The sequence below is a fragment of the Callorhinchus milii genome, unplaced genomic scaffold, assembly GCF_018977255.1.
Source record: "Callorhinchus milii isolate IMCB2004 unplaced genomic scaffold, IMCB_Cmil_1.0 Scaffold14, whole genome shotgun sequence".
NCBI lineage: Eukaryota > Metazoa > Chordata > Chondrichthyes > Chimaeriformes > Callorhinchidae > Callorhinchus > Callorhinchus milii.
In genome coordinates this window covers 8,214,078-8,335,973 of record NW_024704755.1, presented here as the reverse complement: position 1 = coordinate 8,335,973, position 121,896 = coordinate 8,214,078, and the positions used below count along the sequence as shown (strand labels likewise).

General features: G+C 39.0%; 5 protein-coding genes across 8 annotated transcripts; 4 read left to right on the top strand and 1 right to left on the bottom strand.

Moving 5' to 3' along the window:
- Window positions 1-2,843: 2,843 nt before the first annotated feature.
- cunh16orf87 (chromosome unknown C16orf87 homolog) lies at window positions 2,844-27,111 on the top strand. 2 transcript variants are annotated; one of them, XM_042340327.1, is made up of 4 exons: window positions 2,844-3,143; window positions 5,280-5,379; window positions 7,649-7,831; window positions 26,946-27,111. In XM_042340327.1, exons 1-4 carry the CDS (start codon window positions 3,015-3,017, stop codon window positions 27,101-27,103), a joined length of 570 nt encoding a protein of 189 aa, XP_042196261.1. In that variant the 5' UTR covers window positions 2,844-3,014; the 3' UTR covers window positions 27,104-27,111. The 2 variants fall into 2 exon arrangements, with proteins under 2 accessions (XP_042196261.1, XP_042196262.1); XM_042340328.1 differs by lacking the exon at window positions 26,946-27,111 and adding an exon at window positions 10,353-11,128.
- A 3,957-nt stretch (window positions 27,112-31,068) lies between these two features.
- mylk3 (myosin light chain kinase 3) lies at window positions 31,069-48,323 on the top strand. The gene is given in 14 exon segments (XM_007889410.2): window positions 31,069-32,121; window positions 35,978-36,070; window positions 36,188-36,271; window positions 36,274-36,668; window positions 37,416-37,942; window positions 38,052-38,157; window positions 39,071-39,164; window positions 39,824-39,933; window positions 40,682-40,823; window positions 41,161-41,231; window positions 41,577-41,705; window positions 43,283-43,435; window positions 47,043-47,175; window positions 47,391-48,323. Coding segments are annotated over 14 exon segments (2,685 nt in total). The 5' UTR covers window positions 31,069-31,548; the 3' UTR covers window positions 47,466-48,323.
- Window positions 48,324-51,312: 2,989 nt separating this feature from the next.
- On the bottom strand, window positions 51,313-56,411 carry orc6 (origin recognition complex, subunit 6). Of its 2 annotated transcripts, none has more exons than XM_007889409.2 (7): window positions 56,304-56,411; window positions 55,271-55,400; window positions 54,259-54,422; window positions 53,506-53,595; window positions 52,894-53,006; window positions 52,730-52,798; window positions 51,313-51,888 (listed from the first exon to the last, which is right to left on the bottom strand). In XM_007889409.2, the coding sequence occupies exons 1-7, from the start codon at window positions 56,366-56,368 to the stop codon at window positions 51,770-51,772; spliced, it is 750 nt and encodes a 249-aa protein (XP_007887600.1). In that variant the 5' UTR covers window positions 56,369-56,411; the 3' UTR covers window positions 51,313-51,769. The 2 variants fall into 2 exon arrangements, with proteins under 2 accessions (XP_007887600.1, XP_007887599.1); XM_007889408.2 differs by having other exon boundaries at window positions 51,316-51,888; window positions 52,730-52,801.
- Window positions 56,412-56,786: 375 nt separating this feature from the next.
- Window positions 56,787-73,905, top strand: vps35 (VPS35 retromer complex component). The gene is made up of 17 exons (XM_007889407.2): window positions 56,787-56,948; window positions 61,147-61,245; window positions 62,559-62,655; window positions 63,287-63,410; window positions 63,690-63,872; window positions 64,383-64,596; window positions 65,014-65,097; window positions 65,592-65,701; window positions 65,798-65,894; window positions 66,139-66,287; window positions 66,465-66,672; window positions 67,129-67,284; window positions 67,575-67,697; window positions 68,285-68,464; window positions 69,407-69,646; window positions 70,339-70,482; window positions 71,165-73,905. The coding sequence occupies exons 1-17, from the start codon at window positions 56,946-56,948 to the stop codon at window positions 71,342-71,344; spliced, it is 2,391 nt and encodes a 796-aa protein (XP_007887598.1). The 5' UTR covers window positions 56,787-56,945; the 3' UTR covers window positions 71,345-73,905.
- A 7,127-nt stretch (window positions 73,906-81,032) lies between these two features.
- On the top strand, window positions 81,033-96,505 carry shcbp1 (SHC SH2-domain binding protein 1). 2 transcript variants are annotated; one of them, XM_007889406.2, is made up of 14 exons: window positions 81,033-81,158; window positions 83,336-83,389; window positions 83,736-83,897; window positions 84,227-84,342; window positions 84,695-84,903; window positions 85,425-85,520; window positions 86,798-87,037; window positions 87,417-87,591; window positions 87,895-88,015; window positions 88,669-88,800; window positions 89,844-89,962; window positions 92,364-92,450; window positions 93,214-93,364; window positions 95,126-96,505. In XM_007889406.2, exons 1-14 carry the CDS (start codon window positions 81,044-81,046, stop codon window positions 95,473-95,475), a joined length of 2,127 nt encoding a protein of 708 aa, XP_007887597.1. In that variant the 5' UTR covers window positions 81,033-81,043; the 3' UTR covers window positions 95,476-96,505. The 2 variants fall into 2 exon arrangements, with proteins under 2 accessions (XP_007887597.1, XP_007887596.1); XM_007889405.2 differs by having other exon boundaries at window positions 83,733-83,897.
- Window positions 96,506-121,896: the final 25,391 nt, after the last annotated feature.

Sequence of the window (121,896 nt, the reverse complement as noted above, 5' to 3'; positions counted from 1 at the left end):
CTAAGTCGAATTTGTCTGTGATTTTCTGTCTCCCTTTAAATGTAAATCTATTTGCTTCTGGCTGTGGATGGGTTCATTGGCCACCTACGGGAAATATTAGCATTCAGAATTGAAAGTCTGTGACTACCAGTAAGAATCAGTGTCTTGAAGATACAGATCAGACTTTGTCAGTTACATTTACTGCTGTAGAGTTTTGTAACTATGTAAATCTTCATAACAGAAATTAGATTTTCCATTTACTAATTTTGCTAAGAAATCATAAATTCTGGCCAAACAGCACAAATAACCTGATGAATCAAATTATATAGGAGCTTGCCAATAGGTTGGGCAATGCAGCTATGTCACACTACCCACTACACTATTGTATAATTCACCATTAATAAGTACATCCTGGAAAGTTATATATGAGTCATACTTTCAGTCATCTTTCCCTCCCCCATCCTCTTCAGCCACCACCACCCCTTCCCCATCCCAGTCCAGCTCTGACAGTCAGACAGCGGTGTGTCACCATATTATGACACTTAGAAATCTTATAGTGCACATTCAATTGAATTTTGTCTTTTGCTTCTCCCTGCCTCTGTCCCTAATCATATAAAGCAATTTTTTTTGTCATGTGGTTAAAATCCATTGATTTGAGATTTTATTCAAAAAGTATTCTCCCCTCCCCCAAACATCCTCCTTCTTCTGGATTAAAATGATACGGAGATAAAAGTGTTAATGCTCACACAGGGTAGCTCTGTGAGGGAATTGAGTCTGAAATGCTGCATTTTATAGACTTTTATAGACATACAATGGGAATTAGTTAACATTCATTGTACTTACAGCATGGATAATACTGAACAATGCATTTCAGTCTCATTATTATAACACTCTGATCTGTTCCAGCCAAGGATCATCACCCAATATTGTCAGCTTTGATCTTTTATCTGACGTTTGTTTAGTTAAGCTTCTAAAGTGTAGCACTGTCCCATCCCCAACAACCCTTCTAGCCATGAGAGGCATTGCCAGCCAATAACTCTGATCACATTAATAGCATTAAGGAAGCACTGGAATCATAATTCTAACACTGTTTGCACGGAGACCATACCCTGTGCTTATTAATTAATTTAGTGAGTCATTTAATGAGGATTTAAATGGTGGTGCAAATTTGACTGTTTAACACCTTAAAAAACAGGATTGTGTTCCCAGATCTTCCCTCTCCACCTCAACGCTCCTGAGACACTCACTGCTGTCGGGGCATGGTTCCATGGGAAGCTTTCAGTAGCTTTCTTAAAGGCAGCTTTTTCCAGTGGGTGTCACACAATAGTAAACAGGAGTGAACCCTTTGCCGAATTAGTACAACAGCTGAGGGCAATTAATGGTAATATTATTTTGCTGCTTTCCTGTGTGAGCTGTTGGGACCCTGAAGTACACCTCTCAAATATCGTTCAAAGATTCCCACTGTTAAATGTTTACTGCGAGCATTCAATCTATGGTCCAACGTAAAAGGTAAAACTTGAATGTTAAAAAGCATGGATTAAACATGGACCTTAATAATCCTTGTATTTGATATAGTGCCTTTCACGACAGATGTTTCAAAGTGCTTCATAAGATTTACTATAAAGTATGGTGACTAGGTATTTTTTAGGTGAACATGGTTGTCAAATTGCACGCAGGAATGTCCCACAAACAACCATGAAATGAAATGACCAATTTTATCTGGGTGATTGTTGGCCATGACATAGGAAGAGACTCCTTTAATTTGCTTTTTCTCAGCCTGGCCTACTTAGACTCCTCCCACCCTTTAAGAGCCACGTACTGAATCTATACACCTCTGCTTCCTTTCCAATGTCAAATTTGGCAGCTTGTGCTTTCAGGGTATAATTTTATACGAAACCAATTCAATAATAATCCACATTAGGCTAATACACAGTATTATTTGTGTGGTGGTGGTGGGAGGGGGGAGAGAGAGAAACAGCGCTTACGGGTATACATGTACTGTTCCAGGGAGGTGTAGAGTACAGCATTTTGCCAGAAATTAAAATAACTTTGTTGCCCCCCCCAAGAGTCAGCCAAACGCTAGCCCCAAAAGTAGTCCAATATTATGCGTGGCCTCCTATGTGTGAGGTAAAGTGGCTGATTTAGGGTGAGTGCTATTTTGGAAACTTAAGAAAAAGAGGGGAGAGAGAGAGAGAAGAGAAAAACGAAACAATTTGCAGGTTTAATTGAAATTTTTTTTTGGTGCGAGGAAACCGAAGCCGTTGAATCAGTTGTTGTTATAGATGCATTTCTGTATAGGTGTGCAGTTTTGTAGCTTAGTGGTTAGGGCACTCGCCTCGCGCGCGGCGGGACTTGGGTTGGATTCCCGGACGGGGCGTAATGATGGGCAAGTTTCGTGACTCGACACACGCCTCTGTTTACCGAGCAGTTAATAGGAAATCGGTGGTTAGTCGATTGGCGGATCGCTTTACTGTGGGGTAATAATCCCTTAAAAATTGGGTCCCTTATAATCCACGACTGGGACACCGCTGCGGTGTACAATCGGGTTACCAGGCGTCGCCCACGAAACATCGCTAAATCACTTCACAGTGCATCCCGCGAAGCGCTTCCAGACGCCTCGAAGGCCGTGTGACGAGGCGCTGCGTTTCCCGGGCAACGAACCGTTATTACCGGTCAAGAGGAAGCAGCGACCAAAAGCAATCCGGCAACGTGGGTTGTGTGTGTGTGTGTGTGGGGGGGGAGGGTGTGCGTGGCGGTGCGGTGCGTGGCGTGGGCACGTGCGCGCTCACCCCTGCTCTACGTGCCGGCGTTGGTTGGGGGACCCCCCCCCGCGCGCGCGTGCGTGCGTGCGCGCGTCCGGTGGGCCGGCCCGCGGGTGTTGGTGCGCGGGGGCTCGGCTCGGCTCGCGGGCGATGGGCAGCCGATGGGTACGTTGTCGCTGAGGAGTTGTGTCGGAAGTTCCACTGCGAGTTTCGCGCAAGAGATCCGGACAGCGCGGCCCCGGAGCGTGTCTGTCCGTCCGTCCGGGCGCCTGCATGTGTGTCCGGCAGTCAGGCCAGTCAGTCGCGGGGGCCAGCAGCGGAAGGGCTTGGAAAATGGCTGCAAACAAGGCGAAGAAAGTTACAAAAATGGCTACGAAAGCATGTCCGGAATGTGACCAACAGGTGGGATATATCAGAGTGTGTGTATCATATCAATATGAAAATATATTTAGCGTATTTTCACACTTATCCCCTCCCCACTCCCCCCCCTCTCTCCCCCTCCCCTCACTCCCTCCCCTCACTCCCTCCCTCCCCGGCGGTCCCCGTTAAGAATGGAGACTTTCTTTGTGCGGTTTTATCGCAGTGCAATATTTTCTTTTTTTAAAAGAGGGTGAGTGGGGGAGTGGGGGGGGGGTGGGGGGGTGGGGGGGGCTGTCGTTTCGGAAGCCTTCATTCAGAATGAGTGGCCCCCGATATGTTACTTAATGCTGTGTGTGTGTGTGTGTGACCTTTTTGTTATTGACACGATTTTATATATATATATTTGTACATATATGTGTGTGTGTGAGAGAGAGAGAGAGAGAGAGAAAACGTTTTGAGTTTCACAGTGTTGTCCGTTAAGACGTTTGGCGGAGGGGCGACACTGACATCGTTGTGTTCGGCGCCTTTGGGGGTGAAACGGGTCTCGGATCCTATTCGGGGATGTGAGAGAGAGACAGCACCGGGTGGGGTGGGGGGGGGGGGTCTCCCGGGGGGGGGGGGTCTCCCGGGTGGGGTGGGGGTGGGGGGGGGGTCTCCCGGGTGGGGGTGGGGGGGGGGTCTCCCGGGCGGTATTCTCGGGTTGTGGGGGTGACCGCGGGACGCGCTGCCCCGAGAAGCAGAGACGCCTTTCACCTGAAAGTGACTGAGATGGTCGCGGCTGCAGAGCCCCAGTGCCACATTCGGACCATTTCGCATCACTTTGCACATTTGTCGTCGCGGCGGTCGGTCGGTCGGTCGGTCGATGGGAGGGATCGATGCGGCCGCTGAGCAACTTTTGGCGGAGAAATGAAGCCGTCACACCCCCGATGTCTCGGCTTCTTTTTGAACGTTAAAACGCGATCTGCGCTGTCCGTGTGGTGCTTGTTGCCCGGGGGGGGGGGAGTGGGTGATGGGTGAGCGGGTGGGGTGGGGGGTGTTAGTGGGTGATGGGTGGGTGGGTGGGGGGTGTTAGTGGGTGGGGGGGGGGTGGGGGTGTTAGTGGGTGGGGGGGGGGGGTGTTAGTGGGTGATGGGTGGGTGGGTGGGGGTGTTAGTGGGTGATGGGTGGGTGGGTGGGGGGTGTTAGTGGGTGATGGGTGGGTGAGTGGGGGGTGTTAGTGGGTGATGGGTGGGTGGGTGGGGGGTGTTAGTGGGTGATGGGTGGGTGGGTGGGGGGTGTTAGTGGGTGATGGGTGGGTGGGGGGTGTTAGTGGGTGATGGGTGGGTGAGTGGGGGTGTTAGTGGGTGATGGGTGGGTGGGTGGGGGGTGTTAGTGGGTGATGGGTGGGTGGGTGCGGGCGGTTTCGGAAACACGAACACTGGTACAGGAGAGAGCGATGCTGACGAGTTGCCAAAGGCTTAAATCACAAAGCAAGACATTCCCAAACCTTCCTTACGCCTGGGTTTTCGACATACATCCATACTGTGTGTGTGTGTGTGTCTCTGTCTCTCTCTCTCTCTCTATTTATATATATATGTTCTGTTTTTAAAAAAAGAAGAAACGTTGACTTCACATTTGCATAATCCCGAGATCCAGATTTCCTTTGGGCTTTGGGATGATGTGCGGGCAGGTCGCGGGGTATCAATCAGCAAGAGGTTAACCGTGCGAGTATCGGTTGACATGCAGTTGTTGTTTCTGTCAGCAATTTTGTTTCTCTCCCACCCCCCCCTCCCCTCCCCTCCCACCTCCTCCCCCTCCAAAAACAACATTCGCACACAAATATTTTGTCATCTAAAAGGACTGTATTCCTGGCAAACTGCCGTGTGCATTTTTAAGCCAACGCTTGAGCTTTAGTGGAAGATGGTTTATATATATATATGTATATATACCGTCCTGCTTTTTTTTTGTTTTTTTAAAGAAAAAAATGTCCGAGCAGTCGAAATCTTTTCAGGTTTTAAGATCGCTGGAAGTTGAACGCAGTAGTGGTTTTGCACCGCTGTTCCTATGTTCATACGTGGAAAAAAAAACGAGGGCATAATATGACACGAACACGATTCACGTCCCCCGGCGATCACGAATGTTTACTGAGTGGAGCAAAACGTCATCTAATCCCCAACTCTTTTCATTTTTTCCCCCCAGATTCCCGTGGCCTGCAAGTCGTGTCCTTGCGGATTCATTTTTATAAGTAGAAGACTACTGAATGCTAAACAGTCAGAGAAATCGCCACCGTCCACGTTAGGTACATGATCCGAATCACTGACTTGAGTGCAGAGAAGCATAACTATTGGGGAGGGGGTGGGGTTGGGCTGGGAGTGGTGGGGAGGGGTTGGGGTGGGGGGGAAATACATGAGTGATAAACCAGGATTTTAGGTTTGACATTGAATCAAATCACAAATCCGGGTTTTTATTTAATTGTACAGGGGGACCCAAAAAACATTGTGATATCTACCGCGTTGTGTAAAAGAAAAAAAGAAAAATATCATCATTTCTTTTAAGATGTATTTAGACATCGCAATGGTATCATGGACTTTTTGGTCACCCTGTATTTAATTCAAGTATGATGCCACTTCAGTTTTAAATTCCATTATCCATTGGACATGGTTACTTTTAATATACAATAGTTTAATAAATTTAATGTACATATATTAATAATTATTATTATTAATATATGTTATTAATATATGTACATTAAATTTAAGGTATATGTTGGTTAAAAATGTGGTAAATGTTTTTCTATGAAGTAACCAATCGAATAGCTGAATATATGTGTGTGAGTTATAATTGACTCTAAAGTATTGTAAATGTACGTACTTGAAATCTGCCAATGATGCCCTGAATAGCCTTTATGTTTACTGTACTGCATTCCCATTCGCCCACAAAATACACAGTTCAGTTCGCTTCACAATCTGAGACATCTATCTCATTGATGTGTCCACTGTTTCAAAAGCAAGGATTATTACTGTTATCTAAAACATTTTTNGGTGTTGTATGTCACAATAAATAAATCTGACAATTTTATTCACGATACATGATGTACTTGCTGTAAGAATGTGAAAAGGTACACTTAGTATTCTAGTTGCACAGTGTGTATTCAGTGCAGAAAATCAGCTGTTCCACTGGGATGGGTAAACTATACCCCAGGGTACTTGCAGAGATTAGGGAGGAGATTTGTGTGGAGTTGGCCAGAGGAATAAGAGTCACAGGAGATCACAGAAGTATGGTGAGGCAAGGCTGTGGAGGTAGGAGCAGGCATCTGGGACTTGTGCAGAATAGAGCTGGGGAGGTCAGCGCACAGAGCAATGGAGAAATCAAGTGCAGGTGACAAAGGTGTGGAAGAGGGTTTCAGTTGTGTTGAGGGTGAATTAGTGGCAGAGGTGGACAGTGTTACAGATATTGAAGAAAGTGGAGTTGGTCAGAGGCCAAGTGAACGATTTAAAGGGGAGTTGAGGATCATATAAAATGCCGAGTTTCTGTACAGGCTCAGAGTTGGAATGATGTGACCTCGATGAATGATCTCTTTCCATGGGTGGTGCAAACCAGTCAGTCTCAGGAAGTTTGCTGTTCCGTATGTAATGTATGTACCATAGCCTTGTAAGGGATTGTGCTAAAATCTGGAGGCAATGGATAGTTGCAAACAACAGACTATGATATTATATGTCCCTGTTCTGGCAAGCATTGCATGTGTAAGAGCCAAGAGTGTACAGTATGTAAGAAGATGATATAACTTTTCCAGTCGTGCTCCCTTAGAGTTCATGCATGCCTTGTTTACCAGCTCATTTGAATGTGAAAGATAGATGATCTTTCACCATTATTTATATAGCTTATATTTGGCTGAATTGTGAGGAAAGCAGTTATACATTCCTGTAAACATTAATGCAGGAATTTGGGATTGTGTAATGATTTTTATTTTTTAAAATAACTACTCTGGCATAGCAACCCAGACAGCTGTGTGAGGCATTTTGAGACATCCTCTCGATACGAAAGTTGTATTCATGTAAATCATATTGTATTGTATAATAGGGTTAACCACTTAATGTAAATTGTTACAGGAAGTTATGATATTATTTGCCTATTCATTGCTGTAGAAATGTTGTATAACTCATAGATTTGAATTCATAAAGGCCATGTTAAATTCAAGATTGTTCTTTGGTTCAGACATGTGATAGATTCAGAGATAGTAGATATTCACTCGATGCTTCCATACTTCCCTTAAGTCATTCTTAATTGATCAGGACCAAGCCAAATCAAATTCTGATCAGTTACTTTGAATCTGAATCTAAAATTTAGATTCAGTTGTGGATTAAACCAGGCACAGTGTAGTCTATTGTAATAACAGTAGCTGTACCTTTCATGATATGGGCAGATTGCTTCTAACTTGATACATTTGGATCTGAAAAAGGTCTTTGGAGATCATACCTATTGTGTGCAATTTTAAATGAAATGCAAACATTTGGCATGTATGGGGGCATTTGGATTTAACAATATAATACAGTTTTTTTGTGTGATAGAGAACAAGTCAGAAGCTAAGAGAAGGAGAACAGAAAGGGCACGTCGAGAGAAAGTAAACTCTCCTGTAACCAAAGACATGGAAAACAGAAAAAGGTCCAGATCTGAAAGTCATTCAGAGCAATATCGACGGCGACGAGGACGGCCCAAGACCACTCCTAGTAAAAAGCACGATGATGACAAAGGTGATACTTGCTTATGTGATCACAGAAAGAGTGATAATATATGTTGGAGCCTTGCATATTATTTATAGAGCAAGAGAAAGAGGTCATCCTTTAAAACTTCAGCTGCATTTCTGCTCCAAAAAGAAACGATTGTTGAGTTGTGTTTTTTTAAAAAAAACGCAGTAAGATAATCGCAATGTTGGCGCTTCAGCACTCAGTTACATGGAATTTAACCCTAATGTTTGATTTTTTTTCTACCTCCCATGTTACATGGGAACCTGCTGAGCTATTAATCTCGTATGAGCTGATGTGGCGAGGCACTGGGATATTGGATGTGAAGTAAGGATAGCATATGCAGGCGTTCTTCCTTTACAACAACAACACAATTAAAGTTGTATCGGGAGAGACTCGGGGGCAAACTGCCTGATCAGCTCTCTTGACTGGAGTCGGTTATACTGTGGCTTAGGAAGAACTGGGAGAAACGTACAGGCAAACAGTAATACCCCACTGATGATGGCCAAGGTCAGTCACAGAACAGGACCTGAACCTGGCACCTTCTTGACCACGTCAAGCAGCGCACTTTCCCACTGAGCCATCAGAGAACCCAAACTGAAAAAGTAGTGAACTTTACAACTGTAGAATGCGCCGACAACTAGTCAAAGCAGCTGTAAGTGCATTTAATAAGCTAAGTACAGGACTTGTCACTGCAGCACTCTATTTACATAAGTAGAAGAGTTTGAAGAGACCAAGTCCAGGCCCATGCATGCTTGGCTGTGCATCATCCTGTTATTGTTCTCTGAACTGATTTAAGAAGGCTCCAGGGCTCTGTTTTAGATTTTTAATTTTGTGTTAAATTGTACATTTTACTCCTCCTTTGTGAGTTCGATAATGGTGCATTGGTAATATCCAATATTAATATGTGCTACAAGACCAAGATGAAATGGATTTTAATCCCTGGTCTGTGTGCAGTGAACTGAACTGAGTTGAGCGAGGGTGTTGTTCACAACGGTGTGAGGGATCTTGGTGTCCTTCTGGGTTAAGAAGGACAAAAGTCAGTCAGGGTTGACAGCTGTGATTATGATCTGGTAGACACTCACTCTGAAATACATGTTTATGTTTGTACGTGTATCGACATTGGGATGAGAAAAACATTAGGAAATGGTTTTAGAGTAGCTCTAGTTGATTAGCTTGCACCACAACAGACATGGACTTGCTGCAATTTCCTTCAGCAAATAATAGCCTAACGGGCACTTATTATCTTGGCTCATGTAAATACTGTGTACTTGGTGAGGTCCTCTGGTGCCTGTGGAATCTTGCCCAGTATGGATCTGCTTTGACTTCAGGAGGAGATCATTTTTAGGGTGAAAAATACATCTTATAAATCCAGTACATTAGAACATTTTAGACTCTTACTCCACTTTGCAGTGCCTCAGGATGATATAATTTGTTCTTCCTACCATCTGAACGATATTTAGAATGAAACCATTTTGGCAAATTTGTTTCCAACCTTCTATTTCATAAGTATTCACATAGTTAACCATGGAATCTGGGTGCTGTGTTCGCGTGATGCTGCACCTTTGATGCTGTTAATTAATTTGCTACGACTTGAATCTGGCACTGTTCAACTGGGGATTGTGTTGTTGCAAAATACACGGAACATGAAGTTATTTTCAAGTGGTGCTTGTTTAATCACGCAGTTCTTTCTAACCAAGTGTATTTGTTTTAAAACTTTACAAAGCCATTATGATTTTACCATCGAGGCATGCTGCTTTGGAATTCAAAGTCCTTACATTTTCCTTTCATTAATTGATCCACCCAATTCCTTCAGTGATTTATTGGATAAATGCATCAACATAGTAAGCAGGTCTCAGATTCAATGTTTGTGCTGTGTTAGTTGATCTCATCTGTGTTATTATTAGGGATGGTACATTTTAACTCCCTGGGCAATGAAAGATTTTAAAAAAATCAGCTGGGGATCTGTGCAGGATCACACATGAAGAATAACTGATTGGATGGTGTAGCCGAGGCCTGTGTACATTCTGTAGTAACGTAATGTGTTTCTGCTCTAATCCTCCAGAATTTATAGTATTTTCCCCCAAACCATACCAAGAGCATATATGATCCTAGCCAGATGCTCTTCTTGCCCCTCCCCTCTCTCCCCCCACTACAGCACCCGCCATCAATTTTTTTTAGCGATTTCAGATGGTGGGGGGAAGGGAGCAGCTATTTAGGAAGTTTCATATGGATTGGATCTATGTGGTTTTCACATGGTCTTTCTTCCTCTTTCTCCTCCTCTCCATATGTAGTTAAGAGAAATGTATCTCAGCTATGAAAGTCCAGTTATGAATTTTGTGGTTATGAACCTGTAATTTTTTGGGGGAGGGGGGGCACAGATAACAAAGCTACAGTCTGGAAATTATTTTGAGTGGGGGAGCAAAGACAAGATAGCTGATGGGTAAGATCTTTGGGCATAATCAAACTACAGAAACTTTGTGTGGCTTCTCGACCAGTATTTAATTACATTTCCTTTTTTGTTTTGTAGAAAAACAAGAGAAGGAAGTTGATGTGTATGCCAGTCTTTCAGATGAAAAGGCCTTTGTATTTTCAGTGGCATTGGCAGAAATAAACAGAAAAATAATCAATCAAAAACTCATTCTTTGATCAATTGCACACTAAAATGAGAATCAACCACAACTCAGGACTCAACCTTTTGCAGGTTGTTTTACCGCTCTGGACCTCATACTGTGACCTTTTTCAGCAAATCGTGGAAGCTTGAATGCTGCGATCAGACTCTTTTTAACCTGCCTAACTGTCCTGGATGACTGTTATTTGTAACAGCAAGACTCTCTGAGCAAATGACTGGACAAACAATGGGCTGAATTTGTACACCAAAGTGGAAGAGGAGATGTGGGTTTCTGATTTAATTTCTTTAAATGTCAATCGTGGATAGTCTCCCTGTGCAGGACGTGATGTGAACAAAGAAGACTTGACTGAGGTTAGTCAATGGATTGAGAGCGTTTTAGTGTCTGAAGCACAAGTTTGCCCAGTCACATTCAGCAGATGAGCAGGGTAAGCCAGGAATGGGAACAAATCCAGTTTCACTGGTGTATTCAAGAGATGAGTGCAGAAGTGCCTCTCACGAAAGGACCTAGAAATGATTAATTCCTGATCCAGATGCACGTTTCTTTCTATATTTTACTTTATTTATGACACTGAGTGCATACAGGTATTATCGATTCTGGTCTGGTTATGTAATTAGTCTAAACACTGCAAATATTGATCATAAATTACTACAATAAAAATTTTGTTACACTTTCATAGAGCTGCTTTGGTTCTTTCTATTTTTTATGTAAATAATGCATTCTGTACATAAGCTTTTTTTAAAAAAAATATACTTAGAAATTTGTTTTGCATAAACTGATTAACTCCAGGATTTTTTACACTGTATATGTAATTGAAATGGATTAGTAAAGTCTGTAATTTTATGAATCAAACTACTATAGTCATCCAGTTCTATTGTGCCATAGTGAAGGATAGTTGTGGCTTAGAACTGCAAGTGGTCTGAAGATCTGGCAATAAAGTGTATCTTAAAAATATATGTACATATATATATATTGGAAGTGTCTGGGATAAATATATTGTTCAGTGGAATGAGATATGAATCTCCACAAGGGAAGCAGACATAATTCATTAGTCACTTGTGAATCATATGTTTACTTCCTTCATGGAGATGCTTATGCCCTTTGCTCGCTATGCTATATCCATTATTTGTACTAGAATCGTGAGAATATTACTGAGAGAAATGCATCCACGACGCAGTCCTGATGGATGCAAGTAAACGGTTTACGAGTAATGGGACCAAAGACTTACTAAGATGTCTGCGTCACAAGTTGATTATCTGACATACTGAATTTTTTTTAATTAGGGAGGGAACGCAGATATATTTCCATTTTATTTGAAGTGAAAAACAAGCATATGTTCACTTCAACGCTGATCTGTTTGATTTATGAATCTAATCTTTGGAGAGGAAAAGACTGCTGTGGTTGAGAAAATCTGGGACCAGGAAAACGAAGATTTTAAGTCTTCAATCCTTGGAACTATATTGTGGAAAACGTGTAAGAAAAGCTCATTTTAATATATCTGCAAATACATTTGTGAACACGAGCTAGTGTCTGAACTGATTATGCTGAGGATGGGATATTGGGCAGTCTATGACATCAGCTCTTAACTGGTTGGATGGCAGACACTTCACCAGCTTTGAAGCCTCAGTCATTTTTCTTCTATTTCTCAGCATTAAAACGTTTAGGTTCCTCTTTCGTGTTGTTACTGGACACTTGGCTTACTGAAGGGAATATCGGATACAGAATCACTAACATCAATAAGATTTTTAGGACATAAGCAAGGTTCGGCAAAGTGGAACATTTTATTTTGCACATGCGTTACAATTCTGCCAGACAACCAACACAACTCATCCGTGGCAGGTTGGCATGGATGTTAAAATCTTAGCAGGTTTTTCTTAATGCGCGAAATTTCCATTTGGTTAATGATTATATTGGTTTAATGTACCAACCGAAATTTGCGTCACTTTGGAAGGACTTCAGAAGCAATGAAAACTACTTACCATTTGTATGATTTTGTACCTCCAATGTTGCATTACATTTTTTTGGCCTCCATAAAGGTATTTTAAAATCCTGCAAACAGATTAGTGCTTCAAGAAGATATTATTCATTTCCTTAGAATTGCTGCACAGTACATTGCAATCCAAGCCAAAAAAACATTGCAATGCAGTATTTGGATTCTGTCCATGAGCTCCTCTGTTTTCACTCTTAATCTAGAAAAAAATCAGCACATATTTTCCATTGTACACTATGCAATGAATCAGAGAAAGAATGAGTTGATACAAAACTGACGACCATTAGATTTTAATATAATAACCTGGATACTTTTGGGACTGCAATGAGTTGGATCTCCGTAAGCTTTAGCTGCCCATTTTTAACAAAAAATGATTATCTATTGATGTGAAGTTGTGAAAACCTCTCCGGTTAATGATGTGCAAAGTAACTATTGGGGTAGAGTGTATGGTTTCTGGAAATTAAATACTTGCAGCTGGTTGATTTTTTGCTTTGTTTCTGAACGGCCTATAAAACTCTTTAAAACATTAACTCTTACGGACCAGGAAGTATTGGCTCTAATGAATATGTAATTGGTTCCCCAGGGGCAAGGTTTTTAAAGGACACTGGCTGGTTGAGTAGCTTTTTTGCATTTAAAGATTACCTGTTTATTCACAGCAAATCTACATGAAGTTTCAGTGTTGAATGAGGAAACTGCCACAATTTTATTAATCGCTTTTCTAATCACAGAGTACAAAGTCCTAGTGCTCTCAACTGAATTTAAGGAAAGTCAAGGACTACACAGCTTCCAGAGAGTTTGGCTGCAAAGTCTGCACATTCACAAAATGTAGAGTGTCATTTTCCCCGTTTGCAAACCTTTGCTGTTGAGTTTGTGCCAGGAATTGGGTGAGAATTGCCTCCAGGAACATGTAAAAGCAGGCAGAGTTGAGGTTAGTCACTGATTTACATATGCTTGAAGGACATGGGTGAATTTTATTCATGCTGAATATTAAATGAGATGTACGTACAGTAGTTTATAAATCTGCTCACAGTTTACACTGGTCAGAGCCATTGCTTCTATTCTCTCCAGCAACAAATAATCATCCCTGCACTTGGTAGAGCACCTTATCACATCAGAAGGATGTCTCAAAACGCTTCACAGGAATTACTGTAAAATGGAGTGACTGTGCTTATAGGCAAACGGGGCAACACAATTGCGCACAGCAATGTCCCACAAATAGCCTTGGAGTGAGTGAACAATTTTTTTTTATTTTGGGGGATTGTTGGCCAGGACACCAGGAGACACTGCCTTCTCTTTTCATATAGTGGAATCTTTAAAGTCCACCTAAACAGTCAGAAGAGACTTCGGTTTAATGTCTCATCTGAAGGACAAATTCACTGCTTTTCTCAACTTGCACAAAAAGAACCCTTGTGTGCAAGTGAAGACTGTAGATCATTATAAACGAGTTGGGTTTTGATTATATTAAGGTAATGATGAATGCGGAGATATTATTGTGGCTTTTTTGCAATGTCAGGGATCAATTTTTATGAGGTGAAGTGAGCTTGATACATTCTGGTGGGTTACTGAATCCAGATAAATGCATTTCATTCATACTCGCATTACATTGTGGATATTGTATTTTCAGGGAAATTTCTTCATCTATTTTTCATGGCACTGCGCAATTCTGATTGTCCAGCAGCAGCTGGATGTAGAGCAGTGAAAGCTACTGAGATCAAATCAAATCCTGATAATTTTCCTTTCCTATGGGTTTCACAAGCATTTCCAACCAATCAAAACCCTCTGTTCCTATCATTTTTGGTATAAACTGCATACTGCTATTTGTTTTTGTCTCTTAATATCACTAATATCAATGGTATGTCAGAGTCCTATTTTTACAGCACTGTGCTTCCAGGATTAATACTGTACACTGCAATGAAAAGGTTCCCCTTATTCAATTTCCTTAATTGGCTGAATTCTGTCTTTGAAATGCGCACAGTATTTTTTTAACAGTGTTTAGTCTTAAATATACAGCTCTAAGGAGAGGGATTGCAAGTGAGAGGCCTCGGGAAGGGGAAAATGGAAGAGAAATGAAAGCAGCAATGTCTTGATTTGACATTGCTGTGCCTTTGATATGTAAAATCAATGACTTAGAGGAGCATGTGGTAGAGATATATCAAATTAAACTCTTTGTAAATGCATTACACCTGCAAGTCTGTTTCACTCCTTCCTCTGCCCCCCCACCCATCTCAACTCCAGGATGCTTTCATTAAATCTGCTGGAGCAATGGGGTCTGAGGCACAGAGAAAGATAACACAGCTTTTTATTTCAGGCAAGACCAATTTAAGCAGAATGCCAGAATGATTGATCTTGTGTAACAATTATTCATATTGCTGTGCTATTTTAAAATGGTTATCGTGCCATCAGATAAAGATATTTGTTACTGCAGATGCTGTTTGCCGCTAAATAGAGGAATCCCTGTGCAAGCGCATACACACACATACACAGACAACATGGCTGAGACACTGAAACATTGCCCAGTCTTAATCATATACAGTTCTCACTGAGGAGGAACCAGGTGCTTTATTTTAAACCAATTTTTTCCCTCCTTTGATTTTTTTTTAAACCTTAATCATTTGTTATGGGTATGTAGCTCAGTGGTTAGAGCATTCGCCTCGCAAACAGGTGTTACACGGGTCAATTACCAGGCAGGGCGAAACGTTGGGCAAGTTTCCTTTCTCCACACGCCTCTGTTCACCGAGCAGTAAGTAAGAACCCGGTTGTTAGTTGTTTGGCGGATCACTTTTCAGGGGGTAATAATCCCTTCCAAAAAATAAATAAATAATAATAATTTGGTCACTCAATCCATGACTGTTTGTGGGACACTGCTGTGTGCTGCGTTTCATCCACAAAATATACAGTCTATTCACTTTACAGCATAATCTGTGAAGCGTTTTGAGACGTCTCGAAGACGTGATAAAGCGCTATATCAAATGCAAGGATTATTTTTATTATTTTTATTATTTGAGCCCATTCTTCACATGTGAGTTAAGGCAGTACGTATCAGGAAGCTATTGGACTGTTTGGATATTTCAACCAAACCTCCAGCAGATGGAGCTCGATAGTGATCAGGAGTGTGGAAAGCTAATTTCCTCCTCTCTCCCCTTCTCTGTGGAGTCCTTCGAATGAAACATTGAACCGAGGTCCTGAATGCTTGTTCCCTATCCCACGGCAATATTTTAAAATAAAAGGGAGCTTCTCCTGCTGTCCTGGTCAACAATCCTCCTCCAGATAAAATTGTCATTCACTTCACGGCTGTTTGTGGGACCTTGCTTGTCTGCAAATTGGCTGCCCCTTTCACCTGCAAATAGTTACTAAAGTTTAGAGTAAAATTGAGTAAAATCACAATAAAACTGTGAGGGGCTTTGAGATGTTTCAATGAAATAAAGCACTATATTAAATGGAAGGATTATTATAATTTAGTTACTGGTATATAAACATATATCGTTGGTAACTCAACACAGACCACTGATCGACCGGAGTCTGTATGCCTCAGCTCTTTGTTGGATGGTTTGATTGAGATATCCGAGGAGCTGTAGGAGAAATGTTTTGACATCTGGTAGGAATGTTTTGGCATTCCTTCCTTAGCACCAGTACGTTAGGAACACGTCCCACATATCTTTAAATACCGTGTGAGAGGGACATGCTTATCCCCATCGGAATCATGATGATCTAATCACTGTGATGGCACAACTAAAAGCTACCAGATGCCAATGTGGTGGACAAACACAGCTGTGGACCTCAGTTCTACTCATTCTCAGAATCAGTCCCTGTAGTCATCCAGAAGATTTATTGCTATACGGTATCCCCTGCACCATATTACCCATGTACCATTGAGGTAATGTATTATATTTAATGTAATATATGCTTTGAGACCGGATCCTTACATGAAAGGTGCTATGTCAAATGCAAGGATTATTATTATCTTGTAATTTCAATGATAAAAGCATTAACAAGAAAAACAGGATAAATAGATTGGTAATCAAGACCCTAATACAATGAATTTCTCAACAGTTCCTGAAATAAATATTGTCTTGAAGCTCCTTACCCCACACGAAAGGGAAAAAAAAATGGTGTTTGTTGAATCCCTCCTAAAAACCAGACCTTTGATCACTCAGGTGCTGCCATGTTCAATTAGATCCTGAACATAAAAGCCCTTTTGTATTTCACAAACAATGAGGGTTCGAGTGGGATTGAGTCACCAGACAGCACAGTGTGATACTGAACCTTACAGAACAGAAGATTATAATAAAAATGGACAATAGCACTCTCAGAAAGAGAATGCAAGAAGGTGGCAAAGAAGCTAAGAGACCAGTAATCCACAAAGCTCCAAAAGCAAATCTGCTTTTCTTGGGCATACTATATTTGGAGCATTGTATGCCCAAGGAAAGGGCAAACAATATGCATCCCCCCCCCCCGTACACACGCACAAATAAAAATGGTTATTCCCTTTATGGCTGTTTGTGGGACATTGCTGTGGGTAAATTGGCTGCTGCAGTCGCTACAAAATACGCAAGTCACTTTTCTGTCTGTAAATCCTTTGAAAGGCTTTCTCCCTGCTATATCAAACGTTAGGATTATTATTCGGACAGAAAATGGCATTTTCTGTCTGGTGACAATGCCCCAGAGGAACATGATCATGGGAAATCTTCCTGTTTCAGTGCAGGATCTGAACATATCGTTTTTTATTTAAGCGCTTTTAAGAAAATCCAGCTTCACAGACCAGTCTGATTTTTGTTTTTTTTAAAAAGAAAGGTTCAAAACTCTTTTGTTGGCAATATTTGAGTTGTCTCGTCCTTAGCCACAAGAGGGCGTCAAGAACTCTGCAAAAGTGCATGTTGTTCTCACGTTTCCAGGGGTTGGAGCTATCACCAACATCTTCAATTAATTCTTCAATAAAATCACCTCCAGTGATCCAGATTAAAATAGATATGGGTTAAAATGTGATGTGTAATCTGTTGAATAAGGGTGCTGAATAATATTAGGCACAATTCCTTGAACAGTTACCTAATCTGCGTGATCCCATACGCCTACATCGGAAATCTCTTCAAGAGAAAGTTATCAATCGAGTGTTCAGGGAAAGACGGGCTTCTCCACTAACAGACCTACAAAGTATGTCCTCGCCAAGTTAATAAACTTTCAAATTCAATTCATGGCAAAGCCTATGAACAAACAATAGTCCACTTCTCACTCAACTAAATCATCCAAGACATTATAATAGTTTCATGTGATACAATATGTAGTTGTGGGATATCAGAGACATTGTGACATACAATAACTGTTCTAAATGGAAGTATGTAAACCAATTAGAAATAATGCAGCTGTCAAGTGGGCAAAAAGCTTATGTATAGATATTTAGGAAATTGCCCCTTATGAGATATGATATCGGTGGTCATGGCTGCTTATGAAGGCTGAGATTAAAATAAGTTGTTCAGACAGAAGGGGAAGCTTTGATCTGCATCTGGAACATAGTGTACATCTTGGAGTACTTGATGCTGAAACTCAATATGAAATTGGAAAAGTTTCTCAGCACTTAACATCACTCTTTCAGAACATGAAACAATTAGATAATTTTTTGGGGGGTGGGTGGGGTGGGGGGTTGTTTGCAAGTACTAACAATTTTAAAAAAACATTTTTTTACACAGGATCTTTAATATAAAGTATATGAGCTGAATCTGCAGTTTATATTAGATGCAAAATATCTTCTTTGAATTTGAAATGTCTGCTCTGCAAACGTGGATCAATAATTTCTTAGTATTATCCTTGTTAGAACATTATGTTCTTTTAAGATTGGATCAATCTTAATTTATCTGCAGTATAATGTGCTCTTTAATTGACTTGGTCCCCTGGCCTATGTTTGTACTTGATGACAGAATGTGTTCTAATCATTTTAGTTTGATATGATGCGTGTTTGCGTTTAGCCCATAGAAAAATGCCAAAAGTGTTTGCAATTTGTTCAGTGGTTACTGAATATCTTGTGGAAGCAATTTTACAAAGAATACAGTAATTGAAGAGCGATAATTAATTATGATCACATTTCAAAGCTTGAAGGGCATATGACATATTAAGGCAGAGCTTTATTAAGTTTGCGTCTGGTTGTCACACTGGGATCAAAATTCATCAGCATGTTTTCTCCGATAGTTCAGTGGGTGCACAGGAATGTATTGAGTCAAACAGAACGGGATAGTTCACGCTGTGCTGAGTTAGCTTTCCTAAGCCAGCCCCGCCACAATGTCGCTGACATTGGTTCCACAACCCTGTGGTAGATTAAAATAAGGTCATCAGTGTAAAGGTTACACATCTTTATCTTAAAGGACTTGCAAATAATATCGAACCAACAGACTGAGTCCATTGCCTCCAGAAAGAAATCTCAAGAGGGGGAATAGATTTGATAATAATTTGATAATAATAATAAAACAATAATCCTTGCATTTGATATTGCGCCTTATCATGTCTTCGAGACGTCTCAAAGAGCTTCACAGAATATACTGTAAAGTGAATTGACTGTATATTTTGTGGGTGAAACTGATATATTTTGATCAGTTGGCACTGCATTAACAAACAGCTATAAAAGAAAAGGATGAGATATAGATTGAGATGAACCAATACTCCATGGGACACAATAAGTCCCACACTGCTGAAGATGAATAGAGGAGTGGAGAGAATATGTTGTCTGAGAGATGAACGTGACCAGGTTTGCATGGTAGAAGTGTACAGGTTCTACAGATAATAGTTTTTTTTGCTTCATTATTCTCTTCAGGGCAAAATGATTCAAAATTTACCTTGGCAAATCCTTGAGTAAATCCTTGACAGAGTATGTTTTGTGTGCCCTTGCGAAGGTTTGATGGGATACTTGCCTTTTCTACATCATTCTTATGTTCAGTCGGACATACAAACAAACAACTTTGTTAGCTAATAATCATGCTTTATCCTCAGACTATGGAGTAAGCCTTTAGCTCATGATCAGCAGGACATGTTTTGAACCAGACACCTAGAGTACTCGATCACTTCATTGAGTTAGATTTCGACACTCAACTGTATTAATTGAAATGGTTATAATTCATCAGAAAAGCAGCAATGGTGATGTTACTTGATGTTACCAGAGTAGATCATTGGAAAGTAATTAAGATGCAATTATGTAGATCTTACACAACCTTAGACCACAAATAACAACAACAAGATTACATTTGTATAGCGTCGGGAGGACGTCCCAACGCGCTGGAAACAGCATTTCAGACCCGAGCTGGGGTCAGGGGGGAGAAGGGAGGGGAGGGGAAGGGGAGTGGCCGATGGCATGGTCGAAGAGGAGGGTTTTGAGGCGAGACTTGGAGGAGGCTAAGGAGGGGGCGAGGCTGAGTGACTGGGGGATGGAATTCTAGAGGTTGGGGGCAGAGTGTCTGAAGGCTCTCCCGCCAATGGTGGGGCAGGTGGGTCGGGGGACATGGAACAGGCCGGAGCCGGCTGAGCGGAGTATAATGATGATGAGCATAAATAATGAGTAAAAAGAGACCTAGAGGAACACAGTCGCTTTCGCAATAATTACAAACGAGTTTGCAGATCAGAAGGTTCAATATTCAACTTATTTAAAAAACAAAAGATGGGAATGTGCAAATTCCTAACTTGAGATTTTAGTTGAGCATTTTTNCAGCCTCGTCCTTTGATGTTGTTTCCAGTTTCTTAAATTCAAAGTGGGAATTTGGTGGTTGTGATTTCAGCGAAGCTGTGTTACTCTGTGGCCTTTTTATATTTGCCAGAATATATCGTTACAAGAAAATCAATCATTCCTCGCTAAAAGAATAAAAAATCTGGCAAGAATATGCTCCCGCTATTGAATTTTTTTTGTTTAAATCTGAAGTATGTAAATGGAATGAGATGAAAGGATTGCTTCCCTAGGAAAAAGCCACAGTCAAAAACATTGGAACATTCCTAATGCAAAACCATAAACTGCCTCTTCTGCCTAGATTGAAGACAATTATTACACTGACTCTCAATAACAGTTTCAACACAAAAAGACCGCAAATAAGCTGCACATTGTCAATTTATTATTAGGCCCACAAAACACACAGTCAATTTACTTTACAGTATTTTCTTTGAAGCACTTTGAAACGTCTCGAAGACTTGATAAGGCGCTGTATCAAATGCAAGGATTATTATTATTGTTCTCTCACCAAATACTTTTATGAAACATAAAATAATGAGCTTATTTCATATTCCATTTGATGCTCAATACAGGAAACTTAGGCTTTCAGTGCTGCTGATGATTCAACCTTAGCATTTGTTGAGGGTGAGTTTATCTTTGTCCTGATGCAAGACAGTGTGCTTTGCAATGTTGTTCAGATAAAATGCTGGACAAGTACCAAGTTCCTTTAACTGACACTGCATAGCTATTATGTACTGTATATAAGGTCATGTTTTAAGGACATTTTCCATTCCGTCTATTTTAAGAATCTGTGATGGAAAACAATGAACGAAAGAAGCCAATCATAACATAAGCTGTTCAGAGAATAATGAGCAAGATTTTTACAAATTAAACTGTAAAGTCTGGTGAAACAACAGTGATAAATACTGCATATGTTAAACAGAAGCAAAAGGCGGTGTTGTTTCTTCATAAGAGTGCAAAGTTTTCAGCTTATAGCAGACACAAACAACATTGAAAGGGTGCATTGATATCACACAACATGACAATAACAATGAACTTAGCTATTAATATAAACTCTTGTCAGTCCATGTTTGCATTATATAATATCCTTGTTAATATAGAAACATATTTATAGAGCTGTTAAATCTCATCAGAGAGACATTTATAATCCGCCGTATCCATTTGTACTTTTTCTTATTTTATCTCCACACTAAAAAAAACGGAACTCATTTGGAATTGAGTCACGCTCGTTTTAATCAAGCCTAGGTTTTATTGAAAAATGTTTCCTCTTTGATACACACAGGATACTGAGCTCTATAATTTGTAATGTAATACGTACAAAGATAATTTAATGAAAATGCATCATAGAGGCCGAGTATCGTAAATAATATTTGAATAACTGTTCAGAAACATTCAACATTTTCTAATTCATAATGCTGTCAGGACTAAGAAAACATTTTCAATTATATCTAAAGTAAACAAATATGAAAATAGAAGGCTTGTTAAATTGAATGTACTAGTTGAATGCAAAACACATATTGTAGTCGGATGCACACAAACTAAATGTCTCACAATAGACAGCTGAATTTTCAGCAGAAAATATAACATTAAACATGCAGGAGACCAGATCCGTCAGCTTACAATACTGATAGATATGATGGATGGATCATGATAACATAAGGATCCTCTTTTGAAATATGTACAGAACAATTCTATCTCGCAGCTTTCTATGTAGTGTCTGTGAAACATAGTGAGCTAGATGTTGCTACATTGCTGTGGTATGAGATTGTGTTCTGCACTGGGGTCCAAGACAAAAAACAAACACCTAGTTCCTTCCTTTAGTGGCTATGTTGCTGTGTGGGGCATTCTGTTAATGTGGCAATATTCTTAGTTTGACATATAAAGTGACGCTGATATATTTTTTGGAGTGGGAATTGTAAAACTGCTTGCATTTGATATAATGCCTATAACATTGAAACATTTCAAAGTGTTTCACAACGCTCCGAAGGAGCAATCTGTAAATCCAATTGTCATGCATTAAGGAACGTCAGACTCAACTCACGTGAGCTCAAGTCTCAACAACGTACTCTCTGCGGCGGTCTCTGGTCCCGGTTCCTGAGCCAGGCGGGTCCGCAGTATTCCAGGGCACAGCCCAGCCTGGCTCATAGGCAGGACCTGGAAGGGCCGACCAGTCACTGGGGTCAGGGAGTCATCCCACTCGTCTCCTGTTAACCCTACACACAGAGCCTAATAATCCCTCCAAAACCAAAAACAATAATAAATTGGTCATTTTCAATCTACGACTGTTTGTGGGACATTGCTGTGCGCAATTGGCTGCCGCGTTCGCCTACAAATATACAGTCAATTCACTTTACAGTGTGTTCTGTGAAGCGCTTTGGGACGTCCTCCCGACGTGAAAAGCGCTATATCAAATGCAAGGATTATTATTATTATTATTATTAACCCTCTATCTTTGTCTCAGTGAACTAACCCAAGGTTGACACCTAAATGTGTTGGTTCCCTGTTACAACCAGGAAGTGAAACTGCAACACTCAACAATTAATGAAAATCTTTCTTTAAATGTAAAATAGTGAGCACAAGTCGCAGTGCGCCAAGGTTCTCCTAAGCTTTGTCCTTGATTTCTGCTTTTATTGTTGAACAATGGTTTATTTAACTCACTGGTTTAATGTTTTTAGATGTGTCCGAAGATGTAATATTAAAATTCTGATTCTGTCACAACAACAACAACAAGATTCCATTTATAGAGCGCCTTTCACGTCGGGAGGACGTCCCAAGGCGCTGTACAGTTGGGGTCTGGACCCGAGCAGGGGGGAAATGGTCAGGGTGAGAGGAAGGGAGGGAGCGAGGAGGGGGTAGAGAGTCGAGAGGGGAGCTGAAGGCACGGTCAAAGAGAAAGGTCTTGAGACCGGCCTTGAAGGAGGAAAGGGAGGAGGCGGCGAAGGGAATGGGGAATATAGTTCCAGAGCCTGGGGGCTGAGAGGCTGAAGGCCCGGCCACCGATGGTAGGGCGGTTAGGGCGGGGGGATGTGGAGCAGACTGGAGCCAGAGGAGCGGAGGGTACGGGCAAGTAGGTAGGGGGATAGTAGGTCGGAGAGGTAGGAGGGAGCGAGGCCGTGAATGGCCTTGTAGGTGAGGATGAGGATCTTGAAATCGATCCTCTAGGGGATGGGGAGCCAGTGGAGGCGAGCGAGGATGGGAGTGATGTGGTCCCGCATTTAAACAACCTGCATTTAAATAGCATCCTTCACAGGGTGTAGCGTCTTGGAGCACTAAACAGTCACATATCAGTCCTAATGATTCTTGCAATTTAATCAGTGGTGATAGTAAACAGAATGCTCTTAAGTTTGATAGTGTGCTGTCCCTATAATTAGAAATGAGGAGAGGAGTCTGGAACCCATCAGACAACTTTCTTTCCTCTCATTGCTTTCCAACCTATTCCATGGGTCAAAGAGCCACCACCTGTTTCATTTCTCTCTGAGTAATTGTGTAGAGAGCAGCATTTGTTTCATCAGCAAAAGCACAATATCAATCGTGTATCCCGGTGTCATCTTTCATACAATAATAATAATAATCCTTGCATTTGATATAGCGCTTTTCACGTCTTCTCGACGTCTCAAAGCGCTTCGCAGAATAGACTGTAAAGTGAATTGACCGTATATTTGTGGGTGTATATTTGTATTTGAGCAGGACAATCACAGTATCAATGTTACTAATGTACCTTGTGTTTTCCTCTACTAACCAGTGCAGACTCGTGCTGAGGTATGGACCCAGAGATAGCACCTACTTAAGCTCTTTGAAACTCTGCCCTGCTTGAGGGGCGCAAGTTGTTGTACTTTCTGATATCGCACTCAAGTTTGCACATAGACTATCAGCAGACATTGCAACTGATGTAATGTAGCTAAGCCCAAATATGTCCCTATTTGATGTCTACCATCTTCTAACTGAAATAGTTCTATAGATATCTAAAAAGGAATAAATTGCAGTGGTATGCGAGAAAAGGCCGAAACGGGACTGAATGGATTGCTCTCTCTTTCTCTCAAGAGTGTCAACACATCTAAGTGAAAAAATGGTCATCCACTTTGGAACCTAACAAAAGTACTGCAGTGTCGCAGTTATATTACGTTCTTATATTTCACCAGGGTGCGGGCTGTTTGAAGCTTTCCACTGTTGGCAGGGAGAGGATAATATTTTCTATGTTTCTGCCAAGCTGACTTTTATTTTGGTCCGTCTTAACCTTTCGTATTTGAAATGGGGATTATCAGGTTGAATTGATCATACGCAGCTGGCATGTTGAATGACACGCAAATCATTCTGATTCTGCCTGAAACACATTGGCAGGCTGGCACTTTTGGAGCTCTGTCCAGGCATGTTAGAGTCGAAGATTTTAGAAAATGTGTGTGATATGAAAACATGTCAATGTATGCATCGAAAATGAACAGTTACTCTTGTTAACTATGCTGTTGCACTCCAGCTGGTGCCCCTGCTGCTACATCTTTGTTGACACATTGGTTGTACTATATATAAAAAGGTATTCGATTACACGGAGGTTATGGTGTAACTTCACTGCGGTTTTGAGATGTGCTCTGCCTGCTTTGCAGTGCATCAGTTTGGTTTGCCCAGTATTTCATGACCATATATTACCATCATTATGGATCATTGAGGTATCAATGAACGTCATGTCTTGGGATTGCTGGCAGCTAGGCTAAAAATTATTGACTGAAATGTAACCGTGCAGCTGATGTAATGGCTTTGGGGGTTTGGGTTATGGCGTCTTAATGCACATGAGAGTAGATGCATTTATTTGCAGTTATGTGTACAGTTCAAACACATGTTGTTCACCAACAATAGTGAACTTTTCCATTATATGCTTGGAATAAAACATTTGCTAGAGAATAGTGTTGCTATTCAGGTAATTAGGAAGTCTCATAAAATTGCCTGATGAACAAGTTATGACAATGTTCACAATTGATCAAATAGATCTGTTTCCCAGTCTTTAACTCTGACCATAGTTAAGGTTACTGGATGAGTTAGGCATTGGCTTGGATAATACACATACAGTAGTTTGATTTTCACTCCTCGGAACTTCTGAAAGCTTTTCTCAGTTATCTTTTGAATGTATTAGGACTTTATGAAAATTATTTAGCGAAACTGAGCATAAAAAATAAACCAACTCTTATGAACAAAAATATTCAAAACAATTGAATTAAAATGAAAGAAAGCCTTGAAGGTAACTAAATGAGTCAGAAAGGGGAAGATGGCCATTGTTACAGTTTGGATAATGCTGGCAACATTGCTTTATAGTATTTATAACATTGACATTTGGCTATAAATACGGTACCATAAGTACACTTAACATTAATTAAAGCTGTGAGGAGTTTTGAGATGTTTCAACCTACAATATCAAATTCAAAGAGTAGAGTTTATTATATTAATGATAATAATAAGAATAAATCCTTTCTATCCGTATAACTGTACGTTCAAAACTCTGGCCAGTTTGGACTGATTGGCAGCCCCAGCAAGTAACTCAAATATTAAAACTATTTATCCAAGTTTGGTAGTGGTCCAGCTTAAACCCTTTCACATGGGACTCTGAATCTCACTCGTCTCTTTTTCCCGTTCGAGGGAAAATACTGCAGTATTGTCAAATTTCCTCCGAGTGTATGAGTAAAAAATGCAGTTGACAAATGCCTGCACTCTCCTGAAATGGAATAGTTTGCTTGAATCTAAACTACATTCAGCTATCTATTCATCTGTTTTCCTACTCTATTTCCAAGCAAAAGCTTGACTGAACAGTATCCTTTTTTTAAAAAAAATATCCTGACAGTCGGCGCCTTATCAAATTTCAGGTTCAAAAGTTGAAAAGCATTTGAAATGTTAGTGGAAAAATTAAGTTCCTTCCTTCTTTTCTTATGAACTATATCGGAGGATGATGTCATCGGCTGAGTCGACGAGAATGATCGTTAGTGGAAGAGTCCAATTAGAAGAAGGAGCCGACATACGTGTGATGCAATAATAAAAGCATATATTTAGGACATTAAACGTTCGAACGTTTTGATTGTTGAAAAATAAATAGGAGACTTTCTTTGATCGTAATTTAGTTTCAGAAGTTGACACAATTATAGCAATAGTTATAGTCCGGGTGTCATTTTGCTGCTTCATTTCCCAACGCTCTTACCTGGTGGTAATCGTATCCACTTGAGTGCACAGAATAGATTAATTCAAGAGAGTCATGTGATGCTGAGTCATTTTTGGCTCGTCTCTACTCTTTCAGTAGAGCTGTCAGCAGTATACAAATAGACACCATAAGCCTCTAACCATCACCAGTAAACTTGATGAAGTTCTTAGTCAACTCGGTGTGATCTACTGAAAATGAATTACCTTACTCTTATATATTGGATCTGGAAGGTTGAGAGAAAGGAAACTGCTGTAGATTTATGGGGGTTGAAGCTGAGAGGAACTCGAAGACTGAATTATTGCTCGAGTCAAAACTAAAATGATGCAGAGAACAGGAAGTATCATAGCCTGAGGAAGAGAAAGAATAATGTTAATTTCCTTCAATCCTGACTACTTGACTCATGTGATTGAGTTAGACCTGGTGAATCTGCAATAGCGCAGGTTTCCCAATCAATAGCTTTATGCAACTCTTTTTATATGGCTTACGTACCTGTGATAAGAAGGAAAGGACATCTCGGGAAACACTCAATAAAAACGAGATAGCATATGCTAAACAAAGACATAAATGTAACCTATAGTTTGTTCACAAAGTCCTGTTCTTTTCTTACAATAAATTTTTATTTTTTGTTGCAGATATGTCACAGTGTCTGATATCAGTAGCTTCCTCGTCACTGACTCCATCCATGTTACGGAAGATGGGGCACCGAACATGGAGACGGATCATTATCTGCCGTGAAAATGATAGCGCTCGCTCACACTGCCGTCTAAATACAGTTAAACACTTGTACTGAACACGATTAAGTACATCTAAATACAATTATCATCATTCTTCCACATGTTTCAGTTGTTGATTAGTAGTGCACTGCACACAAAAAAATGGGGGTAACCGGACATTGTGAACAACCTGTAGAAGGTCCATTAAATGGCAATTGAGTTACGAATGCACGAGATTATAAACATCACCAGAATAATAAAATACCAGTTACTGTTTGCAGTCTCCACTGCTGTGTGGATCAATGGTGAGTTTATATCAACTTTGCAGGAAGTGAGTGAGCCACAGATATGAAGTGATGCACTCAGGCTTAATGATATTGAAGTGGAATTTTTGAGATGCCAAATGAAGTGTCTGATAAAATGAAATTCTTGGTGTGTCGCACAACTCAAATCAAGTCAAATCCACCAGGGACTTGAACTGAGAGTATTCACTGCAGCTAGTGTCTGCCCCACAGAGTATTGCGAATGTAGGATTAATAATGGAAACCATGTGGAAGGAATCACAGTTTTACAGATCTGTTCGCCTCAGTACTGGAGGTTTCAAGGTCTCTGACTATATCAACAAATTTGCGGTATGATTATCAAACATTACGCTTATTTAAAAACAAAAGTGGCAAATTTAAGCAAGTCTGTTGAGTCTGATCTACTATATGTGTATGTATATGTGAAAATAATTTGAAATGTGGATCAAATATTGTGATGTCTGACAATAACAAATTAGCTGTTGTATTTGAGTACTTCTGGTTGCAAGTGGGTAACGGTTTCTGTCTAGAAATGTAGGAAGTTTCTTCAGGATGTAATACTGTGTAGCAGATCTAGCCTCTGCTTTTCATACCAACAGAATATCTTCAATAACAAATAAAAGCAGAAAACTAAGCACAGACAGAACATTAGTAAAGCATCTAATTACAGAATGGAAACTGTAACATCCAGGCAAATGTTAGGTGAATCATGTATTTATTTTGGATTTGACTCAAATCTTAAAACAGCTTTTCAATTCATCTGATCATTTGTCAAAATGAGAGCCTTTATTGACTTAAGTTGTTGAATTCCGTCTCAACTTTGAAGCTGATTTTAAGACAGAAATAATGTCTCCTGGAGAGGATTTTATCAATCAGTGTCTGACGGAAAGTATATTTTAAAATAACATTGGGGGAAGCAATTCCATCTGGTGAATCTAGACTTACTCTATTAAATATAGTATTTCAGAGAGTGCAGGATGTGGCAAATTATTGAATTCAGTCTTAACCTTGAAGTCGTTTTCTTGCAATTATCTTAAAAGGACTCGCAGAAAATTGACTTCATGTATACATGTTACGATTAAAGATTAAAGTATTCTATTATGAAATGTACAGTATTTTCAATGATATATGTATATATAGAATGCAATCTGACAGCTTTGAACACTAATAATAATAATCCTTGCATTTGATATCGTGCCTTATCCGATATACAAATACACGTAAATACAAAGCACATTTTAGTACAGGAAATGCATGGGGTGGGGTGGTGGTGGGGGGGGGGAGTGAAAGAGTGCTTTTCTTTTTCACTACTCTGTGCTGCCAGTCAGCAAAATGTCCATAGCTGGGTACTAGTCCCACAGCTCCGGAATAAATCTGCACCTGTAATAAATCTTCACTGAAATAAATGTTCACAGTCAGCAGAAACTTTGTGTATAATTTAAGAATAAAATGCAATTGTGCAAAAGTAGCTATATAAGAAATTTTGAGGAATTTGCTGAGGGGACTTTATCAGACATTGTATGAAACGCAAGGATTATTGTTAATAATACTCCTTGGGTTTGATATAGCACCTCATCACTTTGTTGAGACATCTCAAAGGGCTTCACAGAATATATTGTAAAGTGAATTGACTGTATATTTTGTGGGTGAAACGCGGCAGCCAATTGCGCACAGAAGTGTCCCATAAACAGCCGAGGATTGATTGACCAAATTATTATTAACAACCGGGTTCCTACTTACTGCTAGGTAAACAGAGGCATGTGGAGTAAGAAAACCTGCCTACTGTTTTGCCCAGCAATCAAATCTTGGTCCAATCTTTTGCGAGGCGATTGCTCTAACCAGTACCCTACAGGATTCGACTTATAGAATGATATAAGATTTTAAAAGTGATTGAGGAAGTAAACCCAGATCTTAAATAATAAGGTAGCCATTTTCTGAAAGTTCTTCAAGCACTGTGTTAAACTAGCTTCAAGGTTAAGACTGACAACTTTTCAAATTCTGCATGTTTTCACTCAATAACAACAATACTCTTAGCACTGCTCTCCCTTTGCTCGTCATTATCAACTCAACTCTCAACCCTAGAGAGACCCCACTCATCCTCATTTTGTAAAATGGTATCATCTAATTAGGAAGTAGAATTGTATTAATTTTCTTTCAGTTGGGATATTAGCCTCTAGTGGACAAATTTCATTTCAGATTCAGAATGAAAATGATGTCTAGTGCAGTATAAATCAGGCTGAACACAGGTGGAGATGCCGAGTAAGATTGGGAAAATATCATGGTCCCTCACTATCGCTTGGGACCTTTAAAGGGATTTACTTGTGGTTTGAACAGTTGGGTTATTCATGCCAGAATGCAGTAGTCATGTCAATACTGGAGGTTTGGACACCACATTCTCAAAGCATTCCTCCGGTAAGATAAGAATGCTGACCTTAGAGTGTGACTAATTGAAAAGCTGTACACAATGTGCATATATTGAATAGTCTTGTTTGAAACTTGTTCTTTTGAACTGCTGCAGTTAGGTGTGAAATTCTTTCACACCAGACAGGTTGTCTTTGGAAGCTGCATTTTCTGCAAACTGGAAATTGAACATCCTGGTAAAAAAAAACCTATCCTGTAACAAAACAGGTTAGCCTACAATATTAACCGAGTGTTTTACCTATTAGAGTTGCATTTTGCTTTCCTAGAAGATGGATATTCTAGGCACTCGTAGCAATAAGACTCAGCCTTGGCCATTCTAACATCTATTAACTGCATTGAGAGCAAAATATATACATGGCAAGCTCGAAAACTAGGAAAAGTTGACATAGCTCTCAAAACGACTTTCAATCTGGCTTTCTAATACTTGAATCTGACTCATCAGCAAGACTTGAAAGGGACTGTAGGCAGGGACTCTCCCTCTGAGCTCCCGTTAACCCTGCAAGCCAAAGCCCTGATGTGTAGCGTAGTCCTAGCTGGGCAAATAGTGGGAAAGCTTGCTGGTCTCGATGGCAAGCTAGGCAGTTTTAGTTGATTAGACTCCAGCAGTTATCCAAACGCACACTCTGGGGTCCCCAAGGATTGGCTCTTGCCAACCTATGCCTAATACTTTCCGAAATTAAGTAAGCAGGATGCATCCCTCCAGGGAGAGAGTGCGCATTCCATTCTAATAAGCATTTCTGGAATTTCCAAGTATAGGTGGGATACATGGAACTCTCAGTTTGGTTTGTTTGCTCTTAAGCACGGAGATGGGTTTCTGCAAGTGTCAGATTCCTGTCTGACCCCCCAAAAAAATTAACAAAGACATATGTTTATTATTCATAAAACATGTTTCGAAAGCCGACTATGGTTCCATCCAGAAATACGTTTTAAAAACAGGGATATTATGCTCCAGTGACTCCACTCAACAGTTTTCAAAGAGTCTAATGGTAATACCTGGGATACTGTTTAATGCAACTTCATCCCACAATGGGGCCTGAGACGGTGAAGGCATGTGCCAGAGAAAATATTGCACCAATCGTCATCCGCAGTCTATTTTGGTTTCATCTGACGGACAATATCAGGGCTGCTGGATGCATTACCATTTGAGAACATGCATTCTGAGGGCATTGTAAACAGCTGCAATGATGATTCAATACAATTCTTTGTTCCTCTCGTCCTGAGACTCGGAGCTAGGATTAAATGAAAAGGACCTTTTTCTTTATTTCCAGAGACTTTTTTTTAGCACCATTCAATTTTTTTTAATGCAATGTACAAACGTAGCTTTAAATAACGCTCTCTTGTTTTAAGCATCAACAACAGTGTGGTGCCCTGTCAATCACTGCCTGGGATGGATGGAATGCTTATCGACAGCTTCTGTCAAGAAAAAAATTCTAATCGCCCAGACGTGTTTACGTGACGTCAAGAGGCAAAGAAGAATGCAGGTTACACCAAGCTGGTGGGTTATTTAAAAGTCAGTGAGAGACAGGATTGACAGGCCAGTGAATGAGTGTCAAATAGGCTGAAATAGGATGACAAATTTAAGGAGCTCAGACAGTCCTTCACAGGCGTTGTAGGCAAGCAAGTGAGAGATAGTGTTGCAAACAGAGAGAGCAAAAAAGAAGTCTGCATTACCTGAAGAGCATTCTTGCAGAATTGCAAGGTGGACATGTGAGAATTGAGCTGAACTTTTTGAACTGTTCCCCCACCTTTCTCTCCCTCTCTCTTTCTCTCTTATCTCTTTTGCTCAAATTTGACCAAAAATGAGTAAGCAAGACTCTCTGGCCACTTGCTTGGCGAGGATGTATGAAGGAAATAGCCGTGACTCTCAGGGTAAAAACAGGGCAGTTGTTCAAGTGAAGAAGTCGGCTGGTGCAGGTCAAGGTGGTGGCTCCAATAACCTGAGTGTGATGGACAACAAGCTGAGTCTCCTTCATGAAAAAGTAGATCAAATCGTAAACTTTCAGGGGCAAGTTCTGAAGAAACTGGAAGACATGTCTCATGGAATGGGTGAACTGGAAAAGAACATAGAAAATCTGAAAACCTTCAAAGGTACTGATGGAGTCGAAGAAGGGAAGGACAATGACACCAAGTGCTCTCAAGATGCCGGGCGCCTTGATCAGGCTGAGATGTTTGTGGAGCTGTTGAGACTTGTTACATCTGTTCACCAGGACACGGCAAAACAGAGTGCGAAGTTGGACGGGATGGAGAAAATGCTATCAGCTGTGGATAAAGTCATTCATTTTGTAGGCGAGACCTTCAAGAATTCCAAAATAGTGGAGTTTATTCTTAAAGGGATTGTCCCTTGGAAAAAGGAGAGCTTGATAGAATCAGAGGTCAGTGTTCGCTCAGAAAACAATCTGAGTTATTATGGAATGAAAACGTTGTTAATAGGAGCAGTAGGCATTGCTTAGAATAGAAAATGTGCATTAATAAACATCATTATTTGGTTTGAAGAAAATTGATATTGTATACAATGGTTTTACTGTATACAAATGGTATCGCCTGTAGCAACTTTCTTTTCTCCAATGTTCCTAGAGGGTTGTTTTTTCTGTGGTAAAATGCTGTTTCTAGTGCCATGTAATTAAACTTTTTTTTTGCTGCAAATTTAATTTCAAGATTTAATATGCTCACGCTATCTCACTCTCTATTTTATTGCACTGAATTTACACTGATCAACCAGCAAACTTAAAGGTGAAGACCAAAGTTCAGTGATACAGTTTCACTGTACTTAAACTAAAGTACACTGGAAGAACTTCAATAACTTTCTAATGGAGGAACAATTTTAACAGATGAATTTATTTAGCTTCTAGTTGTACTATGGAATATTTAATTGTAGGAGAAGCAGGGGATACTTTGACTTTGTGTTATGGAATGGAACAAGCAATTAATGATCGGAATGAAACTATTGTGTGTGTAATTTATTATATGATATTGCTGTTTAATTGAAATATTAAATGATGTGGAGTTCTGTAGCGTAGTCGTTAGAGCACTTGCCATGCAAGCGGAAGACCTGGGTTCAATTCCCAGCGGGGTGAAACGTTGGGCAAGTTCCTTACTCAACATGCCTCTGTTCACCGAGCAATAAGTACAAACCCGGTTGTCAGTTGATCAGCTGATCGCTTTTCCAGGGGTAATAATTCCTTCAGAAAAAACTAATAATTTGGTCATTCAAACCACATGTTTTTGGGACAATGATGTGCGCAAATGGCTGCCACGTTTCGCCCGCCAAATATATTGTCAATTCACTTTACAGTATGTTCTGTGAAGCGCTTTGAGGCATCTTGAAGACATGATAAGGCGCTATATCAAATGGAAGGATTATTATTTTTTGTATCAATGCAAGGATTATTATTATTATTGTTGAGTTTAGCTACAGGTATATAAGAAACTACAACCTTTATTTCTTTATAGTTTTGTATTAAATCAGATGCAAGTAGCATCATAAGTCTTCAATTTATTGCGCAATCCAAAACTAAAATATACCCTTGTGACTGGGGCTTCTGCCTCAACATAGTAATGATTTCCAGTTGGTGATTTATGCTGCTAATAAATCATGCCTGTATGTTGATGGGGTGGGGGTGGAGAGAGAGAAGGAATACCTAGTTTACATTCGTAACTGCATCTGAAGCAATGAAAATCCTTATTAATGAATTCACTTGAATACCATTTTATGCCTGCAACTGAAAAAGGATACACAGTATAAACAGATGACATGGTATCATAGCATTGATTTATGGAAAATAATTTCCTGTGTGATGAGGGCAACAGCCTATTACTCATTTGTTTATCAGCCAAATTCACTGCTCCCAGTTGTGTATTTGCCATACATCTATCTGTAGTGTGACTTTGTCATGAAAAGGTGTTTCAGTAAATGGAAGGTGTTGCTATTCTTCCATTCCCATAACTTTGGAAATGTCATATGTGCCAGAGATAAATACTTACTCTCTTCGGTGTCCAAGTGACAATTGAAGTTTCAAAATTCCTTCAGAATGAAGAGCATTTATTTCAGTTGAACTTATAACAACAAGAACAAAATTACATTTGTAAAGCGCCTTTCACATCGGGAGGACATCCCAAAGCACTGGAGACTTAGTCCCAAAATAGCATGAAACCAAAAGCGGGAAGGGATGCTTTTAATCCGAGGATTTTAGATTGAGAATGATAGAAAAAAGGACATGCTGTACTTTGTTTCCAACTGAGCATGAGATTTCACAGCACAGTGAGAACATTTTACAAAACACCACTTTTCTGTGGGTTCTATTAGCCAATATGAACTACAGAACAGTGCATGCATAGTATGCTGTTGCAAATTTGCCTTTGAAGCTAGTTTACTGTGAAATGCGTCAGACCAGCTGCTCTCTTTTGTTTCTTAAGGTTGAAATGTGAATGCATCTCTAGCTGGCATGAATAAAACAGATTGCATACAACCGATGAATCATATATCTGTCATATGGTTTCAGATAGCCAAGAGATAAGTCAAGCTACCGAGATGGACACTGAGACTGTCTGACACAAATTGCACTTTCCAACACACAGAAGTGCCACTGTGGCAGGAGTATGAAATCTATGTTCCAGATCAACATAAGAGGGCCAGTAATAAAGTACCCAAATTTTAGTGAATCTGACTTGTATTTGGCACTATAACAAAAGTTAATGGTGTTTCTTATCTCTTAACGGAATGGATAGGTCAGCATATTTGAAGACTATTTTCATATTGTCTACAAAAGGGAAATCCTCACTTTGGTTTATGAATTCTCACCACTTTAAACTTTACAGTAAAAGTATGCACTATTGGCTGTAAGAGAAATTCAGAGTGTTCCATTATAATGCACACCCACCACCGTGATCTTTGACGGTAATATAAATGCCTTAGTGCTGAGTCCAAGAATCTGATGAATGAATACGTAGATATTGAGTTCCCATGAGGGTGTTCTGCCAGTCCCTGGCAAGATTCCCCATTCGCAACTAAGATGTCGCTATTAGTGAATCACTCTGTGAACCTCTATTTTTTCAACCTTATTTTTATGAACCAATGATTCTTGCTGTAAGTGGAATAGCTATTCTATATTTGGTGGTGCTATACTACACATGTGGTACCAAATGTATTTTCCTGCGTCATGAATTTGATACTGGATTCATGGTGTAATATAGTAACAACATTAAAGACCTTAACTAAATATGACCTTCAATGCAGCAAATACCCTCAGTGCAGTGCAACTCATGTGACACCATGTGATATTCAGTTACCTGAGTGACATGTGTAGTTTATGTTTTGGCAGAATAACTGGAGAATAACTTTAAATAGGCTGTTCCCACTAGTGCAATCTTATTGATTTCCAGCTGACTTTGCTCTGCAATGAGGTCAGGGTGACTAACCCTATCATCACTTGTTTGAAGCTTGAGTAAAAGGGAGCTCAAGATTCATAACAAGCAAATGTGCTAACAAGACTGAACCAGGAAGACTGCAGCAAGCTGGGGTTTGGTTAACCTTTAGCATGAACAGGTGACACCAAGAGTAAAATAATGTGTTTGTTACTGGTAAGCAACTCCCACTAGGCAAGGCGTATTTGAGCTCGGGCATGTGAACTATACAACGACAACATTTAATTAGCGCCCTTCACACGAGGTAGTGTTTCGGAGCGTTTTATACATTAGCACATCCAATGTACATATCTATTAAGGGGAGCATAGAACACATTGCAGCACTTAAAGCATCTGGAACCACCTTCTAAATTAAGAGCCAATTTAAGAATTTTCCAAACTCTATTGCTTATCTTTACTGCCTTTATATTTTATTGTACATCTTTGCAAAGGGCCATCATGGAGGACAGGAACAAAGTTAAGACCATTGTCTTAAAATTTAAGATGATCAGAATTTTGGAAAATTATAAAATTAGATTTTTGAACTGTGGAAACCACCTTCTAAATTAAGAGCCAATTTAAGAAATTTCTAAAATATTGCGCAACCTTACATTTTAGATTTTAGAGAGATTTCAGGCAGCAGAAACGTACAACTGGATGCAGCAAGGGGTTTGAGCTAATGCTCGTGAAGTACAACAAATATCAGTTGGGCATGTTTTAGCAGATTATTCCAGATTTGAGAACTTTGTGCATTTATGTTATTATTTCCATGTGTATGTGCTCTTGTTGCTTGTAATCATTTTTATAATTCTGGATTATTTTTAACAGGCTAAAGATAAAGTTGAAGAAACGGGTGCAAGACCAAAGCATGGATTAACAGCAGAGGTAGTCAATCACAAAAAAGCAGAACAATTCCCAAAGGTACTGCTAAATGCTGAAAAACTTTCTGAGTAATGATAGTGGTAGATGTTATCTTACAGTAAGAGAGCGTATTTATTGTTCAACTAATTTTGCCTAACGTTTGACCTCTCTACTCAGATGGGAGTGGCTGTGAAGACACTCCATCTTATGGAAATGTCCAGAAGCTCAAAGATGAGAGTGCGATTGCAAATGATATCATTCTAATCAAAACTCAGGCAACGTATCATCATGAGAGAGAAACCTCTCATCATCAGCTCCTGGAGACTGTTGCCAAAGAGAAAGAATTGAGGCAGTCAAATGAATCTGATGGCACCAGCAGAAATGATGTCCCCACTGAAACAACAAGAGCTGAAGAGGTGCCTGGTCAAAATCAAGAATCTACGCAAAGTCAGACCGTTAAGAAAGACATCCCGCCAAAGATTGTAGAAGTCAGCCAAAGCAATGAGACAAAACAAGACCACAGCATTGCAGGAAGCCTTTGCTCTCAGAGAAAAGAGACTGAGAATATAATCCTTACAGTAATGAGTGGGGCTCCTGAGGCTATACTGGCTGCTACTCAGTCAAAGTCTGATGGAAGTTGCACGTTGCTCCTGCAGAGGTAACAGTTAAACATTAATAACTAAAAGTATTTTTTTGCATACCTTTCAGAGTTAACGTCTAGCTACTTATCCTCCAACGTTTTGTCATCAATGAATCCTGGTAAGGACAGAAAATATGTATAAACATCACGTGTAATATAATGGCTGTATTACAAAAGCCAAAAAACAAACTTAAAGAAAATAAATAACAGGCCTCGTTGTTACTGCATTATTACTTTTCAAGGTATAAAATTTACACATTCATTTACAGGTTGCTTTATGAATTGTAATGAATTTTGAAGACACTTTGCTCTTCTCCTGAAGGAGCTTGTTGGCTTGTGGTTCCATAGGAGCAGAGCTGGGCACTTTCCAGCACCTATTTTTTACACTCAAGCTTAAACAGTGAATGTCAGCAGACTATTCAAACTGATTCTTATCTTACCTGACAACTATATACACACTTCCTGATCAAGGTCACTGGATACTGATAAAGAGGAGGAACTAAGGCCGATTTCCCTTTCCCACTCCCATCTCTCGTCCAAGAATGATAAGACTCAAATGTTCTGAGATCAGATAACTCAGCACAGATGTCGAATTAAAAGTATAAGTGGATATTTCTGACTTTAGCCAGAATACGTATGAATTATTAGTAGCTGTTTTAGGCTCATGAATAAAATACTGCAGAATTCACATGCATATGGGCAATGTGTTCACTCAATAAGACAGAAGTTCTTTGTGCTTTATTTATGCTTCAATTGTTTTTGCAGGACTTCTGCCATTTCAAGTGGTGCACAAGGGATATCACTCAGTGGCACCGACAGGACCTATCCAATGGTAATCACTTCCAAGGAGTTTCACGAAGCAACACTGAAGACACTGACCACAGTGGGTGAAGGGGTGAAGGAGCTCCATAAGAAGTGCAAGGAGCAGCAACAATGCACTAGTGATGCCAAATCCAGTGCAGTGGGGAAGACAGCGAGGGAAAAGGCACCTATCGCAGCAACAGGAAAACAAGCCAAAGCTTCTCAATGCCAGCAGAAAAGGCCAACAGTTGTCAAAACACATAAAGATCAGAAAAGTGAGAAAAATACTCTGGACGTTAAACATATCACAGAGAAAGCCTGCAAATCGGGGAATGCAGCGAAAGATTCAGAAGAGCCTCAGGAAGCGATCAAAGAGCCTGAGAATATTATAGAAGTAAAGGGCTCCCCGGAAGGGGAAAGCAATTCCACAGAGATCACAAACAAAGCGAAAAGTTTAGAAGTAATTAAGGTAACAGAAGATATAATTATTGGTAAGTTGACGGGTAGTGTTCAGGAATCGTTTCCCATTTCATTCATTTAAATTTCAAGTGTAATTCAATATAATCTTATGATGTTTGGAATGTTTGAAATGTTTTTCAGATGACAGTCCATCACCTCCAGCTCCCTTCAACCATCGGATAGTGACGGCCAAGCAAGTTAATGTGGGCTCATCCTACACTGTCCACCACAATGAGCTGTTAGGAGGGTAAGTGTCTTTTGAGACCTGTCAGTCTTATAGGCAGAACTTTCTGAAGGTCAATGATTATTGAACAAGCATTTATGATCACAAGATCAGTTCGTATACAGAAAGCCCTTGATCCCAGTTGATCTCCTCTGGCTAAAATAACAATCCTACCATCTTCCCACTGTAGCATCCAGTTAGTTTCTTATATGAATCTATTGCCCTGGCCCCAACCACACTTTCTGCTACCCCTTCCACCTGTGAAAAGAAATACTTTTTGCTGTTGTTTGGTCTAAAATGTTTCTCAATACCCTTAATTTAGCATCAAGGAGTTTAATATCAACACATTTGAAAATTGGAAAAGTGTATAGTAGTTTATGAACGACGCATTGGTCAGAATCTGACAGACATGAATGTATAACCATGTGATAAACATCAGGAAGATGCCAGTTCGGAATTCTAGTCTGTGCAGTGTCAGCTTCAGGAAAGCAGAAGATAAAAAGGTTGCAACTGTCATCCAGGGCACAAAATAATGTCTGCCTTCACTTTCTGTGTGTTGAAGGCATGCACAAATCCCTTTGTGCCCTCATACCTCCCCACCTCTGTAATCTTCTCCAACCTCGATGGTCATACAGGGTTGACACCATTCTGACATTCCTTTGCCAAACCAACCATCTTCACTCTTCCGCTCTCCCCTTCTGCACAACAAAGCCAGGCCTGCTGCACCTCCCCAGCCTTGCCATTGGCAGTCGAACCTTCAGCTACCATGCTCTCATCCTCTGGAACAACCTCCCTGTGGCCCGCCGCCTCGCCCCCTCTCTATATTTAAAAAAAAGCCTAAATGAACCTTTATGAATAAAGGTGCTTATGAAACAAGTTGTTGCCCCGCTGCCAATTAATTAACTTAATTTTACCTTTGTCTGTTATTCAATAACAGGGGTCGTTTTGGCGAAGTTCATAAATGTGCGGAGACAGCAACAGGCCTAACACTTGCTGCCAAAATAGTAAAAGTGAAAAGTCTAAAGGAAAGGGTAAATGTCTTGCTTAAAATAACTTTAATGATACCACGTTGTTGTGGCTTGCCTTGTTTTGATTGACTGCCATCATCTGGGGACTGTCGTGTTGAAGACTAGGGTGACGCAGTTTCTGTAGTGATTTACAGCTTTGCTTTCTTTGCTATCTATTGGCATGTGCTTGACTTTCTTTAACCAATTCCATAGAGCAGAACTGACTGCCAGGATCCTGTTCTAAAATGAATCATGTGTGATTGTAGGCAAGCGGCTCTGAAGTGCAGTTTAACTTAGTTATCGTCCAAAGTGTCTTCTCGTGCAAAGAACGTGCATGTTAATTTGCTCCAATAACCCCTTTTGTTTTCCTAAATTTCAGTTATTATTATTTCCTTTTCCATTCTGCATCTCTCTGTGCCCTGAGAGGATGGACTGTTCTCACATCTCAGTTTTCCTGGGCTGTGTGGCTCAGAATCTGGGCTGTGTGAATATTTGACTGTTTTAGCATAAACACTGTGTGGATCTTTAATACTTCAGGTCAGTCATTATAAAAGAAACCCAGCAAGGTGAAAATTGTGTGATTTGTAACCAAAATAATCTTCATTTAGTTAAATGATTTTTTTTTAGGCAGATCTCATTCAATACTGGGCTGTTCTTACTCTCTGATTCCTTTTCTCTTTCAGGAGGAAGTAAAGAACGAGATAAATGTCATGAATCAATTAAATCATATCAACCTGATCCAACTTTATGATGCCTTTGAAGCCAAGAACAATGTCACTTTGATTATGGAGTAGTAAGTGTCATAGAAAAGTGAATGGAAATATTTAAATTTGAGATTCCCTTAGCACACCATACTGCTATCTCTTCGAATTGATTTTGTATAAATTGTTGTGGTTATTTTGAGAATAATGGAAACCCCACTCATGTCATCAAGGGTCACCCAATGGTGATTTCAGTCCTGTTGGTGAATCTTTAGCAGTTATTGAGGTACTTCCGATTGAACCCTGGTCTTAAATTACTAGCAAACTATTCACTCCTGCCTTATAATGTGTGATAGCTCAATTTAAGCAGAAGTTTTATTCAAGGTTCAGGTCAGAATGGTTCATTCAGGGCTTGCAAGTGTGCCACTTGCCCAACATCTGTGATTCTGTTAGTGCAGAATTGTAATAACCTGCAGTTGACAAGTGGAAAAATCTCGCATCCAGATACATATCACATCCGCTGTGGCTCAGAGTAGCAGTACATGGCTTGTATCCCACTCACTGAGTTCCTCACAAGTGTTGCCAGGGAAAGTGTTGAGTGGATGGCAGGTATTTTCTATAGGAGTGAATGAGTAGCTGAACTGTACAAGCCTAGTCTCAGGCACCTCCTAGTGGCTGGTTGCAGACCTCTGACCAAGTCCCTTGACTGATATTTCTTGGCCAGTGCATAACAACTGCGGAGAGGCTGTAAGGAGTATCTATTTAAAATAGAAGCAAAAATAAATAAACAATACTGGCATTTAAATGCAAAATAACATCTCCTTGCTTGTGTTTATGCAGCGTTGGTGGTGGAGAATTATTTGACCGAATCATCGATGAACACTACAACCTGACAGAATTGGATACAATAATTTTTGTGAAACAGATCTGCGAGGGAGTCTTCTATTTACATCAACAGTACGTGCTCCACTTGGATCTTAAGGTAGGTTTTGTACAGAAGGTTCCAATTCCTCGATTTATAAGTTGGCATTGGGTGGTCTTTTGTTGAATCAGCTTTGTTCTGAAGCAAAGGGCAGGATGTATTAGGCATTTCTGGGAAGAGATAATCCCTGGAATTGGGAAGGGGAAGGCAAGTTACAATAATACGAGAAAATAACCACAATATTTTTAAATATACATTAGCTAAAAAGAACCCGAGCTAAATCAATGTAATATTTGGATGGTGGTAGTCGTATTCGAAGATATTTTATGATGCAGGAACAGGCCTGTAAAATCGAGATCTGTATTTCCATGAAAATGCCTTGTTTTATATTCAACAGCCTGAAAACATTCTATGTGTAAACAATTCAGGAAATCAGATCAAAATCATCGACTTTGGTCTGGCCAGAAGGTAAGAGCAAAATCATTTTGATGTTCGCCACTATGAAGTGTATTAAAATATATCAGTATCAACCAATAGTCAAATTAAATTAAAACATTCTAAGGTCAAATGTGAAAAATACTTGTTCAAAAATAATTTGTAAAGATCTAGATTTTATAAACCAACATATGCATACTTTCCAAATTACTGATTAAATTTTTTTTGTATAACGTCTGGTGAAACCTTTAATGATTTCCAGGTGTCTGCTTCTTTGCTCCAATGTTTGAACTTCTGAAACATCCAATTCTAAAACAGTTTAGACGGAGCTATTCTCCTTTTCAACCGTTGCTGAAGCAATTGTTGTTCCTCCTTTAGGTACAAGCCGAAAGAGAAGTTGAAGGTTAATTTCGGGACTCCAGAGTTTCTTGCTCCAGAAGTGGTGAATTATGATTATGTTTCATTCCCCACTGACATGTGGAGTGTGGGAGTCATCACCTACATGTTGTACGTATCAGCCAGCCTGCTGTGTGCATTAAATTTCATTGTGGTTACAGAGAGTTGGTTGGGAGGGGGATGGAGTTTAAAAGTGGCATAACAATAACTTTTGTTTAACCATGGAGGGTGGAGAGGAGCGTTTCATTCATGAGAATTGACATACTTTTGCTTTTATCTCTTTCAGCTGCTTATATTAATCATGTTTTTTTTAACGAAGTGGTTAACAGCACCAGAAATCCTGGCTGCACATAGTGTTCTGAAACCTGAGACGTGTTACAATCCTAATGTATAGCATCACAAAGCTAGGGAATCCTGCCCATTAATATCATGCTTTCCAGCAACCAGCTGTTAGGAATTTTAAAAAGGGAGTATCTTACACTAAATTGCCCAGAGTCCTAAACATAATGAAGATAATTACATTAATTGTTACCGGTGCATTTCAGATTCTTCTTGTTGCACTGTTTTATAAAGTACTTTACTGGAGAGAGAGAGAGAGAGAGCTTGGGAGCAGTTCAATCTGTACAGAGTTCTTCTGTGCCTGTCATTATGAATAGGGAAAATAGCCAGTGGGTAACACTCTCTCGTTCCTCACACTCCACCATTCAAGAGTGTGTCAAAGGCCAGCTTCACACGGGGTGGGGGTTCTTGTGCAATAAATTTACCCTCAGGCTGTCTCTAATCAGCTGCTCAACAAGGAGTGACCAGTAAACCCGCAATTATCTGCCTTTGCAATGTTGGGAGATTACATGACAGTTGATTACAACACACTTTTAAGATTACATTGTGGAGTTCTGTTTCAATTCTGTGCAGTTTTCACACCCCACACTGTTGGTGTCTGATCTGTTTCTGGTTGAGGTGTATGTAATGATTGGCACTTTCTAACATTGATCTTTTACTGTGAACATTTTATTTTATTTTTGGATGGTGCTAAGAAGCTAATAATAATAATAATAATCCTTGCATTTGATATAGCGCTTTTCACGTCTTCTAGACGTCTCAAAGCGCTTCACAGAATATACTGTAAAGTGAATTGACTGTATATTTGTGGGCGAACGCGGCAGCCAATTGTGCACAGCAATGTCCCACAAACAGTCGTAGATTGAAAATGACCAATTTATTATTGTTTTTTGTCTTGGAGGGATTATTATTAGGCGTGTGGAGTAAGGAAACTTGCCCAAGGTTTCGCCCTCTGCCTGGAATTGAACTCAGGTCTCTCGCTTGCAAAGCGAGTGCTCTAACCACTGAGCTACAGGACTCCCTAAGTGGGGTTTGCAACCCCTGATTAAATATCAGGAGGGTGGTGTGGGGGCGGGGGGGGGAGAGAGAATACCTATTTGTGACACTTGGGGGTTTTAAGACAAGTGAAACACCAGTTCTTTGACAAATTTGCTAGGCAAATGCAGGAAACACTCAGATAGAGCTTAAAGATCTCAAGGCACTATTTGAAAGGGAAAGGAGTTTCTCCTGGTGTCCTGGATATTTTTCATGCACTGTAACCCTTTACTGTAATGACTGTAAACAGTAAACTAAATGGATAGACAACTCCAAAGGTATGCACATACAAATGATGGCTGTCTATTTTCCAGGCTTAGTGGTCTGTCCCCCTTTCTGGGCGAACATGACACTGAGACACTGAACAATATTATCAGTGGGAGCTGGGATTTCGACGCAGAAGCATTCGAAAATGTTTCCGAAGAAGCAAAAGAGTTTGTTTCAAAACTACTTATAAAAGAAAAGAGGTATGATTAACAAAGCGGAAATACTTACATTATAAATCCCTTCCCCTCCCCCTTTCTGGTCATCATATAGACACTAAGTTCACTAGGAATGAAAGGAAACTTGGGGAAAGTAAGTGAAAATCTATCAGGTCGGTATATATTCAAGAGAAAATAAACGACTTGCCCTTTCAGAATGTCTTATTTCATGAAAACAAATTACAGATGCGCTTTCTAGCTGGGGGTGATCAAGAGGTGGAACATTGGGTTATTTTTCCCTCACTTGCCATGAATACTTAAGCCTTTTGGATTATCTTTATTGTTGTCCCAGTTAAGAAGATTAGGTTAAAAACACAGATCAAACCTGGAACCATCTGAGTCTGAAAGGTTCTGTTTCCACTGTGGACAGTGAATTTAACTAACTGAGCAAATTGGGGAGGGGAAGCTGAAATTACAATATTGTTTTTATTAAAACACAGATACACGTTGATCAGATTTAATTGGTTCACACCAGGGCTGGCTATTTGTATTTGTGATGGAAAAAAACACCCTGTAGCTCATCGTCAATCTTTAAGCCATCCAGTGCTGACATCTCTTGAAAAAAACACCTTCTGAGATAGAGTCACAATTCTGCACAGGAAAATAGAGAAGAACCTGGAGACCAAGAACATTTATTTATTCAGAACATTCAGATAAATTGAGCAACTCTTTAAATGTTTGCTAAAACAAAATATGACACACAGCTTCCAAGGAACTAATTGCAAAGCTTGTGAAAACCAGCCTGCTGCTGGGATACGAGGAGAAATCATCAGGCTTAAATTACCGATTTAGGCTTAAAATGTATAATTTCCATCAATTAGATCTGCTTTCCTTTTCTTCTCTTTATGCAGAAATTGAATCCTCCTGCACAGAGCCCACAATCACATACAATCTCACATCTGTCAGTTATTTGAAGCATGTTAAAGAAAACTCTTGCCGCAGTAGATTTACAAAACAGCCTAGTCGCCAATAATTTTGGACATTTAATTTTCTGCTCCCAGACAGAAATAAATGGGTTGCTACCAGCAACATCTAATAGCTTTATTTCAGTTTATTATTGAATCCCTTTCGGGGCAAGTTCACACACAAAAAAAAACATGTTGCAGAATAGAAGGGTTTGGGCAGTGTCTGCAGATGTGATTTACTCTGTTCCTTATGCATACTGTAATCATTGGCAAGCCAGGAAATCATTTTGCCTCTTTCCATATGAAAGGCAAGATGCATGTCTTTTTTATAAGCTGCAAAGGTCTCTCAAACCCTGGTATATTTCAAAGCAGAGTGTCTTGCTTGTGAGAAGAACCTCAGGCTTTATAACTGCAGCATAAATTCTTCAGACAATCTTTAGTAAGCACTTATGTGGGCAAAGAGGATCCATAATAGCAGAAGTGGTCTGACTCAACACAAGTTGCATTTAGGGAAGATTAAGGCAATGTTTGTGAAACAATAACATAAGTATTATTTACTCATAATTGAGTTCAATGCAAATCACTTTAAACACTGTAAAACTGGAGCCTCTCCCCATAGTTTTAAATGGTGCACTTTTTCATCATTGGCTACAGTGTACACTTAAGAGACTAAAAATATAAGCATTCTTTGAAGTGCTCGAATCTTTTGGAAATTATTTTGAATCAGGAAGTTTTCCCCGACTGAAATGAAAAAGTATTTTCCTGATAACTTGTTATTTGAGCTGGGTTCAAAGTACTTTGACTCAAAGAAAAACTTTGAAAGGATTAAAACTTTTTATTTCCAGAGGTAATGTTGCACTAGTTTCTTTTTTTGCTGACATCTGATTGAACCCATTTTTGTACATTGAGACCATAGGAATCAACACAAAATACTGTATGACATTTCCTATAGGTCAGCACACCTATATACTCTGTTTAGTATAGGTTTAGTATAAGTTGATTATCAATATGCTATCATTGACACTAGTTGTTGCTGTAACATGAGACATTAAATTCAATTCATGTTTACAATGAACGCTGTAATATTTGGAAAGTAGAACTGGTTGATCTAATTCTGCTGTGTTGTGTGCAAGGGCTGCAAAAAATAAGGCACATTTAAAGGAAAATGTGCTCTAAGATGCTACCCTTTGTGAATGGCGCTATATAAATGCAAGTTGTTGTTGAACATGACTCTCATTGCTGCACATGCAACTGAACCAACTGCCATAGGCATGCATGGGAGAATTTATACCATGTCTTCACTAGTAATTGAAGGTCTCAGTGTGTTGGTTCAGCTGCTTAATGTGCTGTACTATCATACTCCTTGCCCCACTACTCGCCGACATCATTAACCTCTCCCTGTCATCTGGCACTGTTCCTTCCCCCTCAAAACAGCCACTATCACCCCCATCTTGAAGAAACCTTTCCTTGACCCATCAGCTATCCAGCTACCAGCCCATCTCAAATCTCCCCTTCCAATCCAAGGTCCTTGAGAGAGCCGTTTCCTTCCAGCTTTGCTCTTTCCTCTCCTCTCACTCCCTCCATGAGCCCCTCCAATTGGGTTTCCATGCTGCCCGCAGCATTCGTCACATCAAGGCTCGAATACGGGAACTCCCTCCTCATCAGCCTTCCCAACTCTTCCCTTCACAAGCTGCAGATCATCCAAAACTCTGCAGCTCGTGTACTCTCGTGCACCAGGCTCCGTGACCCCATCACTCCCACCCTCGCCCGACTCCACTGGCTCCCCATCCCCCAGAGGATTGAGTTCCAGATCCTCGACCTCACCTTTAAGGCCATCCATGGCCTCGCCCCCTCCTACCTCTCTGACCTGCTGACTCCCTACCAATCTACCCGCTCCCTCCGTTCAGCGGGCTTAGGCCTGCTCCACGTCTCCCGCCCACCTGCTCTACCATCGGTGGCCGGGCTTTTAGCCTCTCTGCCTCCACACTCTGGAGCTCCATCCCACGGTCCCTTCGCCTCGCTTCCTCCCTTGCCTCCTTCAAGGCCGGTCTGAAGACCCTTCTCTTCGACCGTGCCTTCCATTATTTCCCCTTGCACGGGATTAATGCCTCAGTCACCGGATTTCTAACTTTACTGCTTAACTGCACCAATGCTCCTGGTGATAGCCAAATTTCAAAATTCTGTATCGATCTTCCATTAAACCTTTACAGTTTTGTGATTGAAAAGACTAAATTATTTGATGACAGCAGAGAAGGTGGCAATTCAACTCATCGAGGCTGTGCTAGTGCTATCTCCTCCACTGAAGATAAATCATCTAATCCCAATATCCTGCTGTTTCCCAGTACCCTTTTATATTGTTTCTAAGAAAGGCAGAGGTCAGGTAGGTTTGTGATTAGATCCCTAGGTGTAGTATCTACAACAATCAGTGTATTCATTATTACGCTTGTCAAGGAAAGAGCAAAAACTGACTTACTTCACCAGTAGCTCTCTTGACTGCCCCTGGAGACACTTTTTGTGGAGAGAAGGTCATACACATCTCGATCAAAGGTGTTGTGAATAAAAATGGAAAATGTTATTGAAAAATGTTGACTTATATTTCATTCTTTATGATGTCTTACATTGCAAAACATCCAGTGCGTGTTTGGGTGGAAAAATGATAAGAGTATTTTTTTTAAATTCACTGACAGTGCGAGGAGCAGCGCCGCTCAGTGTCTGAAACACTCCTGGCTCAACAACCTACAAGAAAAGGCAAAGAACTGCAGGGTTCGTCTCAAATCTCAGGTGTTGCTGCAGAAGTACATTGCACAGCGCATGTGGAGGGTAAGACGCTGTTTTATTTCTCACAACGGATCATTTTGATCTAATTCATTCCCATGAGACATGCAAGTATGTGAAATGCGAATGCAACCTCAGTCTCCAGCACTTGCATTGGAACGCCATCCTAGATTATGTGTTCAAAGTCCTGACTCGGGGCTCGAACCCATAACATTTGTTAGCAAACTAAACTTTACAATCGACTGTCCTTTTGTTTGCAGAAAAACTTTTACGCCATTGCGGCAGCAAACAGGTTCAGAAAGTTCCACGAGAAAACACCAACCAGCCCTATTTAGGTTGTAACTGGGAGAGATGCACAGAAGAAATGGAGCAAAGAAACAATTGGAAAAACTCAGCTTATCATCACCATGAAGAGATGAACCTCAATGACTTTACTCCATTCTGCTGTTACTTGCGTCCAAATCCTGCACTTTAATAATTTTGATACTACTGTATCGTTCTTAATTCTCCTGTCAAAATGATTTGGCATTGACAATCCCACCCCTTAGCTGCAGAAAGGCTTCAAAGTGTTTACTGTTAACAGATAAGCTAATCAATTTAAACTAAAGGGCAAGGCTAATAGTACTGCCTTTGCCATTCTTGTTAATAGCATTGTAGTCAGTCTCTTTGAGGATATTCCTTCAATCTTTACGCAGATTGAAATTTGAGCATTATGTAAAATGAACCTTTTAGAGGTACAGGATTTGGAAGATTGTGTTCCAGAAATCATTGTTTTATCCGCCTGAAAGCTTTTTATGCTAAAACAAACAGCAAGAGATTTAGCAAATGGTGTGGAATGAGCATGAAATCCCTTGAGGAATTGAGTGTTAGGATTAAGTCTAAGAAACCTAATCCTGCATTGACTTTACCAGGTGTGTTCCTACATTTTAAACATTAATCTATAAATGTTACTGTTGTTAAAAACTATAGTGAGTCTTACGCTGACAACCAAGATATGTTTACTGTGAATGTCACAGCTACTGTCAAACACTTTGCTTAGAAATCCTTTTGTACTGCAACCTCAGGGTAGTAAACTTTTATAGGCTATTTTTCTCTTGCATTTAGACGTTTAGCTGCTAATTCCACAACCTAAAAACATTTCAGCAAAATTGCAATTGATATAGCGGCTTATCAAGTCTTCGAGACGTCTCAAAGCCCTTCACAGAATATACTGTAAAGTGAATTGTCTGTATATTTCGTGGCAGCCAATTGCGCATAGCAGCGTCCCATGAAATCGACAGGAAAGCAAGCACTTGAGTTTAGTTTGGTGATGTGATCAGAATATTGTAAGATCAGGCATATGTTTGTCAAAAAAAATACATAGGGTGGAATCAATTGCCTGATGTTTTGAGTCTCTCTGATTCCTGGCTGCTACTGGGTTTCACTGTAGACAGATTCCGAATAAGTGAAATGGAAACTCCATCCAGCTCCTGTTTTACTGCTTACACCAACCGTGGGCATTTCAGATGTTAAAATATTTCAAATCAGGCGTAAAAGAAACAACAACAAATTGCATTTAAATAGCGCCTTTCAAATCAGGAGGAAGTCCCACTCCCTCAATTGGTAAATTTTACCCTAATCTTATTCTAAAAAAAATCTGTATTATAGGTAGCATATTAATATAGAAAGTATTGTAAATGTCATGACATTGTGATATTGAGGCTTTCAGCATTATTTAACTCGAGGTGAAAGAGCACTGGAGCTGTAGGAAAATATAGCGCTAATCTTATTTAATTCCTCATTAAGGTATTTTCCCCAGTGTTAGGAGCCTATTCGATAATAACAAGAGTTTGGTGTTAATTCAATGTTTATTTTATCGGCAGATATGCATAGGTCTGTGACACCTTTGGTTTTAGAAGCACAATTTTGGTTTGGAAATGATCCCCATTAAATGCCAACCATTGACAACTCCATATAAGCGATATTACTGATGGATAAAAGGAAATGAAGTTGCATGTTAATTATTTGCATTTGTTATAGCGCTTTTCAGGAGGATGTCTCAAAACGCTTCAGGATTCACTGTAAAGTGTCGTGACTGTGCATGTTTTTTTTAGGTAAATGCATCAGCAAGTTCACACACAGCAATGTCCCATAGTCATAAAATTATTAGAGGATCTGAAATAAAAACACCTTCCATAATTAAACTGATAGAAAAATTGCAAGTACCGGATAACGGATGAGACTTTGACAAAGTTTTTTCTTAATAGTCTCTACAGATCTGCCTTCTTTTGCACGTGGAAGAACACTTTTACCCCCAAAGACTTAAAATAATAAATTTTAAATTAACATTGTGATTTTTATTTTGAGATGGTGTAATCTTGACTGAGAAATGGGACCCAGTCTTGATACCCAGTGTCAAGTGTTAACTATCCCTGGTTCAATATAACTGAGCCGGTTTCAGAACAAGACTTCCTCCTACTTCAATATGAAGGCCTTTTTTTAAAAATGACACTGCACAAAACTATGGGACCGTTTTGCTACTGTTTGCTGGAAGATCCATCCATTGGTACGTTCACTGATGGCATAGGCTTTGAACTTTCACACCAGATTGTATCAGACTTGGAATTTATAATAGGATAAACTCTGTCTCGATCTGTGACTTGCACTTCCCCAGGGTTTCAAGATTGTGATATCTATTGCCTCCCTCAGTTTCCCTGCCTCCAATTATTTACATTCTTGAACGTAAACTCAGCCTCAACTCACTGCATCCTGAACCAGAATCATACAGCAGCACTTAGCCCACTGAAATCTGAGCATTTTTATCTCCATTCAACCTCTCCATGCCCTTTCACATTGTTTTTCAAGTCTCTAACAGATTTCCTCATAAAATAATTTAAAATTTACTTTCATTTCCTTTCCTCTTGTCACCAAAAATTTCGATTTCGAAAAAAGTACCAATCCGAACATTTCCAGACAGAATTCAGCAGCTGCTTTTTTTAAAACAAAATCCGCATTTTTATAAAGATAAAGTTTGTATACACAGAAATAAAAGTGCTTAGCTACATCAATGTTTAATGAACTCAGCTTTTTTTTTAAAGAAACATTGTAAAAGATTCATATATTATATGATTTGACTTTGGCAATTAAAAATGTGAATTGCATGAAACTGATGAATTGTTACTGAACATGGATCGTTGGAATGTTCTGTCTTTGTTTCCAGTTATCACTAACTATACAGGTTCTTGATGATGGCAGAACAAATATCAGCACGCAAGACCTTCTGTGAAGGCAGATTTGAGTCCTGAGAACATTTGAGATTTGCTTTATTGGTAAACGTGTGCTGGCATGTCATTTTGATGTTATAATGATTACCTCACTTTAAACTCTCGCCAAGATATATTAACAAATAAAGCATATTGCGCACACTGAGCAGAGTTGTGTTAATTTAATAGACTAAAAAGTGGCTATTTTTTCAGTCACATTTTACTTAAAAACTAGTCAATGCTTCAAAAGTAAATTCTATTGTGATTCATAGTGGTGTGACAGGCGTTATGTTGTTTTAATTGTACAAGAGCTAATGGGGTAAAGTTTGTGGTGTTAAATGTGTTAATTTAAATGTGTACAAAGGCAAATGACTGACGATCAAGCCTGCATTTATCTCGAGATTGCAATGATGTATGAAGTAGGGAGCTAGTGTACGCTGTACTCTGTAACAAACAGGATCCCTGGGAAAAGTCACCTCCTCACATCAAACAAACTGTTAACCAATTTTTGAGTGTGCGTCTGAGTACCAAGACTTGTGAGTGGAAGCAGAGGGAAGGCTACAAATGGACAAGATTCTGTTTCCCAACTAAGACCTGCCTGAAGTTGGTGTTGTGGTCAGTGCTGGACAACCAAAGACTATGAAACTACATTAACATACAGTGAATAAATCTTAGACACCAGTTCCTTTCATGGTCAACACTGCATATGTTCAGCAGCAGGCCCACCTCAGCGCTGGCACATCACTCTCTGCCTTCACTTCCTAACTGAGCCTTCATAGTTTTTAAAAAGACAATTAAACTGGAAACAGAATTAAACATGTTTATTGTTTAAAAACATACTCCAGATTTTAAAAAAATTACCTTAAAATATCAGTTTAACCACTCCTCAAAATTAATTAATAAATAATAAAAATAACAGGTTACTTGAAAGGTGAGTTTTTTTTAAAACTGAAGAACGTAAAATGTTGCCAAACACTCTAGCATGATTTTGAAATCAAAACACAGAAAGCTCTTGAGAATTTTCACGCCTGGCGTGTTGTTCCTTGCATGCAAGTGTCTTCTCACCCCTTCACTGGGATATGGGAGAGGATCAAGCCCCTGGAGTAATTGCAATTGATTTGAAGTTCTTTTTAAATTAGGTTCGAATCTCAGCTGTCTACATGTCTTAATTCAGGCTGTGACACTGGTATTGATTGCAATGCTCAGAGTTGGAGTGTCGATGTCAGGAGTATTGAGTACACAGTCAGCCAAAATTGAAAATCTAATCTCACCATAAATCTACGTTCCAATTGGCACATCGTTTGAATTTTCAATACTCTCCACCCAAAAAAATAAGTTATGGATCACATAACTGTGGATCGAGCTCTGTCACACAAAGGATCAACTCAGATTGCCTGCTAAGAATCCATCTTCTTCGCCGCATTTTCTAAAATCCGCCTCTTCCACTCCTTGTAATCCTCTTTCTTTGCTGCATTAGATTCAGCATTTTCCTGTTTAGGCTCCATTGCATTAATTTCTGTTAATTAAATATTACAACATTTACTTCTCAAGAGCGACATTATCACACTCAATAGCACTCAGTGATGCCCGCGTTTTCCAGCAGATGTATCATTCTACAATTGTAATGTGAAATCCAGTTATAAGCAATGGAGTTTGCTAAGATTAACAGTATGCGTTAGACTTGAGGGTCTTTGAGCCACTGATTGAATCTCAGGATTCAGAGAATAAATATTCGTCTCTTGGGTGAATGTGAATCAAATGCTTCCACGAAAACTCTTCAGTCCCTCCCGTTGGTGACCTTTCATTTCTTTGTACTTTGTATTTCTTTGTACTCTGTCTGGCGCCTTGGGACATCCTCCCGACGTGAAAGGCGCTATACAAATGTAATCTTGTTGTTGTTGTTTCCTCATGGGTAAACCTAGCTAAAACCAATCATTTCCTCACTTGATAATCGCTCACACACACAACTTGCAGCATCACCGGACAGTGATTATTTCTAATTAGTAATATAAGTAATCCTTGCATTTGATTATAGTGCCTTTTCACGTCTTCAAGACTTCTCAAAGTGCTTCACAGAATATACTGTAAAGTGAATTGACTATGTTTTGTGGGAAAAACGTGGCATCCAATTGCACACAGCAGTGTCCCACAAACAGTTGTGGATTGAGTGACCAAATTATTATTATTATTATTTGTTGAAGGAATTATTACCCCTAATTCTCCCAGGATTGTTAATAGACTGAAAATTGAACTTGGGACTTTCCTGGTTGAGATGGAAATACCACACCATATATTAAATGCTGCTAAAAAGTAAATTTGCATAAGCGTCCCAAAAAAACAGCCACATAAGATCATACCTTCCTTCTTTTCTAACTCCTCCAGTAGGCTCCTCTGCCTCTTATTTGGATTTGATTGTCCAGCAGATTCTTCTTTATAAACAGATTAAACAAAAATACCAGTTATTTGACATCTTTAAGCCACTGCTCACGTTTAAACTAAGAACAGACGAAGGAGGACTTACTGCAGCTCAGTTGTCCAAACTTTTCCATCTGGGAGCAGAGTCTGTCAAAAATAATCTTCTTCACACCAGATGTCACCATCAGCTTGTTCTTATCAACTTTTATTTTCATGCACCTGAAAGGCATCAAGTCATACTTCAGTATCGATGATGATATAGCCACATACGTTAACACTCATGTCCTAAGAAAAAGCTTTACATCATCAGAGACTGTGTCACAAGTTTCAGTCAGCAACCTCATTCATCAATTATAACAATATAGGACTTTTGAGGGTGTAAGTTACCGTCAACTAGGAGCTCTTTGGATTGTGGCTCAGTTTTTAATGCTGAAGGTAGACCAGTCTTCCTCAGCCTCTGAATGAAATTTTAATTCTTTACATATAATCAAATAGACTAAAGAAGAGCTTATTCCTTTGTGACCACATATTTTCAGTAGCCAAATGATCTCCTACATTGGGAGATAGTCAAGTACTATGACTCTCCATTCAGACAACAAACAGAACCATTACCGTCAAAACACACAATAAAACCATTAATCTCTGCAACAGACAACAGTCACTGGAAAAGTCGAGAAATGCAAATAGCAGACAATGTTTATCCGATCCAGTTACTCACTTGCAAGCTGTGAATAGTGCTGCAGTTGTGAACAGTGGCTTGGAGAAATCGAGGTCGCCCTGCTGTGCTTCTGACAGACTGGCTTCATATCTGAGGGAACAACATGTAATATAAAGGATTCTTCAGATGATCAAACTTTATAAGGAACTGTTTAACAAGCAAATACATGCACAATTGTGTCCATTCAAGATCCAGTACTACAAGAGACTATAAAATATTCACAACTGCCATTAAATGTAAGGAATAATTCATTTATTAGATTGTTGTATGATCATTGATGGCATCTGTAATACTCAGAAACACATTTGTTCATTGCAAGCTCTACCCAGGATTTGCCATTGGACTAGTAATGTCACTGAACTGACAATAAGCTTAAGCACTCCAAGACACTACCCTGCATGAAAAGCACTATATAAATCCAAGTTGTTGTTCTTTTAATATCACTCAGAAAGACAAGGATAGCTGGTCTGGCATGTGGATGATTTTTGTCATTGCTGTGTGTGTGTATATAAGGTGTGCAGATGCTCCTCTGCTATTCCAGCTTATATACTTCTCTGTAATGGTTAAGGTTCCCTGGGAATAACTTGTGAGGTTTGGAATAATAGTCAATAGAAACAGATGATTGATACATCTTCCCCCTTCCAATACTGCCTCGATGAGGAAGCATCAGTGTCCAGTTTATTCAGGTGGTCACACTTAACACCAGTTCGTGTTAGGAAATTTCTGAAATGTTTGGAAAAGCTGGAGACCTACCTCTGAAGAATATTAACTGTTGCTTCCACTGCCTCCATACAGCCGTGCAGAACTGCAAGGTCTCGAATTCCTAGCTGAGAGTCCAGGCCAAGCATGGATTCCAAGGCTTTCAGATGGCTCTGATAAACCTTCTTGTTTAATCCAGACAATTTCACAACAAATTCCTAGGAAGAATTTGAAAAGGTTAACTTAATCAAAAAACATTTCTCACGACAGACATTGCGTGTAGTTTAATCATTACCCTATACAATTTTTTTAAAAAGAAAATTGGAAGCAACTTTTATTTACAGGCTGGTTGTAAATTCAATCTTAAAACACATTTTTCTCCTACCCCAGACAACAAAACGATATGGCATTGGACATGCCCGCATTAATCTCCTGTGCAGGTCTACTGAAGTAACACTCCGACAAACAAACCTTTTATTTAATTTACACTGCATTCTGCCAGTTAAAAACAGTCAGCAACTAATTTATAATTGAGCCATTTCATTCAGCTAAAAAATGTTCTTTGATTACACCTTGTGTGCTGATGATGTGGACCAGAAAGGGCTCTGTGAAGACTAACTGTTAGTGTACGAGACTTGTGGGCAAGAAAAGAGGGCAGGAGACCTTGAAACGCTTCTCAACAACAATGATTTACATTTATATGACTCTTTTCACATCGGGAGGGCATCTCAAAGCACTGCATCTGACTAGTTACAAAGTAGTCACTTTAATTGTTTGATGTAAAGTGATGTTCCTTCCACCAGCAGAGCAAGAAATATGATTTATACTTCCCATGCCTTAGTTACACGTGTACACACAAGCCCTTCCCTGGCTCCAGCATGATTTGCTTTAGATTATCCATCACATTTACCTACATAACACTCACGATACCTGGTACTTTGAGATGTTCTGACACGAGAAGGTACTTTATTGAATTTAAAGTATTATTACAAAACTCCCTGGAGAGTTATGGTAGAACTTCGGTAGAACTTGTGATGTTAAATAGCTTTGCAGCACTTATACTTACTTTGTCAATTGGGTGTTTCAGTGAAGATGCTGCAAGATCAAGACACATCACTGCATAGCTGGTTGCTGTTATGTGTGTAGAAAAGCCTGTACATTTTACTTCTGATAAGCGTAGATATTCCTCTGCTTTTCTGAAATGTAAGGCAACAACATCAAACCTAAGAACTTCTTACAGCAAGATCAGGTCTGCAACCTATTTGAAACTTTAAAGTGTTTCTGCATCAAATGATTAACTGTAGGGTTAATGATAGAATTATCAGAGAGCAAGAAAAAAATTGCACGGATCAGCGATAAAAATAAGACTAATCCTTGTATTTGATATAATGCATTTCCCATCAGGAGGACAATTCAGAGCACATGGCATGATTTACTGTAAAGTGTCGTGTCTGTTGTGCTGGTATCAGTCCAAATTAAAAGCAAATTAAACGTCCCCTTTTCTTCTATTCCATACGTATATAGAAGCCTTTTTGGGGGTTGCAAAGCGTACGTAAGTCAACACTGAGCAATGCACCTCAAATTTATTTTGCAACCACCCTTGCGAGGATTATTCTTTTCATATGGGAAGGAGGAGGGATGAAAACCAGCGGCTTTCAATCCACTAAACTGATCGTCACGCTCTGGGGTCCCCAAGCCTTGGCTCTCGCCAACCTGCGCCTAACACTTCCCGGAATTAGGTCAGCGGGGTGCGTCCCGCCCCCGCCCCGCCCCGCCCCGGGGAGCATTCCGTACCTCCAAACGCCTCCGGAGGCGGGAGGCGTGGAACCCTGGGCCCGGTTTGGATGTGTTTGGTTTCGAGCGCTCCGGGACGCTTCCCCGGGTTAAAGGGCGCAGCGCGTGTGAGTGCAAGTTGCTGCTGCTGTTGTTGTTGTTGTTGGATGCACTCCCTTCAGCAATGGCGACGGGTTTAACCCGCGTGGGTCAGACACCCCTCTGCCCCCTCGGGCACGTTTGATCCTTGGTTTCTGTCCCTTGAGGGCCCACAGCAGGAATCCAACCCGACAACAGGCAAACAGGTGCCACAGGGCCGCACTCACCTGGTGACAGTCCTGGAAGCGATGCCCAGTTTAGGAGCCAATCTGCCCACCACCTGCACCTCCATCTGCAGCTGTCGCTCTCGACCCCCTTGACTTCCGCTCCGAACTTCCCGCGCTGGCTCGGCGGTCCCGCCCTCCATCGCCGCAGCATCCAATAGGCACCCGGCGCTCGGTCCTCGCCGCCCGTGGTTTGGCTCCGGCCAACGTCGATCAGCGTGACGTCAGGGCGGAGGGCGGGGCGGGTGGGACGGCTGGAGAACTGTCCCGATTCGGAATGACTGACGAGGATCATCCCGCCTCCTCCACCTCCTCCTGTGATTGGTGACCCGTGCGACGCGACGAAGAGCCAGGCGGCTTGTAAGTGGTCGGTTCCTGCTGTCGATCATCGGAAGGCGGGTGTGTGAGTGGTCAGCTTGGCCTGTCCATCGGCGCGGAGGCGGGACCACCGCCACGGGAGCAGCCAATCGCCCGGCCTCTTGCTGCCGAAGTCGGGTAGTGAGAGAGAGAGAGAGACTGAGACGCGAGCGCTGCTGCGGGCGGGCGGTGGTTTGGTGTCAGGTGATCAGGAGCCGTGTCTGTCTGGAGAAGTCACACACACACACACACAGAGAGAGAGCGAGAGAGGGAGAGAGTCGCGGAATCATGGTAAGTGATTAGCGTCGATAACCCGGGCTTCCCCCTACACCTCCTCGACTCGGCCTGGCCGCGGGGGCAACAACCACCTCACCCCCCGCCCCCACCAACACACACAGCCCCGCCGCTGTGCGCTTGAGGGTGGGTGGGTGGGGGGGGGGTTGTAGGGACATGGGCGTTGCTAGGCCCGGCCTCGGCCTCGGCCTCCTTCGTTGCTGCAGCCTGCGAGGCAGGGCTCGCTTTGGGATTGACAGTGGCGGGATAAGGGCCTACTCACCCACCCGCCCGCCCCGCGCGAGGAGGAGTGGAGGTGAAGGGACGCGGCCCCGCGCGCTTCTTGAGCGGGAGAGGAGGCCCCGGGGTGGGTGGGACTGCCTGAGCCTGAGCCTGAGGTGGCTCTTTTTTTTAAAAAAAAATCCATCAAAAATCTATACACACACACACACACACACATATGTATATATATATTATATAAAAAAAATCATTGGAGTTCAGTTTGAAGTGGTCGGTGGGTGGGGGGAGAGGGGGGGAAAAAAAACCCCGATCGGGTCGGTCTCGGAACAGGAACTGAAGCCGCCGCAGGTCCTCCGTCAACGGCGATCCCTCTCTCCTTAAAATGTTACGACATCCGAGTTAAATCGGTTGCTGTGAGCCCCAAAGCCCCTCTTCTTCTCCTCCCCCACCCCACCCCCCCCCGCAAAAAAAAATAGCCCCCCTCCCCCCACCACTCCCCCCCCCCCCACCACTCCCCCCCCCCACCACCACTCCCCCCACCCCCACCACCACCACTCCCCCTCCCCACCACCACCACTCCCCCCCCTCCCCACCACCACCACTCCCTCCCCCCCCCACCACCACTCCCCCCACCACCACCACTCCCCCCAACAAACTCATACAAACTCAACCGAGCTCATCCAGCATTTTGTGTGGCTTATGGTTGTGACACTGGTGTGTCAGCCTGGGGGGCCCCTCTGTGCGGCGGTGGCGGCAGGTTTTTGGGGGGGGTTCATGCCCCGTCCACGTCAGGGGGGCTCGCGGTGGCACGGTCTTCAGCTGGCGGTCCCCATGCAGTGCTGGGGAACGTGCTGCACTTGACCCAGGTGCAGCCCTCGACCGGCGGGCGAGACCTCAAGACGAGACGTTAAGGATCCCGTGGCAGCGTTCGAAAAGAGAAGGGAGTTTCTCCAGTGTCCTGCTCAACAATCCCCCACCCCCCCACTAAAATTTGGTCATTAATAATAATAATAATCCTTGCATTTGATATAGCGCTTTTCGCGTCTTCTTCAGACACGGTTGGAGTGGGACTGTGTTGTTATCAATTGGTTGCCATGTTTTGCTCAAAATACAGTTAATCCACTTTACAGGATATACTGTGAAGCCCTTTGAGATGTCTTGACGAATGTGATAAGGCACTATATCAAATACAAGGACTAGGATTATTAGGGTTGACCTCAAACTGTAACTCCTAAGGTTGGTTGCTGTTATTAGTTTCCCATTTGACCCAAACAGTTATCAATAATTTAACTTGATGTCAAGTTAAACACACGCAAACATCAATTTGAGTGTTAACAAGGCCTTTCACAAATCAGATTGTCATTTTTTAAATGATTATTTAAGTTTTTGTTTTAATATTGCTTTAGGTTAGAACAATGTTATGCAGCTTGTTTCAAATGAAATAGCATGGTAGAGAATGATTGCAGGGACATTTCTCAGATTCAGATGACCAGCAGTTGAAAACTTGGCTTTAAATAAATTATCTTCCACATTGCTCAGTTGAATTTCAGTACTAATTACAAAACTATTGTCGACCTGTATTTAGCAGCCATCATCTTCTTTTGTTGTAGAATTATTAAGTGCACTAACTCACAACATTTTTGTTAAAATAAACTGCATTCTTCAATCCAGGTATAAAGTTTGCCAATTTCAGCTGAGGCGTTACAAACCGCATCTTGCGTTAGGCAACAGATTATAAAACAGGTCCCTACTTCCGCAATAAAGCTGGCTTTATTAAATTGAACCTTGTAAGTGACAAACTAATGTAGAGTTAATTGAATAAATCTTTGCATTTGAAGTTAGGTTAGAATATGTTTGGTGGGTTCATCTGCATACCACACCAAGATCTGTATAAAACTTAGTAACCTTGTTTTTGCAAGTTATAGATTGTTTTTGTTTTAATAATCAGATTTAACTTGTAAAATATTTCAATATTTTCATTTGATATAGCGCCTATGACATTGGACACCTCAAAGTGCTTCACAAAACATGTAAATTGTAGTGACTGAAGCTCTTTGTATTTAGTTTTGCTACAGTATCTAAGCAAAACCAGAATTTCAAAATTTTAAAATTTTATTTAAAAAAACCCACTTCATTAAACAAGAGTTCTTGAACCAGCTGCACTCCCACAGTGATTGATCTGTTGCTGAATTTACAAATCTGTCTGAGAAACCATATTTAAATGAAATAAGTCACAATCATCCACTATAATCCTTTCCTGACAGATGTGTACTTTCCAGCAATTTTGAAGGAGGGTTTTTAGGACATAATCACTGTAGTGCTCTGAAGTAGGGTTCTGCTTTATAATCTGCTCCCTAACACAAGATGGTGAATGTAAACCTCAGCTGAAATTGACAAACTCTGGAATGACCTTATTTATAACAACAACAAGATTGCGGGAGGACGTCCCAAGGCGCTGGACAGTTGGGTCGGGGCGATCGTGGAGATGCATAATTGTTTTAATCTTATGAATATATCAGTTAATTTGTGGCAGCAAAGGTAACTTCAGTAGCTTCCTAAAGATGACTCCTATTGTATTACGTGTTTCTACCAACGATTGGAATACCCTTGTAATTCTTTGAGGGAGAGGATTCCTTTCTCTAAAAAAAAATCTTAGGATGTAGGAATTATTAGCTGTGCACCCTGAACTTTTATGAATGCAAACATTTGGCTGTTCTGAAGGTGTTTGAATGGAGGTTGACATAAGCCAAGGCTGAAGGGCACTCTGCTTCCCAATTATCCAGAGCCCAGCAACAACTTACATTTATATAGCGCCCATCACACTCAAGCCCATCCATTTTAGTGAAACTATTTTCTTCTGGACAATTTTCTTATGAACTAAGGATTTAAAGGTGATAGGTAATTGCCTTGAGCAAATGATTCCCTTCTCAGAATCCTTCCCATTTCAATTAACCAAAACTGAACTTTGTTTGTATTAAAAGGGAAGTAGAATCTACTGAGTTGACTCATAATTTAAAATATTATAAGGGGATATTGACCTCTGCTACCAGTGTGCCGTGATTATTGATTGTTTAGTCTAATGCTGTTCTAAAGCTGTTGTCAGCATTAGGATTGTTTTGAAATAATGTGAGAGATTTGTGGATACTTAACTGTCCAATTTGTGGATACTTATTCCGTCTCCCTTACTTGCAAAAGATTGAGGAATGTTGGTCAGAAACCACTATTCCCTTTTAATAATAATAATAATAATCCTTGCATTTGATATAGCGCTTTTCACGTCGGGAGGACGTCCCAAAGCGCTTCACAGAACACACTGTAAAATGAATTGACTGTATATTTGTGGGCGAACGCGGCAGCCAATTGCGCACAGCAATGTCCCACAAACATTCGTAGATTGAAAATGACCAATTTATTATTGTTTTTGGTTTTGGAGGGATTATTATTAGGCTCTGTGTGGAGTAAGGAAACTTGCCCAAGGTTTCGCCCTCTGCCTGGAATTGAACTCGGGTCTCTCGCTTGCAAAGCGAGTGCTCTAACCACTGAGCTACAGAACTCCACTCTTTTGTATCCAGATAGAGAAAGCAGGATAGTAAGAAGCCACTAAAACACTTTGGGAAATCAGGTGTCTTCTTTTGTAGCATACAATTTTATATAACAGCTAAGTGGAACACAATTCTATTTTAACATCTAACTGAAGCAGTGAGCTCTGATCAGAAATGGGTAAGCCTTTTCCTGAACAATGTGGTGATGGTGGTGTATGGCACCATTTCTGACATGTGAATTTGTGCCCATTTGGGCATCGAGACCAATATGAAAGGTCAAGTAATTCTGTATAAGTAATTTGTTGTGTAAATCTTAAGAGTCCATTGTGTCTTTATAGAAAACCTAAGTGACTTTCCTGGCCAATCTATACAGAAATGTGTTGCTTTGCAGTTCATGAATTCACAGTAAAATACAATTTGCTTTTTATTTACAGCCTACAACTCAACAGTCCCCTCAGGATGAGCAGGAAAAGCTTCTTGATGAAGCAGTTCAGACTGTAAAGGTTCAGTCTTTCCAAATGAAGCGATGCTTGGTAAGAGGCTTAAAGTTTAAACTAAGTCAAATATTGTATAAAGAAATTTGTTACCCATGTTGCTAAAGTTCATAGGTTAATGTGAAAACTTCTTGTGTAGATCACAAGAATGAAATATCTGGTTATTGTGTTGCTTCAGTGCATACCTACTGTTTCACGTGAATGCAATATGGTTTTCTAGGAGATTTTGACATAATTTGGAGCCCTGGTGAATTACTCAACAAGGGGATAGACATGTTTTTATACCCATAATGATCCATGAGGTGAATTCCTATAGGAGTTGTTTCAGGTACTCAAAACACCTTCAACAAGTGACTTCAGATTAGCATAGATGTATGTTGGCTTTAAGGCTTTTGTATTGTGTACGGGTGGAAGGCAGAAATTGTCTTTTTTAAAAAAAAATCTTCTGCCTCTTCTCAAACAGCATGAAATCTTAGTACATGGTCCTCCATTTAGTTGTTTCTTTGCATATTGAATTGGTTGGTTCTTAAAGGTACCATAATTTGTCATTATCATACTAAAGGGCAGATTTTGTAAATGTGTCAGTCAGCCGTCCATCTTGGTCTCTTTCTCAAAAGTATGCACAAGAAGTTTATTTTTCTTTCCCTCCCCTAATCTGTAAGATGTACACAAAATAAGTAACAACATAAACAAAAATAATCAGTGTTTATGTTGTTGGATACTTAATAGGTGTTTTTTCGTGAGTCTTTGAGCAATACTTACTATTAAGAATTGGTGCCTATTTGTTCTACCATGCACCTCTTGGGAATCTAGTCAAGATTTCCTAAGGTCTTACTTGTGAGCTTTAGGTATCCTAAGATGTAATTACATTGGGTTCAGTTCAAGTTCCAGCCCTAGAAGAGAAAACATAAGCTGTTTTCTTATGTCCATTCTTGGAACAGTTGATCCATTTATCAGCAAAGTGCTGAACAGTTTACCTACCAGCTACCCAAAGACAAAATTAACGATGCTAAACTTAACACTTTATAAGTAGTCTTGCCTTCACTAAGATCATGGTATCAAGTTATCATTCCCATACTTTACCATAGTAGAATCCAGTTATAACATACTTTGTTATAGGGTGTAACCCTACTATTTACTTACCGAAAAGTACAAAGTACAGTCGAAAAGCTAACCATCTGTATCATCCTTGGTGACGTTGGAATCACAGATTGGCAAGGACTCTTCTCTTCTCCATTATCAGATGGGCTGGAATTTTATGGACCCTTTGTATCAAAATCTTTCTTCCACCTAGGTCTACTGTATTTGGTAACTTTTTCTGATGACTTGTTATTCTGTGTTTGGTGATGCAGGACAAGAATAAACTGATGGATGCACTGAAGCACGCCTCCAATATGCTTGGTGAGCTGAGGACTTCTATGCTTTCACCGAAGAGCTACTATGAACTCTGTATCCTTCCAGCACTACAGAGAAACCTAGTAAAGAAGCCATGGAACAAAACTTGATTTTATCTTTGACCAAATAATTCACAATTTTTTTTTGTGTGATGATAGACAGATCCTGTAGCCCCCTTTTTATATTTTATATATATATATAATATATGTATATATATATTATTGTCAGCTTGAATCCCAACAGGTTAGATGAATCAATTTGGAATAATTTAGGGAGAATGGACATTACATCCCTCTTGGGTGCTAATGATCTGTGTTTGGTTGAATATGTGCAAGTTGAATACTGTACAACTCGATAAGATAATGTGAAAATTCATGATAGTCAGCAGCCTTACGTATTTTTTCAGAATCTGAAAGTACAGTATTTTCAAGTTCCACTAGAATTCATGCTCAAGAATAGATAGAAGTTATCTTAATATTGGTGTGTTCCAGGTGTTTTTATTCATGACTGGCCCAGTTGTGTTTATGATGTTTGAATGTTTCTTCAATGTTTGAATGTACTTACTTGTCAGTGTTCTGATAAATTCAATAAAATGTGGGCAGTTAGATTGGACTTGATGAAGTTTGTTGGATGACGACTCAACATATATTTTGGATATATCGCAGCCCTTAACTCTGGTGAATAGATATGGCCATTTCGGATGAACTGCATTACTTGGAGGTTTATCTGACTGATGAGTTTGCCAAAGGCAGAAAGGTGGCTGACCTCTACGAACTTGTTCAGTATGCTGGCAATATAATCCCGAGACTGTAAGTATCTTTAAAATCTGCTGAGGCAGCAGTAAGCACGAATGTAGAATTCTTTGCCCGCATTTATTTACAGTTTTCAACAGCATTATAGATTGAATTTGTAGATGATAAAACTGTTTTACTTTTCTCATAAAAGCATTGACTTATGTTGAAATTCCAGTCCTGTATTTGTGCTGGCAGAAAGTTTTAGATTCATAAATTTGGGCAATTTCATGTTTTATGTGCTGTGTCAAATGAATTAGCACAGTAATTGAAGTGTAAATTTATTTATATGTTCAGCTACCTGCTCATCACTGTTGGAGTAGTCTACATTAAGTCATTTTCCCAGTCACGGAAGGACATTCTGAAGGACCTGGTTGAAATGTGTCGTGGAGTACAGCATCCGTTGCGAGGTCTCTTCCTCCGCAACTATTTGCTCCAATGCACCAGAAATATTTTGCCAGATGAAGGGGAAGAAACCGAGTGAGTCTTTTTTTGATTTAATTAAACCCAGTATCACTTCATTAGTGTGCTTAATTTTACAGATTATTCTTTACATTGACCCTTTTTGAATTAGTGCTCTGTTGAGTGCATGTCTGAGCGTAGGTTGTGCTTAAAAGCCAAATAAAGGAATCAGTTGAATAATGTGGCAAAATTTGGAAATTTACTGCAGTGACTTGCATATTTTAGTTACGTTCTATACCTTTTCCACTGATCTGAATTTGTCAGTCTTAGCTTACAAATAAAATAATCAAATATGTTGTTCAGAAGATTTATTTTTAGTTAAATAATAATAGGATGTGGAATGAGGTTTAGAAATTAAAAGGATTAAGGGTTACTGGATAGAAGGAATATTTTGGAATGTTTGAAGAAGAGAGCTTTATGTTTTGAAAAAAGTAGGACCCCAAAAAATTGATCCAAAAGTTGTTTGGTTGCTGAATAATAAATGTATCACAGCTTCCATTACTTGTTTTTTTTCCCTTCCCGTTCCAGAGAATCTGTAACTGGAGACATCAATGATTCCATGGACTTTGTGCTGCTGAACTTTGCAGAGATGAACAAACTCTGGGTGCGAATGCAGCACCAGGGTCACAGCAGAGACCGCGAAAAGCGTGAACGCGAACGTCAGGAGTTGCGAATTCTTGTTGGGACAAACCTGGTTCGTCTGAGTCAGTTGGAAGGGGTTAATGTCGAGAGGTACAAACAGGTAGAGTTCTGGATTTTGGTATTCTTATAATCGCTGGAAAAAGTTGATAGCTGTATTTATCTGCTTAAAAGAAACCTGAGAAACGGGATGAAGCTTTTCATGAGTAATATTTTAAATTTGGAAAGGGCAACAAGATTTTATAAGTGTAAAGGGGGTTTAGTTGCTCTAAGGTATTCATGGAGGCAGCATTATATCAAAGGGCATTATAACAGCATCCCCTATATCAATCAACATGGAATTTTAGTTTTTTTCATGTAGATGTGACTTTTTCAAAGGAGTCTAAATTCTGTTGATTTACAGTTGACATTAGAGTTGGTGAATGAGGAAATACTCTAGTGGTAAGCAATTCGTTCCCGAAGCAGCAATTGCTGCTGACTGTTTCTGATTTGTTCCTTTTTTTGCATGTATTTTTTCTAGATCGTACTGCCTGGAATACTGGAACAAGTTGTAAACTGTAGAGATGGTTTGGCTCAAGAGTATCTCATGGAATGTATTATTCAGGTAAAATAGGATCTTTGCTTATTCAGAGCTACTCCAATGATATAGTTAATCCCTGGTTTGGTTGGACACCTTTGGTCAGCCTCTAGGCAGACACTAATGTTCATTTAATAATACAGAGCCAGTACAGTTAGGTTTGTCTTGGATGTGAGTGGTGTTACAATTACTAAGCCTTCATTGGAAGGAAAATCTCAGACTAAGATGTATTCCTCCATTTTCTTTTACATTTGCATCCTTTCTACACTTACTAAAGTATAGGACTTCTATTGTCTGTTGTTCAAAGACTGGCTTTTTTTGTGGACATTAGTTGTTTTAAAGAGCTGAAGGGTCCTCTGAAATAATGAAACGTTTCCCTTATTTTTGTACTGAGGCTCTTCATCCTCCTTAAAGTCAGGGCACTGCATATCTTCCTGTAAAAGGAAATTTTATATCCTGGGAAATGCAACTTGTTTTTGTAAAAGTTTTTTTTAAGTAGTTAAGAGTTTTCTGAATTTCAGGTATTCCCTGATGAATTTCATCTGCAAACATTGAATCCCTTCCTCCGAGCTTGTGCAGAGCTCCACCAGAATGTTAATGTTAAAAACATTATCATTGCATTGATTGACAGGTATGGATTAATATTACGTGTGTCCTCAGTGGATTTAAACCAGTTTTATTTAGCAATTTTTTTAATGGATTGAAAATTCTGTTTGTGTAATGGCAGGCTGGCTTTGTTTGCACACCGTGAAGATGGGCCAGGAATCCCTGCTGATATAAAACTTTTTGACATCTTCTCACAACAAGTAGCTACAGTCATACAGGTAAAACTGAAACCTGATTATATCATTGTGCACACCTCAGCAATTGGAAAATATTAATTTGTGTATGTCAGTTGTTTTGTAAGTCCTTATTAAATGTTTAACTTTGAAATTAGTATAAGGAATACTGTGTAATTACTAGGCTCCATGCAATTTGCTACTTAGATTGTCTAAAATAAAATTGGCCCTTATGCAGTGTCTATAATTACAGTGCAGTATTGGTAATGGTTACTTTATCTATTTGCAGTCAAGGCAGGATATGCCATCTGAAGATGTGGTGTCTTTGCAAGTGTCTCTCATCAACTTGGCCATGAAGTGTTATCCTGACCGGGTAGACTATGTGGACAAAGTTCTTGAAACCACTGTGGATATCTTCAACAAACTCAATCTTGAACAGTGTGTACTTTTATTTTGTTCCAGTTACTGTTTATAGTTGATGTTTTTCTTAATTGTATTGATGCAAGAAGATCTATCTTGAACCTGGGTTGTCAAGGTCTGTCATCTTCAGTTGCACAGTTTACACTGAAAACCCGGTTCATAGACTAATATTTTTAATTTCTCCTTTGTATTTAGTATTGCTACTAGCAGTGCGGTATCTAAAGAGTTAACACGTCTCCTGAAGATCCCTATCGACACGTACAACAGCATCTTGACTGTGTTGAAGCTGAAGCATTTTCATCCGCTGTTTGAATACTTTGACTATGAATCTCGCAAAAATATGAGCTGTTATATACTAAGCAACGCATTGGAGTACAATACAGAGATAATTGCACAGGAACAGGTAATCATGTAATACATGTTCCTTATCACGTTGAAGAGGAACAATTGTAACTTCTGTCAACAGATTGGAATGAATTGAAATGTTTTGTGAAAAAAGGTAAATCATTGTTTTAAAGTGATTCTTGCAAATTATTTTGGAAAATCAATTGCAAAGAAACCTAAAATTAGCTTTGAGTATTTTCCATCTGTGTAAACAAAACCTGCAGCTCTGGGAAAGTCAACTGAAAATGAAGAGGATCATTCATTGATCGTTACCAACTAAATAGTAAATTTAATTGGTGCATTATTAGCCACTAAGTTTTGAAAAATCAGGTTGCCAGATGGAGATGAGAGAAGGATGCTGCTTGAGAGTAATAATCCAGCGCCTGAATGTTTCTGTGATGCGTATTAAAATCAGAGTGAACTGTAAAATGGTACAGCACATGCTGCTATCATCAATACTCTTTACTTTAATTAGGTGGATGCTATACTGAGCTTGGTGTCAACGTTGATTCAGGATCAGCCGGATCAGCCAGCAGAAGATCCTGACCCAGAAGATTTTGCTGAAGAGCAAAGTCTTGTAGGCAGGTTTATTCACTTATTTCGATCTGAAGATCCTGACCAGCAGTATCTGGTATGTTACTTTATTTACACATCTGTCATAATGTTGTTTTCCTGAAAGAATTGACATTTTCTCTGCATATTTGATAGGCAGCTTTTGTTTATACTACCTTTTCATTTTATCCCCTTTGAAATATTTGCACATTGACCTTAATATAGGATTATTGCTGCGCTTCAGTGTGCTATTTAGATTATAAATCTATTTGACTTCTTCAAGAAGATTGTTGCTTTGTACTAAACAGTTTGTTTCAAACCACAATATTTTTCAACGTTTAAGTATTATTGATCTGTTTCCTTTTGCAGATTTTAAACACTGCAAGAAAACACTTTGGTGCTGGTGGAAATCAGAGGATTCGTTTCACTTTACCTCCGTTGGTCTTTGCAGCCTATCAATTGGCTTTCTGCTACAAAGAAAACTCCAAAGTGGTAAGTTCTTAATGCTGATTGCGTTCTTATAATACACGGCTGTGGAGATGATAAATCTTCCACCCCAAATATTTCAAAGTTTAACCAAATGCTTATTACATATTAGTCACCATTCATTGTTATTGTGAGGAAAAAGTTTGAAGAAAGAAAGGCACAATAAATGAAGTGTATAAAGAAAAGTCCAATTTTAAGGTTTGTACAATATTAAAGCTACTCAGCTCAAGGTTCATGGTGCGAACTGAAAACAGATCAGCCAAGAGACCTGTAGGTTTCCTGAGTCTTCTTGGTCAAAATGCTTCATTTATAAAATTGTAAGTTCTTTCATTAGATGGTAAGTTATTTTAGAAGCAGATTAAATAGAACGCGAAGCTGCTTGTGATCGGTTTCTACTTGGTTTACTTTCTGGGGCAGATTCCAAAACACCATGGCAACATGGAAATATTCACAGCTCAGCCAGTGTTTCGAAATGGTCACTTTTTCTGTTTGCAATTAACTAGGTTAACTGGTTTTCTAAATTTGGGGTGCAACACTCGAGCCTTTAGTAAGCTCCTTTTTTAAAAAAACAACTATTTTATCTTGTTTTCCAGGATGAAAAATGGGAAAAGAAATGCCAGAAGATATTTTCTTTTGCTCACCAGACCATCAGTGCCCTGATCAAAGCAGAGCTTGCTGAGCTGCCTCTCCGCCTGTTTCTACAGGGAGCGCTGGCTGCTGGGGATATTGGGTTTGAGAATCATGAAACAGTGGCGTATGAATTCATGTCGCAGGTAAAGTTTAAGATTGTAACCAGTCGTTTTTAAATTTTGAGTAAAGGTTGAGTAAAGCAGCGCAACTGTTTCTGAAGGATGTAAATCAGACCTGAAATAATAAGTTTGTTTTCTCAGTTCTCCGCACACAGATTATTATAATGTGGAGAAAGATGAGATAACGCAGAAAGAGGCAAAGAGATTTTCTTTGCCCTTCGAGTGGTTATCAACTGTTAAATTCCTCTTTTTTTCTCTTCAGGAATTCTATAGGAGTTCTGCTGAAGGCTTAATATTAGATACATCATAGACAGATCAGGAGAGCCCTATGTACAATAATTGGTCTGTTCTGAATTGGAATTCAGCAGAAAAGGCAGCAGAAATACACTGAAGTTGACTTCAATATCCCTAGACTGGAGTGTATGTCTTCAGTATTGTTCCATTTAAATATTTGAAGTGGCTTCAAGGCATTATACAAAGTCGCTAATTATAATCTGTTGAGGATTAGTGAATTCATATCATTTGTTGAGTACACCCGCAGAGGTTGGCTCAGGAAAAAGTCGTCTGGCACGCTGTCCTGTCAGTCTTTTGGGAAGGGTAGGGTGATTTTTGTTTTCCTTCTCTCTCTCTCTCTTGCACAATGATGAGCTGACCATTGGGCCAAATTGTAAGAGATTGTTGATAAGCAGGAGTGAGAGTTTTCAAACCTGTTTCAGCATTTCCAGATGTTTAATTTTCAGAGAAAACTACACCCAAATGAGTTTACAGCAAAATGAGCTACAATAATGAGTGACATTCCATGCTACAGGAATTTAGACAAGGTTCCCAGTGGGGTACATTTCAAATAGTATTATTTTGATTTCTGTAGCCGTTGATCTATAATTAATATATGGCAACTTTTACTAGATGACTTGTAGTTCCTGTAGTTTCTGCGATAGTCGATTGATCTTTCTGTTTGGACTGCAGGCGTTTTCTTTGTATGAAGATGAAATCAGTGATTCCAAAGCACAGCTGGCAGCAATCACGCTCATTATTGGAACGTTTGAGAGAATGAAGTGTTTCAGTGAAGAGAATCACGAGCCCTTGAGGACGCAGTGCGCATTGGCGGCTTCAAAGTTGCTTAAGAAGCCAGATCAGTGCCGTGCTGTCAGCATCTGTGCTCACTTATTTTGGTCTGGTCGAAACACAGATAAAAATGGAGAGGAGGTAAATATGTCCGGCCCAAATTATATTTGTGCATCATTGCAATTGAACCTTTCATCTACTTAAATGGTTTAATATCTTTGTGTGTTTAATTGCTTCAAAGCTTAATGCAGAGCTGTAAATGTTAGAGAGGTTTGCTTCCATTTCATTTCACTCTGTCTTAATTGGATTGGGAAATTATATGTAACTTCACTATAAGTCTGACATTTGAACAGAAGACGTACAAAATAGTTTTTGGAGAATAACTGTTTTATCTGACCCAAGTGGCTTGAGTTTTAATAAAACCTACTGTTAGAATGTGGAATTAGAGCTCTGTGACACGCCGTTTGGGAGACTTGACATTTTTAGTTGAAAGCCCCAGTTATTTTGCTGGCGCTGTACAATAATGGTGAATTTTCCCTATTAGGAGAAATTCGTCTGTCACATAAGTTTTTAACTTCTGCATTACTGTTTTGCCTTTCATTTACCAATTCTCAGTTTGGTTTTATACTCTTAAGCATGGTAATGGATTTCCACGTGTGGCTGACCAAAATGTGATTTACCAATTATGCCATGTGCATTTTTGTGTGCTTGGGTTGTCCGATACCAGTTAAATGTGTATACACATTTACATAACCCATTGGTTTGTGTTGCATTGGACACGTATGTAATTGAAATTAATGGATTATTCACTTGTATTTTTTTCTCCCTTAAAGATCCACGATGGCAAGAGAGTGATGGAGTGTCTGAAGAAGGCTTTGAAGATAGCTAACCAGTGTATGGATCCATCACTACAAGTTCAGCTCTTCACTGAAATCCTTAACAGATACATATACTTTTACGAGAAGGAAAATGAGGCGGTAAGCTTAAATTGATCATTGAATTGCTGTAATTCACTTTTATGTTTCACCTGTTTTTCTGTAGAATAATTTGGAGCCTGCCATAATCAAATCTAGTGTGCAGTCGAAGAGATAAGAGAAGAATCGTACACGAGTTTAAATTTCTGATCACACTCCAGCATGTCTGCTTCCCCCATCCCAACTGGGTTGAATACTTTCTGGACTTTGTATGTGAAGAAGAACCACTTGGACGTGGTTTTTGGTGGCACGTGAAGCCATATTCCAGCTTTGGTCCATGCCTTCGTTAGAGAAGTTATTGGAGAAAGATTTACTGGGACAAAAAAAAGTATTGTTTAGTACAGTTGACGTGTATCATTTCTAAGGTTTTCAAGCCCAAGGTTATAAAAATAGCTTGTCTCCAAGCAAAGCACCCATCTTTGTCGTTCTCTGAAATCTAGTATATTACAAAGTAATCTGCAAAGTTGGTGATATTGAATATTGGTATGCTTAAGGCCACAATTTCTTGTTGGCCAAGTTTTGTAAATGTGTAAATGTCGGTCTGATTTGGTTGCTTGAACTGGTGGTGAATGGTGTGATATATTTCCATTTCAGGTTTGTAATTGTCTTCAGCCCCAATGACATGTTGTGGTGAATCTAGATTTTAATGTAAATACATTCTAATGTTTCTAAACTTGTATTGCAGGTGACGATTCAAGTCTTAAATCAGCTTATTCAAAAAATACGAGAAGATCTTCCAAACTTAGAATCCAGTGAAGAAACTGAGCAAATTAATAAACACTTTCACAACACACTGGAGCACCTGCGTCTGAGGAGAGAATCGCCTGAATCCGATGGCCCAATTTATGAAGGTCTTGTCTTGTAATTTACCACCTCTCAAATTATATAATTCCAGCAAAGAAATTAAATCTATTCACACCTCCTTCTCTGCAGTAGATGGGTTGGGAATGTGCCTTTTACAGATTGCAAGACAATAGGATTGCCACTGAATTGTTTCATATCATATCTATTGACCAATGCTTCTTTCAAGGAAAACATTCCCTGAATTAATCACTGAAATAAAGTCAACATGTGATTGATGGAAGTTTAATCTGAACTTCCTCTACAGCATGACTTGTATTTGCAGTCCCCATTTTCATTTAACTTGAGAAAAGAATGAGTCACGATTGAATTGATTTTTTTTTAAAAAATCCATGTTTTACAGTTGCTTTCAAATCTTCAGCTATCTAGCTGAGTGCCCTAAAATTGCTGAATAGATGCTGACGATTTCAGTAAAAGTTAACAATAAAGAGAGCGCTGTTTTAAAAGCCGGTGACTATTTCAATGTGGGGTTTGCGCACATGCATGCATTTCAACAGAGCAGTAATGTTAGTCCAGTTGAGTGGCAGGATATCATCAGAGGAAAGATTCATTTGGTTGCAGGAAGTATTGTAAAAAAAATCAGATTTTAAGATGGGGGGTGGGGTGTTATGGAGGCGGACCGACGGTGTTGTCTCCGTCTAAGGTTAGCAAATTTAGTAACTGAGGGCGGGAATTCACCCAGTGTTACAACTGCCCTAATTATAAAGCAAGCGATTGCAGTAGCAAAGTAAACATTTACATATTTTACGTAGTATCAATTTTTTTGTATTTCATTGGTAATTACTTTAGTTTGATTTAATTGTATTTGTCAATTCTCTAACTTATATTAATGTAACCGTTTTATAATGTAGCTATGTTCAACAGTACTGGACCAAAGTGATGGAAGGACAAATCCTGCCTTTTATTTAGTCATTTGTTCAGCCATTTGTTCTAATTATTTACCCCCATCTTCTGTTTTTTTAACTCCTCTACCTGGATATCTCATATTCTTGAATGAAAATAGTTTCTGGGAATTGTATGATAGTGGATTAGTACACTGACCTTTTATCTGTGGGATGAAACTAAACCTGAGTTGTGAATGGTAGGATGAATATTTTTCCCTTTTGATCTGGCTATAGTGTCCTGTGACTATGAGAAGTCTCAACCATAATGGCTGTGGGCTCCATAGCACAAATTAGCATTCTCAGTCAATGGGAACACAGGATTGCTGTTTTTTGAGAAGTGAAAAATGTCACTGTGGTGCTGACCTTCTGAGGTTGGGGCAGGCAAAGGGAACTTTACATCTCACTATGATCTGTTTTGCCTGAATAAAACTTGATGCAGACACTGGGTTTTTACACTACCAGCATCAGTACTCCTCTGCATATTAACACAAGATTCACCAAAAAAATGTGAAGTGTATTTCTGCAACACTTTACCAAAATATAATATAATGTTTGTTTCTGCAAGCAGGAAAGAAGGTATTTTTGTCCCAATGTTGCAATTAATCCCTACGTACCAAAAGCAGGATTTATATTTACATTGGTTCCTGATTTAGCCAAATATTTCTACCCACCTGCAGAAATTAGACTCCTGTCACCTCTCAACTCAAGGTTCAACTTTAAGAGATCCTTGGGAGTGTGTATGTGTGTATATATAGTAAGATTTAGACTCTAGATGTTATCCATAAGGACATGGAAGATTGCATGCTTGGTTGAAAAGATTGTGCAATTTCTGAAAATGTCAAGTGTAAAAAATAATTCATATCCTTGATTTATGATGCAAAATGAGTTTCTAGAAAGAGGGAATAAATTGAACCAGCAATCGTATAAACATTTAACAGCATTTTAAAGATATTCTTACAAACTTCCACAAATCTAATAAGATTAGAAGCCAAAGCAAACTACAGAAATGCATGGATTTTTAAAAAAAAAAAAAAATTCTCACCTAAATACCAAGTTTTGCTTTAAGCTTTCCAATTGTCAGTCTAGAAATGGCACACTTTCAGCAACTGCCTTGTACTGCAGTTAAGCAGGTCACCCGGGTAGTGACTTTAACATGTTGAGGGTAGTGGAGTCCTGGTTAGCAGGATAATGCAAATTACCCAAAATGATAATATTCTACACTGCTTTTAGCAAGTCAAAGCTCTAATTTGTGATTTTTTCCTAAATTTAAAAAGTGTCAAGTTTCCATGATCTTTGAGAACTGTTGCATTGCCTATTTTAGATATTGGTATTGCTTCCCTGGAATGCTTAATCCTGCTCATTCTGCCTGTAGGTGCTGTAGTAATGTTGCATTCTATTGTAGCTTTAAAGACCTTGTTCTTAAAAAGTCACATCACGTACTTCATGTAAAATCTTGAGCTGCTAAATTGATTTAAAAAAAGGTGGTGTTACCTGTATTCAAAGGTTTATGATGTATTTGTATACATGTATCCTTGGAACTGAGCATGTATTCATTTTCCCCACTTGAGAAATGTACTTTTTGAAATCACTGTAACATACTTTATAATTCCTTTGTAAATTAACTGGAGTATTATGGTCAATGTATTCAACAAAAAGCCTATTAAAATGCTTGACCAAGTGATGGGGTGGTTTACAGGATTTGATATTCACAAGGAATTTCATATTAAGTCTGTAGGAATACGGTTGTTAATTGATTGGCGGATTACTTTCTGGCAGTAATAATCTCTCCCCCCAAAATTTAAAAAATTGGTTACTCAATCCACAACTGTTTGTGGACACTGCTGTGAGCAATTGCGTTTCATCAACAAAATACAGTCAATCCACTTTACAATATATTCTGTGAAGCATTTTGAGACGTCTCTACGATGTGATAAGACACTATATCAAATGCAAGGATTATTATTTAGTTTTTCAAGTGGTTATAGAGCATATTGTGCACATTTACTTAGTACATAATATTGTGCGACGCTCAGGCCTATCCTGCATGAAGGGGGGGGGTGTATAACTGCAATTTGTTTCACAATGTTGTATTTCATTGCATGACCTCATAGTTTGTATTAAGACATGGTTTTGTCTCCTTGCAGTTGTCTTTCCATGTGCTTTCTATATGGCGTTATGATCTGAAGCTAAGAGTGTCACATCTTACTGGCTTGATTGAAATACTTCAACTCCTAAACTCACCCTGAAGTATGGACAGCTCGGTTTCATTTTAATGAACAATCTTTTTCTGTTTCAGTTGAACTCTAATACCTGTTTTAGTCAACATGTCAGCCTACTTCCTCCCAGCATACACTGACAGGTGTGATGCTGCTTCACATTTTCTTGGATGACAGACAAAAATATAATTGGAGATGAATAATAGGCATAAAGGATGAGAAATTAAACTTTGTCTTTCTTTGTGAATGCATCTAATTATAATTATTCATACAATTCCAGACATTAAACTTGCCATACCATCAAACATACATAGTTAGATGTTCCATTTAGGCCACACATCAATGAGGTACAGGTGGGAGCCAGCAACACAGGCTCTGAAGTAGCTCCTCACGATTAAACTGAATGCAGTGATGCATATGCATATGCTCTATCAAAAGACTGATCTGATGGATCATTTACAATTCTGAATGTACTAATCTAAGCATCTGTGCACAATTTACTTTCTTGTGACTCTAATTGAAGGAGTCATTTGAAAAGGCTGGACCTGTTACCATGGTGCAAGTAGTTCTCTCAGGAACCAACAGATATTGCATCACATTTTATGTGGTTTTTAATGCCATTCTGATAAAGTCTGTGGTGTAGCTCCACGTCTAGATAATACCAGTTCATTGCCTTTGAGATCAAACACTTCACTTCCAAATGCAATTTATCCATTCCACAGGAGACCACTGATGGGGTCTGCTCAGCCCTGGGATCCAAAACCTAACCTGCTGCCTGAGTCTCACATGTTCACCAGATGTTGATTGATGGTTAGGTTCTGGGAAATGCCAAACTCATTCTGTTTTTGAACCTCCCCAAAATCATGTTGGATAATTATTTTAGTTGGAGTAATTCATCAAACATGTTTCTGAGGCTTTGTTTTTTGCCAACTTCTAAGTGTTGACTAATTCTTTACAAATATAAATCTGTGAGGCAATGGAGTTTTCACTATTTGCATCACAAAGAACGAAAGCAGTGATATAAATCACTGGAATCTTTAAAAACTGCAGTTGTTCATATCCCACACACGTTACAATAAATAATTACTCTATAAGTAAGGAGCTTGTGAAGCTGGCAGTTGCTATTCCTGCAGCAAATTGTTTCTTCTCAATTGTGCAATTTAACTGCCTATGAATATGCATTTCTGGATGGAGGAAATCATCCACTTGTCTTTAATGTGGTTGTATGAATATTCCTAAGAACTGGTGAAAATTATTTGCTTGATATACAGAGAACAGCATAACCATAAGATGTAGGAGCAGGAGTAGGCCATTCGGCCCCTCAAGCCTGCCCCCCCATTTAATAAGATCATGGCTGATCTAATTCCATTTACCTACCCTATCCCCATATCCCTTAATCTCTCTAGCCTTTAGAAATCTATCAATCTCAGTCTTGAATATGTTCAAGAACTGAGCATCCACAGCCTTCTGGGGTAGAGAATTCCACAAATTCACTACCCTCTGAGTGAAGAAATGTTTCCTCAACTCAGTTCAAAAAGGCTTGAGACTATGACCCCCAGTTTTAAATTCTCCAACCAGGGGAAACAGTCTCACGGCATCTACCTTGTCAAGACTCTTAAGAATCTGATATGTTTCTGTAAGATCACCTCTAATTCTTCTTTCTTCTAGAGAATATAAGCCTAGTTTACTCAACCTATCCTCATAGGTCAACTCCCTCATCCCAGGAACCAACCTAGCGAATCTACGTTGCACTCCCTCTAAGGCGAGTATGTCCTTTCTTAAATAAGGAGGCCAAAACTGCACACAATATTCTAGGTGCGGTCTCACCAAGGCCTTATACAACTGCAGCAAGACTTCACTACTCTTGTACTCTAACCCTTTTGCAACGAACGCCAACATGGCATTAGCCTTCCTAGTTGCTCGCTGTACCTGCATACTAACTTTTTTGTGACTCGTGCACAAGGACACCCAAATGCCTCTGAACACTAACATTACCTAGTCTCTCCCCCTCTAGAAAGTAATCTGCTTTTCTATTTTTACTAACTAGATGAATAACTTCACACTTCCCCACGTTATACTTCATCTGCCAGCTTCTTGCCCACTCACCTAGCCTATTTCCCTTTGCATTCTTCTTGTGTCATCTTTACAGCTTACTGTCCCACCTAGCTTCGTATCGTCCGTGAATTTAGATGTTAAGTTCTATTTCCTCATCTAAATCATTGATATAGACTGTAAATAATTGAGGCCCAAAAACTGATCCTTGTGGCACTCCACTAATCACATTCTGCCAATCTAAGAAGGACCCGTTTATCTCGACTCTCTTTTCTTCCTGTAAACCAATCTCCAATCCATGCTAATATATTACTTTTAATTCCATGGGCTCTAATCTTATGCCTTTTATGTGGCACCTTGTCAAATGCCTTCTGGAAATCCAAATACACCACATCCAAATAACCGTGTGTGCATATGTAAAAGAAAAAGGCAATCCTGTTCCAATTCATAAGCTCTGAGCCGAACTCCTTTGTAGATACCATTCATCATATAATGTAACTTTAATAATTAAATTTTACTTCCATACTTGGCAGTCTATTACTATCTTTACAAATCTACTTGTTCGTATTATTTGCTACAAGCTGGTTGTAAAAGAGCCCAGATTTAATTTGACTGCAATTATTACATTGCTGTATCTCTTTCTCAGTTTGGAAGAGCAAAATGTCAATATCATTCATTGGCTGAGGTTGTGTCCATCACCAAATACGACCACCAACTAACAACAACAAATTGCATTTTTTTAAGAGACTTTCACATCAGGAGGATGTCTCAAGGCCTTGGACGGTCAAGGATCTGCACCTGAACCAAGAGCGGGAACTTAAGAGGGTTGGGGATCAAGGAGGGTGGTTGTGAGAAGATGACCGGTTAAATAGAATTTATATTTTTTCACAAAAGGAAAATAGGGCAAAACTTTTGGTCTAAACTAAATCATCATTAAAAGTACCAAAACATAACTCCTGCCAGCAACATGAAAATGGTTTTAAATATTCCTAATTTAAATGTAAATTGTAAAACGCTATAGCATCTGTAGTTGTGCTAGTTCTGATGGTCTTTGTTGAGAAATGTAACTGTTATTTTCCTGCCTTGTTTTTAAAAGATGTATTGAATTAGTGTTTACTTCGCTGGTGGATTTGAAGCACATGGAAAGTATGCCAAGAATCAGCTCATTCATAAGAAACCGTTTGCCAGAAAGACATTTCCTGTTTACACAAACCTCCCTGTACATGCTTCTTTGTGCAAAACCTACTTTACTCAAATGGAATTAATTAAATAATAAGGTTCCTCTAAGCTTTATTCATGTGCACATATCATGTGCTTAACACTCATTGTCAATAAAATATTCTGTTGAAATTAAGAAAGTATGATAAGTCTTTATAAAATGACAGATACATGTTGAATTTCAGCTTGTACCTAATGGAAAAACTGAACTGTTACGCAGTCCTGAGCATTTCCACATTTAAGTTCCCACCAGTAAGTTGTATGATTCTATGAACTTTTATTTTTATGGAGAGACTTCAAGCATTATTGTTTTACAAATGGATATTTTGGAGTTCACAACTGTTCAGCTAATCATTTTATCTCGGACCAGCAAGAAAACATGCCCGGTAATTAATTCCAGACTGAAACACTTTGTTCGGGATTTCATAAGACAAAGCTTGGAATAGCAAATTAAAAGAAAGTCTTGGAAATTGTTTTGAATCATACTTATGAATATTTGAAAGCATATCAAGATTCATTGTTGAAACCTCATCTTAAAATGCATGAGTTAGCTGATATGATTTAACTGAGATAATTATTATAATTAAATTTGAGGTCTTTCACTGTTTTCCCAGAGGGCGTCTCCTATTACCTATGGGGAAGAGGGACTGTGTGCAAATCAAATGCAACTATGGTTTTTTTAGTGCCTATCCCTTATTCCACTGAAAAGTAATTTTTTTGTACTGATAACATTGTACAGATAAACTGTTCAGAATATTGTATAAGATATGAATCTAGCAATTTGAGGGTGACATACATTTCAAACGAGCAATGGAGAAAATAAAAGACTCAGCAAGTATGGAAAGTCCCTACCATCTTTTTAGACGACATTAAATTATACTCGTACATGTGATTATAAAGATAAATACAAAATGGAGCTGACATTGTAAATGCTCTCTGTACAATAAATCCAGGATGTCAACAAATTTGAACTGATTGATAAATAAATTGCCTATTTACATACACCGGATATGTAGTCAGTGAGATAGAAACTGTGACATTCCTTCCTTCAGAGATACACTGCAGGTTTTCATACTTGACAATTTTTAAATCAGACCATGAGATACCAACTAGCAGATCACATGTAGCACACAGACCGGAATAGTGTATCCCATGATTTTGTTTCCCTGCAGATTTTTTTGCTGAGAACAACACTGGATTTGGAAACTTCTGGGATATGTTGCTGTGCAATTGAACACTTTTGTTAATTGAGACATACCAATAGTTTGCCCGCCGTGACCTCTGCTTGGAAAGACCATCATACAAATCGTGCTGTGTTGCCTTTTATTGTGGTGTATTTTGACTCACTTTCAGAACTCTGGTGCATTTGATTTCAATGTCGCTCCGCGTTCTCCTTTTCCTTCCTATTTTCCTCCTGTCTTTTTTTCTCTCTCCTTTTTCATGAATTAAATTATTCGACGGCCCAGAAATAATTTCCCGCATTTGTTGTTGTACAAAATATAAAATGTCATGGCTGCTTAAAATGCCGGTGGTTTCCTCCTGAGGAAGGCAGCGAAAGTATTGTCCTTGCGAAATTACTGTACTTTGCATCTTGCATACCGATCAGTGCCCAGACTTGCCCTGCAGGAGTCTAAGGGATTTGGAAGGTAGACATTAACCAACATGGGCACAGCGAATGCAAATGCTGTCACTCTGAATCCTCTGTATAACTCCTCATGTAAAGTCATACGCCATTTGTTGATTTAAGTCAAAACCCTCAGAAAACCATGCACATCAGAACAACCTGATCCTAATGGGGCATTTGCAATTACCGTAATCTGAGCTTTCTGGAACCAACCACAAATTACTCGTATTGTCAAATGGGAACGTGAAATTAGCAAAACTACTTGAAGACGACGTGTTTGTGCTTGTTTGATGTTATTACTTTAAGACTCTTCAGCGAATGGAATAAGCAAAGGTATGTAAAGCAGACTCAGGAACTAAGCTTTTGTGGACAAATGGATTGCTTGCAGCCGTAATAAAGATGAGCTGCTTACGGTGGACACAATGCATGACATCCAGAAATGGAGCGATCTTTCAGCTGTAATAAAACATAACTTATCTACTGAAAACTTCTTTCGGTGACAGCGTTTGCTGAATTATCTGATCGTGTGATTTGAATGATTCCGAGGTTTCTCTGCATTGGAGCATTGGCAAGAATTAGCTCATTTATTTTGTATTGTGAAATCCAACTAATGATCACCACCGCACACAGTGAAAGTCAGGTTTCTTGGACCAGACGGTGGGTGGGTGGGTGGGTGGGAGTGGGTGGTAATCAATTGGGATGTGACTCAGATATAATATACAGGAATGATCCTTGCGTTGATTTCAAGATCCTCATCCTCACCTTTGATTTCAAGATCCTCATCCTCACCTACAAGGCCATTCACGGCCTCGCTCCCTCTTACCTCTCCAACCTACTATCCCCCTACCTACCTGCCCGTACCCTCCGTCCCTCTGGCTCCGGTCTGCTCCATGTCCCCCGCCCCAACCGCCCGACCATTGGTGGTCGGGCCTTCAGCCTCAGCCCCGAGGCTCTGGAACTCCATCCCCCAGTGCCTTCGCCGCTTCCTCCCTCTCCTCCTTCAAGACCTTTCTCTTTGACCGAGCCTTCAGCTCCCCTCTCGACTCTCTACCCCCTCCTCGCTCCCTTCCTTCCCTCCCCTCACCCTGACCATTTCCCCCCAATGCTCGGGTCCTGACCCAACTGTGCAGCGCCTTGGGACGTCCTCCCGACGTGAAAGGCGCTCTATAAATGGAATCTTGTTGTTGTTGTTGTTGTTTCACACAGCAATTCATCACATCATCAAAGCATCTCCAAAGGGCTCCGCAGGATTTACCGGGGAATGTACTGACTCCAGAGTTGCAGACACAAATGCAGCGGCCGATTTGCCCAGAGCAGCGTCCCCACAAATGCAAGGATTATTATTATTATATTATTATTATTATTACTATTGCCTTTGATGGTCTTTGGACAGGAGGGTGTAGCCTGTGCTTCTCCGGACTGGCCGCTGGGGGAGCGCTGCAGCCCCAACTCCTCCCCCTCCCCCTCCCCCACCGCGCCCCGCCCCTTCCGCCCCCTGATTGACAGGTGGTTGGTCACAGCCAATGGCAGCGCGCGCGGGGCTCCGGGTGGCGGTTAGAAATTTGAATCGGCGAACGTCGGCTCGAGCGGCTCCTGAGCCTCGACACAGAGCGAGAGCGACCCCGACACCCCCCATCCCCCCGACACTCTCCCCCCCCCCCCCCCCAGGCATTTGGCTCCACTCTCAAGACGAGCCACTACCCCCCACCATGGCCGAGGAGGAGGAGGCGGTGTGTCCGGGATCTGAGATGCCGACGGCGGACGAGGACCGGCAGGAGAGTGGGGAGCAGCTCACAGCGGGTCGCGACGGGCCCGTGAGCGGAGGTAACTTCTCCCGTCAACAGCACACGACGCCGTATTACATTTTATCCCCAGTGACCGCTGCAGCTGTGACAGCGGCTCCGGGCGGGGGGTGTGAGTGCGGGGGCACACCTGCCCCCTCCCTAATGTCCAGCTTCACCCACTGTCTGTCCCTGTCCTGTTCGTCCACACCTCGCACCCCCCCCTACACCCTCCCCACACACATACTCCCCCCTACACACACCCACATACCTCCCCTACACACACCCACACACCCACATACCTCCCCTACACACACCCACACACCCACATACCTCCCCTACACACACCCACACACACACCCCCCCTACACACACCCACACACACACATACCCCCCCTACACACACCCACACATACCCCCTACACACACCCACATACCCCCCCTACACACACCCACACACCCACATACCCCCCCTACACACACCCACACACCCACATACCCCCCCTACACACACCCCCCACACACATACCCCCCTACACACACCCACATACCCCCCCTACACACCTCCACACACACATACTCCCCCCTACACACACCCACATACCTCCCCTACACACACCCACACACCCACATACGCCCCCTACACACCTCCACACACACATACTCCCCCCTACACACACCCACATACCTCCCCTACACACACCCACACACACACACCCCCCCTACACACACCCACACACACACATACCCCCCCTACACACACCCACACATACCCCCTACACACACCCACACACACACATACCCCAACTACACACCCCCACACATACCCCCCCTACACATACCCACATACCCCCCTACACACACCCCCACACACACATACTCCCCCTACACACACCCACACATACCCCCTACACACACCCACACACACATACCCCAACTACACACACCCACACATACCCCCCCTACACACACACATACCCCCCCTACACACACCCACACATACCCCCCCTACACACACACACATACCCCCCTACACACACCCACACACACATACCCACCTTCACACACACACACATACCCCCCCTATACACACCCACACACGCACATACCCCCCCTACACACACACACACACACATACCCCCCCTACACACACCCACACACACACATACCCCCCCTACACACAACAACACACACACATACCCCCCCTACACATCCGCACACACATACCCCCCTACACCCACACACACACATACCCCCCCTACACACACCCACATACACATACCCCTCCCTACACACACCCGCGCACACACATACTCCCCCTACACCCACACACACATACTCCCCCTACACCCACACACACATACCCCCCCTACACCCACACACACATACCCCCCCTACACACACCCACACACACATACCCTACACACACCCACACAAACCACATACACCCTCCCCTTACACACACATCCACCAACCGCCACACACGCCCCCCCCCACCCACCAACCCCCACACACATCCACACCCCCTACCCCAACCACCCACACACCCATATCTTTCCAACTTGATGCTGATGTTACCATGTGGTCCTGTGCCCCATGGGGACCACATTTGCAAAGTTGATATTTTCCAGACTTGCAATACAATTCCATTGGTACAGCACCTTTCACGTCGGGAGGGCATCCCAAGGAGCTGGATGGTCAGGGGGTTTGGACCCGAGCAAGGGTGTGGGGTGGGTTGGGATAAGGGAGGGTGGAGAGTAGGAGGGTGGCCAAAGGCATGGCTGACGAGGAGGGTCTTGAGACTTGCAAGACAAACACGGAGAATTTCATCTTCCTGTTGTCGTTATGACATTGATTCGCAAGCAATGTAATCAGATTCACTGCTAAGTGTTATGAAATTTTTGGTGTGAGTTGATACAGCTTAAAATGCATTCCTCAGCATCTCTCTAGGCGCATTAATATATATTTTTAATGTAATGTAAATCTTCGTAGAATATTTCATTATATTTGTTGGCATTGCTCAAATTTTAGATTTTAACCGTCGATTTGTGCAAGTCCTTATTAATTGGTTTATATTTTATGTAGTGTTTATATTGCTGGAAGGGATGCAGTATTGCTGGGTAAATATTCTGAAAATGTTACTTCACGAGTTTCGGTATGTTAAATGTTAGTTACTCTTTCCAAATGTATGTTCTTCCATTTGTAATCTTGTTCTTACAGTGGAAAATAGTGAACATGGCAGTAAGAATGAACCTATCAGCCACCAACTCACTGGTATGTATTTGCATAGCAAGGTTATAGGCTATAATAATTGGTTGCAATGCATATTGATGATGCAATTTCAAAATATCTTGAACACCTGAAGACTTTGTGATAATCTTGTTCCTTTGCAGGGTCAAAGGATTTGCAGTGTCTTGTGGGCACAAGAATTGTGGGGCGATGTCAGGTTGCTACTAATGTCTTTAGTGCTTCAGTGAACTTTAGTGCTTATGGACAGAATGCACCACTACCATAACTTGGGTGCAAGACTAATATTAATAAGATGACTATTTTGTGTGTTTTACTATCTTTTGTTGAAGTAAATATGGTTGAAAAATATTTTCCCCTTTTTTACAAGCAGACTGTTTTAAAGATGAAGAGGAAATTGGGAAAGATCATGATTACCCTATAAAGGAGATGACTTCAAAAAAACATGTTAGAACTGTTGAGTTTCCAGAAGTCATTGAGACAACTCAGCTCTCCTATTATGAACGTTATAAGGCTTACCAAGACTACATTTTAGGTAAATATTTCTATCAATTAATATTCTTGAATTAAAATAATACAAGTAATGATTTGCTATTCTAATACCAGTACATTTCCTGTTGATGCCAAGTTTTGCAGAAATGTGGAATGTTTGATTTTGTAAGATTGATAGTTAGCTGTCTTTGAATTCTAGAGCAGCCAAACTAAAATTGTAGATTGATTTTTTTATGTGGATAAATGTAAAGCTATGCTCCTTCCCCATCCTCTCAACTCCCACCTTGCACCAACCAGTACTGTTAAGTGTTTTGGGACCCAATTCTGATGTGAAAGGCACTGTATAAATGTAACTTTGTATTGTGTTTACAGGTGACACTAAACCATCTGAGGTGAAAGATTTCATTGCGGAATATTTAGATAAGGTCCTGGAACCGTATGGATGGCAAGCGATCTGGTCTAATGATGTGTTTGAGGTGCTTGTTGAGGTAAATACCCACTTAAAATTAGGGCAAGGGGTGATGGTAAGTTCACCTTTACTGCAGTGATTGTGTTCGTCATTCTGCAAAACTTAGTAAGGCACCAATAACATTGTTAAGCAATATCACAAATTGAGCTTAAATTCCATTGGGGAGAAATTTCCTCCTAACTCTAGATTTATTTGAATTAAATTTCAATCCATATTCTTTGCAATATGTATTTTATTATTTTTGAAAATCCTGGTAATAAACAGTACAGCGAAATCCCATATATAAGATCATTGTGGATTAAATATTCTTAATGTACAATGAGCTAGTAGTTAGATTGAATTGTTTTTGAAGTATTTGCTTATTATCTCAGATAACTGATGTGGTGACATCAAGCTTACAGGCAAAGGTGCATCTGACTGAACTATTCCTTTATGAGTCTGAAACTTATCCTCTTAGCAGAGAGGCAATGGAAAGTTTCCTGGAGGCAAAGGAGCATCTTGTACCATTACAGGACTTGTATGTGGCAGTTGATGGGTCGGGAGAGTTTGACCAAACAGCACTAGCCATTGAACACATCAGGTACACGATTTAAAAATATATTTTTAGTTTATTTTATTCTATCCATATGTGAAGATTTAAATGACTGAATACATTTAGCCAAAGTTTCTTTCAATGCTTATTTCACAATGCTTATGGATTTTGTTGGATTCAACACTGAGATTTAGAAGCCATTACTTGACCTGAATTGGAGCCAGTAGCTTCTTCTACCACAACAACAACAACAAATTACAGTTGTATAGTGCCTTTCATGTTGGGAGGATATCCCAAGGTGCTGGACAGTCAGGGATTTGGATCTGACTACAATATTCAGTACAGAATGAAGAGCCCACTTTTTCCTGTAAACTCTTGTGAAATAACTTGCCAATGCCTACCTGGATCTCTATGTTGAATGGCTTTGCCAAGTCCACAGTTGGTTAATTAAAACCCTGGGTCCCTCAAACAAATTAGTGCAGTTCTTAACGCATGTTTTCCACACAGTATTCAAAATAATTATCACGTTATAACAATTTCCATAGTTTACATGGTATTTTTCTTTACAGGTTTTTCTATGAAAATATCTGGAGAAAGTGGGATGAAGATGATGATGACGATGATTATGATTACTTTGTCAGATGTTGTGAACCTAGACTTAAACTGTGAGTGTGTTTTGCCAACTTTCGATGATAAACATTTTTGCAAACTTTTTTATATTTTGAATTCATAGTGACTTTTTTTATTCTTTGCAAATCCTTCAAAATATTCATAATTTACTATTGATAACTTTGTTAGTAAGATTCATAAGGAAGAAATGAAGTCACTATTTTTATAATAATAATAATAATAATCCTTGCATTTGATATAGCGCTTTTCACGTCAGGAGGACGTCCCAAAGCGCTTCACAGAACACACTGTAAAGTGAATTGACTATATTTGTGGGCAACACGGCAGCCAATTGCGCACAGCAATGTCCCACAAACAGTCGAAGATTGAAAATGACCAATTTATTATTGTTTTTGGTTTTGGAGGGATTGCTATTAGGCTCTGTGTGGAGTAAGGAAACTTGCCCAAGGTTTTGCCCTCTGCCTGGAATTGAACTCGGGTCTCTCGCTTGCAAAGCGAGTGCTCTAATCACTGAGCTACAGGACTCCACTTTTTTTCCGGTGAATTATGTACAAACCTTTTTGATATTTGTAAGTTTAACTATATAGTGAATCATAATAAGTGATGAGCTTGACAACAGCTGTCCAGTTACTTAATTTAAAGTTTCTCACTCAAATCTACCTGCTATCATGTATATTTATTTGCTGACTTTATTTTTTTGTGATATCCTTTTGTCAGTTAAGATTCTTGGCACCAGGTGGTGCTGTAAGCAAACTAATACAATGAGAATGTTAGGAAAACAACTGCTTCTGAAGCAAACTTGCTTAAAACTAATTCTAATACAATTGTTAGTAATTGAACTGGAAGAAAAACCTGAATATTTGATTGCATTATTTTATAGATGCACATTATTTTTGTCTTACTTTGCAAAACTGAATTTTGCAGTAGTCAAAACAAGTTATTTTTCCCACTGCAGTCTTTGAAACATAGTGGAATGCATCAATAATTGGCACTGAATGTGTTTGGAATACAATTTTTTTTTGCTGTAAGGGCTCTCTCACAACTGTAATTTGAATTGAAAGAACAAAATGAAGCACATAGTCTCTTTCCTTTGAAAATCTGTGTGAATGATGGGGCAATGATCAGTTAGCTTGGTTATTTCTTTGAACAAAACCTTAAAACTACTGGAGTTGTGGTCGAATGGTAGAGTGGTGGGAGTAGGTAGAGGATGTAATGTGGGGTACTTGCAAAACTTTGAAACAAGGGAATTTGCACAAAGTTGTGGTGTCCCATCAAAGCTGTAAATCTTTTGCTGCACTCTCTTTAAATTCAGGCACTACGATATTCTTGAAGATCGTGTCCCAACTGACCTCATTGCTGAATATCATCGGCTGTTGTCAAAATGCGATGAGACATATAAGGATTTCATCAAAATGAGGGATAATATAACGACAAGTGATTCAGAAACAGAGTCTGAAATCAATAATGTCTCAATGGTGGAAGGACTGAAATTATATGAAGAGTTAGAGAAGCTTAAATATAAACTTCAAATAATGGAGAATCCTCTTTATAGGTAAAATGAATATTTTTGCATTCTTCCCATTTTAAAACCATGTATGTTTTAATGTACCTGAATATATTACAATTTTATTAAAATTGTTTCATGGAAATTATTTGTAGCCTGGTGGAAGCTTCTTACAGAATCTGGTTGTCGTCATCTTCTAGAATGTCAATCTGTGTTCCACTAACTAATATCTGCAAATGTTGTATTGTTTGTAAAGAGTTTTAAAAAGTTTCTTTTAAAAAAAAGACTGTTATTGACTAAGTGGACATCAAGATTGGAATGTACATCTTAATGTGTGCATGTCCCTGGGATGGGTTAAATTACAAAATGTAAAGAACACTAGGATCTCTTATCCTACCCAATCGCAATAACATTATTTTCTTTCCAGGTACGTACTGCGTCGAGATGGCTATGGATTACCTTCCAAACAGGCTAAAGGACCTCGTCCTTCAGGTGAAAAAGTTGTGCATGTTGTTTCAAAGTGCATGACCATTGGCCTCATGCAATCCTTGTTAAAGGAGAAACTAAATGCCGACCATGTCACGCAAGAGCAAGTGCTGGAGGTAAAGCTAATATTCAGTATACTGGCACGTCTCTCACTGTTTTATTAAGTAGAATAAATATTCGGTGAAAGAAATTGTAGAATAGAAATTCAGATATACTGAGGTGCAGCAGCACAGGCAAGCAGCGGTAACAACATACACCTGTAATTTTTAATATTCAGTAACATTTATCGACGGAGGAGATAAATTGGAATTGTAGTGCTTCATTCTCAGGCTGAAGATCAATCTATTTTGTTAATCTGAAATGCATGCCTTGAAATTATTAGTGAAGGTTCTGCTCTAACTACCTGTCCTTTTGTTCAGTTTCACAGTGACCCAGTTGTGGCAATAAATGCTTGCTATGAAGGTGATGTTGTCATTATCTGCGCTGGACATTATTGTGTGAATGGCTATTTTAGAATTGCTGATTCTATTCAGATAGAAGGTAAAGATAAGATGGAGGAATAGAACTTGGCTATAGTCTTGTGATTTGCTGCAAGGTGTGGTGTAAATTGGGAAAGTTGTGTATTTCCCTGTGAACCAAAAGGGTTGTTTGTCATGCTGCTGTAAGCAATACAATATCAAACCTGTTAAGTAAATGGACTTCTGTGTTCGTTAACATGAGACGTCGAGAAGCTGTGAAAAGCGCTATATCAAATGCAAGGATTATTATTACACTTTGCAAGAAATCCTGTGAAGGGCTTTGGGACATTTAGATGAACTTATGAAGGGGTATATCGCATACAAAAATTATTATTTTACTCATCAAATATGAATTCATATGTGCACTGCTTGGCTAGACAAACTATGTACTAAATAATTAATTATCTTATGCAACAATCATTGAATTTTATCCTGGAATGTTACAACAGGAAAGAAAGGGTTTATGTTAAAGTACTGAAGTCTTCTACTAAGTAAGGCCGTTGTTTGAAAATGCTTTAGAATTGATTATTATGTCGAGTGGTGCACTTCAGATCTTTTTCTGAAATTTATAAATATTTTTACAGTTAATATTTTTACTGCACAATGTTGTGTCCTATTAGTTTGTGGTGTTTAGTTTTTTTCCAGGAAAACATCTCTTTATTTTCTTTGTGTCAGGATATGGACTTCCTGATGATGTTGTGCTGGAAAAAGAGGGCAAAGGAGACACCTTTGTGGAATGTATGGCCAGTATTGTGAAAATATCCAATCTGAAATTTGTTCAGCATGATGCTACAGAGGGTATTTTATGTAAGTATGGTAAATTTGTTCTGTGGAATATGAGGGCAGGGCTGAATAATGCAATTTTAAAGCTCTTCCAAGTAACCATTTATAGTATTGCAATTCATTGGTAATCTTTATCTTTGCGTTTTTATATTTCTGCTCCAATTCATTGTATATATTTACCTTTTCACTGGTGTTTTATTGTGCATTACTTATAGAGAAATCGCTTGTGTTTTTTGCTCATCTTAATGCACTTCTCTTGTGATACCAGAATATGTGGCCCACAAACTAAACAGAATTTTAAGATCTTGTTAAGATATTAGTGCTCATTTTAGATTTTGAATGACTTTCCTTCTACAGCAATTGTGTATTCAGCTTAACCTTGACTATTGCAGCTCAGAGACAAATATCTTGTCATAATTCAGCAGATGTACACAATTCAGTACTAATTCTGCAGATGTTTAATGTTTCACATTGTGGTGAGCATCAAATGCCAAAATATTCAGTTTAAGGGAGGGTAATGTGGTTTGAAAAGCATCTGCAGGCAATGTAGAAAATCCTTGGGAAATTAAACAAAAATATCAACTGGTGAATGCGGAATTTCAATCACAAATGATCAGTTGATAATTTGCTGTTTTTAAAATAAATAAATCCAGGAAAGTGTTAATACATAGAAGATTAGATGTGCTCCTCTCCACAGCCTTATTTTTCCAAAAGTCAATAGATTCATATTAAATGTGGCGCTTGAACAAAAATGAATGATTTGTTGTGCAGTGCATGAAAAAAGTGATTTAATCTGGTGGATGTTGTGCTTGAATCAGTTCTGTAAGTACGATGCTCGTCAGGATCAGGAATTCTGTTTAATGGAATTTCAATCATCCGCCTTGTGCGGCTGAATCACACAGAAACTTCATTAACAATCATAATCATAATTTCCCTGCCCTCTTTTCTACAAATTGCTTGCTGCTTTACAGCACGTTTGTGATGTTTTGTTGTCATCTCTGAATATAGGAACATAAAATTCACGACTTGCATTGAATAACCGTTTATTGTATTTTCACACTATTTAGGTGTCCGCCAGGGCCAGACTGTTCTGGAGGGTTGTGTGCTGCAATGTGACACCACAGGAGTGGTACTCAGAACCTCAGCAGAGCTGTGTATGAAAAATTGTGACCTATATGGAGCAAAGGTGCAGGATGATTTTAGATAGACATAGATACAATGACCGCTGATCAACAAAAGCCTCAACGTTAGGTTTTTGGCAGCTTTCAGTTTCTGTTTAGAAAAAGAAATGAGCAATACTGATGTGCGTTTAGGAGTGTACTTCTTTGAACAGTACTTGCTTACCTACTCCATCCCTTGGTGCAGGTTATGTTGCCTACAGCAGTGCTGACACAATTCTTTTTGTGGCGTATTTCCACTCTTCATTCAGTTCACTCCATTAGCTGGAAAAACAAATGCTGAGACCTGTCATAGCAGAGTTGGTGGAAGAGGCCTTATGTAAATATTGCACCAGACTGGATTTTTGAAAATCCAATTTCAAAATAAACTTAATTTCAGTACAAGTCCCTGCTCCAAAAGACATAAGCCATAATGTTGAAAAGTATACATTTCATATTTGCTCAGGAAGTGCTGAAACATGCATTCTATATGAATCGGTAGATTAACAAAAGCACGTTGGCCAATTGGCTGAGGTAGCAGGCGTTCATGTGTGGTAATAACTTGCATTCCTACAAAACTGTTACCTCGGAACTGTAACAATGGATATTCCAGCACCTATCATACTACAATATCAGACTTCAGTCTGATTAAACCATTGAGCTGTAGAATGAGCTCCTTCTAAATTCACCAGTGTAAACATTTGTACCTTAAATCTAAATCGTAGACGGATGCATTTATTTTTAGATTTAAAAGAATGCAGCAGTTTCTTAAACAGGCAAATGTATATGTGTTTTGAAGAAATGTAGAAATGTTTACTTAACAAATTCTTGCTGCAATTCAGTTTTATTGACAAAGTACCTAGGACAGTTTACAGGTATTCCTAAATTCACATGTTTGCAGAATATAATTTCCTGTGTAGTCTTGCCTGAACTAGAATGAATGGGTGGAAAAAATTAGCTGAAATTCATTTTAAACATTTTCAGGATGATTAGCATTGTGTAATTGATTTTAACTGTAGTTTTAAAAGATTAGAGTACTCTGCACACCCCAGGAAGGATTCCTTAATTAGAGTCTGCGAATCTCATTAAACAAGCTCTTACTTCCTTTTCGAAGTTCAATTAGTGGCAAAGAAAAAAAGTAGTGATGACTAAGTATTTAAGATAAATACTGTGATCTTAGCTTTAAAGAAATGTGAACGCCACAGTCCCTTAGCAGTGGGGTAGTCGAATCTAGGTTCATAATTAAAATCATAGTGTTGGATATTTTTAATCGAGTGGTTTGAGGCAATACAATGGCATTTTATTTCAATTAAACTCGTTAAGTTTCAATCTGCCTTTTGCGGGTTAGTTCAATATTTTCTCGTTAAGTTGTTTAAGTTTGAAACATAAATCCAAATTCGAAGCTCTGGTGTTTGTTTTTTCTGTTTCTGGAGAGAAATTGCAAATATATCAATAGTTTTAACCTCTAGCAAAAATAATATTGTTAAACATCAACTTTGATATACAGACTTTGAGAAATTGCTCATTAGCTAGCTGCTTTTCTAGAATGTGGTATGTCAAATCAAGTTCTGTGTTAATTGTAGCAACAATAAGTTCAAAGAATGTGCTTTCCAAGAGGTCACCGGAAACTCACACTCACAGTAAACTTGAATGCTGCAGCCAGTTAATGAGACAAATTGTCTATCAAATGCCCAACCCAGGGTTTCATTTTACTATTAAATTGCTAGGAAACCTGGTTACTTGAGACTTCTTTTCAGATGTGCTACATATAATAAGGGAATTATAGCTATAGAAAGGGCCTTTTGGGAGTTGCAAATGCATTCACTTATTTTAGTCCGTGTGAATCTTTCTGAATTGCACCTTACAGATCATTTAAAATGCATGCTGGCTTTATTGTTGCTCAGCTATTTCATTTCATTGATTTGCTGGTTACCAGAATACCCAATAAGCTTGGTGCAATTCCCATGTAAACAACTGATGTACATTCAACACTAATAAAAATTATCAATAAATTTTGTGCATTTAAAAAAAAGTCCTTATTTTGGAAGGAATATTTGAAAGGATGGAATACTTTCGAAATTATTGCGAAATCAATTTGTTTAACAATTGCTAATTTTGCTAATTGTTTTAAATCGGTGAGTAGGATTATAAAATTACTAATAATTTCGACAAAACCTGCTTCTGTCTTCCTCTCCTCAGTTGACAAATGGCAAAAGTCTGGTTGACACTAGTGACTTTCTATCTGGGACGTAGTTTAATTTTAGTGGCTTCACTGGGGAGCTAAAATATGTGAAGAGTAAAAGCATCTGAAGATTACTTTTTCTTTAAAAGTGGGAATTAAAAGTAAAATAGGGATGAAACTTAAGTTTTTATTAAAAAAAAGTGTATATTATTTAACGGGGGAATAATTTAAAAATTCTCAATCTACAGGGAGCAGGACTTGAGATTTACCCTAGCAGCACTTGTGTCCTGAATGGAAATGACATACATCACTGCAAGGAGGGAATTCTTATTAAGGTAAGCCTTTGGAATGTAAATCATAGACACGGAGAGTGGAAGACAAGGGCACCAAGGTCCACAATTGTCTAGTTTTTGTATTAGCGTTTAACAATGGAAATTAATGGAAACCATACCCTACATCCCAGAAATAATTGGGGGCTTTTAGATTAAGGAAGGAAATGCTGCAAGAATTATTTCTAAATCCATTTTATATTTAGCCTAGGAGGAGTTCGAACCATATTTCGATTCATTTTAAAACAAAATCTAACTTATCATTTAATTCATATTTTCAGGTAATGTAGTTCGATACAGTTTGTGTAAATAATAATTGTTAACTGCTAATATGAAAATTAAAACAATTGTGGACTTTAGGGTAAAGCTACAGTGCAGGAATGAGCAGCTTTCAAGTGGCTGTTCCCCTTCCAGTAGTGTTGGTACGACCTCATTATAGTGGTACTTGCCTGTAAATTCTTTGATGTCTATGATTTTTCCTCTCCTAGTCAAATATCTATGCCACCATTTTCCCACTTTCAATTTATAAATACCACTTTTCTATTCCAAATGCCAGATTCAAGCACTTGAGCCTGGGTCTGTGAGCTTTTCCGTCACTGATGTTCAACATAAGAGGAGTACTCTCCACCCATCTCTAGAGCAGGGAATACAGCTTTTATGTGTCTGTGAGAGCGAGGGAGATGTATGTACTAAGATTGATAACAACCGGAGAATGCTTTGTGCATGTTTGTTTAAATGATCCTAAAATCTATTTATGCTTATTTTACAGAATTTCATGGAAGAGCTTTATGATGTCCCAAAAATAACCATGATGAACAACCTGGTTCATAACCACGAAAATTATGGTGTCACAATGATCAAATTTGCTGTGCACTTTGGGAAAAAGAAGGCCATACCGCCAATTATAATTCAACCTATCGGTAAGTGAAAAGGAACTTTTGTAAATTAGTTTTGTTTTACTGAGTTCATAATTTCACTGAACTCGATCTAAATTATGTTATTGTTTTGACTTTCAACCTGTTCCCCTTTCTCCCCTGAATGTGCTGAGGTATGATTTTCTGTGTGCCTGCTGCTGTCTGGTATCTGGCACAATTGGTCATTCTTCCAGGGATAATTCATTCCAGTTGGTAGGCTATTCCACCGTGGGGATGAAATAGCTGTGCTCAATCCTGTTCTCATCCAACATCCACTTCCATTTTCCTGCAGGCATCATTGTATAGTGGTAAAGAATTGAGAACCTTTGCCTTTTTTTCTTTCTTTCCTCTCTCGGAAATTGTACTGGCTCAATTGTGACAATGGCTCAATTTGTCACAGATTAGAGCTTTGACCTTGGTACCCTTCGAATCTGTATGGGTTGGGTAGTGATCTTTACCAACTGAGCCATTGAGGACAACTCTAAATTAGTTTCAAACCCAATAGCAATAAACGTCTGAATAATCGATGAACACGCTGACTGCCTGGTAGGGCTAGATTTATACAATTGAGTATACAATGCATTTTGTGCTCTAATAAAATGATTGTGTGAGGACTTACAAAGGTCTTTCTGAATTACAGGACAGTTTAACAGTCAACGTCGTGTAATTTTTCAATCATTGCTCAAAGTGCTTGTATTTACAGAGTGTTCATGTTTTAAAATCATAGAATTATACAGCATAGAAGGAGGCCATTCGGCCCATCGTGTCTGTGCCGCCTCTTTGAAAAGAGCCATCCAATTCAATCCCTCTCCCCTGCTCTAAATCGGTGTCCTCAGGTTACCGACATCCTATATGATTTTTTTAACAGCTTTATCTACTTGTCCTGCCACCTTCAAAGATTTATTTATATGAACTCCCAGCTCTCTGTTCCTTCACCCCCTTTAAAATGGTACCATTTAGCTTATATAAAAATATTTTTATTTGAACTATGTACAGGTTCTGCAGAAATTGCATTTTTCACATTAAGTATGAATTGCAGCATGTTTAAAAATAGCTTCAGTACACCGGATATTATGATGTCTTAAAATCAACATTACCAATCTTTATTAATGTCAGTTATTTCATAATAATAATAATAATCCTTGCATTTGATATAGCGCTTTTCACGTCGGGAGGACGTCCCAAAGCGCTTCACAGAATACACTGTAAAGTGAATTGACTGTATATTTGTGGGCGAACGCGGCAGCCAATTGCGCAAAGCAATGTCCCACAAACAGTCGTAGATTGAAAATGACCAATTTAATTATTGTTTTTGGTTTTGGAGGGATTATTATTAGGCTCTGTGTGGAGTAAGGAAACTTGCCCAAGGTTTCGCTCTGCCTGGAATTGAACTCAGGTCTCTCACTTGCAAAGCGAGTGCTCTAACCACTGAGCTACAGGACTCCATAATAAACTCCCCCGTACTCTCATCCCCTTGTCTGACCATAAAGACGATTTCCTGAATTGGTATAAAGAGAGTATCAATAATGCTGCATTCTGCTTTGAAAGTAAATGTTTGATGGTTAGTTAAATTACGTGAACTAGTATCTTGGAGCAGTATCTGTGGATTGGTTTTCTGCATGTTTTTCTAGCTCTTCAGCTGTCTGTACCCAAAGTGACTTTGTGAGAAAGGGACATTTGTATAAACACTAAACCTTATATAACAATGTATCACTGACACAAAAACGTAAATATTCTTGTTATTTTTAATTTGTTTTAAACTTTCAGATGTAGAGCATATGGAGAATCCACTGAACGATGAACACAGCTTGGATACAAATTCGGGCAGTCATGGAACACAGGACATACCACATTTATTGGTTGAGCACTGTAGTCCTAATAAATATGAACAAACTGTAATTCTGAATAATTCTGACATTGCTGAATGTGATGAAGCAGTAACAAATGAGCTCATTTCTACTTCAGCAAAAAAGATGAAGCTGTCCAGACCAAGGCTAGGTGAGGCAGGAGACACTGAGATTAATGACAAACTAATATCGCAGGAAATCTTTTCATCCATTGTGGGTAATCATTTTAGAAAGAATGGAAAGGGGAGTTTTGGAATTGTGTACTACTAATTGCTATGTCTGCTGTTAATTTGTATATCTGAAATATGAAAGGCACCCATTTGCACACCAGTTATTGCACAGCTGCTTTCAGAATTATGATGCATCATCTTAAAGCTGAGTTTGTTCGTTTACATAAATAGGAAAGACTGAAGTGAGATGTTTCAGCAGATAACTAGCACACGATAAGTCTAATTATTAACAGGTATTGCTTCTTGGTAGAATCCTATTTTTTAAACAGTAACCATGTAATAAGGATCACCTACACTCCAACACACAAATTGATTGTTCAGACACTAGTTTAAAAAATAATTCACTGGGAAATTAGTAATTGTTCACCTTTTAGAAAATATGAATTCACCAAATGGAGAAAGATGCTTGTTGCTCAGTGATATGAATATGTAAAATGTTTTTAACTTTTTTAATATTCCATGTAGAGGTTCACAGAGTATTACTCTGCTTTGTTGTATTTCTTTATGTGCTGCTGGGTAGAACTATTGCATGATTGAAATATACATGTATTTATTGTGCAGTCTCCCAATCTTCCTCCACTCTCACCATTCAGCTGTTCATGGTTTTTCTCCCAGTCACTTTTTTTTCTTGTAGCTAACTTCATTTATACCTCCCCCTATTTTCGGCACTCTACATTTCCTGGCTTTCCTCCTCACTTCTGCTTTCATTTCTGTGAGACTCATTTGTTTCATCTTTTATTCTCCAGGAGTTAACAGTAAAGCAGTGCACCTGCTGGCTAACCAATCCCGAAAAGTATTTTTTACATATATATATTAAGAAAATGGGCAAAGAAACTGTTGTGCAAAGTAACTACTATTAAATAAAGTTACCAGCATATTGTGTAAGTGATGCATGTTTGGATATTAATTTTCAGAAGTAAAATGAAGTTGCGATGAAGCAAAGATAAATCACTTGTGCTTACATGACCTTCAGGAAATGTGTGACTGTGCCACGCCCTTATATCTTCCATTTAGGATTTGTGGTGCTTTGCACAAAGTTGTGAATTTTTAAATTTACATTAATATTGAATGCAGAAAGATATTGTTGTTTGATGCACTTTACTTACATACTGTAAGTTTGCGTTTTGATGGTTACCTTTTTCACTATTGTATAAAATTCCTTTAAACGTAAAGTATTATGAACAAAATATGTAGTTTTACTGTTTATTTAGCCCGTTGCCTCCAATCAGCCAGCTCTGGCCTGCTCCACGTCCCCCGACCCACCCGCCCCACCATTGGCCACTTCAGCCACTCTGCCCCCAGCCTCTGGAATTCCATCCCCCAGTCACTCCGCCTCGCCCCCTCCTTATCCTCCTTCAAGTCCCACCTCAAGACCGTCCTCTTCGACCATGCCATTGGCCACCCCCCTTCCCCTGCCCTCCCTTCTCCCACCCTGACCCCAGCTTGGGTCTGAACTGCTGTACTCTGTCCAGCGCCTTGGGACGTTCTCCTGACGTGAAAGGTGCTATACAAGTGTAATCTTGTTGTTATTCTACTAATTGGTGGTCTGAATTCCAGAATGAAGAGAAATATATTTTCTATTTCTTATTTTCTTACCCATTGTTTTTAAACCTCTTGCTGCTGACAATTACAATTAATGACTAATCTTATCGATTCCGTTACTATTTCCAAGTAAAACCTAATTATACCCCAACAAGTGCAGACAGTTTATCTGATTTTTTTTCTCTGATCGCATTGCAACAAAAAAAAACTTTCATTGGTTTGTGATGAATTTAGTTTTCTTTAAATGCAAATTTTAGAGGAAAATGGTGCAGTTTTTAATGCTAACCAGTAAATCTCAGGTGACATGTTGGATAATTTATAGTGGTGTATAAGGAATTTGAATGTGGATCCGTGATTTTGCTAGGAATTATATCCAAACAGAGATGGGGACAGAAACTGTTATTGGAATGTATTCAGAAATTTCCTAAAGTTTTGTATATGCGTCAACATGTGACTGACTAGAAGACTGTACAGCAGTTAGATTAGGCAGAGTACATTCATAATAAGAGATTGATCAGATACATGCAGGGAAAATGGAAAAGTAAAAATACCTTTACTCCAGTATATGTTGCTTTCGTCTATTTGAAAAAGACACAAGACTTTGGTACAAGTTAAACTTCAGAGGATTAGATGAAGAAACCCTTTGGTCCATTGGATACTCTTCCAGATACCCTGGAGGTTTTGATTTTTATTGCTGGGATGAGAGGAGGAAGGGGTGGGCAGAGGTGAGAGGTTTAAATTGTAGTATTGCAGAATTAGGAGATCAATGCAGGATTTTATTGAATTATGGGTATTTAAAGAACACTTAAATGTAGATCTTGATTACATTCCGATGTAGCATTATTAATTTTCAGCTAGCGGGGATAAAGAAGGATGATGACGCAGCCGAATTGAGAAAAGTTAGATCTTCTAAAATCCTTGTTATTGATCATGGGAAGCAGAAGGGTAGATGTCAAAAAACTTTAAAGTTAACTGGCAACATTTGTCAGAGGACAGGAACCCTTTGGTGAAAGAAAAAAAAGTAATTGGGATTCAAATCCTTGCAGTACCAAAGCTTCTGGAATGGCTGAAGCTACTTCCTGCCACTGCTCTGGTGCAAACTCGATGGTCCAATGGTCTCCTATGCAGTAAATTTCTATGATTGTATGCTTCCTGATTTCATGGTTTTCTGATTTTCTATCTGTTGAGTGTAGGTCAACTTTCCTTTCTTGAAGACCTGAGAAAGAGAAACTGACGTATAATCCTTCACTATTTCAATCTAATTTTCTGCTTGTGAAAGTGATTTTGGAGGGGGAAAACTGTCTTGGGTCCAACACTCCTCCATTATTACCTGGTGGATGTAGCTGTAAATAATCTTTTTTAACTTCTAACCTTTCCTGCTGTAGAGTGGTTAACTCTTGATCTGAAAGACCTGCAGTAGCTGCAATACAAACTGACACCAGCACAACTTGACAGCCGAGAGGCAAAATGTTGTGTTATTGTCAGTGCTGTGATGACAAAATCAATAGCTCGATCAAGAAAAAATTACTGTGATGTTTGCTCCCCTCTTCCATGAGGATCCCAAGTGTAAATCTCTTCAGTTAAATAATTGAAGCTAAAGCCTCAATGATCTTTGTAGAGTATTTATTAATAAAAAGTGCACTTTTAAAAAAAAAACTAGTGAAAATATTCTTAGTGAAATTTGATTTTAAAAAGAAATGACATACCTCTTTGGCCTTCTAATCTGAGCTGCCCCTTTAGAGGTTGGGGACTTGAGATTTGATGTTTCATTGCCCAGGGTTTGAGCAACCGCTGTGTCGCACTGATATCAATGGAGCGACTTTCAGCTATTGAGAGACACTTGGGAGCATGCAGCTCAAAAAAGCTTGTTTTATTTATTTTCAACACTTATTAAATGTGGGCCAAGAAAGATTTCTATAACCAGCAACATTTTAAAATTTATTTTCCATAGTGAAAATGTAGATCAGATCAATATGGATCTGAATTTGGACTGAAAATCATCTTTAACGCTGTGCCTTGCAGAGTATTCCCCCAGTAAGCAAATTGTTCTGTTGGCATCTGTCAGTAACAAGAGTGCTGGAAGGCAAAAGATATTCATTGAAATGTGTAGCTGCCAAAAAAGGACATTGAAAAAGATTGTTGTTGGAAATCAAGAAATGCAGAGTATAAATATTATTTGATGATAACTGCATTCACACCATGTACAAGAATGAATTTGAGTAAAACCTCCACTTAATGAGGGTACAGTTACAGTACTGCTGGAGCCTAGAAAGCTATGGGTCATGTTTGGTCTTGTTAGAAGCGTGTGTTGACTGCAGCATATAGAGTGTGCCCAGGACAAATTCTTCCTCAGGCAGTAGCAGTCCAATCCCTGTTGGGATACAAGTTCACATCACAAAACAGCTGAGAATTGGCATCTAATGCTTCAGTCTGCTGGGAAGGGGCATAGTTCAATTTTACAGAATTGTGTTTCTATCATAGACGTGCATTTTCCTCTGGGGCTCAGGCCCAATGGTCTTTTACTAGAAGCGGAACTCGTCATGCACGACCTTGACATGCTAAGGACTGTCATTGGATCCAAAGTTGTAATGTTCTGTTTTCCCAGCAAAATTCCCTGAGAAAATTCCCCACCTGATCAAAAAAAATCTGGGTGTCAGTGTATCTGGCAATAGTACGATGGACCTTGTTACCCTGATATTTCAGGTGCTGTTATCTCTACCCACTTTAGAACACGTTTCTGGAGGCAGAACTTGATATTGCTGCACTCTTCAAAGAGAGGGCGGTTACATAAATGGGGTAAAATGAGAATACTCCGCATTGGAGTTTTTATCGTGACTGCCCTTCAGCAAAAACACCTTTGTAATTAATGCTCGCAAGGTAATACAGTGTTGCTGTAACTATAATAAGATGTCCAGAATGCATTTTGATTGCAGTGCAGCAGCTTTGCATCTACTATTTAACAACACCTTGCCCTTGTATTGCACTTTTTCATGTAATCTGAATGTCTCAAAGCACTTGAATTGTTCTAATGATGGTACAGTTTGTGGCTACGTTTTCTGATTTGTATAAATTGTCTCATTACAATAATAGCACCTAGAGATCTTTTCTATCTCATAATGGCATTAGTTTAAAAGTTTATTGTTGCGATCATCTGAAGCATGTTATTTGCAATGAAGTGTGTGAAAGAATTGCAATTATAAAAAATAGGGGTAACAAAAGATGGCATCTGTTCCAGTTATGGAATCAGCCTTTCCCCCACTATTGAGAATAATAGATTGAAGGATAGAAGGAACAGAGGACAAATAAGTTATTTTAAAAAAAATTGGTTTGGATTAGATTGGCTTTGAAACCATTTAACACCCCCATCTGTTGTCTGATTGATTTAAATCTCCCAGTGGTTGGTGGATGTTGCAGAGATTTTCAGTCAATTTTTTTCTCTCTCTCCTGCAGTGGGATCTCTTACATATCCATGTTCTGGTCAATAATCTGTTATTGCTACAATACAATATTTGAATCTGCCTGAAATCCTGCACATTTATGAAACCAATGGTGTTGAAACATTAATTCTTAAATTAATAATAATAATAACAATCTCTCCTGCTGGCTCAGGGCCACTAACAAGCGCTGCAGAACACTACCCTGTGTGAAGGGAGCAATATAAATGCAAGCTGTTGTTAATACGAGCAACAAAAAGCTAATTAAGAGTACGATTAATGTTCAGTTTATTCGTTCAAAAAACATCAACACTTGGTGTAAATAAATGTTATTAATAAATTGCAGGATGTCTCGGCAAAGTAATTCCTACAGGGTGCAGGAATGTCTATTGTACAACATGTTTCTTAGCTTGCGACTTAATGAACATCACAATGTGTACTTGTAACACTCAAAGCAGTAAATTACCATCAAGGTTTTAAAATCCAGCGATCAATGACAAGTTTATGGAGTGGGTCAAAGTCCATACACAAAGTGGTATGAAAGGATATTTTATGTTTTATTTTTATAAAGAATAATAAACCTTGCATTTGATGTAGCACTTTTCACATCTGCTAGATGTCTCAAAACACTTCACAGAATATACTGTAAAGTGAATTAACTGTATATTTTGTGGGCACAATGCGGCAAACAATTACGCACAGCAGTGTACCTCAAACAGTTGTGGATTGAGTGATCAAATTATTATTTTTTTCTTGAGGGATTATTATCAGGCATGTGGAATAAGGAAACTGGGAATTGGCATGGTGAAAACTTGGGCAGGTTTCCTTATTCCTGATGCAGCAATAGCTGGAAAAAGGCCCCCGAGAATATTTTCTCAGCTTCACACCAATATTTCTTTGGATAGTTTTTCATCTTTTTCAAAATAGAAATACTGATCTCTCAAAAGCTTATCTGTTTATCAACAGCACTTTACACAATCAAAGGTACCACTCTTTTATCTCTTATTCTTTTGTATTTGTCTTAAAAAGTATTTCACTTTTGGAAACAGTGCATGGATTCATGTTTAGCAGAAGGAAAATTCAGAAACAAAAAGCATCACGAGTATCAAAATGGAAAAAAGCATTTTCGATATTAATCAGTAAACTGAACATTTCCTGACTCTTAGATGTCAGCCTAGCTCAGTTAGTAGCATTCTCTCTGCTGAGTCAGAAGGTTGTGGGTTACAAACCCCACATCCAATTGATCTCACATTTGCTGGGTTAATTGGAATTTTCCAGTCTGAGGTTGATAGATTTTTGTTTGTTAATGGTATCTAAGGATATGGAGAAAAGATGGATAAATGGAGTTGAGGTTCAGATCAGCCATGATCTAATAAAATGTTAGAACAGGTTCAAGGGGCTGAATGGTCTACTCCTACGTTCCTATCAGGACTTGGAATCATAGTCTAATAGATAGTCAAGTTGTATCTTTGAAATAACTTGCATAATCATGCACAGAATAAGTGCAATTAAGATCTCTTGTTAATACTTAAAATTTAGTAACCATCCATTCAATTACATTAGTAATTGACCATTCTATGACAAAATGAATCGTGATCAAAATCTTGTGTCACAATACCAATAAAACCTAGATGGATCATGAACTTTTTGGGGGCATGTTAGAGACTGGGGAATTTCACACCCTGAATTCTGTGATTGATCTGTACCACAACAAAGTTCTAACATTAGATTTCCTTTGGAAAGAATTGAAGGACAATAAGCCTAAAATGATTGTAATAGGAATCTGCAGCTATTGGTACTTACACATGCGACACACCACCTTAAAGGAACTTTTTAGTACATTACCTATGTAATGTAAGTTGCTTGAGTTCAAATATTCAAGTCTGTGTAATTTTTATAAAGCGCATACATACTATCCTGATATAAATAGAAAAATAGATGAGAATAATGTAATGTCCAATGCTACATGCTGCCAGATGATTTTGTAGGTCAAAGCATTTAAAATGGGTGCATGAGACTCATGTGAAACTCAGCTCACACACACAGGATGTTTAATCTATTTTGCTGCTTGAATGCAGTACCATTTTTCTACCAATAAATGATGCTAGTGCACCTTGAAAACTAAAAGCACCAATAACATCAGTTAGCGAGAAGAAGGTACTGATCATACAATGGAAACCAAATTCTCCATCCTGAGGTAATTTTGAAAATTATTATTGACGTTATGTAGCTTACATAATTCAAACCTTTTTAAAATGGCAACACTGTGATATTGGAATCATATGATCAAATGATTTTGGTAAAGCTGGGCTGTGGTAAAAATGAAATGTGTTAGTCGGCTTTATAATGAATTTATGTGAGCTGAAATTCAAGTGAGGAAGATTGCATAATAGATAAATGGCCAAGTAAGTGTAATAAAAATGTTTCCTTGTAAATGTGTAGTATATTCTGTCCATAAAATACATAATTTAAAGATTAAGCTAAATAAACTTAGTGTTCTTGGGCACATCCCGTATACTCTCTTTGTGCAATAAAAGATGTCCAATTTAAAAACTCTCCTTTGATGTAAATTAAGTGTCCATCTCCTCTCCTCCCACTCTAGATTTAGCGATGTCTTCACCCTCACTGCTGCACAGATTGGGAGGAGATGCACTCTGTATTTTCTGACCGTAGGGCAACCTAACTCTTTCATAACCCTCAAGAAACAACTGGCAAACACGTGTATTTATGTTGACTCCCAATACTGCTTGCCTATTGTATGAGGCATTCGGAGCCTAGCTACCAGCAGCACATTGCTCACTTTTACAGGATGCGGCTGTAATATATATGCCAATTAAATTTAAACTTATCATGACAATCTTCACCAGTGTCTAACCTTCCTCTATCAAGGTTACCTTTCTAACTTTGCAATTTATTTCTTGGTTCTTCACTTTTTCAATCACCTAACCCATGTTCTGCGCAATTATACTTGTTCACAGTTTTATGTGCATAGCTATTTCTAACCATCCGGACCCGACTGATGAAAATTTCTGTAGTTGTCAAATAATGACCCAGTTATGCTTGATTTATATGGCATGGTCACCTTTGATTCAATAGGGATGAATATTGCAATGCGTGTTAATGTGTTAAATTTCACCAGTGATAATTCATATCACAACGAAATTTGTAACCCAAAGTTTTCATCTACAACAAAAAAAGTGGATTGTGATTTGGGGTTTAGTGGCAGAGAAGCCGAGTGAAACAAATAATAATAATCCTTGCATTTGATAAGCAATTGGCACATTAATAAGTGGCGGGTGAACCAGTACAGAAAATGGAAGGGCAGATGAATGATTGGGGTAATGGACACAGTGCAGCAGTTTTATGATGCAATGTATACAGAAATGATTGGCCCACAGTGTCAGCAGGACCCGGCGGCAAATACAAAGGGCAATGATGAGTGAATCAGTACAAAGAATGTCGTAATAATCAGCACTATTTAGCACAAGCTTACGCCAGACTGTTCTCAACCATGTAGAAATATAAGAGTAGTAGGCTATTCCAACAATTTTTTTAGATCATGGCAGATATTTTAATCCCGTTTCCCTACCTTTTCTTCAAATCCCTTGAAACACGTATTTTCCAAGTATCTATCCAGCAACCTTTGATATATTCTGGTTGATTTTTCATTTACGGACTTCAGCGTCCATGCATTTCACATTCTCACTAACTTTTTTTGTGAAGAGATGTTTCCCCTGGAAGGAAATTCGCCTATAAAATACATAGTCAATTCACTCTTAAGTATATTCTGTAAATCGCTTTGAGGGGTCTCGAAGAAATAATAAGGTGTTATATCAAATGCAAGGACTATTATTAATTAATTAATTAACAGCAGTGAGAAGAAGTGGAATAGAGGTGGGTTTTAATGCACTATCTTTCGATCTGATATTTTAATGAAACAAACTCCAAGAGCTCCGTTTGTGGCCTGATGAGTTGTGATTCCAGTTGGTGTAACACTGCTGGATAGTGCATCTGTGTGGATATCAGGCAAAAATGAGGTCATGTGCTAGCTCTCAAGGCAATTAGTCTGCTAACACTCACTGTCTGTGTTTGCACATTAATAATAGACACATGGGTAAGGTGCCTGGCACCCTGTAGTATGAGATAACACTTTAAATAGAGAGGGAGGGTTTTTTTTAAAAGAAAAAGGCAAACATCACAAATGAAGCCTAGAAGTGCCAAATGTCAGATGTCACACAGATGTAAGTGGTGAGGGGAATGGCAACTAGGAAGAATCAAATCAAACGGGGCAGTGCTAACATATGCCGAAAGAGAAAGCCAAATGTTTAAGTCGGCGTTAAGAGATTTGGAAGTGAAAATAAATCTCTTCAAAGAAAAAAAACAGCGATATCCACATCAAGACCTTGTACAGCAACTGAGTTAAGAAGGTCAAAAATAACATAAAAGCTAAGAAGGATTTATTTAAAGATGTGAGGGTTTCAAAAGTTAATAATCTCTGGCATGAATCAAGTCTAAGATTAATAAGGGAAAATATAAGAAGGAAATAGAAAAGTATTCAATAATATAGAGGACCGCAAAGCATTTGTTGGGAAGAAAGATTAAAGCTTAAAAGATGGGGGTTTGTCGATTGGATAGGATATTGCTTGGGGCTGGTGTCCTGAAGAAAGTGAATCTGATTTTTAAAAAAAAAATAAGCAACATGTGAATTGGAATTATACATTGACTATACATGATTGGTGTATGAAAAGGATGGATAATTTGAACTTACATAGGTCAATTTAGAAGCATGTGGAGCAAACAAATGGTACAATCGTTCAGTGAATGCACCTTCCCAGGAGGATTGCAGGAGAAAGCCAGTGATTGCCTCGATTTCCACAGCACTGCATGTGGCAAAACAATGTTAAAACCACGGTAGCCATCAGACATCTAAAATTCCTCCCAACCTTTGCCTGTTAGCCCTTTGTTATCGTAAAATGTAAGATTGCACAGAATTGTGAAGAATTCTTCAATTCGGTCTTTTTAAGAGCTATGCAAAACTGGCTTCCAAACTGAGACTATTACATTTAAGAATGTTCCGACATTTCTGAGTGATTGTAAATGTTAAGAAACAAAATACAGCCTTATAGGCTAAGAGTAGGTGGAATTTTGGGGCCTCAAGCTTGAACATCATGACGGTAAAGTGAATTGCAATAGAGGCCACTTGTCCAAAACTGGTGCTTTTGCTAGGAAGGTAACTTGCTCTGCTTAGGTATAAAGGCACATAGGGTGAATCTCTTCAGTCCCCTGAAGAAATGGCCCCTTGAATGCTTTTAGGCAATCTGTTGGCCAACCCTTAAGCTTTCTATTGTTGTTAGAACACAGTTCTTTAATAACACTTAAAAAAAAAAGAACCGCAGCTTAGAGATGGTTGACAGAGTTCCTCAACCCCTGGCAAATAGTGTTTTCTCCTCCGAATCAGTTTACTCCTGGAAGCCATTTCAATTTCAGATTTCTTCGAGCAGAATAAATAGACCATACAAGATATTTTATGAATCCCCTCTTGTAAAAGACATTTTTAAATTATATATTATTTAATTTCTCTTTCAAACGTACCACAGTTCTATCTTAGTTGCTGAAGTCTTTCATCTCAAGTGAACCCATATAGAATACATCGGTATTGATATAACTTTCTAGATCGGCAGGAAAAAAGAAACACATTCGATTTAATAAAGAATTTTCAGTATTATCAAAATCAATAGAGAAGGCCAGGCTGATATGATCAGTACAAGTGTCCAGCCAGAGTACAAATAAATCAATTCCAGCAACCCAATACTGTTTGTGTGTGCTTTAATTTACAGGAAACACAGACTTTCTAATTCATATCTATGTAATTAATCTGGAGTCTAATTGAACTTCTAGCACAGACGTATCTGTTGTTATTCTCCAATGATTATTTTTTTTCAGTTTATACACTTCTCTTTCACCATATATTTAAGGAATGTGCATGCTTCTGATTATTAAATCATTGATTTCATTTTCAGGCAGTAACACTTCAGCAAAATATTACCCGGCATCCAATGTGATTATTTTGTATTTGCTATGCCTGTTTATGGTTTGAATCAATATGAGCCTGAGATTACCACACACACAATTGCTGGATTCTCTCATTTTCCTCACTGAATGCAACATGAGCCATAAGCTTACTGTAGAGCTAAAGTGAATAAAGATTTATCCAGTACTGATTCAGCGCTGATGAGTGTCATAGCATAACTAAGGATCTTCATGATGTACTTCTAGAAAACCCTCCCTGTATCCCTCCATTTTGTCCCCTCTCTATCTGTCTTTAAATCTTGGCTAAAATCTTAGTTCTTTGAACGCATTTACAGGTACCCTCCTCCTCCTCCTTTCTTGTTCGGCATCTGATTCTGTCACTGTCGAGTACACCAATACATTATCGTATGTGAAGGGTGCTATGTAAATGCAAGGTGTTATTGCAGTAAATCCTGATACATATAGCAAGTTATGATTAGGTTAAATATTTTAGACATTGCCAACTGATGTGTTTCCTGCTGTGTAGTCCAAGCCTATTGATAGGCCAGAAACGGATCGATTCGCTGATCAATGTATTTACTAAATTTTTGCTGAATATTAGAAATATTCCAATTTTCACCAAGTCAACTTTTCTTCCTAGTAGACGTACTTCATCCCATTATATCCACTACTTTCTGTGGTCTAACTAAAAGAGAGGGCACTTGGCATCAGCCAACCAACGGCAAGCTTGACATAAACATTGATTTGGTGTCATTCCAGGCTTAGCTGACTTCTTTATCTCAGCTTTGGAGTTGTGATCTTTTCTGTAGCTCAAACAATCCTATGATGATAGCCTGCAGCAGGATGTTGAAAGGCTTTTTGCAGGATAATCACTGCCTGACCACATACCCATTGCAGCACTTTCTTGCACTGAATAAGTGAACCAGCAGATGGAACTGGAATCCTCTTTCTCCTAATCCTTCTTGTGCAAAGCAAACTGATGCATGGTGTTGCAGGCAATCACCACTACTTGCTGCATCTGCCTATAGTGCACTTTCGGCATATATCTCTTAATAGTGTCTGGGAGCAGGAACTTTGCCTGATATTTACCCCACTGACGTAAGTGTGCTGAGGCCAACTTTAATACCTCAAATGCTGTCCCTGTTGATATCAGCTAACTTCACACAGCACGGGATCTGGACCTGCAACTTTCTGGCTTTAGTGTTGCTAATAAGAAGTGTTTTACACTGTTGAGAAATCAATCTTTGGGCTGATTTCATGTCAGGATAGTGAAAAGGGGCAAGATAGAGAATGAAAACAGTTCCAGAATATCCAGGTGTAATATTTCCATGCTTCCCTCCAGTGGTGCCATTAAGGTAAAGAAAGTATTTAATTATTCATCACTGTCTTGGGCTTAATACCAATATTATATTTGGATTGTGTAGCGTTCTGCTAAATCTAACTTATGTAGATAAGATTTTATCTGTTTCAGACACACAGAAGAGTCAGCATTTTATTTAAATTGAAGTTGTTGAAAATTCAAAACAAATACCATTCAATGTTATCTTGATGCAGAAAGCACTGGAAAATGTGTCTATCCATAATACACAAATGTTCAGCTGGTATGTGTATGAGCCTTCTGCACTCCATCCGTAAGAAGCATTTAGTTCGATGTACAATAGCGTCATCCTGGTATCATAACATTAGTTTCTGAGAAAGATTATCCATTCAAATCAGGGTGCTAGAATTTGGTGTCGCTTCCAATTTAATAATTTAGAAACTGCTATTGAGAATGCGATCATTCAATGGGTTATTACACTGAAAATTGAATTCATTCTTCGTTGTGTTTCTAGTCAATGTTTTGGTGAAGTAGTTTAAAGTAGCAGTGTAAGTGTACCTTCTAGGGCTGTCACTTTTTTTGGTTATCTAGCACATAAAATGAGATGTGAAGTTTGACCTTGGGGTATCGAGCGACTGACTGTTCAATTATTTACATACAGTTTCAAGCAGCAGTGCCCCGGCCCATAAAGCTGATTGAAAATCATGCTCTAGGGTTCTGGTGGTACACTGTGCAAGTCTGATGTCGCAATGATTGACACGGGCCTTGCTATTTTTGTAAGAAATTTTGATTTCTTCATGTGAAGGCAAGTGACAGGAAACATATAACACCAGACACTCAATGTAAAATCCAAACCTGATGAAAACAGAGCCATTAAACATGAAAACATCTGTCAGGGGAGTCACACCAGTCACAGGGAATTACCAGTGCTCTTTCAAAACCACCAATAACTCAAGAGTACCACAAGGAGTGAATGAAAGTCTTTCCCATGGGTTTAAAATAATAATAATAATAATCCTTGTGTTTGATATAGCGCTTTTCACGTCTTCTAGTCGTCTCAAAGCGCTTCACAGAATATACTGTAAAGTGAATTGACTGTACATTTGTGGGCGAAACACTCAAGAAAACCCCCCACAAAAAACTGGAAATGCATCAATACAAAGAACCATATTCCTTTGTTATTTTGCAGGTAGGTTTTAAGTTTAAAAGAAAATTCAAATATATACTGCTTAACGTATTGACATTCAGCGAATGACAGTTGTATGGTGTCATGTTCTTCTCTGTCTAATGGAGATTCAACTTGGAGTATCATTGGCGGTGAATCATAAGTGAAAATGTGGGATAGATTCCTAGTATAAACAGTTTTACATAGCGTTGATTAATAGTGTTAAACGGTGCTAGATACATATGTGGGTCCAATGAATCGAGCTGGCTGACGTTGAATAGGGTAGAGTTTCAAGGTGTGATAGATGTCTGGAATTTCCAATTTGCCCTTGAAGGGATAAAGGCAACCTCGAGATTAAATGAATTGGGTAGAGTCCATGGTAAAGTGGATACTATTATTTCTTCACATCTCATTGTTATAACTCAATTTTAAATGCACTTTTATAAAGCCGCACAAAATTTATAAAATGAAAACAAATTGTGAATATAGATATTAAGGAACAACTATTCTAAATTAATCTACAGATACAGCACATTCCTAACATTGCAACCACTCTCTTTAGTGACAGGAAGCATTTCTGGAATGTTAAAGGCATTGCAGACTGTGAAATGTCACTGATGTTGAACCTGTGTGAAATCTATCAGTCCATGTTAAACATCACTTTACAACAAACTACTGAAGAATGAATAAAGATCTACTGGCCCAGACGGTAGCTGTCATTTGTTGGTTCATGTTATTTTCCCAGAGGAAGATATAATGTGGTTATCATTGTCATGGCATGGTAAATGTCTGGCCATTGGTCCCCATTACTTTTTACAAGGTTATGGTCTATTACAAGTGTAATTTTGTTGTTATTAAGTGCTGTTAAGTGCTGGTACATGTTATAGGAAGTATGATGCACACTGTCTAAAAGGTTACAGTTGATTCTTCCAGTTTGGATATTTATGTTATGGTTATTGCTATAATATCAGTTGATTTAGGAGCTTGATCTGAATTTCCTGATGGTACTGTTGGGGTGGTTTGGTGACTACAAACAGATTTTTTTAAAAATCTGTTCTGACCACATTGGGTTTCTGAATCTATAGCTGAGATGAGAACGGAAACAATAACACTTGTTTTTATTACACGTTGTGAGAAGAACAGAAATTCCTTAGCCCTTGGTTCTTGACATACAGTCTATTTTTCTCTTCACTATATATTACTATGACAACCATTGTAATTACATCCACAATTCCTCTTATACTTTAACACCACTGTTTGTCAATGTTGTGCCAGGGTTAATGTCCTCTCCAGGAGCTATTCTGTGTGAACTTGAAACTGAAGTATAAATGGAGAGCTACATAATGTCTTCACTGGAGATTGCTATGTCCATTATCTAAATCTTGTCAGTAGTCAATATTTAATTTACCCTTTTCGGATGCGTTTCGCCCACAAATATATGGTCAATTCACTTTACAGTATATTCTTTGAAGCGCTTTGAGACGTCTAGAAGATGTGAAAAGCGCTATATCAAATGCAAGGATTATTATTATTGTTATTATTGTGCTTCCTAGCTCAATGGTTTTCTGAGATTTCAGCTCAAAGGTGTCACCATTCTTGACTATGAAAGCCTGACAAGGCTCGACAGGTTCAGAATATTTTATCTTTTTACCCGTTGGAGAAATAAAAACAGATGAAATACAGCCATGGGAATGAAACATTTTTTGTGATCAATATTCTTAATTATGGCTATCCATCAAACTCTTTGTGACTCTTGATAGAGACGATTCACATCTCCCGCTTGCTCAGTAAGAGGAGAGTGAATAGATAATCTCAGTACAAAATGAACTTTCCAGCAGGCCGTTCAAATTCAAACTTTAAAGTCAAGATTTATGACTGAAGCAATAATGCTTGGAAAAACTAAACTTGTCAGACAGTCATTGTCAACCAAGTACTAACGACCGATAGTTTCAGACTTAAATAGTTTTAAATACTGATAGTTTTCTTAAAGGTAAATGTAAATTGTTGTTATACTGCCGATCGGGACTCTTCATCACTGCATGTTAAATCATTTTATTTTGACCTCAAAGCATCTAATTGATTAAAATAGAAAAGAAAACACTTTATTACAGAGAATAGTACAAAGAATATTACACCTACAGAATACAACTATTGTTAAGATTATGGGAATGAAAGGGCCTATGTTGAAGGGAAACTTTAAACAATAGGAAGCACGCGGCTTTGGGTGTTAGCAAAGAAATGTGTTTGAAGGTGGATTTAGCAAATATCTCCTGACTCCTCTCTTCATCGCTGATATGGTCTGTTCCAATAGTCACTGCTACCCTTCGATTAAATGACGCAACCGACAGTATTCGGTGCCCGAATCAGAGTTTGAACATTGAACATATTACCTATTTTTTCATTTCAAATTATACCTTTTCATTTCATTCTTTTTTTTCCTTTTCAAAAAGGAAATTGCACAAATTGCATGTTTTATAGTTTTGTATGCTTTTTTGCAAACAGAAAATATGTTATTTAAGTGTTTGTAATAGGCAACACAGCTGCAATTCAACTATTTGGTACATTAGTGGTCTCTATCAGCAACTGTTTGGTGATGTGCTTTATTGTGCTGTCAAAGTGTTGCAACCGCAGTCAAAGTACAAATACTGCAATTATATTTTATTACAATTTCTGTTGAAACATTTTCATTTGTGCAACGAACAATTACCTATAAATGAATATAATTTAAAATGTTACATTTAAAAATGCTGCGACTTTAACCATTTTTGTTCTTTTTTGTTTCTGCTCCGCAGTTATTTCAACTGTCAAATATGATAACGTACGAGTGTGTTTCTCCAAATATAGGCTGGAGCTAAGGATCAAATTCAACTGAAAGAAAAAACAGCAGTATTCAGTTTCACAATAAATGTCAATGTTTTTGAAATGTATCAGGATTCTTCCTTATGCACTCATATTGTCCACAAAGCATGAAATGTGCATTTTGTTGAAGAAAATGACACAATGAGATTCTTGCAAATACTCAGCGCACTGACTCCCAAGATAACAAGTCAATATAATACTGGTAAGAGGCATTTCACAAGTCAACCTTCTGTAATAATCTCCATTATAACAACTTTTTCAATAATCATTAATGAAGTGGTTTCAGCTACAGCTTATCAGTAAGCTTAATGCTTACTTGCGGCACTTTTTAATGTAACATTTTAAAATAAATTAATTTATAAGTAATTACTGATATGCTCATTCTATTAAACACGTTTTAACATAAATTCTAATTAAACATTGTTGCTGTACGTTGGTTATATATTGGTTTTATGATTTCTAATGCTGAACAAAATAGTAGTCTTATCTAACATTATAGAAGTTTATCCAGCCTGTCTCATTTATTATTTGCAAATATTCTCCTTTTACTAAACCCGCAAGATGCAATGAGAGATCTTACTAGAGACTTACTGGTATCCAATGCCTTTGCTACTCTTTTTATTTTGGTAATGAAGTCATTCTGACTAATGAATCAGCTGCATTAGTCCTAAGTCTCAACAGCAAGTACCTTTATAATAAACTACTGGGAGGTAGACTAAAGGAGCTTTACTAATTCTCTGATATTTCTTTCCTTCCGATGAAGTACTGTTCAGCTTCTCCAAGTTGCTGAGCTAATACTGAGTGGGCACTGGTGAGCAGCAACCTACATCTATCTACTCTGTGACATAGCAGGTCGAAGCTTTGATATGCTGTGCAAGATGCTCAGCAATGTGTTTCATGCTTTGCAAATGAGCACATAAGAATCAATTAGGACTAAAGCAAACCTATCGGTGAGGGGAGGGTTGGCAGTGTGGGGAGGCAGAACTTTCGATGTATCAGCAATTGGAACCTTTAATGGAGGAATTATTTGTCCATTGAGAACAATTTCCTTACATGCAAGACTGCTGCAGTTTCCCCCGACTCCTGCCATTCTGGCCTATTGGATGCATGTCAGCAGATTTACAAAACGGAACAAGCCCTTTAAAGTAATCCTACAAAGTGACAGGTTAGTGGGTTTTAAATTATGCAATGGGCTCGAAACTGACATTATTTAACAGAGATACTGTAGTTTTAAGAATGAGAGGTTCCAATTAGCCACCATTATCAGAAGAATGCCACGATTAGGCAATGTGGGTTTGCAGTGTGTTATCCTGCATGGAATGTTCATTCATTTCCTACTTAGAATATTCTTTCTATCACAACTAGTACTTTCCAATTATATCTGGGATTATCAGATATTAATTTGTGTACTGACCACCTATAGTGGGTAATCTTAACTTCTATTCAGGGAATAAAGGAGCATGTCTATCAATAGATGGGATAAACTGTCCTGAGTTTTTTAACCTACTTATTGGTGCATGTAAATATTGTTTAAATCTCTAGAGAATTGGTTTTGTTATAAATTTAAACAAGACTGCATTTAATCTAGGAAGCAGATTAATTGGAATTTGATATCTGCTCTGTGGATAGCAGAATTATTATTAAAGTTCATTTATATGCAAATATGACACCACCCTATCTATCTACATTTATCTTTCTCTCTCTCATATAAAACATACCAAGGTTGAGTACTGAAGTCAATTATGGACCAAAAGGGACTCCAATTGGTCTGTTCAGAATCTTTTCGACATGACCCAAATTTCCCTCAGTATAGGAAACTATAAACTTGTACCACTCTGTCCCTATTAAAAAGGTTGTATGCTGCCAGATGTGAATTCTTGTGTCCAGTAGTTTGCAAATAAACCATGAATGTTTTTGACAAACCGCAAATACATTCATGAAAACGCAAATGAATAAATTTGTATGCTCAAAGCAATTAAATCTATTAACAGAGCATCTTTTGAAGGATTCTCCTACATTTGTATCACAATAAAATCCAGGAAACATCATCCTTTTGACCTTTGAGTTCACCCACGCATTATTTTTAAGATTTAAAACACAATGAAGTCTAATTTGCAGGATGCAAAATCGCCACCTCCAAATCAGACATCATTGTATCTTCATTAGGTTGGAGAATGGCTAGCCACTGTATCATTGATGTCATGCTTTATCATTATCTTTCTTCTCCTCCTCTTACACAATGTCAGTGGTTTGGTTGGTGTTTTTTGAAGTGGCTCTTAAAGTGGATCCAAGAGGTGGATTTCCAAATCAAAGAATTTAAACTCTGAGCATCATTTACACCTATTGATATTCATGTTCTTCAGCACACAATGGTGCATTAAATGACTCAATACAGTATTATGCTCCAGCAGATATTACTGGGTATTAATTTATTTAAAGTATCAATGATAAGGAACATTAATCAATATATATGTGTGGCTCTGCAATATCTAACTAGTTCATTACTTTATCTTTCTGTCACAATGATAATTTTTCAAATGAAAAAGAGAAGAATGCACCTTGATAAAGCACATGTACTTTTATGGAATATATCCATTTATTAGGTTCATAGATGTTGATGTAATCGCTTGCTATTGAATATGATATTGATGTGTGCATAATGGGGGAAAAAATCTTGATCATCCTGGTCTGCTTGGAGGAAATTGGATGGTGACATCATTGAGTAAAATACCACCTCTCCAATTGAATGGGTAAATCATTTAAAATATTATAGGGAATATTGTTATGACTGATAGTTGAGATTGACAAGCATACGGTCATAGCTAGGGCTGTGGATTTCACATGACATTTTTAGTCCAAAAACGCAGAGGAGTCACAGTTAATTTAGTGAATGTTGTGGGCTTATGGGGAAATGTTGGGAGAAATCATAGATATTGGAAATTCAACTATACCTCTTTGCTTAGAGCCAGACTGTGTCCACACATGCACCAGCCTCGTGAGAACAGTTTGAATTTCCCACATTTTTACCTGGAGAGAAATATACGGGACAGTGGGTCTTGTCACAGTTAAACGTAAAATCATGGTAGCCTTGACAGTTTTTTTTGCCGTAAAACAATTCTGCAGCCCTCGTCACAGCTGTAACCTAAATTCATGAATTGGTCAAGTGGTGTCTCATTGTGAACAAAGATCCGCAAACATCAATACTATCTGTGCTATTGTATACTGCTGAAGCACCTTCAGAAATGTGTTGAGAACAGTCAACACTACTAACTGCTAATTGTATTCAGTTGCCTTATTTACCTTTGTCAATGATATAAAATGACTGTCCAAGCCATTAAGCAGTTCATCTCAACTAACAAATAGATAATTATTTGGGGAAGACAAGTCTGCAGAGCTATGAGGAGACAGCGGGGGAGTGGGATTGATTTGGGTAGCTCTTTTCAAAGAGCTGGCACAGATACAATAGGTCAAATAGCCTCCTTCTGTGCTGTATAATTCTGTGATTCTATGAAATGCTTGATTGTACAGAATAGGGTCTCATTAGTGGGTTAGGTTTTGTTTTCAACTTGTGTGCAAACTTTGCGGATTGGGAATTGTTGACATGCAGAGGGAAGTTAATTACGTAAATAACAACCAATAAACAGGATTAAACCAATACCTTATGGCAGTGCATCTGTACTGCAATTGATATGGGGGCTTGAAACTATCCCAAAAGGCTTCCATATGACTTGTTATCTCAGCCTACAAAGTAGACCAAAAAGTTTTAGGTAGCGAATTGGGTGCAATTAGATAATACTTATATCATGGCTTCCACCATGCCTTACAGATTTAAGTCACTGATCAATGATAGTCAAGATAGTTAACATTTTTAGCTTTTACAATAATAATAATCCTTGCATTTGATATAGTGCCTTATATTGTCAAAGGTGTCTCAAAGCGCTTCACAGGATAAACCGTGAAGTAGATTGACTGTGTATTCTCTGGGTGATTTATTTTGCTAAATGTAAAATAAGTACTATTTCTTCTGGAGAGCTATCTGAGTCTGAATTCACAGCTGCTATTTATAGATATACTTTTGGTTAAAGATTTTCAGATGCTCCAGGTGATCATTAAATATATTCTGCAAGTTCAGTCAGGTTGTATAGCTTTGACATCTAAATCATTAATATGAACTAAAAAACAGAGCTATGCTTCAGAAATTATTTGAAACACTCACATGTGAGAGGCTACATTGATATGTGGTTTGTATTTGTAAGTAGTTATTTATGGCAAAGTCACTTTTGGAATCATAGTTAGCAGTTGACACATCTGATGATTTATGAAACAAAGTAGAATCATGACAAAAATAGATAGTTATAGATGACTATATACCACTGTGGTTCACTTGGTTTCAAATATGATGCAAACATTTTAGAGAACAGAAGGATTAAAGTACATTATGTAGAATATAGTCACAGCAGACATAAGTATAGAGAGCTAATTAAAATGAGCATATATTTTCCTCCATTTTTGAGATTTGCAGGAGAAATGCATTATTCTTTTGGGAATCTAGAGAGCAAATTCTCTACATAATGTATGGTTCACACCTTCGTCTCTCAGCAATTTTATCTAACGTGCAATTAATATGAAGCAGATAGACTGACTTTTTAGTACCACCACCTAAAATGTCATACATTCAGCAAATGAAGGGCATTTTTAACATGTGCATGGGATATGTTTAAAATGCAGAAATATATTTATAAAACCTATTAAAGAAAAGCAAATAATACCGGTGATGTACTGGGCTAAGAGTGAGCAAGAAGAAGGAGGCACTGGAATAGCAGGTAATGAGGCTCCAGGTATTAGTGAACTTTAGCCCGCATAATAATTAAGAAGTATGATCTTCGCAAGTCCTAAAATGAGCTAAAGGCTCATGCTGCTCCATCCCTACAACTTAACTTGAGTGCCTTAAAGTGTGAATGACACATAGTGGTTGTTCAACAGGGTTTAGTTTGATAAATAAAATAAGCTTTTCCTAGCGATCTGTGGGGATTGGACTCCTTGAATCCCAATTATAGAGTAATATGAAGAGAAATAAATGTATGCCCCTTAGAATATGCTTTGAACATATGCCCAGTTTGCATTTTGTCAATTCAAAGTACAGGACATATAAACTTAAATTGACATTTCAATACTGAGAATGTCACATTATAGTTTTATAAACCCAATAACACAATATACACTGTACTAAATCGGTAGAGTCAGTGTGCTTACTGTTGCATTAGAACAAGGGAAAGGTTTCCTTTGCGAATGGAAGCTGCTAAGTAAATGAAAGCCTTCTGTCTAAGGGATTAAAATGCACAATTTCTATGTTTTGGAGTCTTTTAGTGACGAGCATATCTGTTGTTATAATCCATGCATTTAATATAGCGCCTTATCATGTCTTCGAGATGTCCCAAAGCGCTTCACAGAATATCCTGCAAGGTGAATTGACTGTATATTTTGTGGGCCAAACATGGCAGCCAAGTGCACACAGCAGTGTACCACAAACGGTCGTGGATTGAGTGACTAAATTATTATTTTTTTTGAAGGATTTATTACCCCTGGAAAAGCGATCCGCCAATCGACTAACAACTGGGTTCCTATTTACGGCTAGGTAAACAGAGGTGTGTGGAGTAAGGAAACTTGCCGAATGTTTCGCCCTGCCAGGAATCAAACCCAGGTTTCTTGCTTGTGCGGTGAGCGCTCTAACCACTAAGCTACAGGACTCCACAATTTCACTCATGTATGGCTCACTGCAGCATGCAACAATCCGGATTTTACAGTTTTGTTCACTCAGAGATCCAGGCTCCCAAGTAAAGGAAGCTGTTGGTTTTAACTAGCAAAGTGACTTTGGAAGCTGTGTCCTCTGTCCTATCCATAGCTTTAGCCTTTTACTATATAATCAAACTTTGAGGTAAAAACTGGGAGACAGGAGACATGATGCATCCAATATTTTGGTTTGTGTGCCCCTCTGGGTCCAGCAGTGTGTTATCAGTAAAGAACATAAATTTATATGACCCTTTTTACTGGATGAGTAATTATCATTGGCAGAGAATCCATTTATTTTCCTGAAGCACCAACATAAGACATGATGCACCCCATTTGTCACTGGAGACATTATATATTCACACTTTCGCGGTTCTCTGCACACAGAGTGAGAACAGCAGACTTATCCCAGAGCACTGGAATCTGTCTTGGGTAATTAACGTGGTGATACGCAGAAAAAANTATTTTGCAAACGAAAGCTTGGCACCACAAGCATCAAATCTCCTCGAGTATTATGTACTGCAACTACAGTATATGCGCTTCTGCACTGTAATCAGTGGGGAAATCACACATAAAACCTTAAGCAAAGCTTGTAAGTAAAGGGCTCACCTGTCGCTCCCCGAATACTCACTGTTCAGTACATGATGAGCAGAACCTCAACAACCTACAATATATAGTTAGTCAGCTGAAAAGCTTGTCAGTAGTCCAAGAACCACCACCATAACCCTCATTAATGAACAGTTCCTTCCAGTCCTTCTAATAACCTTTAGTTCACTGGGTATCTCCAAAGATATGATGGAAAATCACAAGCTACACAAAGGCTGCACTATTAACAGAAAGCATATTACTATTGGATAAAACGAATTAAGGAAATAGTGTGCGAGAATTCCTTTGCTGTATGACTTACGTATCAAATACAAGGCTTACGATTATTATTACTTCACCTTATTTTCAAATAAGGAATTAAATGAAGGATGAACCATGCCTGACTGCACCAGTAGCAACAGAAATGAGAAAAGCCTTTCTCTTGTATTTAGTTAAATGTTGCTGGTGAAACATATAACATCACCTTATGCTTGACAAGTACATGAAGCTGAGGCACTTTCTCCCTTGTTATATGATTTTCTTTGGATAAGACTTTAAACCGAAGCTTTATCTTCTTGGTCAGTGAATATTAAAGATCTCGTGGCACTATGAAATGGAGTTTCTCCTTGTGTTTGGTCAAGAGATCCCCCAAATAAAATTGGGCATTCACTTCATGGCTGTTTGTGGGATAATGCTGTGTGCATATTGACTGTCGGGTTCGCATACAAATACACTGTACACTTTACCATAAATCCTGTGAAGCACGTTAAGACATTTTGCTGATGTGATATTAAATGCAAGGATTATTATTATTATTAAGCTGATTTTTTTTCTCTGAAGGAACATGAACGTTAACACAATTACGTGATGGACACTCATGCACTTTATGGAATATTTTCCAATATCAATACAAAACATAACAAATCTACCAAACTCCACAAAAAATACATAAGACAGGATAGTTTCTAATATTTGAAACCAGTTCGGCTAATCAATTTCAAATGTATCTAGCAAACCAACGATGGATGCAACACAATAAAGCCTGTCAAGTCTTACAGAAACCTAATTGAAGCTACAAAACCCAAGTCAACCCCAATGCATTGCATTGAAAGAGAACGTAGAAGATTGTTGTGATTTTCATTTTTGCTTGAAAACTTAACTAGATTGGAAAGTATCCAGAATGAAATTTAATCCTCTCTTGTCAAACTTTTCCCATATCACATTGCTGAGCCAAGTTGAGCACCATTGGCAACTGGATTAAGCAAGCTGTGTTCAATGATCAGAATGACACAGTCAGATTTGGTATCTATTCTCTCATGACTGTCTCAGTTATTCATTTTGTGCACCTTGGGAGCACCATTGTTATTTTACAAACAGGTACAACAGACAATCTCATATATCACTGCCTCAAGAATTGATTTTACAAACCTGGAAATATATATGAAGATTTCTAATGAGACCTCCAATGAGCAATACGTTACTTGGAACCAAATGCGCTTTTGAAAAAATACTGTGCTTGCATGAGGTATAATGAAGTTGACAGATAATTTAGCAGAAGACAGTCACCCCACTTCACTTCTTATTGAAACATATTTTGCTACCCTGCATGTTTTATTTATGAGTTGATCTGATTCTCATACCCCTTTTGTTGACAAGATCCCTTTCTTCTTGGAGGCAGCTCAGGAATAATTCATGATGAGAAAATCAGACAAGGATTGATGTGGCTCTTTGTGATGTTAAACTTCTGAATGTCTTTGGTGATAGCAGTTTGAAGTGTACTTTTAAGCTGCAGTGTTGGGTGTTTGCTATGCTCCGGTGGACATTCAGTTGCTTGCTCTGTGTCTTATTCTTGAAGTGAAAGAATTTATTTACCTTGACATGTGTGGTGCTTACTCCTTTCCAAATGTCAGACTGTCCACTAATTTCATGTAATGGTGAGTCCCTCAGGTATCACATCACTCTATCATTATACATTCTACCTTTAACACCTTTGATTGGTAGACAGTGATTTACAAGAACTTGCATTTTTATTAATGATAATCGTTGCATTTGATACACCTTATCACATTGTCAAGATGGCTCAAAAAGCTACACAGGATTTAACTGTAAAGTGGAGTGACTGTATTTTGTAGGCAAAACACGGCAGCCAATTTGCGCACAGCAATGTCTCAGAAAAAGTCATGAGGTGAATGCCCAATTTTATATGGGGGATTGTTTGCTAGGACACCAGGAGAAACTCCCTTCTCTTACGAATAATAATAACGAAATCCCTTACATTTGGTACAGCGTCTTTCACATCAGGATGAGGTCCCAGATGGCTTCACAGGTTATACTGTAAAATGACTGTGTGTTTTCAAATAGAGTCATGGGATCTAAAACCCAGACATGCTATGAATACACTAAAAATAACCTTTACATGCTCTGGAACAAAGGTTACTGCAGTCCAAATAAAACACCATTTTTTTTGCAATAAACATGCCGAAAAAGATCTGAGATAGAAGTGACTGCACGGAATTGTTTATTTTTTGGCAGAGCAGTATGAAATGTGAGATCACACAACGCAGTTCTGCAAGAATGTAATATTTTCGAGTGTGAGAGGTCTGAGAGAAGATAGCCCATGTTATGCAGTGTTAGCAACATGCTAGCTCTTTAGCCTCAGGGCATTCTTTAAAAAGCATTTTGTATTAAAAGGTTAAACTTTTGGAATGATCCTGGTGTTTAGCTTTCAGATTCAGGTGCACCCTGGAGTAAGGATATTGCCAATTGTAACAAACTTACTGCTTGGATGTCCTCACCCTGCTGTGATATGACCCACTTCCATGGACATCTTTACTTTCATACTGGATCAAGGGATTGGACAGGATTAACTCAACTTTAGAAATAAAATATTAAGAGTACCAGTTGGATTTCCTATCTGCTTAACAATCTCTATGAGTTATTATAAGATAAAGTATCTTTACTTTTAGTGGAAACTATTTTTCTGCATTAAAAAAGCAAATAGGGTACCAAAACCGGCATTGAATTGTGAGACTTGATAACATGTGCATGAGTTGAAGTTTCTGGATTTGTCCAATTCATAAATTCAAATCAAAATCAGAGTAATTCAAGGTTCTGACGAAAGCTCATCGACCTGAAACATTAACTAATTTTCCTCTCTCCTTAGATGCTGCCTGACCTCCTGCATGTTCCCAGCGACTTCTGTATCATCTCATATAAAAGATTACTGTTTTCATCCTGAATAAAAATATTTTTTTTAACCCTTAGTAGCAGGAGTGCAAGGTCAGACTGCAAAAGTGACAATTTGGAGTTAGTGAATGAATGATTCTGTTAAGACAGGCGGTAGATTTCAACCTTTATTCCTTAAGGATTTTCTTTCATAGTGCATCTATGTGTAGTAAAAAAAAGACTATCCAAACAGCAAAGCAGAGAAGCCATTTTTCAGAGATGATGAACACACGCAGTAACATCAAATGACAATAATAATCCTTGCATTTGATATAGCGTCTTATCATCGAGATGTCTCAAAGCGCTTCACAGAATATACTGTAAAGTGAATTGCCTGTATATTTTGTGGGGAAACATGGCAGCTAATTGAGCATAGCAGTCTCCCACAAGCAGTTGTTTCTGGGATGCAGATAACTGACCTATTGGCAACAGATCTACAACCCAGGCACCAAATGGAACACTTTGCTGGTTTGATTAACAGTGACTTTGCATTTTTCATTCATTCATAATTATTAA

Coding starts and splice junctions, on each gene's coding strand:
- cunh16orf87 (XM_042340327.1), top strand. CDS start 3,015: ATGTGTGTCCGGCAGTCAGGCCAGTCAGTCGCGGGGGCCAGCAGCGGA. Junction 3,144..5,279: donor GTCCGGAATGTGACCAACAG/GTGGGATATATC, acceptor TTTTCCCCCCAG/ATTCCCGTGGCCTGCAAGTC. Junction 7,832..26,945: donor AAAGCACGATGATGACAAAG/GTGATACTTGCT, acceptor TTTTTGTTGCAG/ATATGTCACAGTGTCTGATA.
- orc6 (XM_007889408.2), bottom strand. CDS start 56,368: ATGGAGGTGCAGGTGGTGGGCAGATTGGCTCCTAAACTGGGCATCGCT. Junction 55,401..56,303: donor GCTTCCAGGACTGTCACCAG/GTGAGTGCGGCC, acceptor CTTACATTTCAG/AAAAGCAGAGGAATATCTAC. Junction 53,007..53,505: donor GCACTATTCACAGCTTGCAA/GTGAGTAACTGG, acceptor GATGCCTTTCAG/GTGCATGAAAATAAAAGTTG.
- shcbp1 (XM_007889405.2), top strand. CDS start 81,044: ATGGCCGAGGAGGAGGAGGCGGTGTGTCCGGGATCTGAGATGCCGACG. Junction 88,016..88,668: donor TGATTCTATTCAGATAGAAG/GTAAAGATAAGA, acceptor TCTTTGTGTCAG/GATATGGACTTCCTGATGAT. Junction 88,801..89,843: donor TGCTACAGAGGGTATTTTAT/GTAAGTATGGTA, acceptor CACACTATTTAG/GTGTCCGCCAGGGCCAGACT.
- vps35 (XM_007889407.2), top strand. Junction 64,597..65,013: donor ATGTCGAGAGGTACAAACAG/GTAGAGTTCTGG, acceptor TATTTTTTCTAG/ATCGTACTGCCTGGAATACT. Junction 68,465..69,406: donor CGTATGAATTCATGTCGCAG/GTAAAGTTTAAG, acceptor TTTGGACTGCAG/GCGTTTTCTTTGTATGAAGA.